Here is a 144,179-nt window from a genome sequence, read left to right on the forward strand (position 1 = left end):
GGTGTCTCCTCGCCTCACATCCCTCTGTCTTTTGCACTGACGATTTCCTTTTGTCTCAAATTGGTCCACAAAGGTGCTGGGCAGCTGTCAGAGCTCACTGTAGCAATGAGGTTTTTCTATTGGTACGTTTTCCCTCTGAAATGTCAGTTCCGGATGTACCAACACCTACACGCTAGAAAAGGGACCTCTGGGACATTGGTATCACTCTGTGAAAAAAATCTCATGCTAAAACAGTGCCTTTGGGGTGAACCATGATGTACTCCTGCTCCTGCTCTACATACTACACAATCCAGGGCAGCTTTGCAGATAGGAGAACCCTTTCCTGCCAGGACCCTGCATGTAACCACATGTGAGGCTATTGCATATATCATGGCCTTCTGCCCTCCTTCCCTTCTCAGATACCTCTAGGGCCATCTTTATGTGACCAGCGTGCTGCTTGCTGCCTTGTAGGCCAAGATGAGAATTTCTAGTAGTCTATTTAAAATCTTAACAGTCTTTCCCAAGAATTGTTATTAGGCTGGTTACAAAACCAAGACTTGTGGTCCAGATTATGTATAGTTACAATTACAGAGAGTTTTTTAGCATCTTCCCCCCTCTCTGGTATTATGCTCACCCTTTCTCTGCTCCGCTGGGTCCTCAGATTGATGGCTTCAGCCCCAAGTGAAGGTGACTGTGGATGGCCACATCCTGTGTCCTTGCTGAGAGAAGTATGATGGCAGTGGGTGCAAACTCTGTGCTCTGGGATCCAGCTGGGATCATTTTTATACATCTCCTAACATGCTCTACACCTTGCTCTTCCTTCATTGGTTCACAGACCCACATACACCTGAGCTTATTACCTGTGGTGTGCCTTATACTTGTCACTCAGTCTCTGTTCTCCTGGTTATCCTCCTGACTGGTTCTACCCAGCTTCCAAGGCTGCAATCCTTTGAAGACTAGTAACCAAGTGAGCTGTTTATAACCCTGGGGCCTCCAATATTATCCTATGCCTGAACTCTCAAATCTCCTGCTATCATCTTGCCATACCTGTATTTCTTTATCTGTCATTCTAGGGCCACAGACACTTCACACAAAATAACTGCACATTCTTCATATCTACTAGTTATAGAAATATCTATATTTATTACAATACATAGAAATATTTGCCTGTCAGAAAGGGACCTGGAGGTGTTGTTCGATAGCTGGCTGAATATGAGCCAGAAGTTTGGCCAGGTGGCCAAGAAGGCCAACAGCATCCTGCTTGTATCAGAAATATCACTCGGGAAGTGATTGTCCCTCTGTACTGAGCTCTGATGAGGCTGCACCTTGAGTACTGTGTTCAGTTTTGGGCCCCTCACTACAAGAAGGACATCGAGGTGCTGGAGTGTGTCCAGAGAAGGGCAACAAAGCTGGGCGGGGAGGGGGGTCTAAAGAACAAGTCTTATGAGGAATGGCTGAGGGAAGAGGGGTGGTTTAGCCTGGAGAAAAGGAAGCTCAGGAGAGACCTGACTGTACATTACAATTACCTTAAAGGAGGCTATAGTGAGGTGAGGAACAGTTTCTTCTTCCAAGTGCCTAGTGATAAGACAAGGGGAAATGGACTCAAGTTGTGCCAGGGGAGGTTGAAGTTGGATATTAAGAAAAATTACTGAAAGAGTTGTGAGGCATTGGAACAGGCTGCTCAGGGAAGTGGTTGTGTCACCATCCTTGGAGATTGTCAAGAAATGTATAGATGTAGAACTTAGTAGCATAGTTTAGTGGTGGACTTTAGTACTAGGTTAAAGGTTATACTAGATGATCTTAGAGGTCTTTCCAACGTGAATGATTCTGTGATTCTATGAAAATTCTGACTCACTAGAGGCCAGTCAGGTCACTAAAAGACAGGATCACCACAAGTGCAGCTGCGAGCCCCATCCCCAGATGTGCCAGCTGTGTCAACAGCTAATGAACTTGGTCCCTAGATGAATCTCTATTTCATGAAAACCAATCAATGCTCATCATATCATAGGGAGCAGGTTGGTGAAGGAGGTGGCCTGAAGCCCTGCCTTTTTGCTCAGTCTTCCTTGCTCTGCTCTGAGTGCTCAAGGGATGGTTTGCAGGAGGCAAGGGGCCCCGTTGCCTCCCTCCCCATGTTTTGGGAAGAGGAGGAAAGCAAGAGCTGCCCAGCTGAGCCAGCAGCGTCCACCTCCCACAGGAACTGTGCCAGTGGTGGGAGGGAAAAATGTCTGCAGGAGGGGGAGTGGGAGGCTGTGAAAAAGAGCTGGTGCAGAGAGGAAATGCAAAGAGCAAATGTAATAGGGAAAATCTGTTTGGTGATGCTTGTTGAGCTAAGAGCAGGATTTGGAGAGTAGGACTTGGTGGATGGGGGGAGAGATGAAGACAGGCCACATAAACAGCGCAGCATGGATGTGGGCAGGGAGCAAGCTGTCTGCTGCTCTTTTGTGCTGAGTGTGGTGCCTGCCTCTTCTTCAACACTGTCTCTGGCAAATCCTGCAGTGGAAAATCACAGCAAGATGTCAATAAACCAGGAACTGTTGCCTGATGAAGCAAGTCTGGCAGACGGCTCCCCAGCGCTGATCCTGACATTAGTAGGAAATCCCCTGTGGGGATGGCAGACACTCGTTGTTTCCACCACTCTGTTTTCCCACGGCCAGCACCCAGACATTGCATTGCCTGCTGTGCCTGCAACCTCCCCAGCACTTTCTACAAACACAGAGAGATCACGCAGGAGATGTGCTGCACAGAACTGGTGCTGTATGGCAGTACATTTGCCCTGCACCTCCATCCTTGTGGTCAATTTTTCTCAGAATTTGGGAGAAGAACAGAATTCCAATATCCTACTTCTGAATGGGTGCATGTCTGTGAGAGCACCAAGATATTGAGGGTGGGAAGAAAGATTTACAGCCTGCAAGAGCTGATTTAGCTGATATGAGAGATTGTCTTGATCTTCATATCTCTCCCAGAACCACATGGGACAACCTTCCTCATACTATGCTTTATTTATATACATATATCTATCTCCAAAATGGTTTATAAGGGAGGGAGCAATATTTAGTCTGGTGGCTGTCACAGATAATTGTGCATCTGGGACATCTGTTTCTTCCACACTTCTTGATGTAAACCATGAACCTCTCTACTAAAATCAAATACATCCGTTTTTCAACTGGTGCAAATTGGCACGACATCAGGGCGTTCAAGAGACACATACCGCAAGACCTGACCTCATTGAGCTCTCTTATCCCTAAAGGTTTTACTGTTGCTTTTCTGTACATAAATTCTTTAATTGCAGTTATCTGTAAGAATGATAATGGCTAAGACTGGCCTTATTGGTGCTGCACTGTGCTAAAATTGGCCTTATTGTTACTGCACTGTGCAGCTGTATTTCAGGAAGATGGGAAACCTGTACAGTCAAATGGGTTGCCTTAGGAATTATTGCTGTGGGCAAGTTGGGCCACAAGGCCACCCAAACAGATGGATGTGAGTGCAGGAAGGAACCATGAAGATGATGTAGTGTGCACGCATCTCACTGTGATTCCTGCCATGAATACTTGTGAGTTATTCATATACTTATCAATGCAGAGATTATGTGTAGTTAGTGTAAAAAAGACTGTCAAATATCAAGTGTAACAGTTAACAGGATATTTTTAGTAGGAACACAGAACAGAAAGGGGTTTTTCCTTTCAACTGTAAAGGGGAGACCATGCTTTGCTCTTTCTTACACATGCACCAAACTGACAAAATCACCCTTGCTCTAATTTAACAGAGGCCACACAAGACGTTACTGAGACTGTTAGCTTTCCAAGCCATTCAGCCTCTCCTGCTGCGATTCCTGATGCCATGACACCATTTCATCTCTTTCCAAAAAAACACGGCTGTAGGAAAAAAAGGGGCAACTGTGCTCTTATACTTGCTGCCAAGGCAAGTCTACTGAAAGAGGTTACCACCTGCCTTCAAGCTGCCCTCAGTCCCCCCTGGGTGGCTGCCACCATCTCCTGAGTCAGGCAACCTGCTTATGGGGTGATATCTACTGATCTGCCTTGGTAGCTATAAAAGGGCGGCACTTCAAACACCTACAATTTGCTAGACCCTTATTATGTGTTTTCTACAAATCTCAGCTGACAACATGTTGTGTAATTGCTGTCCAAATACCTTGCCAGCTCATCCAGCTACATCCTTCTTTTGGCCACTGACGGATACATGTGTGAGAAGTCAACCACCCACGTGGGCTGTTGAATTGGCAATACTTGGTTCAAAATCTTCAGGCTGAAGAGCAGATTTGATCCTCTAGCTCTGTTCTGAGAAGCAAGAAGCTCTTTCAGGAAGAGTTGCTGCTAGATTAATGCTAAAAGTGATAAAAGGTTTATGGTGGAGAAAAGAGATTTATCTCCCCATGTTTAAGACAATTTTTCGTGTTTCCAGTGCTGACTCCATTCAAAGCGTCAGTTTCCCCTTACCCTGTATTGTTGATCCAACTCTTCGCATCTCTTATTTACTTTCTTATGTACTTATGATAAATTACAACCACTTCTGCTTTGTTTGCAGAAGTGTTAATCATTTTATATGCTATTCTGGCTGACAATGACTTGCTAAGCAGGAATCTTCCATTGTAATACAAATGTCTCTCCCTGAATACTGGCAAATCTTAGCAGGTCTTTCCTTGTCTTTCAGTTAAGTAAAACAGTCATTCTTTGTTAAATGAATTCAAAACATTTTTCTTGCTTCCTGCTAAGCAAGTGTCATGGTCAATACCATTAGTTTTCGACAGTAGCATAGAATGAAAATTCTTCCTATGGAAGAACTGTATATTAAGCTCATACAAATGGAAATAGATGGTGTCATGCAGTTTCACAACTTCTTTAATCAGTAATAACAAAAAGAATTCATATGTCACTTCAGCTAGTGATAGTTGGGTTAACTATTTTTCCTATGAAGAGGGTACTGTTTGTATCTCTATCAAAAATCAGCATGAGGAAGGGACGGTTGAATTCAATGGCAGGAGGAAGAGACATGGTCATTATTTCAGCAGCAGTTGCTGCTGCCGCCTCAGTACCTCTCTCATCAACATCCAGAGCAGCCTTATGGACAACCTAGGAAAAAAAAAAAAAAAAGAACACAGTCATTCTGGGCAGAAAACAGCCACCTGAGAGGTGAACCAGACCCCGTTTAAAGCAACCCTGCTTTGGAGAATCAACTGCAGATCTGTAGGGCAGTAGAGGTGTGAGCAGTGTTGTTGTAGTCATAACTGTTTTAAATGAGGACCAGGATAGAGCTAGATAAATTTTAACAAATTATTATTATTAATTGTATTACATAATAATAATTAATAATAATAATAATGATAATAATAATAATAATAATAGTCCCAAGCTATTTGTCTTCTGTTGCAAAGACTGGATGAAGAATGGACAATCCACTTCTAAGTTCCACAGTGAAATACACCCTCTACTGAAGTGTGACAAGATGCTTCTGAAATGTGTGAGGGATTCTTGTGCTGTTTGAGACAAATAAAAAGAGAATAACAGACTATGTTCTTGCATTGAGTTAAATGCTTTTATTTGCCCTATTACATGCAAGGAAAGAAGGCACCTAAAAAGCAGGAAAAGAGATTATTTGGGCAAATAAACTGCCACTAGAAACAATGTTCTATTGAATTCCCAAGTTAAAATAAAATAAAAATAAACATAAAAAAGAGGTTCTTTTCTCCCAAGTTAAAATTAAATAATAAAAAAAAAAAAAAATTGCAAAAAGAGGTTCTTTTATCTAAATTGATTTTCTCTGACCTTTCTTCCCCATGTGCCTTCTACTGTCTCTTACCAGTCTCTCCTCTTCATCCTGGTGTAGGGGTGGCTCTGCAGGTGGCCGTGCCCAGCTGGTCCCCAGCTCTGGCAGGGCTCTGTGCTTGCCTCTAACCGGGGTGGAGGGGTGACCAGGCTGCTGCCTTGCTCTCTCGGCCAGCTTTCAGACATATATGGGAGAGGCCATCTATGCATCTCCAAAACTGAGTCTTCAGGGTGTTAGGGCTTTGATGTGCCCAGCAGCACCAGTGGCTCCTCCTGAGAAGCTGAGGGTTGATTTTTTTTTTTCTCACATTCTAGATACACCTCAGGAGATCTCATCTGATCTTGGTCTTGGAAAAAAGAGTTGTGCAGCAAACTAATCTGATCTTCAATGTCACTAAGGGCCAAAATCCTCTTAAATGTAAACTCACAGATCAAAGCCAGGGTGATCCTGGCTGTGGCAAGCTGGGAAGCTGGGAGCTGTATTTAGTTGGTGTTTCTGGATGCTACCACAACATGTAGCTTTCTCTGTGGTAGGATGTGTTTGTGAAAGGAAGGAGAGGGCTGGTGGCCTCAGACTTACTTTAGAAACCTTCAGCTCCGGTGCACCAGTGATGCCAGAGAGATCTGCCCGGTCAGTGAACACATCCACAATTCCCATCTTGCTAAGGATGTTTGTTATTTCATAGCTCCCAGAGATGGAAAATTTGGGGAAGTAGAGTCTCACTTTGCTGTCAGGCAGAAAAGAAACACAGAGGGTGGTAAGACAGACCTTTCACTCAGGTAAATGATGGTGTGAATGCTGTGTGACTCATGGGTGTCAAATGCCAGGGCGCTGTACCAGCCATGAATGTACAAAGAGTGCTAATCTGATTGTTGGTCCTTCTCATGGTGATACAGATGTTGTCATTCATACTACTACTACTGATACCTGTCAGGCATTTTGCTTTAGCAAATATGAGAGTACCCTGCAAAGGAGGGCAGTAACGAGAGGCCCTCTTTACAGCCAGGGAAAAAGAGGCACAGAGATGGATGCCCAGGTTGCTCAAGCAAGGAGGGACCTGAAGTAGGCACAGACAGGTCTGCTTGGGCAAATGTGTGACAAACCCCAATACTTCAAAGCAAAGCAGTTCTTTTGTCATAGCTGTGGCCTGTGACATGGTTCACGGGAGAGTCTGTGCCCTACCACCTGTACCCTTGGGCACCCCATCTTCTAATTGTCTCCTTTCCATGGGCTGGCCATGGAATTACAAAAAAGGCAGATAGAGTCTGCCTTTAACAGTGAGGAGCAGATAGAATAGATAGGCAGAACATCCTTGGTCCTGCTCTAGACATCAAACTGTATTCTACAAGTTACTCCTGATGGGATTTACACCACCTCCAGGCTACTTGTGGGCAGCTCCTGCTTAGTATACTTTCTGCTGAATTTCTCTTCATGTGCTGTCTAAGGACCCTCAGAGCCTCTTAGTCACCTACTGCAGGAATTACCCTTTTGGTAACCCACATCTTCTGATGTCTCTCCCTGGGATAACTTGGGATGAACAAAATCCAAACCCCACTGTTGCTGCCTTTCTATGATATTGCCCCATGCATTAGAAGGTGATGGAACCATGCTTATTAATATAGCCATCAATGTAATAGTAGAACTGAAATTGCCACCTGGTTCTCACAGCCTCTCACATGAAGAGTTTATTCGTATGTTGGTCTTGAAGGAACTTGCAACAAGAATCTATTTAGGTAAGGATTTTTCTGATTTTTCACTTGAGAATACATTTTCATTTTTCGTAGTTGAGGCATCACATTATTAACTCATATCCAATTTGCTGCCCACTATGTCTTTATTAACTGTGGCGGCATTTCTGTAATGATGCACCAAGAATCATGGGTGTGAACTCCAAAGCCTTGTTAGTTGTGAATCAGGGCAGAGCTTTGTAAATTAGGCACGTATTAACTTGATATTACTCATCTGCTGGTGCTTAGATCTCTTCCCTCCCAGACAAACAAGGTTGTAAAACGTGCTAGCTGATGTTAGTTTCAGTGGTAGGAGCTAACAGAACCTCATTAGATTTTTATAGTTTCAAAAACAAAATGCCAGAAAATCAGGGCACTAGTAATTAATCACCATCCTGTTATAACAACCACTGTGTGCTGCAATGGCCCTTGTAAGGAAGATATTTGTGTAGGACATATTACGTATGTATGCATTAATAAAAACTGCCTAAGTTATGGTTTATTTAAGGTTTAGACATACGTCTGAGTCACAGTGTGTCAGTGACATATGTGAGGTAAAACACGTTAGCTGAAACCTCAGTATAGGGGATTTGTCTTAGAATTGCCACCCTCTCACTCTGTCAGTTTTAGAAACCCCAAGATGGGATTGCTATTTGGTACTCCTGAGACCTGATCAAGATGATCTCCACCTTAGTGGGGGAAGCAGAAAGTCACTCAAACATCAACAAGAGAATAGTTAAATACCAACCAGCTGCAAGATTTTTACAACTAGGATGCACAAGCCAAAAATAACCCACTCAGTTCCCAGAATCAGCAAGCCTGTAGTATTTGCATTCCTAAAAAAGAAAATAGACTATTAATCTAGGTGCCACTGCAAATGACTGGCAGATTACCTCTGGAGTAGATGGTCTGACCATTCCCGGATGGTTTCCTTGACCAGTGCTTGCTCTAACCGCTTCATTTTCCCTTTTGCTGGTAAGACTAGAAATGCTGTAGCACTTCCATTATAATGAAGACGTACCACGGTGCAAGACAGCTCCATATCAAAATACAAGTCAAATCTGCCTGTCTGGTACATCATAGGGACTTTCACAGTAGTTTCAGCATCCACAAAGAACTCTCTTTCTTCAGTGTTCTCTGGTTTAAAAGGCTTTTCCCAGTTGCCTGATATAGAGAGATAAAATGCAACTGAATATACCACGTCTCATCCCATCATAAACGGAATTTTATATAACTAATTATACTCACCTATTCCTCCAATTGCTAAATTTACAATTTTCAAACTTACCATTTTAATATGCATGCCACAGTAAGGAAAGAATCTTTTACCTGATCAATCAAGAATGTGTATTAGGTTCCATTACTTTTTTTCCTTGGGTGATCTAAGTGGCCTTTCCATGAGTTGTCATTTAAGGGCTTACATGACATCATTTGTGTGTTCATATACTGTATGCATTTAATTTTTATTGACTTTAATCACGAGCCTCAATCTATAGATAAGATTAATGTAGGATCTCATATCTAAGTGTTGGTGTGTCAGGCACATCATCAAACCCACATCAGAAATGCACTGTTTCCGCTTTGTTAAAATGCCCTCTTCTGCTCATCACTAGCTTCTTCTGTATATAAATATGTTAATGTGTATACATTTCAAGGAATCCAATAGGAAAAAATAGGATTATGTAGCGTATAGTAAATTAGGCCATTGAATCATGCACACTTTTAAAGAGATGCTTTTAAAGGAATAGGTCATGTGTTCATCTCAGTTCCTTCGGTGAAAACTAAGAGAATGTGGGGCAATTGGAGCTATGACTAAACCCATGAAAGTGAGCTGAAACTACATGGAGGCTGTGTCTTGGAGCAGAGCTTCCTGTCTGCTATGGGTAGAGCTGAGCCTGCAGGCTCTCCTGCCACCTCTGGTGCTGAGCAGGGCCCTGCTGCTCTACCTGGCTGCAGCATGCTGTGAGGGGCTTCTGTCCCATTAAAGAGCATTTCAAATTTCTGCTGGAACATTTTCCAAAGGTGGCAGGTGAGCTGAAGAGATCATTTGATTAGAAGAATGACATGAACCTGAATACTACAGGACTTACCTCTAAAGAAAACAAAGGTAGCTAGGAGCATTACAGTCTGTGGATCCATTTCCTTGACCAAATTAGTAATTTTCCCATGTGTTTTCTTCTCTATATAATCATTAATCTGCTTCTCGGCCTCTGTGGGATTGTTAAAGTTGGTGGTTAAAGTCTCCAGCTGATACAAAGTTTTGGCATCATCTAAAAACTTTTTTAGTGGTTTCAGCTTTTCCGTTAGAAAGATAGCACTCCCCATGTTGAGCTGGACCCCGCTCTCGGGATGGCTCAGCATGTGGATGAGGTTGTGAAAGCCTTCATGTATCTCTTTCTCCTGAATCTCTGTAAGGTTGAAGGCGAGTCCTTCCAGGATCTGAGTCTGTGTGGTTGACCTAGCCCCTAGGGCCAGCATTGCAAAGGCAGTGGAGATGCTTACAGGAGAGAAGAAAATGTTCTTATTAGGCTCCTCGAGTGTAACCTTGTTAAAAAAATGAAATGCAAAGTCAGCATTGCTTGGCACTAGTTTGAGGCAAGCGATCGCTTCCCCTGCATAATGCACATGGTCTTTAGGTTCATTTGGATCATGGTGGCTGGTAACAAGCTGACCAGGGGCAACAGTGTAAAGCCCAGCCAGTAGCAAATATACATAAAAGTTGGTCTTCATCTTCTTGCATTAAAATCCTATGGAGGAAAAAGAGAATCAATTACTAGGGTAAATACATAAATCACGTATATATGGTTATTCTGAACAAAAGTTCTTGTGTCTTTCTCTTGTCCTCAATTTCCTCTAAAAAACACCTCTTGCCAGTTTTTGTTTTTTTTTTTTTTTTTTTTTTTTTTTTAAATTATTATTATTATTATTATTACTTCTACAGGCCTCCTGGCAAATCTCCCACAACTTTTTCTTCTGGCCCTACCCTATACATCCACAAAGGCCAAATTTGGTGTAGATTAGCTGAATATACAGCACCCTCAGCAGGCCAGAGAACAGAGTATATCACACCAGAAAACATACCATGGCAACCACCGGAGGGCTGCAATACCACTGTGCTTTTGACATTAATGGTCTAAGATACCTACTGTAAAAAGCATCACAGAGCAACTCTGGATGTTTTGTGAGTAAGGGAAGAAAGAGGAAATTCATGCAAGTGGGCAGCAATCAGTAGCTACATACAAACAGAATTTGAGCAAACAGACATGGAGGAGATTTTTAAATAAACTTTTGTTCAGATTGATAAGGCCCTCTATTTCAAGAGAAGACAAGTGATGGTGACTGTTCTTCAGTAGCAAACCAAATCTAAGGAATATGTTTTTGTTTGTTTGTTTGTTTGTTTTTGTTTGTTTGTTTGTTTTCTGAATAAAAATAATGTGACACTTTAAATAAGAACCTGAAGTAACATTTTGTCTCTTAGTAGACAAACCAAACCATTGGAGTCAATTCATTTTCAGCCCAGCAAAAGAAGTCAATGACACCAACAAAAACAAGGCCTTATTTTTATCAGATGCTCTGCTGGTCAAAGGGCAATACATTTATCTTAACCTATTTCTCTTGGCTGTGGTATCTACATTCCTTTGCAGAGCTGACACTATATCAGCTCTTATAATTAGACATTGGAAACGTGGAGTCACAGCAGGCCACATTTCTGAGCAATCTAACACAAAGAAGTAGTGAGAGACTTGCAATGAGTTTGTGGAGATAATGAACTAGATTTGTTAAAACTTGTGCAAGGAGAGACGTATTAAACTAATTGCACTTCTCTGTTCTGGCATGATTCAGCTTGAAAGACTGTGGTCAGAAAGGGCTATGATCATGGTCCTGATTTTTCCATAACATCAGAGGAAGCAATTTTTATTAGTATTTGAATATCCAGTTACAATTAGACTTGCATAAGAATGACAAAACATTTTTGAGCTATAATCAAGCATTCAAACAATTACATGTCTGATACAAGTATTTCTAAAAACAGGCCTGCTTGCAATAACACCTACTGTGTTATTGACAAATGGAAGAACCATAAGGGCTCTCAATAACTACATTTTCAATTGCTGTGCACAGTAGCTTTAAATTATATTTTGGTCTTCTCTGATTTTGACATTGAAATGATACTGCTCAATATATCTGTCCCCTTCTAACTTAACATGAGAACTGTTCTGAATATTTAAAATCATCTATCAGAGATCCAATGTATTAGTCAGACTTTGAAAAGAAATCAACTTGAAGGCAAAAGCATTAAATCTGAACCTGATCTATTTCCACGTATCCAGCAGTCTGATTCAGAATCTGCCTCTGGATAAATTATTCACCGTGAATTATTTACTCAGCTGCAGTCATAATTTATTAAGAATAATATGAATATAAAAGAATGAAGCATAAGTCATCACCTGTTCCCTATCTCATCACATTTCATAACTATAACAAAACACAATATAGATGGAATTTTCTATATATACATTGCAATGCAAGTTTATATTTATTTGGAATGCAGAGTAGATGTAGAATTTAACTGACCTGGCCTCAAAATTATAGCTAATGGATGTAGAATGGTTTTACAGTAGCTTTGTAAAATACTGATTACAATTTTCTGAGGATTTTTTTCCCTATATTTTTTCCTCTATGTATTTATGACATATTTGCTTTTTGTGTTTGATTTATGAACTTTCATGGAATTAATTTCATTTTATTACAGCTCTGAATTCACGGATAATTAAATACAATCTGAATCTGAATCATCCATCTGTTACTCAGTACTGGCCAATCACGAACATTTGAGACTTATGAGTCAGCCCTCACAAAAATCTTGGTAGTGGTTGATTTTAAAATCATGAGATTATGAAAGACTCAGCAGCTGCAGTTTGTAGAGGTCCCTTTTGTGTGTGTTTTGTTTAAGCCTTGAAGATGGATGTGTCTGACTCTACTAGGTTATTCTTCAAAGAATAAAGGTACTTGATATTTACTATTCTAGTTTATGTTACTGTGGCTGCTAGGTTTGCAGGTGATAAACCTGATAACTTAACAGTGTGATAAATTGTAAACAGAGACTGTTTCCATATGAAACAGAAGGTGCAGATTCTCAGGCAATCTCCATGATTGAGGCATTTTCTTACAAAGCATATTTGATAACAATTAAAAAAAACAAAACAAAAACAAACAAAGAGATGGATCCTGTGCGAAAAAGCCCTTAGAGTATTCCCTATCTGAAGAAGCTAATTTTGAAGAAAGCTGCCTATCTTAAGACTTATACCATCCCCAGAAGAACAGTTTGCTAAGAGGCAATCTGTCAGATTGCCCACAAACATGGGAATAGAATTGAAGAACTCTTCCATTGTAATTCCAAATTTACATTGACTTGTTGAATAGCCTGGAAGAAAACTAGTTTCTCTGCTTTTTTTTTTTTTTTTTTTCTTTTTTAACCATGTCAAGCAATGACAATATCTTTGTGGTATTCAAGAAAAGGTTTCTTTCATGAAGAGCTTTAAATCAAAACAGACAATGGCACAAGAACATGCCAACACCTGGAGTTAGTGATGTTTCAAGCAATTTACCTGTAATAGATTTAGTGATAAGATTTGTTGAATATATATTACATGTTGAATAAATTACAATCTTCCGTACTGTGCCACCCGGAATAGCAGTACTTTTTTGGACACTCTGTCCTACAAAGAAAATGGAGAAAACTGATAGGCTGAGGTTACCCTAAAAGAATTCCACCAAAAGACCTGTAGCAGAGCTAGTCTAAATTTTCTAACTGACAGAACCTGATTCTTTGTGGATATCAAAAAATTGTCCATTTGAGGGCTGATTTGTGTCTTGATTATTTGGAGAGATGTTTCTGAATATAATTTTCTGACTTTAGAATCCCATGTAATTGGCCAGGAGATGAATATTTATCCCATGCCTCTCCTACAAGGGGTCCTCACCTGTAATGTCATTTTAATCATGAACATTTGCAGTACTCAAAAACACATGCAAGCATGAAATAGAAAAGATCTTTGCTCACCAGATGGTGCTGCTTCCCTCTTGATTGATTCTAAGTGAGGAAATCTGAGAAATGTCTTTCCTGAAAGCTGCACTCTGGGAGCACCAGGCACATCAAGACATGACTCCACCACCACCACTGGTGTCTGCTGGACTACTCTCTTCTACTCAGGGCCAATCCAAAGAAGAGACAGAAACAACCCAAGCACACAAAATGTCACAAAAGAAAGATGACTAGTCACACTTGTGTGTGAGAAAACAATCTCAGAAACCTTCTGTCCAGGACTGCCTACTCACAGGAGCACCACAAACAAGTATGTGCTTTCCTGGCTGGCCTGAAAGCTCTCTGGGTACTTCACAGTATGTGCCTTGGCATGTTCAGGGACTTTTCCATACTGATCAGCTAGACATTTACTTATGTGATTCACAGTTTGATGCCTCTGTGCTTGCTGGAGGCCCCTGAGAAGGCTGCCAGCACAAGCCAAGGGTATCAGGTTATGCAAAGAATCCAGTCACTGTGACCATTTCATTAAAAGTAATTCCTTTTGCAATAGAAACATGGAAGCCAAGTTTACAATATTCTTAAAAATGCATGTGACTGTATGTGGGTGTGTTGCTTTTCCTTGCATGGAGTAAACTTCCCTGCCAGACTTTTGGTTGAAACTTCTAGGAACTTCCTTAAAACATTGAACCCTTAGCCATTTTTTCTTGAACAAGACCAATATGTCCAAAGAAACCTTGGGAGAAAGGAAGAGAAGGACTCAAATCAGCTGTTCTCAGTGTCATCTATCTTCTGCAAGACAGCTGAGCACCAAAGAGCTCACCCAGGAAGCGCATCACCCACTTCTAGGCCTCTTCTACATGGAAACAGGTGAGCATGAGCTTTCAGTCTGCTACCAGGGCATTTCTGGTATTTTCTGTTGGACCTGAGTTGCTGCACACACTCACGGATGAAGTATCACTGAGGCCAGAGAATAAAAAGATTTTTTTAAAAAAAGGACCACTGCAGTGGTTAGGACGGTCAGATGAGACAGAGGTGATTTCTTTTCAGCACAAAGCACAAACTGTCCCTAGAACAGATCAGACTGGGTTCCCAGTTTCTACTTTCCCATGTGCACTTGATCACTACCCAGTCTCTGGGTGCGTGAATGTTACATGTTGGCCTCACTGTGATCTCACATAACCTGAGTGTGTGGAGAATACCTTTTCCTTGTTTCTTTCTCAGTTTTCCTGTAATCTGGTTGTTAGAGCAACAAGGAGATGTCTCGTCTAAAAGGGAAGCAGACCTCAGATATCCCATTCCCTAGCAAAGATATTTCTTGTAGGCCTTGAATATAGAAATCAGCAGAATAACTCAAAAAGGATTACCAAGGCATCAGTGTCCGGGCACCCATCCTCAGGTTCTGGATGGAGTGGAGCCTGTTCCCTCTAGCAGGAAAGAGCAGGAGGTATCTCTCCTTCAGGTGCTTATGTTTTGTTGTCTTCAGAGGTCACCTTGCTTCTCTGCAAGATGACTAGACACCCCACTCTGGTTTTTACATTCTTATTCTTCTTGCCAGCCATCTAGCAACATACAGGCAACTCCATGCCTAAATGTGGTGCCTGTGTGCTTTGTATCCAGCTGACCAAATAAGCCTCTTTATCACTAGAACAATTGCTAAGACAGATTTCAGTATAAGGTACAACCCTAGGAAAGGCTTAAAATCAATTGCATGCAACAGGAGGATACACGTCTGAAGTCTCCATAGGAAACAAAAAAATCACTACTTACAGCAGCTTCCAAGGATCCTGCTGTCTTCACCAGGACTACCCTGCTGCTCCCTCTCTTATTTATACTGTTAAATAGCGTTATGAAAGCAAAGCGTCCTCTAGAAAACATTAACCAGGGCAGACAAGTGTTATTACTTTAGGAATGGTGAAGAGCAAACAGTGAAGACAATTTTTGGGGGGAGGCACCTGATTTTTGCTGTATATGCACGGCCTAGCCCTGTCGTTGCTTACAACAGTCATAAGAGTCCTCCTGCATTTCTGCACAATCTCCTGCTGGGAATCCAGCCCCTTGCTCTAGCAAATACTTCACATGCATCATTAACTTGTGTAAACAGCCTGACTAGGTACATTAGAACTACTGAAATGAGTAAAATTAAACACATACATATACTAGACAAAAGCCCCTGGAAAAGACAGCTGGATGCATGCTGCAGCTAGATCTCATCTCAGTATTTTGCACAGAAACATCCTGCCTCCTCTACACCAGACTTTTAATAGGTTTTATTTGGCGTATTTGGTTTAAATTATCCAATATCTCTCAATTATCTCCATTGCTGTTAATAAGGGACAGTTGCTGGGAACTTCACTAGTAAACTTAAAAGCAAAGCAGTAGCACTGGTGCTCGCAGTGGCTGAGAGCTGCTGTAGGGATGGAGATGTGATGGCAGAGGTGGGTGCTCTGGGGCCAGTGGTACCCAGTGTGTCCTAGCCAGACACACTGCTGGGACCTGGACAGATGTGACCTGGCAGGCAGTGATGTGTGGACAGACAAACAGCTGCACTGTGCTCTGTGCTGGCTCATCGTGAAGTTACTACCAAGTTACAGACTTGGAAGCATCAGGCCGGTATGCCAGAGCATGCTTATACGTGAAGGTTGGACCTATGCGGTCAGCTGCCAGCCCACAGGAGCATCCCCTTGGGAGGCAGGGGGTTGCAGCAGTAATTGCTGCTTAAAGGAAGCATCACTGAATCTTCTGGGGAGATTGGGGTTTTTCTTTGCAGGTGATGTGTTGAAGCAAGGCTTTACATTTTGCTTGGCTGTGGGAGCTGCTACAAATTTTTTCTTTCCAGGCTTCTCTCCTTTGCTTCTATTCCTCTCACCCATGAAAAGGTAGGCACAGCAGTTCAGTATGAGATTGGATCCAGGCTGCTAGAATATTTGTTTGAATTATTTACCAGCTGGAAAAAAGCAGATGGGCACTTGTAGGCTTTTTAAAATAACAAACGAAAACAGCCTCTGAAGATACAAAGCCTCACCTAGAGCACGTACAGACTGAAGGTGAATAATCACATGCACCAAGAGACAAATGAGAACACAATTCCAGACAAAGAAGTGCAGCTATGAGTAAAGGTACTGAGAAATGTGAAGAAAAAAACAACTGACTTAATATGACTTCATTTAAGAACAGGTTAGTCTTGCAGTGGAATGTGTTCTCTACCTGCTGACTTTTGTATGAGTGTGCAAGAGGGAAAATGAATAAAATCTAATCCATACCAATCTCCAATGTTATCTGCAATGTGATAGCTGATTTGTTTTCCCTCATGTATATAGGAGTTTCATCCAATTGTGTAAATAATCCTGAAATGTGCTGAGACCCTGTTTCAATATTCGATAACAAAATATGTTGCATATGAACTTGCATTTGCACTTTTTTTTTTTTTTTTTTTCCAGGCAATGGACCACTCCTCTGATATTTTGAAAGACAAGTCCTTAATGAAAGTGCTGTTAGGAGTTCTTCCATTTGCTCTGGATCAAACTATCAGTACTCTACATTAGACATCTTATTACTTTGAACCCCAATGTTTTTTATTTATTTATTTATTTATTTATTTATTTATTTATTTTTATTTTGTTTTGGTTTCTTTCTTTTTGTTTATTTGTTTGTTTATTTTAATATTGTTATTGCAAGATCTTAATAACACTATTTCATCTTCAGTAAATTGGCAACATTAACAAAAGCCATCCAGCATGCATTCCCTTGGAAACAGGCTGGCTATAGTCCAAAATAAATTAATTATTTAAATTAGAAAAACTGTATGTTTGCTTCTCTGGCGGAGAAATACTTTAATCTCTTTTAAATGTTTAACTAATTACCCTGAAAGCCATTTCAAACCACAATTGGTTGTTGTTCGGGTGATGCCCTCTGGAGTATAAAGAGCACATGAGTCCCTCCTACCACACTGCTGAGATTAAATGTCATTCTGGAGCTGGTGAAGGCAGTATCCTTCTCTCTGCTGGCAGGCTACATTTAATTTGCAGAGCTGTCTCTCACTGTGATTCAAGGGGAAAGGCACTCTTGGTTACACAAACAGCTCAGAAGTGACCTCCTGCAAGAAGTTACTTGCAGTGCCAATACACAGAAGGTACAGCTGTATCAAGGGTCCTTCCAAGCAAAGACCTGGCAGATCTTCACCTTTAAGTTGCACTTTCCTCTGTTGCATGCTGTACTCTTGTCTTACCTCCTGCCAGCCCCATGCAGGAGGTCCCTGAGCATTCCAGGGTGCTGTGGCCCACTGATATTATTTCCAGCCCCAATAAAGGAGCACACACATAGCTCTGCCTGTCCCACAGGTCAGCACAGCAAGTGTTTACCCTTTATTTCTCTCTAGGATCAGTTTCATTCTGCTATGCAGTAAAGCCCCTCTGGGTCCCTAGGAGACTCTTAATTTTCATCAGTCTGCTTTGTCCTCCTCTCAGGCTATGGGTTTGCAATTGCTTTAACCTCACCTAAGTGCAGGCTGCTTCTGCCAGAGGTGTCTCATCCTCCAGTGTTCCTGCTGTCTTTTAGTGTGCTTTTAGTGCCCTCCCCTCTCCCAGGAAAAAGACTTGTTTTCCTGATTAATTGGTCCAGCTTTCCATGTGCTCAGAGCTGCTAATACTGACGCGATGAAAAGAGATGTATCTTAGACGAGGCCAGGAGCTCGACTGTTACTTTTAGGAGGAGTCTTTGCTCAGATTTAATTTAGCTTGGTCAGGAGGCTGGAGCTCAGCATGAGGTGAGAGGGGCTGGGAGACCAAGGCTTTTTCAGCCTGGAGAAGAGGTGGTGATGGGGGATGCTGTACCTGTTGTCCCACCCTATGTAACGAGTGAAGTTAGAGAGAAGATGGAACAATGGTGGGCAATGGTGGTTTGTGTGGCAGGGAATGCAAGTTGCAGAAAAGGAAATGCAAATCAGATATAAGGAAAATAATGTTCACAGGGAGGGTGGTCATACGTGAGGACAGGTTACTCTCTGAGGCTGTGAAATTACTGTCCTTGGAGATGTCCAAAACCTGTCTGGACATGGCCCTGAGCAACCTTATCCAATTTCCAAGCTGGCGCTGCTGTGAGCAGGTGATGGGATTGGATGACATCCAGAAGTGCCTTCAAACCTACGTTATCTTTTGTTGCTAATCAAAAAGACTGAAATCCAGCTCTCAGGAATCCCTGTTTGCACCTTACCCTGCAGAGAGATGTCTTTGCTTCTCACCACATGACCTCAGAGGCTTTTCCCTGAAACACTCAGGAAGGTGTCACCTTCCTCATCCTCCAGCGTGCCCTGGCAGAGCCAGCACAAGGCAAGCAGTCAGCTCCCAGGCACAGCCTCTGCCAGGGCACAGCACACAGCATTCACAGTGGGAACAAACAAATCTGGTGGGCCATCTGTCCCGCTCCCCACATGCCATAGCCGCGGCAGGTGGCACACATTCCTCTGTGATGTCGCTGAGCTCAGGCAGCGCTTTTCTCCTCAGAGACTTTGGAAGTCCACAGCAAAAATTGTGACCTCAGAAGGGATCCATGCAGCTGCCTTCATTTCTCTGGACCTGACTGTAATTAAGATCTGCTGGTGATACGCTTTTTAAAAGCCTAGGTGGTAGGGGAGGAGAGAAAATGGTAAGCCTTGGAAAAAGCAAACTTGAATGGACTATTTCAAGATCAGAAGTCAGTTGCTGTCAAAGAAACACTTGGTACTGCCATTTTCCTTTGCATATGTCCATTAAGATGTAATTTTTTTAGATGTATCCTCTGTGGGACCTTCAAGCAGTTGGAAAAATTCCTTATTTAACTCCATTTGCTTCCTTAGAGCTGTGCAAGAAACATGCCTGCGGGTGGCTCAACAGTTCTGACTCTTTACAATCTAAGCTAGGGACAGACAAAGCATCTCCAAAGAAGAAATTGTGTGGTTGTGGTGGGAAGAGCTGTCTCTGATTACCGATCTTTTGCAGAAAAGAACAGAGTCTGGAAAATGTTCAAATGTATTTTAATTTGTTTTGTACATTTGCATTTTTTTATTATCTGTGTGTTCTGCTTTCTTGTGCCATGAATAAACAATATATGTGAGTGGGTCTGAGAACAAATGTTGACAGTTTTCCACTTTTATCTGAGCAAATTTTGTTTCTCTGTGTCTGTTTGCAGTTATTTGCACTTGAGAACTGTAGGGAAGAGAAAGACTCATGGAAACTGTTGCTTCTGCACTCTAAAATGATGTGGTCTGAACACACTCAGTGTTACATCTTCGTTTTGATCACAGTTGGTTATTTGGACAAAGGAAAGCCACAGGTTTTTGCAGATTTGAAATTTCTGCAGACCTCTTGCCCTATGCTGTGAGATCAATGGTTTGTAAGAGATTTAAAACCAGGGGGTGCCAACTTTTAAGGTCTGCACATGCCCTATAGAAACACCTTCTTCTTTAAAACTCCTCTTTAAAAAGCATGTCACCTCTGCCAAGATGTCTCTAGATCTCTCTCAAAAGGCTAGGAAATTGGAGTCTGTCCACTTACAGAAATACCTGTCCCAGCAGAATGAAGACTAGCTTATTCTTTGGCTTGTTTTAAACCTTAGAAATTTACCATGATCTGCTTGTTGGGCTGATCTTACCAGTGTTTGCACTGTCTCCTCTTTCCTGAGAATGTCAATTTTTGCCCCATCCACCATCTGTAGTGATTATCAGGTATTATACAACCCAGAAAAAGGTATTATAGGCTACTGCAGTGGTAAAATCTGAGTCTCTTTAATGGGCTGTCACACACCAGGCTCCTTGGTGGGACACAATAAATGTAAACTCCTGCAGTTAGGAAATGCCAGGACTACAGTGGCTGTGCTCTGCTATTTGGCCAGAGATGGGGGCAGATAAAGGAAGTATTGAACCACCAGAACCCAGACATGCCCTCAAGAGGCCTGATTTCTCCTTAACTCTGGATCACTAGAAACTTGGAAAATAGTTTTCAATCTCACACTGATCTTACTGCACATATTTTCTGTACCTTCTACAAGTGCATGTTATGGAAGACAATAACGCCTTACTAAACCTAAATATAACCTAGCAATTGCTTAGCTAAGCTGTACTTTAGCTCAACTATTTGCTAATGACAAGGCTTGTTACTCTGCCATTGGAGGGGATTAGGTTGGACTGATGTGGTTCAGTTTTGACAAAACCATTTTTGTTTTGTCATCTTGTGTTTTTTTTTTTTTTTTTTTTTTCTTGCTATTTTTTTTTTTCCCTCGATGCTTACCATGGTTTTTATTTTTACTAATATTTCCAACGTTTTTCCAAGAATTGGAGTTGGACTCAGTGGCCTATAATTTCCTAACTCTTCTTTTTTTTTTTTTTTTTTCTCTTTTTTTTTTTTTTTAAGAAAAATATTTTTTATCCTTTTCCAGTTTTCTGAAAATTTATTGCCTTTTTTTTCTTCTTTTGGCTTGGTTTTACTTAGAAGCATAAAGCTTCCTCTGCTCCTTCACAGGGACTTAGAGGGACCTGGCAAGCTCAGAGAGGGTACAGAGAGGCTATGAGGTGTCCATACCCAGGGTGGGGAAGTGGGAAAAGCTGTAAATGGAGGGAGATTTGTGTGACGGTGACCCCTGCATACACACACACCATTTCTCTCCACTTTCTCAGATTACTGCTTGAATAGGAATCACACACAAGGATAAAGACAAAGTTGTGTCTGTTTATGTAGAACTCATTACAATCAATGCTGGCAGTGTTGAGCACTCGAACTGAAGTTTTTTAATTAGTAACAGATTAACCACTGTGGAAATACAGCTCCTGTTGTTGATGTCAAAATGCTTTACTTACCCACTGTAATCAATGCATCAGAGGTAAACAATATGCATTGCCAGGTATGTAGTTATCCAAAGGATTTACTGCTTCCCCAGGTCAAGGGTGCTGCTGGTCGGCCCATTGACAGAGGGAGGCAGAGGATGATCAATTGTACCCGGGGGGGAACTGGTCCTGCTGATGGAACTGGTTTATGGAGAGTACTTGTAGATATAAACTGTTCTTAAAGGCATTGTCTCCTGAACAGGTAAATCATGAATGCCTTTCATTGAGTAAAAAGGACTGTTTTTTCATTCTTCATACAGGAAGATGTCTCCCAGTACTGTTGTGGAAAGACTGCAGAAAGACCACACACCATTGGAAATTCTTGAAAGCCAGATAGCAGGCATACTTCCTAGTTTTTGTCATTATTTAAAAAAAGAGAAAAATAAAGTAAATCTTGTCTCATGACTGGCAAACTGTCTGTCCTTGCTCTAACACAAGTGCCCCAGGGGATGTTGCTGTGCAACGCGTAGGCACAGAAGAGCAGAGTGGGAGCCTGTGCTGGTGCTCACACCAAGGCCTGAACAGAGCAGGAGAGTGCAGTTGTCTCTGAAAGATATGAAGGTTCTGAGCTAGGAAAGATGTGTTATTACCTTATTCTTGAGAAGTGAAGTAAAGTGAAGCAGGGAGAAAAGAAAAATAAAAAGATGGAAAGGAAAGGAAAGGAAAGGAAAGGAAAGGAAAGGAAAGGAAAGGAAAGGAAAGGAAAGGAAAGGAAAGGAAAGGAAAGGAAAGGAAAGGAAAGGAAAGGAAAGGAAAGGAAAGGAAAGGAAAGGAAAGGAAAGGAAAGGAAAGGAAAGGAAAGGAAAGGAAAGGAAAATGTTCTTTGGTCTGGGATGATGAAATGTCTTGTGTGTATTGACCCTTCCCAAAATATATCAGGCACATAGGTACAATGAGGCATTGTTCTCCTTCTTGGAATGTTACAGTATCACCTCCCAGTAATTCCAAATAAATATGGGGTATTTTGGTGAATGCTTGGGTCCCATTCATTTTTCTGAGCGGGTCCATTAGCTCATGCAAATTGGACAATCTTGGGCTACACAGACATTTGCCACTGCTCAGAAAAAGTACCCTATAATAAATATTAAAGCATTTAAGTGACTGTACTTTTAAAAAATATTAGAAAATACTTTGCATACATGTGTGCAAGCATTACACAAGATCTCTATTGATGACCACAAAAAACTACCGTTTGTATTAATAAGGAGAGTGGTGGCAGTGTCTGGCACTTGTGTGTGTAATTAGGGTAACTGAGTGAAGATTTTGGCACACGTATTGTTTCACTTTCTTATATTTATGAATGAATGTCAGTTTACACACACTACATAAACACCCATCTGCTCTAGAGATACTGTTACTGATGAAAGTTATCTCTCTCTGCCCCCAGCTTCAAGTTCAAAATACTCTGTTGCATTCTGTTAAACCAACAAAAAAGTACACAAGCACATGTGGGAGAGAATGGAGAGAAAGGTAGCAAGGTTCAGAGTGAAAGAAGGGAATAGTTTCAGTGAAATTTAGTATAAAAAAGTTCAGAGCGAACACTTATCGAAAACATAAATAATGGTGCCTGACAACTGAATAATAGCATCTATAGCATTTCCGCACAGTTCATAAGATTTTTCCTAGTAGAGAAGTGATAAATAAAAAAAGAATATCTCTCTAAGGGGGTCTGTGTTTCAGCAAAGGGGAATGCAGATTTATTCTTTTTCCCAAATTTATTTTTATTTCATCCATTTTCTTTAGTGTGCACAGCATTAATGCAGACCTATTTAATGGCAGACAGTAAACCACTTCATGCTGAGGACTGGCTGTCTACCTGAGACGTGTTCTGGGGAAGTTTCCTATAGGACCAGGTGTCTTCCAGTGTTGGCAGATCCTGGAAGGCATTTCCCTATCCAGCATCACCCAGAGGAGAGCCAGTTCCTACCCTGACGCTCTGTAACCCACACCAAGTACAAGAAAACACTGATGGCAATCGAGTCTGTTAATCCTGACCTAAATGCATCCCACATTTCTGACCATTTTATTTATTTGTTTGTTTGCTTGCTTGTTTTATTGCTTAGTCCTCCAGGCAAAGGAAGAATAAACTGCATTGCATAATTCAGTATTTTATGCCCATCTATAATATCAACCAGATAATATCAACCAGAAGAGTTAATTGTTGTGATTTTTTTTTTCCCCCATAACTCAGCACTTTTTCAGGCAGGTTATCTTCTATCCCCTCTCTTCATTTGTACTTTATCAGCACTGAAAAACCTGATGGCATTTCCTGGGAAGATAACCTCAGAGGAGGGCCCAGCAGCTGATCACCTTCACAAAGTGTTCATAACACATTGTCCTCCCGCAGATAACACAGTTATTTCATGATCCACAGAAAAATTCTCTTCCTCAGGGAGTGTAGCAGAGCTTTTCTCCACTTGGCTTCTACCAACTGCAGGGTTAGTCAGAAGGCAGTTTATTTTTTCAGTGTTTAGATGTTTGTTTAATCTCCAAAGAGGACAAAATGTCAGCTTTTCACATTTTTTCTCTAGAGTGAAAACTGAAAGAAGAATCAGGAATGTATATTTTGTTTCAGCAGTGTATGTTGAAAAAAAAGACACAATCTATCCCAGAACAGGAAATTGAGTTTTGCTTTGCACAGCCCGAGCAAGTTTTATTTCAGCTTGAGCTGTGTAGGCTTTCCTGGGGGTCTCTACTTCCCATCTGTGTTTCAGCTTGTCTGTGGTTTATCCTGGTGTTCAGAGACAACCTGTCCTTGGAAAGGCCAAAGGAAGCTGCTCTAGCCCAGCAGCACAGTTCAAGGGGGTGGAATTGCTCATGTGGGTACCACAGCTCTCAGGAGGCACTACACTTGGTCATATGGAGGCCAAAATATGCTGCCAGATGATACCAGATACCAGAGATGATACTCTGATACCAGAGAAAATGTTTGGTTTTGATTTTCCCAAGTGAAGTTTTTGCCAGCTGATACCCATAGCCACTGAAAATATACATTTTGATAAAAAAGAAAGTGTGTTTTTGCTGGAGAGAAGGTTTCAACTTAAATCTTTTTCACTTGTACTTTGGTATTTTTCAGCACGTAGTCTGTGTTTGGAGATTATGTTGCTGTATTTGGTAGGATAATATAAGCCTGAAATCTGTTTTTCTAATGGGGCTTCTCCATTGTGGAATGTTTTCTACACTATCAAAAATATTGGGACATTCTGAAAAGAATAAAGCAGCTACAATTTATAATGATCTTATATTTAAATAATAATTTATCATTATTTTTGTGTGTATTCTACATTGTTTTCTTCTCACCATAAGTACTGACAGGAACATTTGTAGTTGTTTTTTTTTTTTTTTTTTTTTTTTTTTTTTTTGTAGCAGATGTTAAATAATAGATACAGCTAAATATGTAGTATATAACAAAACAGTTATAATTATGATGATTCTATGCAATAAAGCCCTAAAATCTCCATGGTGATGGTGCATTATGAATGCTTTTGGGAAGTCCCAGTGAAACCCCCCTGCTGGGTCTTGTTGTGTGAATATGACAGTGGAATGTCCATGTACTCTTCAACACCTTCTAAATGAATTTTTCAACATTTTAAAAATAACATAATTCTGTCTTTACAAGTTTTGTTTGTTTTTTTGTTTTGTTTGTTTTTTTTTTTTTTTTTTTTTTTTTTTTTTTTTTTATGTTTGCACTGAATTGCTTTTATATAGGTGAACAGCCATTCAGCCATTAGAATTCCAGATGCCATTCCTCAGGAAAAATTTTCCTGCTTCAACCATCTTTAAGCAAATGTTAAGACTTTAAGTAGCATTAGAAATTTGCCACTTTTGGGAGGAGAAAATTTCCAAAAGTTCTAGGTAGATTTATGGTATTTCTAACATCAGTAGAGCTCAGACTCATATACCCATTGAATTCACACTTTAATGTCTTTGAATTGTATTTATTTAGAAGTACCCTTAAGACTTTGGTGCAAATGATAAAATAAAATTGGCAAAGATATCTAGTTACTGCACAATGTCTCTGACAAACACGTGCTTCAGAAGACCCACACTTCTCAGAGAAAGAGTGTTTACACTCATTTGTTCACAAACACTCATCAATATTCACTGTGTTGCTGCTGAAAACTGCATGTTCCTTCTCTCTGAAAAGCCTCAGACTGATATCTCTGGAGGGTAAGGCACACCTTCCTGGTTTGGGAGGCTCTCAGCATTTTTCCGGCTCTACTCTTAAGGCTCCAAGTGCTAGGTCAGGAGAGGCCACAAGCTCCAGGAAGAAGGTACCTTCCTTCAGGGTGGAGCCTTGCTCACAGCACATGCTGCTGGGCAGGAGGGAGCATCTTAAGGTGTCCCCAGGACCTCCCTGGCACCCTAGAGGTGCTGGGAGTGAGCCTGGGAGAGCTGGGAGACATGGATGAGGAAGGCCTAGCAGGTCTGCACCTGTTGTTCTTGCTTTGTGCTTCCTCAGATTCAGAAAAATGTTGTTGAGAAGAATTATTACGATGTCTGCGGAATCAAAACCTTTAGCTCCATTAGAGATTTTCTCCTGAATTTTCTGCTTTTCAGTTACTGATCTGCTTCTTGATTGTTGTAAAGTGACAAAGGTCATTAGAGAAAGCTTCTGCTTCTTTAACATCTATCATGTCTGTAGCAGCTGCAACCACTTCTCTGTGAACATGACATTTTATTTATTTAATTTTGTGAGGGCATTTTCTGAATACTTTAGCATCTTAATGAGACAACACAAGCTTTTGCCCATCTCCTTTTCCTCTGCTCTCTGGCAAATTGAAGGCAAAGCGTTTTGGTTCTAAGCTCAGCATGGTAGATCTCTCACTGACGCTAATACTGCAAAAGCAGAGAAAATACTGAAGGGGAGAAGAAAATGTTTCAGAAAATATTGTTTGATTGATGCATGTATTTCATTGATCTGGTCTGTATCTTTGTGATGGTCACACATCATGATGAACAAGTCCAGTTCTGCTGTTGTGTGTATTCTTCTGCCAAAGTATCAGCTACCTGTGCAGCCCATGGCTTTTGTCTTTCCAACATGACACGAAGTTTTAACTGTAAGTAGTATGAATGCAAGCTGCAAAAAAAAACCACCAGTCTAAGAGAGTTATATACCTGACAAAAGCAATATCCAGCCTTTTTTCAAGGTTCCTCCCCAGGTAAATGTAAAGATAGTAAATCAGAATATCTGCACAGGGGCACTTGAGACCCATTTGTCAATGTCACATTAACTTCTGTGTTTTCTAGTACCTAACAGTCAGTTGTGTAAATTCATCATTGATTTAGCTTCTCTTTTAGCTTTCATTGATTACAGCTTGTTTGCTAATTTTACAGGACAGCAAACAATGTTGTACACCCTGGCTTTATCATAAATATTAACGAGATCAGTGACAGATAATCATTCCTGAGAATCAGCAAACAACATAGATATTGTCTGTGTTGCTTTTCCACAAAAGCCAAGGGACCGTCTACTTGGAGGTCAGCTGCACAGTGAAGAGTGAGGAGCCTTGGATAGGGTGAAATTCTCCTTCTTCCAAACTTATTGTTTCAGGTTGCTCAAAGCAACTCCCAAAGCCCGTGCTGAATCTACGAATAATTTATTCCAGAGTAGTTTTTAGATGAAAAAGTAAAGCATTTAATTTTGTCAGTTTTTGAACTAGAAAAGTACTATAAAAGCTTCTAAATTTTGTCAGACTCTCATAGCACAATTCTCCCAGTAAGTAATGCACAGCTTTTCAGCTGGGGTCAGATAAACATGCAGATCACTTGGAGAACCTTTTGGTTCTTTTACTGAGAAAATGAAAAATGGTTTTCTGACAATGCTTTTTATTTGAAAGACAAATTTGAAGCTGGTAGTTAACACTGATCTGGAATGCTGTTTGATTCACTCGGGGGCAGATCTGGGGATGAGACCCATGAGGATTAGGGAAGGGTGTGGAGGATTGGGAACAGGTGCCAACCTGCATCTGGAGGGAAAGGCTCTACCTCACGTGCAGGCATTGCAGCAGTGGCTGAGTCCTGCTTGTAGTGATTGAAAATCATATGAAAGCACAAAGAATGGATGACAGAAATGATACATGGAAAATTCTGGTAATCAATTTCTATGAAATATTGCTAATAGCATTGCTCTTGGGAAATATGTTTGATTTCTGTGTTTTGTTTTATTTATTTATTTATTTATTTTCCTACTTTTTCAGGTGTGTTTGAGGACAACAACATTGATGGCTGTGAGACAGCAGCTGGTCCCAGGTCTGGGGTGGAAATTAGCCGCTTCAGTCAATCAAAGGAGACTCTGTGTCTTTTGGACTCGGATAACTTAAGCAGAAGAAGATGATCTAACAGGGTGAAATGTACAGTTATTTGCTCTGTTTTCTCAATACAGTTAAGTTAAATTCACATTTGCAAAACCAGTACAGGAAGAAGGGGGGATTTCCAGTAAGTAATACAGAAATGGAAGAAAACCAACAAGAAACAATAGCTTGCCCATGAGATGATGAAGTGCAGTGTGGAAGTTGTGGTGTCTAAAGTACATTACTTATAGCTTTTTTCAGTGGTGCATCTTGTCCTTAGACCTGAAACATAACACATACATACATACATACATATATGTATGTATGTATACGTCCTATACATAAAACATGGGAGGTGATCAGCATTGGCTGGTGGATCTTTTCCACTGAGAGGAAATGGGCAAATCTGATTTTATCATTAGCCAGTGCAGAGAAGGTTGAACATGGCATGTTTTTCCTTGCTTCTCAAATCAAGGTTTGTGGGCTACAAGAGTTTCAGAATTGAAAGAAGCTGCTTTTAGTGAGTTGTTCAGTGTGGTAGCTCATTTTCACTGGGTAGGAACATCCTTCATTGCTTCTTGAGTGACTGTTATGTCAAATGATTAATAGCAGGCATTTGGAAGAAGGAAATGAACTGTTCCCTCCAAATCTCTCTCTACCTTTTAGGTCTCCAAGCCTCAGGATTTCCTCCAGAAGTCCTTCTCGACTATAATATCTTCTTGAGAGGATCTGATTTTTCTTCATTCCTGGTTCTGTCCATGCAAAAAGCTTGTTTTCCTGAGGAACTCATAATTCTTGTTGTCTCTTCCAGCCATCCCAGGGTGGCCACGTTGCACTGGCTGGGGTTAAGGGCTGCGACTCTTTACAAACCCTCATAACAGGCTTTCCCCTGTAGGTGCTGTTTGCTCTTTCCAGCTCTACCACCAGTCAGAAGCTCAAGACGTAAAGACCAATTACCAAGTGTGATATCCTAGTACTGCTTAGAGGAATTAAGGATACTGCAAAGTCAACCTTTTTGCCCTGAACTCCAGTGGAAATTTCCATGTGTTTGTTCCGGTACATCATGATGCCAGTGCATGCTCTCTCTGTTATTTATGTTCTCTCTGTTCCCTAATATTCGCAGATCAGCTACCTGTATCTTGCATGTATGGTCTGATCAGCCAGCACACCATTGCACTGGTCCCAGGCATAAGAGCTGCATTAGGAAAAAAATATCATCTCAGATTGAAGCACTCAGTCTAAATCCAGATAATTATTACTGCAATAGAAGTGCTATGTGGAGTCACACAAGGTGAAAAGCTACTTATAGATAAATTAATAATAAAAAAGGAAGTAACTGAGTAGCTAACACAAATGTTCACATGCACAGTCACATCATCATTTGAGACTTTTTTTGTGGCAGTGTCCAGTACATATCATGCGTATACAGACAGTCAAATATGCCATATACCTTCAGTTCCTCTTAGTTAGTGATCCCAAGTTCTGATGACATATGAAGAAAGAAATTGATAGACTTCTCTCACTGATAAATGGAAAATTATTCCAGAAAAGTGCAGATATTGCTAATCAGCTTACCTTTTAATCCTGAAGGGTAGCAGCCTTCAGGATGGACACTTTTGGGCTAGAAATGAGAAAGGGAGCTGAGAGGCATGATCACAAGGAGGATTAATTTGGCTGAACAGAATAAAAAATTAAAAAGTGGAAGTACGAAGAGTGACACTGTGTACCTGATCTGTATGTCTACCCAGAAAGGCAGTAGGTGAAATCTGGATTGTGGCAGGAGTCTTTAGCTGTAGCAGAGACCTTAGGAAGATGTCCCAGGAGTGAGACTGTCTCCTCCCCTTTCTGAGTTTCCCCTTCAGTGTCAGATGGTTATACTGGAAAAGGAGATATGTTCTCAGAGATGGCAAAACATCTTTCCCCTGAATGTTTCATTTTTCCATCTTAATTCTCTTTCACGTCAGTCACCTGCACAGAAAAGGTACATGCTCCACACGGGCACCAATCCTTCCATCCCTCCTCTCCGACCCCACCAACACAAGAGGTAGTCCTGGCTGCCTATTGGCCATTCATATGAAGCTGTAGATTTTTATTTTATTTTATTTTATTTTTTGAGTCTCTCTGAAGGTTTCCTGCTATGAGACCCCTCAGCTTCATTCCTGCCCATGGGGACCTCTGCTCTGACAGCCTCTGCTGATGTATAGGGTGCAGTCATCTCTGTAAATAGTAGATACTGCACCTATCTACAAATGAGGACTAATCCTTCCCCAAAATCCTACAAGTTTCTATAATCTATGCTCAGTGATTCATGTTTGCTCCACTGGTATTTCTTTAGAAGTGTAATTCAAAATGTCACTTTCACAACAGTGCAAACCTCATCTTTCTCGTTAGTTGGCAAAATAAGAGGTTCTTTATACATGATAGATTGCCATTGCCATAGTGAGCTTCATCAGCTGTACATGAATGAATTAATCTATTGAATGAGTAAATCTATGAAGCAGATAGCTAATGTAATTTCCCTAGCTACTAAAATAAAACAGTATCTGCAATGCTTTCAGAAGGACCTTGCCATGTTCATCTGACCTTTACTGATTTTTTGCACTGTTCTTATAGAGTTTGAACAGGCTTAAACAGTAAGCATAATGTTATACATTAAACAGAGCAAATAGTTATTACAGTAGCTGTAGAGCAAGCAGTGACAACATTGCTGGACACAAAGTAATACCTGATGAATGCCAACATAGCAAAACCAGCACTTACCAAATGTTCTTGGGTCTCAATGGCTCCACTGTTTCTTGCCATCTCCCAAGGTTCATGCCAGGAATGAATGGTTTTTGTATTTTCACAAGTATTCTCTTGGACAGGGGCTCTTAAGCAGTAGCAAATACCCTCCTTCCCCTGCTTTTTTTGATTCAGTCTTCAGAGGAAAGCCAACAGCAGTATGGCTCCAAGATCAGACACACTGAGGAAAGCTGGTTCCTTTATAATGCCTGGAAATGCTCACAAGTTATATTGTTAGCTGAATTGCATGTGACATGCAATTTTTTTCTTATTTTTTTCTTTTTCTAAATTGCATCTCATACTTGGAATATCTACCTCTTTCTTTGAAGCTAAGGATCGCTTTTGTTCTTTTTCCTGTATCTGCTTCGAGAGAGAGAAATTTCAGTCAAAGAATGTCAAAAAACTCACCTTCCATGAAATTACGTTTCAAAATCCAGAGAAATTTTAAGAGGAATCAAAATCATAATTATAGTCTAAGTAGAAACCAACTATATTTTATATGTTTCTTTGAATAAACATAAGGACAGACACTAACCTGATCACAAATATCAAATCATGCCTATTTTACTTTCTTTCCTATTTGAGTGTTTGAACAACTTTTCTCTGTTTACAGCTTTAGTATTAATAAGCCGTTAGACCATAGTTAGCAACATGGTGCTATGACAAGATGACCCTCAATTAAGGCAAAGTAGGAAGCCTTTAAGTGGTACAGTGGTTGCCAAATGAAAAAGACTAGTACCCTAGCTATTGCTAAGGATACCACCAGGCCACAGTGGTACATACAGGTGAACATAGGTCATTGTAAAGAACCTTGTATCAGAGACTCTCAGTTAGAGAAAAATAGAGTTAATAACAGTGAGGCCAGTAAATGCCTGGGAAATCTGAATGCCCACATGCACAAATAACTGTGAATGCAACTGCATTAAAATTTGATAAAAATCATGCTTACATTCATGTCTACTGCAGCCTTTGCAATTCACAAGTCTGATGATCGTGTCAATGTGCTCACTGGGTTGCTGCCTGCTGTGTGTCTGTGTTAACCCAGCTGCAGCCCTGAGCTGACTCATGTGATGCCAACAACTCTTGCAAAAATGAATATATGCACAGGGAGCACACATTCCTTTTCTCTGGACTTCATGGATACAGATTTGCCTCTCTCAGACACATGGATTTAACCCTGTAAAGATTTCACTGGCTTTTCTTCATTATCATTGCAATGGTAATTTGCTTCCCTTCTATTTCAAAGCCCTTCAGAAACTCTTCCCACCTCTTTTATCATCTCCCATTCAGCAACAAAAGGTCAACTCCCATTTCTGATTCACTCTTGATGATCATCTCCATTTGTTTTGCCAGGCAAATACTTTATTTTACACTCCCTATACACTGATCTGCAAACCTATTTGAGATAATCTCTCTAATTACTTCTCAATAGTCTCCTTTGTACAGAGAACCCCAAAACAACAGAAACACATTATAATGAGTATTACTTGTAGTGTTGAAGGAGGTAATTAGAGGGATTTATTGTTTTCCATTGTGGTGTAGGAGTTAGCAAATTCTGATCCAGAATGAGGAGGGGAAAATGGTCTTATGGTTGGGGTATGATGACTCCTTCGACATGACTGCTCTGGGGAAAATGCCAGAAGAGCAATTTTCCCTGCTTTTTTTCCACCAGCTACATAAGATGCTGATATTATTGCCTGAGAGGGAATTGAAAACCTTGACCTCTCTGCCCATGGAGAGAAATATCACAGGAAGGAAAAACTCCGTCTCATACATGCCATCTGGCTCCAAGCAAAACTAGGGATGAAGCACTTCTCCCCTGCAGAGTAGATAGTTAGAGGCAAAAAGGCTCAGAAAATTTGTTTAAAAATGTCCTTGCAATTTTTTATTTTTCCCAAAGAGAGTGAGAAGTGCATTGTCCTCTTAATATTGTACAAAAAGTGAGAGACCAGACTGCACTCATTTTGTCATGGCATAGGTTTCTGGCCTCTTCTGGCCTCAAGTGTATGTAAGCATAACAACTGATAAAGATTTGTACTCCAATGATTTTTTTTATTCATGTTTATATAACATTCATTCCAAAGGCCCTTCTATGCCTGTTTCATTTTCCCTTCTGTAAAATAAACAACAGAGCTTTACTGTGTCCATGGGATTTCACCACCCAGGCAGGCAACCACTGAGTGCTCATGAGGCTCACTATAATTTCTGCTCAGATTGTCCCTCATTTGGGCTTTAACTGGTATTTTGCCATCAGGAAAAAAACAAACATGATCCTGGGTCATTTTATAATGAAATTCTTTGTTCAAGAGGCTTTTAAGAAACAGTGAAAATGAAGTTAAACCAAGGAAACAAGGTGTCTTTAACCATTGACTCTTTGTTAAATGATTATTTAATATTTTTTGACCACAGAAATTTTATTTCTGCAATGCCATATCTACCTTGTAACCAGATGGCTGGATTTATCAAACAGTATCCATAATTACTGATGCACTGAAAGTTTTATTAGCTAGCTACATTCCCGGTGAAAGGCAAACATGAAATGAATGAAAACTGATTTTCTTTAAATCTGCAGCTTTACAAAAGCTAAAGTTTTCTAAGTTGTTTTTATAAACTGTTCCTGTTGTTACACTGAGGCCCTTGCATGTGTTTCAGATCAGTTCCGGATCAAACTGTTTCATTTTTAAACACACAGAAATGAATAAACCCTCTGTTTCCTTGGTGCACTGAGAATTCTTCCCCTGAACCTTTACAACGTATGGTTCAGTGGCTGAGCCAGAGCTGGATCATGTTTAACTTATATCTAATTTACTTCCCTTCTGTAACAGCATGGGGGATGCAAGAGATAACAACCTAGATGGGAAAGTGATGGACTTTGAAAGTTTTTCCTTAAAATACTTTTTTTTTTTTTTTTTTTTTTTTTTTTTTTAAAGTTTAGAATTGTTGATGTCATCCAACTAATTTAAAACTTATGAAAAGATTTTCACACAACCCAATCTCCACCTGCAACCCTTATGCACTACCAAACATATTTTCACCAGGCTGCCCCCAAGGTGGGATATTCAATTGTTTAAAACTGATCCCATGGGGGTAACAAATCCTGATGCTCTTTCTCCTGTTCCCATCTGTGTGCATATGTGGGCCTCCTTGGCAGGACTGTAGAGGGAGGGAGCAGGGACATTAGGAGACCCAGCATCTCAAGCTTGGTCATATGCCATCTATTCTAGGGAGGGATCTATTCCTTCCAAGTAATCTGCTCCACCAGGGTCAGGTTGACCATTTCCTGAACAGTCACAGCACTTCACTTACTGATTATTTTTTTTTTCTTAGAGGTCCTAAAGTGAATTTCAATGTTTTCAGACTGCCGCTCACAGAACAAAATAGTTGATGCTCAGTTTGAGGTGCCTTGTTCTTGAAAGAGCATTCAATGGAGAGGAGTGTGAAGGCACTGTGCATACAGTGCACAACCTGCAGCAGTTTGAAGAAAAAAATGACTTTATTCTGAAATTAGACAGAAGTTGTAGATTTCTGTTTCCTTTCTCAGTGCAATAATTAAATGCTAAAATCAATCCCGCCTGCAGTACAGTCGATAGGAATCTATAGCTCCAATTGACTTCAAAGTGGCATGTATGAATGCAAAATTTTGGTGTAAAAGTGATGTACTTGCCTAAAGGCTCAGAGATTTAAGAAATGAGGACTAGGCAGTTTGTTGGAAAGCATCAAAAGAGTTACCAATAATTACAGTTTCAAAGAACTGAAAACCTGATGGTGCCTCTTTGCTACAAGCCTCCTGCCGCACATTGCCTGTACTGCCACTTCTTTGAAGAAATATAGCTGGCAAGAAAGCTCACTTGACTCTGTAGGTATTATTGGCTAAGTCAGCAGTTTTCCCAGGGACTCATGGAAAATTCACTGCTTGACTTGTCAGCCACCAAGGAGCTCTGGGTGTTGCTAGAAATAACCTCTGAGTCACTGAAAATCTTCTGACTTAATCAAAGCCAAAAACCTTTGGAGCAATTCTGGGTGGTTCAGGTGAATTATTGTGACAGAAGATGAAGAGTGTGGAAAGGGTGCTGCACCTGGGCAGAGGATGTCCAGGAGCAATTTGGATGATCCATTGATGCCAGCTGAAAAGAAGGGCTGGAAGTGGGGTGGGCAAACACTTGAAAAAATTGAATCGATAACATAAAACAATGTAATTAGATTCAGTAACATAAAATGAAGCATTTGGTTTCTTATGTAGTGGTTGACAAGTTTGTCTCATCTGCAATGGCACATGATATGCAGTCTGGCTTCTCTGTACTGTTTTATCTCTAGTTCTCTGACTTTTCATTATTTTTAGAGCATACATCTGAAGATTCCTATCAAATGTGCACTGTAAAGCACAGCTCTTAATAACCATGTTTTTTCTTGGGACAGAGTTAATTTACTTTGTAGCTGCTCACACAACTCTGTTTTGCATTTTTGGTGAAAACAGTGATGATAACACACCGGTGTTTTTAGTTGTTGCAGACCAGTGTTAGCATAGAGCCAAGGACTTGTCAGCTTCTCACACTGCCCTGCCAGCAAGGAGGCTGGGGGTGAACCAGAAGCTGGGAGGGGACAGGGCCATGACAGGTTACCCAGGCTGACCACAGGGATATCCCATGCTGTGTGATATCATGCTCTGCAATAAAAGCTGGAGTAAAGAAGGAGGAAGGGGTGGACGTTCGGAGTGATGGTGTTTGTCTTCCCAAGAAACCACTACATGTGATGAGCCCTGCTTTCCTGGGGGTGGCTGAGCACCTGCCTGCTGATGGGAAGTAGCAAAGGAATTCCTTGGTTTGCTTTGCTTGTGTGCACAGCTTTTGCTTTACCTACCAAACTGTCTTTATCTCAAACCACAACTTCTCTCACTTTTACTTCTCTGATCCTCTCCCCCATCTCTTCTGGGGAGGATGAGCAAGAGGCCATATGGCATTCATCCATTCATCTGCCTGTGGGGCTAACCCGCAACAACCAGTACATATAAAACATTGTCTAGAGTGAAAATGAAGTTAGACAAGTAGAATAACTGTTCTCTAGGGATTTATGACCTCTTCAGGATGGCACTAACTCCCTGCAGCACTTCAGTAGAAATCTCTTGGTCTTTCTTCAACTGGTCTGAGCATCTTAACTGATAAAAAAATGGAGATTATGTTACAAACTAAAAATACCATGCAAGTAAAACAAATATTTTTAAGTGTTGTAATTCAGGAGTAAAGAGTATAGCTCTAATACTGGAAGAATGAATTACAGAAATTTTAAGGACTGTTTTGCACTGACCTAGAAATCTCCCTTCTTCATTCCAGGCATCAACAGTCAAAAAAGCACTGGAAAACACTTTCCACCTATCCTCTCTCCTCATTTACATTCATTTCTGCTGCTACTTCATTCTTTTCATCCAACAGTCGAAGATGTCTCTCTAGTCTTCTTCAAACTACAAGTACTCCTGTCACCTTGCCTTGCTCCTGACCCCCAGTCTCATAAATTCCCCTCAGTCTTTCATTCTCCTCTGGTACTTTTCCCATGAGAGAGTGTATCTTAAATTTTCTCATTCAAAGAAAACCCAACCCTGACCTTAATTCAAGTCTTTCCTCAGCACCTTCCCCTTCTTCCCCTGTGGTTATTATTATCATTTTTCTGTACTTACAGTCATTAGGGAAAAGGTGTTCTTCTTCCAAATCCTCTTCTAGACCAGTCCTGGAGGAGTTCAGGCATGCTGAGGTGGCTCAGAGGCCAGGCATGTCTGGCTGGGATGGGACACACAGTGCTGCAAGTGGCCTTGGCATGAGCTGCTCCCACAGTCACACAGCTTGGTGTTGTCCCTTGATCTGAAGCAAAGCTCTGACCCTGGGGACCTCCCATCTTCAGCAACGCTGGATGGTTTAATGTTTGTCTAACAGCCATGGGTGGGAACGTGTGTGGGCCTGAGATGCTGATGAAATGGAAGGGCAGTGGCCATGCCATGAAGGGAGGCTTTCAGGTCACCTCCCTGCTGAGCTGCTAAAGCAGTGGCAGCTTTGGCCATCTCACAATCTGATTGGGGCTGAAATATGCCCTGTACCATGCAATGGCAGCTCCCTAGGTTGTCACCAGTGTCCCCTGGCTCTGCAGAACAGGCAGAGTGGGGTGAGCAGCACCCATCAGTGCTTGTGCTCAGCTCACCATCCTCTGCCAAGAAGCTGCTGGGATGCTCCCCAGCTCTCTGAGCAAGGAAGATGTGTGCATTGGCCTCCTTCATAGTCTCATGTAAGTCCTTTTAACTGACTTGGACTTGAGGTCCTCCAATAAAAAATCCATTCCCTTCCTTGCAGGGCAGTTGAAAAGGTGATACCGTAGTAAACTGGGAGGTACAGAAACCCTACAGAAAATAGGGACTTCAAAAGATCAAGAACAGGAAAAGGCTCTGAAGTAACAAGCTGTTGTAGTACATTTTTAAAAAGCAATTTTGTCTTAGTGAAGGGCAAAACTTGTTAACCTCTCTGGGCCTTTCTACTTAGGCATCTGTATGTGGCTATTAACTCAATAGTTGCAATTCAGGGAAACCAAGAATGTTCAGTACAACTTTGAATTGTGTTATACACTTTTCAAATCTGTCAGTGTGCAGCCCACAACATTCCCTACCGTTGCTCACAACTTTCATTTTTACTGGATGGCAGGTCAGACTAACAGCAAACAGAATCAGTGCTCAGATAACGTCCCTCCCCATTTAGGGCTGACTGTGGGCAGTGCCAGGTCAGGCTCCCTGTGACTCTGACGAGAGCAGTGCTGCCTCTGAGCACTTCAGTAATGCCCATTTTCTCTGACAGGGCCTTGACACCCAAAGTAGCAGAGTGTGGTGCTTAGTAAAGGCACAGGGAGACCTGCCTGTCAAAATCCATGCAAAACGGAGGCAAAACACTGTTGAGTTAAAAGAGTCCAGTTGTACAATAAGGATATATAGCAATGTCTGCTGTTTCAGCTGACTAGAGAAGTCATCAAGGACCAAAATCCATATCCTAGCTTTTGGCTAAATACCTGCAGGTACTGTGCTGGTGGAGGGTGAGGGGAGGTGTGTAATCCCCCTGGGAACACAAGGGCACAGCAGATCAGCAGTCTGCTCTGTGTGCCTGCTCTCCTTTTTTTTTTTTTTTTTTTTTTTTTTCTCTCCCTTGTGTCAGTCTGCCTTAAGCATGAGGAGCATCAGAATGTTGAATTGTGGGCAAAGGTTGCTTTTCCTCTTCAGGGGGACTTTACACCCCCACCCCTCTTTCCAAACACCTGTAAACTTCTCACTTTTTCTGCTAAATTGTCTTGTTATTGCTATATTCACATAGTTTCACCATAGCACTGAAATTCCTCAGTGAATCTGTTCAACACTCCTGCCCTCTTCCAACTCTTTAAGCACCTTCCCCAAACCCATCTAACTCTTCAACAAAGAACTTTACTGTTTAGTTGAGAAGTCACTGGACTGTTTTTGAAGATTTTGGGTGGTTGTTCTTGTTGGTTGCTGTTGTTAGGAGGTTCCAAAAATATTACTGGGCAGTATCCTCTCAGCTGAAATAATTTTTCCATCCTCAAATAGTTGGTTCAACTCCATAGGGCAGGAAGTGGACTTACATTATTTTCTATAAGTTACCTATTTTTCTTCATTCTTATCTTTTAACCTGTCCCAAATAGTGCAGTTAACTGCTAACCTAACATGCTAACCACTGCCAAAGCATGTGAGCAATAAATGTGTATCTGTATGAGAAGCTCTGGATAAAGAGCCTAGTAGTTTGGCAGCCCTGTGTGGAGCTGAAATCCCTGGCTTGGCTCCAGCAGCAGAGGCTTGCTTCTTCAAGCACTGTTGGAACAATTGATTTTATTTTTCTGAGAGTGAAAATGAATTAGACAAGTAAAACTGACTAAGCCAGAAAACAGTCTATTTATTTTCAGTAGAGCATTTTTCAGACATCACTGTATTTCTTTCTTTAAAGTCTAGAGACAACAGGATAATTATAGAGACAATATTTTGTGTTTAGTAAATCTTTAGGTCTCTGTGAATAGGTTGACTTGTACAATTTTTTTGCCTGTGGGTCTGGGAAAAGGTCTGTGCTTGCCCACATGAAAGGCCCTATTATCTCTCACGACATATGTGCACATTCCTGTTTCCTCCCATCCATATGACCTGTCAGGACTTTCCCAGACCAAGCCGCAACAACAGAAGCATTTAACATTTCTGACCCAGCCTTGCCAAAAGCTAATACCCTCCAGCAATGGCTAGAAGCCCAAGGTCCTCTCAACTCAGCTTAAATTCCTGTCCCTCCTCAGCTGGAAAGCAGAGTTTAGACTGGGAAACTGTTGGTGGAAGTATTGTTGCTAAGTTCAGGCTGTGTTTGTGAAGCATTTTGTGGCCTATCACTTCTTAGTGCTGAGATGACATAGTAAAGAGGTCAAAACAACAAATGAAGACAGTTCATCAGCACTATCAAAGTGTTCTACATTTCAGTTAAACAGCACCACCATTAGAGAACCTAATGTGATTTTCGGATTGTGTTTGTGGAATCACACTGTTCCTTCTCAGGAGGTACTGGAGTTCAACAACTTGATGAACACCTAGAACATTCAGAGGGGAGGACTGTTGTCAGTCACGTCTGTATATTCAATCAACAAGATTGGGTGGCGAATTATATCCAGCTTTTGAAGGTAAACAGTTTGGAAGAGCTAAAAGAAGAGGTGGCTTTTTTGTTTGTTTGTTTGTTTTTGGTTTTAGTAAGAATGTCTGCAGATTTTCTGGCTCTTTGGCATCCAGAGGAAGCTGTAAATAACATTTAAAGGAAACAAAGGAGAAGTTCCCAGGGGAGATACCTGGTGGAGAACAAGCATGCAGCAACATCTGAATCATGGAAGACAAAAGCTGAAGAGAGAAGCTACAGCCAAAAAACAACTATTTAAATCAGGCATCATAACTTTGGATTTGCTGGACCACAAAACCTTATTAAAGTCCTAACAATTGTGTTTGAGTCACTAATGTGAACAAGTCACGTGAGAGATAAGAACTCAGTGGCTCCAGGAAAGCTGGTAGCCAGATGTTGCATCCTGTTATTGCCAAGTAATTCTTGTGGTCTGACACCCATCACCTGTGCTTCCCCAGAAGATGACCTCAGGAAGCAGGCTATACAAATTAATTCAGCAGTATGTTTTTTTGATATTGTTGTTCTCTCTTCCTTCCTTCCTTCCTTCCTTCCTTCCTTCCTTCCTTCCTTCCTTCCTTCCTTCCTTCCTTCCTTCCTTCCTTCCTTCCTTCCTTCCTTCCTTCCTTCCTTCCTTCCTTCCTTCCTTTCTTCCTTTCTTCCTTCCTTCCTTCCTTCCTTCCTTCCTTCGGTTTCACCTGTTTCAACTGGGTTTACGTGGCAAGGTTTTGGTAGCAGGGGGCCATAGGGGTGGTTTCTGTGAGAAGGATCTAGAAGCTGCCCCATGTTTGCCAAGGGCCCCACTGCTGACCAGAGGCGAGCCAATAAACGATGCTGTTTTGCGCCTCTGTGAGAGCATATTTAAGACAGGGAAAATAACACTGCACCACACAGCAGCTGGGAGAGTGAGAAGAGTGAGGAACATCTTGGCGGGCACCAAGGTCAGTGAAGAAGGAGGGGGAGAGGTGCTCCAGGCACCAGAGCAGAAGTCCCCTGTGGCCTGTGGTGAGGACCATGGTGAAGCAGGATGTCCCCCTGCAGCCCATGGAGTACCATGGTGGAGCACGGTTCTACGCTGCAGCCCGTGAAAGAGACCACGGTGGAGCAGGTGGACCTGCATCGACGGAGGCTGCCACCTGTGGAAGACCCATGCTGGAGCAGATTCCTGGCCAGATCTGTAGCCTGTGGAGAGGAGACCACACAGGAGCAGGTGACCTGGCAGGAGCTGCTGCCCGTGGGGGAGCCAGGTTGGAGCATTTTTCTCCTGAGGGATGGACCCCGTGGTACAGACCCATATCTGGAGCAGTTCTGGAAGAGCTGCTGCCTGTGGAAAGCCCACGCTGGATCAGTTCATCAAGGACTGTATCCCGTGGGTGGGACCCCACAGCACAGGGGATGAGAGTGACTGAGAAGGAGCGGCAGAGAAGAAGTGCTGTAGACTGACCATAACCCCCATTCCCCCGTTCCCCTGCGCCACTCGGGGGGAGGAGGTGGAAGAGGGTGGATGGGGAGGGGAAGGTGCTTTTGGTTTCTTTCCTTTGTTTCTCACTTCTCTCGCTTGTTAGTAATAAGCAATAAATCTTACTGTCTCCCTATGCCGAGTCTGTTTTGCCCGTTACAATAATTACTGCATGATCTTCTTGTCCTTATCTCAACCTTTGAGCTCTTTTCATCGTATTTTCTCACCGTCCCTCTTTGAGGAGGGGGAGTGATAGAGCGGCTGTGGTGGACCTTGGCTGCCCACTCAAGCGGAACCACAACACCAACACAGGCAGAAGTGGAATACAAACAGCTTTGTGCTTGGAGAGCCCAGTAAATCCAGTTCTGCTAAGGAGCCCAGGTGTTACTGTATGTGCACAAGACCTTTAAAGATGACCATTCATGCAGTGACATTCAGCTTTCAGTGGCACAGAAGATAGATTCTTGCCCAGCCAGAAAAGTTGGGCCCCTTCCAAAGAAACTAATGAGGAATGGAAATGGGATCAAGAAATTTCTTCTTGTAGGAAGCAATGGCTGGCCTGGAGGGAAAAAAGGGTTGTTCTGAACCTAGGAGCATCCATCCTCTGGTCAAGGAAACATTTCATGGGTTTGTGTTTCTGTTTCCATTCTTAGACACTGAGTACTTTAAAGGTTTCAGAGACAAAGAAGACTTCTGTAATTCACTGTTCAACAGAAGAGAGGGAAAGGAAGGTTCCTCAGATGATGGTGATAGATTTGTGGAGTTTCTGAGCTGAGAACTGGACATACTGGACATGAGAGACATAGGGAGATTACCAGCCAGGAGAAGGAGGGTTTAACTTCATGAAAGGGTCTGTGGAACCAGTGAGCAAGGTAGGGAAATATTTGTCTGTTGAAGATCTCACGGCTGCGTTTTTGCCCTGGGACATTTTGTATACAGGGCCTACTCCCACTTGTCCCCAGCTGTCTATTGAAAGAGAGGAATAACGTCATGTAATATTGGTTTATTTTTTAATTAAGGATCGATTCCAGTCTCTTCTTGCAAAGAAGTCAGTGGGATGTGCACAAGTTCTCTTCTCTGCTCTATGGAGTACAAGTGCTCTGGCCTAGCCTTCCTTGAGAGTTGGGTTCACAATTTTCCCCATGAAGAGGATGCTGTAGGTGGTTTTGTCAACAATCATCATCAGGAAGGGTCTGTTGAATTTGATGACATGAGGAAGAGGGAAAGGTTCAGACAACCGTACCAATTCTATCATGGTCACTGCAGCTGCCTCCGTACCATTCTCATTAACATCCACCTCAGCCTTGTGAATTGCCTGTAAAAGAAATAAAGATTAAAATTTAGGCACAGAGTAGTGAGAAGCAGCTGGTGACAAACTTGCTTGCTTTAACACTATAAGAAGGAATTTTCAAAAGAAAGCACAGAATGAATGAATGTAGAACTGATGTGAGGAAGATTCTCTTGTCCTGTGAGTTAAGGGAGAATTTTATTTACCACTCTGTCAGAGTCAAGCTTGGCTGCTTGCAGAGACTAAGCAGCATGGATAGCATTTATTATTCAGTTGTTTTTTTGAGTAGGATTTTGTCCTTAATATCTAACACCGAGGAGGAATGTTTTCATTTTGCATCAATCTATGTGTATGCAGAAAACCTCTTTCTGCTAAGAGCTGACAATAGTGACATGCCAATTCTGAGGTGATCAGCTAATGCAGTAATGAAAGGCATATTCATAGAATAAGAAGACCATTCTAAAATTTATATAATGACTTTTGTATTAATTACTTTACACCAGATTTTTGTGAAATTACTCACATTATCCTTTCCAACTCCATTCACTTCTTCAGGGTCTTTAAAGTTAATTTGCAGGATTGTTATGCAGGAAACAATTTAATGCTAACTCTAAGAACAATAACCATCTAATCTCTAAACTTCTTTTATCACCATAAGTGAGCCGTGGCTGCAATCCAGAAGTAGGATCAGTCTATTTGTGAAGATAAAACCAGCATGCAAGCAGGGCAGGCAAATCTCTTGATCACCATCCCTGCTTGCATACTTACCTTGGAAACCATAAGGCGGTCACCTTCTGCCACTCCAGAGAGGTCAGCATTATTACTGAATACATCTGTCACACCCATTTTTATAAACATGTTCTTGACATCATAGGAGCCAGAGATGGAGAATTTTGGAAGGTAAAGTTCAATTGGTCTTTAAAAAAAAAAAAAAAAAGAAAGAAAAAAAAAAGTGAGATTATAATTGCAAGATCTTTCAACACAAGGGCTGATATAAGAGGTACACATCTATTCCTACTACCTGTGGAGCCTAGGTCTGGTTAAGACAGTGATAAATCCCCCATTAGAGAAATAGAAAATGAGGTACCTCTCCCACCAGCCACAGTCTAATCAGTGGTGCAGGGACACAGTACTCATTTCTGAAAGTGACTGCTGAAACGCGTCATCTAGACGCTTTCCAGAAAGAGAAATTTCCTTTCAGATTGGATCCTCCCTTGTCCAGCTGGGCTGTTTGGGGCAATGTTCCCAAGTGCAGGATCCCCACAGGTGGCAGTGCTTGCATTGCTGTGTCTGGAGGAACTGAGGAGAGGGTTCGTCTAATGTATGAAATCTGATATCTCCTTTGAGGTAAGGGATCTGTGCAATGCTTTCTCCTCAGAGTTATGTTTAGCTGCTCCTTGTGGCATCCTATGCTTTGCCTTGCCTGGATGAGTATCTACGGTCTGTTCAAAGCTTAAACAAAAGAGCAGTCAAAGGATAACCTTTCTTCAAGTGATTGGCTCCAATTAGACACTGTGTCTTTTAGCAGAGCATCTTCCACCTGCTTCATTGTCCCTTCATCAGGCAGAACAAACAAGGCAGCAACATCTCCTTTATATGGGATTTCTACTACCCAGCAAGACAACTTCTCATCCCGATGGATATTATGGACTTTGCTTTGACGCATCATTTTGACCTTAACAGAATTCTTGGCATCCACAAAGAAGTCATCATCTCTGGTGTGGAAACTCTTGAAAGGTTGTTCCCAGTAGCCTTTTGATAAAAGAAAGAGTATAGAATTGAATAAACTGAAAAAGGGATGAATAAGTGCATGACACATTAGTTGATGCTCAAAATATTAGATTTGAACAGTAAATTCAACAACAAGCCTATCTCAATTTAAGGATTTTTTTTTTTTTTTATTTTTATTTTTTTCCCCTGGTCATGGAAAGAATCTTTGTATCATTTCTATTGTTTAAATGAAAATGACACAATGAAAATACAAGTTGAGGAAAAGACCTGAGCCTTCATCTGCTAAGTTGATCAAGAATCCTGTGAATCTCTGTGAATCCCATTATATGGGCTCCAGGGTTATTGCTTTGTTTTGTGCCATCCATGTTTCACTTTGACCATGTCCTGCACAAAGAGCTGTGTCTTTCAAAAAATGATCAAAAAATGATCATAAGCTCATGCCTTCTGAATATTTTCAGCTCAGAGCCTGATTAAAAATGATATGGGATTAATTACTATTTCTGTCTTTTCTTCTTTTTTATTTTTTATTTTTATTTATTTATTTATATATATATTTTTTAACTTATAGAAGATGATTCTTCATACCTGTCTTTCAAATATTTCCTTATGTCATTTAAAATTAGATGATAGCTTAAATTCACAATGTGAAATATATATATATATAAACTTGTTTCTTAGGTCTGGACAGAATTGTGTACAACTGTTACCAACATTTGTCACTCACCTTTAAAGTAAACATAGTTAATCAGAATCATCAAAGCATCTGGACTAAGATTCTGCAGGAAATCAACAAATTTGCCATGGGTTTTTGTTTTTATATAGTTATTGATTTCATTTACCGCCCTTTCAGAATTCTGGAAGTCACTAGAAATAGCTTCAGAATCATAAAAAGTTGTGACATCTTCCAAAAACTTTTGGCGCAGTTTCAGTTCATTATTTATGAACAGGGCATTGCCCATACTCAGCTGGACTTCTCGGTGAGGATCATTCAGCAGCTGAAGGAGTCTCTGAAAGCTATGATGGATCTCCTGCTCCTCCAGCTCTGTCAGGTTGAAAGCGAGGCATTTGTGCAGTTGACTGAGCGTGTGTGCTCTGGCGCCCAGGGAGAGCATTGCAAAGGCAGTGGAGAGGCTCAAAGGAGAGAAGAAAACGTTCTTGTTATCTTCCTCCTCTGTGACCTGCTTGTAAAATCTAAATGCAAAATCAGCATTGCTGGGGGCTATCTTGAGGTGAGCCAAGTTTTCACCTTCAGCAGTGGAATGAGGTGTGTCTTGGTCCTCCTGTTCACCACTGCGGTTGGGTATATGAAGAGCCTGGACTTGAAGCCCAACAAGCACCAAAGATAAATACAGTGCAGACTTCATTTTCATTCTGAATGGTTCTGTTAAGAATAAAACATACAAACAAACAACAACAACAACAAAAACCTTTTAGATGTAGAGAATGTTACATTTCCTGCATTAAAGCAGTTATATTATTCAAGATACTGATTTTCAGATATCAGTGTTTAGGATTACTGCTCTGAATAGAAGTAGTTTTCCACTTGGCCTCCTGGCTAGTCGTTTTCTAATCTGTTCTGTCAGCTTCTAATCAACAAGCAAAGAAAGATACTAATGTGACACCACCAGAGAAGAATTGATATTGTGTAGGTTTTTGTGAGGTATCACATTTGAAACAGTCCTTGCCTTTGGCATGGCCTCATTGCATTTCTAAGGTTATTTCTAAGTTCATGGCTGAGTTCACCTGTTGCCCCCATGCATTCAATAAGCAATTTAGCAGAACTGCTTTTTGCTGAAAAGTTTCTGAAGTGCCTGTGATCTCATTATGACTTCAGCTGCACCCGAATTTACTTCTCTGGGAGGAGTTTGGTGTTTCACCTTGGAATCAACTGAAGATTAATATGCATTTGGGACTGTATCTCCCAATCATCCTGCCACTGTACCTATGAGCTGTATCAACGACTGAATCCTGCTCCTGACAAATACAACATGCTCCAAGAAGCCAAATTTCCAATTACAGAATCACACAGAATCATCTAGGTTGGGAAAGACCTTTACAAGATCACCTCGCCCAACATTTAACCTAGCACTGCCAAGTCCACGATTAAATCATGTCAAGCTCTACATTTTCACATCTTTTGAAGACTGCCAGGGATGGTGACTCAATTACTTCCCTGGGCAGCCTGTTCCAATAGCTCACAACCATTTCAGTGAAGAATTTTTTCCTAATATCCAACCTTAACCTCCCCTGGTGCAACTTAAGGCCATTTGCTCGTCTTATCACCTGGTGCTTGGGAGAAGAGATCAACCCTCACCTCTCTAGAGTTTCCTTTAAGTTAATTGTAGGGAGTGATAAGGTCTCCCCTGAGCCTCCTTTTCTTAGCTGCTCCTCATAAGATTTATTCTTTAGACCCTTCACCAGCTTTGTTGTCCTTCTTTGGACATGCTCCAGCACCTTGCTGTCCTTCTTATAGCCAGGGGCCCAAAACCGAACACAGTATTTGAGGTGCGGCCTCACCAGCGCTGAGTACAGGGGGATGATCACCTCCCTACTCCTGCTGGCCATGATATTTCTGATACAAGCAGGATGCTGTTGGCCTTCTTGGCCACCTGAGCACACTGCTGGCTCATAATCAGCTTGCTATCAACAAATACACCCAGACCCTTTTCCACCAGGCAGCTTTCCGGCCACTCTTCCCCCAGCCTGTAGCATTGCATGGGTTTGTTGTGCCCCAAGTGCAGGACCCGGCCCTTGGCCTTGCTGAACCTCATACAGTCTGTCTCAGTCCATTGTTCAAGCCTATCCAGATCCCTCTGCAGAGCCTCCTACCCTTGAGCAGATCAACACTGCTGCTCAGCTTGGTGTCATCTGGGAACTTACTGACGGTGCACTTGATCCCTTTGTCCAGATAATTGATAAAAATATTGAAGAAAACTGGTCCCAAATACTGAGCCCAGGGGGACACCAGTTGCGACTGGCCTCCAGCTGGATTTAACTCTATTCACTGTGACTCTTTGGGCCTGGCCGCCCAGGCAGTTTTTAAACCAACAAAGTGTACACTCATCCAAGCCATGACCAGCCAGCCTCTTCAGGAGAACGATGTGGGAAACAGTGTCAAAAGCCTTACTGAAATCTAGGTAGACCACATCCACAGCCTTTCCCTCATCCACTGAACACACCACCTTGTCAGAGAAGGAGATCAGGTTCATCTGGCAGGACCTGCCTTTCGTAAGCCTGTGCTGACTGGGCCTGAATGCCTGGTTGGCCTATAGATGCTGCATGATGGCACTCAAGATAATCTTCTCCATGAGCTCATGAGCTTCCCCAGCACTGATGTCAGGGTGACATGTCTGTAGTTTTCCAGGTCCTCCTTCCATCTCCTCTTGTAGACAGGTATTGCATTTGCTAGCTACCAGTTAACTGGGACCTACCCTGATGCCAGGACCATTGATAAATGATGGAAAGTGGCTTGGTGAGCCAACTCTCTCAGTACCCTTGGGTGGATCCCATCTGGCCCCATAGACTTGTGTACATCTAAGTAGTTTAGCAGGTTGCTAACCATTTCCTCATGGATTATGAAGGCTTCTTTCTGCACCCTGTCCCTATCTACCAGCTGAGAGGACTGAGTACCCACAGAACAATTGGTCAACTACCTCAGCCTTTTCCACATCTCTTGTCACTGTGTTTCTACCCACATCCAATAAAGGATGGAGATTCTCCTTAATCCTCATTCTCTTGTTTATGTATTAAAACAAAACAAAACAAAACAAAACATTTTGCAGTCTTTAACACCAGTAGATAGATTGAGGCTTTTGCCCTTCTAATTTCCTCCCTGCACAGCCTCACAACATTTTATAGTCCTCCTGAGTGGCCTGCTCCTTTTTCCAAAGGTCATAAATCCTCTTTTTCTTTCTGAGCTCCAGCCACAGCTCTCTGTTCAGCCATGCAGTTCTTCTGCACCAGCTCATCTCTTTGTACGTGGGGACAGACTGCTCATGAGCCTTTAAAAATTCCTTCTTGAAGAGTGTCCAGCCTTTCTGGACTCTTTTGCCCTTCAGGACTTCCTCCCAAGGGACTCCATCAACCTGTCTCCTATACAGGCCAAAGTCTGCCCTCCAGAAGTCCAGTCTTAATTTTCCAAGGTTCAAAAACTATTAATTCATGACTGCTGTGCCCAAGACAGCCTCCAGCCTCTGCAAAAGGTCTGGCGGGGCACCATCTCTTGATGTCTCACCAGCTGTTTCAGGAATTTATCTTCCACACAGTCCAGAAACTTCCTAGACTGTTTCCTCTCTGCTATGTTGTATTTCCAGAGGACATCTGGTAAGTTGAAATCCCCAACAAGAACAAGGGCTAGCGATTGTGAGACTTCTCCCAGATGCTTATAGAATATTTTATCTGCCTCTTCAGCCTGGGTAGGCAATCTATAACAGACTCCCACCATGACATCTACCTCACTGGCCTTCTCCCAGTTTTTACCCATAAACACTCAACCCTGTCATCACCATTGTCCAGCTCTAGACAATCAAAAAACTCTCTAACTTACAAGGCTCCCCAACCCCTTGACTCTCCATCCTAGCCCATCCCTTCTGAATAGTTTGCATCTGTCCTTTGCAGTACTTCGGTCATTAAATCATTCAGTAATTAATATTGTGTAATAAATGGCAGAAATTAAAAACAACAAGGATTCAAAGTCTTCTTAGAAAGAGTAATATGGTACTTACAGTGCAGTTTAAAGAGTCTGCTGGATCTCTCTTTCACGGTGCTCCTTCCCTATTCTTCGTTTTGCTGGCTAATATTAAGTCAATGCCCACTGGTAAATATTAAACAGAGCAAATAAGATTTATTTGCAAGGTAAAGACTGAGTAAGCTATTTATTTTTTTTTTGGACATCAAACATTGTAAGTCTATTTTCCTGTCATATACACAAAATAATGCCAGCATCTAGGGCTCTGAGAATAGAGCAAGAGCAATGGCCTTGCTATTCTTATGTTTGAACTAAACTGTGGACAAAAGAGCTTTGCAAGGCAGTGTGGCAGAGCAGCGGTAAATGAGCTTTAGAAAACAGAATACTAGAAGAACTGGTAATCTAAGAAAGGGCCTGAATAAAGTCTGGAAGTAAAATGGGTGGTGTGTCCTACCAAACTCTTTGCATGGGACATCCTATGCCAGGATGCCATCTAACTCAGTTCCTGAAGCAGCAGCAAGTTTTGTCAGGAACAGCTCAGTTTCTCCATGCTGCCTTGCAGTTCGTGTTGAAGATATACACTAACTTGTGTTCTTTGAAGAGCTCACTAAGTTATTACATAAATGATAGTCAGGAGGAGTATTAAGCAGATTTTGGAGAGGCCTTTAATGGGTATTTTGGAAACTACAGAAACACTAGATGAAAAGCAAAGTATCAGCATGGCTTGAAAAGCAGCCAAAATATGGTAGAACAAAAGGGGAGACTTTATCAAGGCAAAATATTAGCTGAGGGAAAGAGATATCTTACCCCCTTGATACATATGTATAGAGTAGGCAAGAAGTGTATAAATATTACATGTTACTTCCATTGGTATCCTTCTCAGAGTGAGCTGAGGTAAATAGGCACTGCTTAAATATTTAGAAGTTTAATTAAGGATGAGATGAATGGCACTCATCCTAATAAGCAATGACTAGTTATTTCCATTCAATGTACATAATTTCGCTAAGTAAATCTACAATTCATCTTACACATAAGGATCTACCCAGCATAGTTACTGTTATGTCATTGCTATCTCTTACAAGCAAGAGTTGGTCAGAATTTCAAATTTAGAGTTTTTTTCACTAGGTATACAAGTACCCAGAAAGTTTATCACAGTGTCACTTAAAGCAATCGAGGTTCAGCAGGATCAAGTACATGTATGCTGTTGCTTAACTCTAGCAAAGACAAGTTATTTTTCTCATGTCTAGGCTTGTTAACATAGATAGTATGAATCTTTCAGCCCATCCCTAATACTTGGCTAACCATCTGAAGGATGCTACTGTTTTCAGGGAGGAACTGCTGAGAAGAGCAGAGCTTCTGCAGCAATTCCTCTGTTTTCTCCTAGGACATGCAGTAGCACTCGTGTCAGGAAAGAGAGTGGGAATTTGCTTCTGTCCCTGACCTTCTCCCAGACCTTCTCTGACTCTGGCCCAAGTCTCATCCTAGGCAAGGTTGAGAACATCAGTCTCATCATGCCCATAGGTGACTATTTTTGTCTGCAAACTTTGAAGCAATCAGTTTCTCCATGTTTTCAGATCAGCATGTTTAGTGAATGCACCAGCCACACCTAGTCCTGTGTAAAGCTCCCCTAGGTACTAGGTGCAGAAAAAAAATAGATGCTTTTGGAAAACACAAGTCTCTCCTGTTGAATGCAATGGGGAATGAAGGTGAATCGCATCACATGAGTATCACCAGCTTACTTGCCAGATTGCAGAGTCTGTGGTATCCCAAAGACCATAAAGCTGTTTTTTGTTTGTTTGTTTGTTTGTGTGTGTGTGTGTATTTGTTTTCATTTTTCTATGCATTGGCGCAAACGTCTGAACTGAAAATCCTGTACCCAGAACAGATGTCACTGTGAAATATGAGGCTAAGCAGGAAAGTCTGTGCAGACTTTTGCAGAAAGGAGAACCATGCAGTGTAAATTTGCAGAGCAGTGTACAGAATCCCTGGGTTATCTGAGGAAAGCAGTGGCTGAGATGGAAGAACTCTTGCTCCAGGAGCCAGGGAATTCTTACAAATGACTGAAAGAAGTGCTTTTCCAATTGGCCTGATAATGTGGAAGTAATTAAGGGAATAATTTAATTATTTCTTTTCCTACTGTCAAGTGAGGAGCGAGTGACTCTGGTGTTTTGGTTCCTCCTTACAGGAGCAGTTTTATCCCATATCAGTAAGATACTCCAGTCTGTGTCTAATCTTCAAATTATGATATACCAGCTTTGCAAGTTATATTTCTAGGTTTTCCAGGGCAAAGGATTTTTGGAAGAAAAACATCAGCAAGATGGTAATGATAGAACAAGGGAAATGTCATCTTGTTGCCTTATAAAGATGTAGAACTGAAGGTCTGTCTGCAAAAGTTTATTTAAATAAACCTCTTGACATAAATAGCTATTAATATCAGGAGACTAGCATCGTTGCAAAACAGCTCTAACTGAAATAAAAATAAATTCCTCCCAGTAATTTTATCTACTTCTCTCTGAATGGCATCCCAACTCTAATCTCCGTGTATCTTACAAATATTCAGACTTTTTTCGTTGGATAGGGACAGTACTGCTGGCTTCAATTCCAAAACAGCATGACTGATAGAAGGAAAAAAAACACCTGAAGGCTAAGGAGAAAGTTTGTGACAGAACTGAGAATAGAAACTAGACCACTTTGTTTCCAGCCTCTTTAGCTAATGCAATAGGAATCTGAGAACTAAAATTTCATATGAACTCATAGCTTGCTAGATATAAGTCATACAAACAGAACCAAATAATACTATTATTTTCTTTTGTGTTTTATCTCAAAAGGAAATAAAGTTCTTGTATTACCAGGGTGTGATTCTAAAAACTTCAGATGATCACTTTCATCAGTTTGCAGAAAACAATATTGTAAGTTTTCTGCTTTGTCTGTGCCTAATCTTCCAGCACTTAAACTGCATTTCCAAGAGCATGCATCTATAAGGCCTGATGTGAATTGCATTGGTGTCAATCCAATAGTTTTTAATGTTCAAGATGAGTATCCCTCACTGAGAACTCATCTCAAGTTTTACTGAAATATTTTCCACAGTTCCCACATGAAGATACAGGCACTGTAGATCCACTTGACATTACAAAGGCTTTTCAAAACTACTCTGAATATATTAAAAAAAAAATCACTAAAATAAAAAGGGAGAAAAAGGAAGTAATTGTGGATAAACTCTACAGAACCAAAATATGAGTTTCAAATTTATTTATTTTTTTTCCAAAAGATACATCAAACTCATGTAGTTATGACTGTTGGCCCAAAAATTTAATTAAGTATAGAAGAACTTAGAGATGACATGTAATGCTCATAATTTTTAAAAACATGCAGCAGCTGGAATAAATGATAGTAAAAGAAGGTGTTAGACCTTCTCAAGTGTTGATGATGGTAAAGGCAAGAACTTGAGCACAACAGGCAGACCTGAAGCCCAGGATCATCAGGGCAAAGATAGTGGGGATGTTGACTGAGGAGAAGAAAATACTCTTGCTAGATGCCTGGGTGGCCACTTACCTGCAAAATCTGAAGGCAAAGTTCACGTTGCTGGAAACAACAGTAGGGTCCTGTTGGCGGGACCCCAAAGGACGTCCCTTATGTTGATGCTTCTCCTGAGGTGTGTAGTTTTCTTGTTCTCCTTGTGGCACTGGACTGATGAGAGCCAGGAATAACAGTCTCAAGAGCAACAAAGGAACATTACTTGCAGTCATATGTCAAGAAGATATAAAAACAAATTCAAGGCTTCTTGAAGTACATCGATTTTGTGTGTCTGCCACACCAGAATCAGCTCATTCATTTGGCCTTTTGAGAACTCTGGTTATTACTTGATCAGATTATATCAACATTTGTCTTTCTCAGCAGTCAGTGAAACCACTTCTAAAAACAATTAGCAATCAAAATCTACGAGTTTCCCTTTTAGCCCAACACTATGAGAGTAAAGTGACCATGGGGGATCGGAACATATATCTCTGATTCAGTGCTAGCTTGGCTTTTGTATTACTGCAGTCATGGTCTGCTTTATTTAACATCACTGTGAGATTTGAGGAATGGGGACCTGTGCACCTCATCCCCTTCAGCTCTGCATGCCTGCTGGAAGGAGAGCTGAATGCAATTGTCCTTGGATGTTGAGCCTTTCTCAACAGTGATCCATCTGCCAAGGGAAACTCTCCAATGGCCTTTTCCTGACAGCTTAATCCAGTTTGAAGAGTCAGGGCAGCAACCAGAAAAGGGCTTGCACAAGAGTCAAAAACCGTCAGGTCTCTAAACACTTTTTTCAGAAAGATTGAAATACAGACCTTCTGGTTAATAAAAAAATCTTTTTATTTTAAGATTTTATTTATTTATTTATTTATTTATTTGGGGGGAAGGGGGCAGACAGTGGCTATGCATATATGCATATTTTACACTATATCTAAGTTCATAGAACAGAATTCAATTTACAAACTTTCCACTTCATGAAAGTTTTTGCATGCTCAGATGTGAGGTATTTCAGTTGTTTGCATCATCAGATTATTGCTGTGTTATCTGAGGACCAGGACAAATCCTTGATGAAGAGAAGCCTTTTGAAAATATCCATTTACTTATTGTGACAGCAGACACAAAGCACCAGTCAGAAGAAACTGTCAAAACACATCCTTAGCAAATGCATGGGAGTCCCACAGTTTGCAGCCTGCTTTGGTTTTGAAGTGTTTCCTGAACTGCTTAGTTTGGTCCACAGAGGGGGAAGGACCTTTAATTCTCTTGTATTTTGGGAAGTAGCTGGTGAAGGCCTTCCAGCATGACTAAGCAGCATTCAGAAAAACTGTGCTAGAGCTTATAGGGCTGAATGACAGAGGGAGTTTCCCACTCCTGTTGATTATGCTGTCTCCATTTGTACTTTTATACCAGACAGCACAAGAGCACAGACCTTAAGCCTGCAATTACTCATTCTTGCATTTTTAGTACTGTTCCTGATACAGGTATTGTGCATGCCAATCCTTCCAGACAAGTTTTATGCACATTTTCAGGGTTAACCAAAGCCAGGAGTTATTTCCAATAGGCAGCCCTGCTGTCTTGCAGGGTCAGAGTTAAGCAACATCAAAATGGGCTGTGATGAGACAGCTGAGCTCAGAACCAGCAAATAGACCTTGGAGCACTTTGTTATCAAGCATAGATGTAAACTCTGGAAATATAATTAATCTCAGTGCTTGTTTTACCACTTCCAGTTAATCATATCTTTCTGAACCATTATTTCTTGATGAAGCACAAGATTTAATTTATATTTAATCTATAATCTTGCAACACAAGCACTTTTTGGGTGTTGGGACAACTGAAATATCCCCTAGGTATGTTTTAGCCACTGCTTCCACATTAAGATGCTTGTTAAAGGTCTTTTATCTTAAAGGGGAACTTGAAGAAGACAACACAAAGTAGACAGCAGTGGACATTCATGCCATCAGCTATGAATGCTGTAAAGGAAGGAAGGTATGGGAAAGGACTCCTCCTTCCAAGGTCTGAAAGTGATTAACCCCCTCCACAACTTTAAGTTACATCTCACTTACCTTATGAGCCCTTCCAATGTCACAAAATATCATTGCTTCATCCATCACTCACTCACCAGCGTGGTTTGCAGAGTTCATTAGGATTTATTTGCCAAATCCAACTCCAAACCATTCTCCACCCAGGGAGGAGTAAACATGGATTTCAATCTACCAGGAAAATATCTTCACCAGCACTCCAGGTCTAATGCTAAATAGACCTGGAGGTCTAGCAGTCTTGCAGGTCCAGCCTAACCAGGATGTTGGAAATACATGATTGTCTGCCTTCAGGAAAGGGCGGGATGTGAACATGAGTATTCCTGAATAGCCAGTATCTAAGGAAAACACTCTAACTGCAAAGACTTGGCACTGGGGTGTATGGGGGGTGGGGGGGAGGACTGGGAGATACTGTTGTTTTAGTAAGGTTGGTCTCTACAAAAAGAGATTTGTTCTAATGCTACTAATTACAATTATCAAATTGACCTCATGACCTATTGACTAAAAATTCTTAATTGTCCAGCCCCAAATATTTAAAGAAAATGAATGAGATACAACACACTGAAAAGGGCTGTTCTGCACTTGACCAATGTTAAATACATTTATCCTTCTTAAATAGTTGCTGTTGAACCCAAGGGATGGAACAGTATATCAGGTTGATACCACACAAGACCAGCTGTATTTGTTAGCAGATCTCTTTTCTTGGTGCTGCAGACCCTAACAAGTGCCAAGTCTTGACTCTGGATTTTGACACTACCTTGGATCAATAAGGCCACATCAAGAGATATCAAACTGGCACAGACATCCTCAGAATGCTGAACAATCATTTTCTCACACAATTTTTTTTTTCATTACTAGCCTGTAGATGGAAGTGATTGTCCCCACTACTCTGTAGTGGTGCAGCCTCAGCTCAAGTACCATGTGCAGTTTTGGATGCCACACTATAAGGGCATAAAAGTCTTAACAGCATCTGAAGGATGGATGCAAAGATGGTGAAGGGTCTAGAGAGAAAGATATGAGAAGAATATGAGAAACAGCTAAGGCCCCTTGGTTTGTTCAGTCCGGAGCAGAGCAGACTGAGGGGAGGCCTCATGGCGGCCTGCAGCTGCCTCATGAAGGGAGCGGAGGGGCAGGCACTGAGCTCTGCTCTCTGGGGACAGCGACAGGACCAAAGGGGATGGCATGGAGCTGGGACAGGGAAGGGTGAGGCTGTGTGCTAGAAAAAGGTTCTGCACTGAGAGGGTGGTGGTAGAACAGGCTGCCCAGGGAAGTGGTCACAGCACCAAGTCTGCCAGAGTTCAAGAAGTGGTTGGATAGTGCACTCTAATATGTTTTAATTTTTGGATGGTCCGATGAGAAGTGAGGAGTTTGACCCAATGATTCTTGTGGGTCATGATATTCTATTATTCTATTCTATGGTTTTCCATAAAAGACATCCACACAGAAGAGAAAGCCTAAGACATCCCTGGGTGAACTGCATTTAAATGTTAATTTCTCACATCATCTCTCCAAGACCACATAAGAGTTTGAGGCAGCTGAAGAAAACATTAACATTTTCCTTGCTTCCTACTCACTACTCAGGAACAGCTTGTTTGTTCATTCATTATTTACTAAAAAGGATTTAAACTGTTTCTCTAGTTTTTCAAAGATAACATATAGTGGCCATTAGAAAACTAGTATATACACTTTTTCATAATTCGCTAATAAGTATATCTTGGTAATTATTTTTCTACTGGAAAAGGGAGGAAGAACAATAATTTTAATACTGACTGTATTCTTGCATCAATCATTTTTTTTTTTGGAAAAAGAAAGTGTTCGTAACAGCTTTGATATGGTTTTAATTGCAGACTATAAATGCATCAAGAATGCAGTTAAAATCAAAAAGACATGCTATGGACCACTCATTTTTCATTAGGGTTCACAATTTTTCCTATGAAGAGGATGCTTTGAGTATATTGATCAACAATCAACAACAAAAATGGACGATTGAATTTTACAACAGGAGGAACAGAATGAGGAGCAAAGTCTGTGCCAGTGACTGCTGCAGCCTCTGTGCCATTTTCATGAATATTCAGCAGTGACTTGTGCATAGCCTACAATAAAACACAGCAAGAATTAGCATACATACAGGACAGGTGTGGAATGACTAAAATTAGCACTAAGTTAATTGAGCTATTGCCTTTCACAGAATTGCTGATAGGTCATGAACAACACAACTATAGCCCATAAAAGGTGTTTAGCAACATTGTCTTAATGAGCAAGTATTTTCCCATTCAGTATTCCTCACCACAGTTTCTACCGCAGTAGAAAAATCAATCTTCATATCAAATTGTTGGTACTAAGCTTTGTTTCTCTAACCCCATAATACTATGTTGTCAACAATTTAACAGCCATTATGAAAGCAGTAATTACATCTCTTCACATTATCTTTTCCTCCCAGGAAGTGGGATGCTTTCCTCAAATCTGGTCCATCTTATGTGATTAGCACTTGTCATTGTCTTCTATGGAAAAGGTTTTAAAATCCTTTAAATTAGAGAATGCACACATTATAAATAAGGGTTATTTTTCCTGCTAAGTAAATTCATGCAAAGCACCCCCAACAGGTATCCATGGAGGCTCCTTTCACATGCAGAAGCTAGGCTGTATTTTGTTCCTGGGACAAGTGATATACCCCTTCCAAGCTTGGCCACGAGTCTCAGCCTGTCAGAAGGAAGACAGTACTCTTATCTCCAGATCTTGTACAAATCTCAGAGAACTTACTGTACTAGCTAAAGTGTTCTAGTTCACAAAATGCCAACCATTTCCAGTGATAAGAAACATTTCACAACATGACTTAAAGATAAATGGTTATCAAGGAATCCACAGACCATCATTTCTGTTGATAGACTTACTCTTGAAATCTTCAGATCAGGCTTTCCTGTTATTCCAGACAGATCAGCCCAGTCAGAAAACACATCTGTTACACCCAGATTCATGAACATTTTCTTTAAGTCATAGGTACCAGAAATAGATAGCTTTGGAATATACACTTCTACCCTCCTGTTAATTCAAAAGAAAATTATGGTAGTTATTGCAACCAAAGTATATCTTGAATTCTCCCAACTTGCTGGTTATTCTTTTGTGCTAAGAAGCCAGTCTTCAGATTTATACAAGATAGCAAGACAATGGTCTGGAGAATAGGAAAATGTGGTAGGAGAAAGATGGGATTTTTTTTTAATCCCACAACCACCACTTGAATGGACAACAAGCAGCAGTGGTGCCAGCATGTTAGTGGATGCATTTGCATTAATTTTCTAGCCCTGAAGGTTTTTCTTTTGTAAATCACACCCCGTTCCCTGAGGGATCTTATTGCTGTTATATTGCTATGTTACTGATATTAACACATTGGATTTGAGAGAAAAGAAGTGGAGAAACTTAAGATTAACTAAAAATGCATGAAGAAGGTGAATTTCCCAGGTCACAGAGCTCTTCCCTCATCAAAAGGCTATGCTGATTCCAATTGTTGCTAAGCATACCAAATCAAAGTCATTTGACCTGTTCCTTTATATCTGTCCCATACATAATTCTTCAATGAGCACTTGAATTAATAACTATAAAACTTGATTATAGTATTTAGACTTTGGATTCTGACTACTGTGAAGCATCAAATTAGAATTTACCGTCTTTCAAGTAATCTTTCCCATTTAGACACAGTTTCTTTTGTCAAGGCATTTTCCAACCATTTCATTTTTCCTTCATTAGGCAGGACAAACAACGCTGCAACATCTCCCTTGTAAGGAATCTGCACCACCTTGCAAGACAGCATCTTGTCAGAATACATTTTATAAAAGCTATCTCGAGTCATCATCTTCACTTCAACTGAGGTCTTTGCATTCACATAGAAATAATCCTTGCGAGTCCCCTTCACATTGAAAGGATTTTCCCAGTAGGCTTAAAACCAAGAGAGAAAAAATAAACATGTAATTGTATTCTAAGTAGGATATATTAGTATAGTCCAGACTAATTTACAACAGATAAATCCATATATGAAGATTTACACTCATACTCAAAGATCAGAGGTATTCAAAATTCATTCAAGACCTTTGCCGTAATGTGTTCAACAGTCAAATATCCCAGGTTAAAGTTCATATGGACTCATACAATACCTTTCCTAAGTCAAATAAATTAAATACAGTAACTTCATCATAAACTTTTATTTGAGAAAAGTGATGGTTGACAAGAAACTAATGAGTTTCTTTACAATAATTTTGCTTGTAAAGCAAGTTCCACAGCAGATGACTACTTTTTTCCTTTTTAAAAGGTAGTACATTAATCTCCTTCCATGCTTTTTCATCTGTTCTTCATCTTGTAACACAAAGGAAAAGCTTATATGCAAGAACCTGAACTTTTGGGCCATATCATAATATGTTGATAGTTGATCATAACTCCACTACAGTAAGCAAAGTGAGTTTCCAGGGCTTTAATCTCCAATGCAGGGATCACAATTTATCACAATTTCCCATTCTGTAGTTGTTTTGTTGTTTTTTTAAGTACTGAATAGAACTAAAATTGAAAAATAAGTAATAAAATGTAAACATTGTTGTACCATGGTTATTTTCTAAGTTTGATCTTTTGTCTGTCCCATCATAAAGAAAAACCTCAGGCTAGTGCACTTGAGACTAGGGTACCTAGATTTAACAGAGTACATGAAGTAAAATCTATTTTACTGAATGCTCTTCTATTTTCTAACATTGCCTTCTGGGTGGTAAATTCAATTTATGTCCTGCATGCTGCTATAAATTGACATAATGTTTAAGAGTAATTTAATCATTGACAAATCAGTACATTCTCAAGTACCTCTTGGTGTATGTATGTGTATCTATCTATAAGTAAAATGGGATGACAAGCTGTCATTTAGAGCCCAACTACATAGGTATGTACACATCAAACAGATATGGACTGTAAATTAAAGTGTTTGGCAATTTTTGATAACTTCCTTGGATTTTGTTTTTCTACTTCATACAGCATGTAAAAAAATTGCAGAATAATTTTTGAAATAAGTAGAAAGTCTAGGAAGTCTGGTAGAAAAATTTATAATTGCATAAATCTCTTGCAGTCTGACATTTCCATAAAACTTGAAAATTGCAGAGTGAACTTTTGTGTCTGCAAGCTTAGAAAAAAATTAGATTTAGAAAGCTTCAATGAATGAGAACTTTCAATGTTTCTTATAATAGCCTAATCTTAACACTGTCCTTTCTTTTAAGAATAATTCAGAATTAATTTGGGATATTTGGTTCAGTCCAGGCCAAACTGAAGTATTGCAGTAACATCTGTATAACTTACCTTTGAAATAAATATAATTAACAAGTACCATTAGAGAGTTTGGATCAAGGTCTGTAAGTATTTGATTTATCTTCCCATGAGTTTGGTTCTTTATGTGATCATTGATCACTTTTTTAGCTTCAGTTGAATTCTGGAAGTTACTAGAAATAATTTTTCCCTTGTATGTTTTTTGGATATCCTTCAGAAATGTTTTCAGTGGCTTCAAGTGTTCATCTATGAACAGGGTGTTCCCCATGCTCAGCTGCACCTGACTGCCAGGACGGTTCAGCAAGGAGAGGAGATGACGAAAGCCATCATGTATCTCCTCCTCCCGGGTGCTGGTGAGATTAAAGGCCAGCCCCTCCAGCACCTGAACCCGGCTTGCAGCTCTGGAGCCCAGGGCCAGCAGGGCAAAGGCAGCAGACACACTGACTGGGGAGAAGAAAATGTTCTTGCCAGGTGACTGGGCAGACGTTTGCCTGTAAAACCTGAAGGCAAAGTCCGTGTTGCTGGGGACTATCCGTTGGCAGAACCCAAGAGGATCTCCCTCATGGGAATGCCGCTCCTGGAGGTGAGTTGCCTGGGGCTCATCATCACGGTGGTCAGGCTGGATCATGCTGTGAACAGCAGGGTAAAGCACAGCCACCAGAAAGGATACTGCGAGGGTGGCCTTCATCATCCTTTGCAGTTACTGAGGAGACAAAGAGAAATGGTTTCAGATCCTGTAGAACAGTCAGTCAACATCTCATCTTTTATTTCTCTCTGCTACTACCTTCAACAGCTATTTGTTAATTGGCATTAATCTCCTGATCTTCACCTTTTCTATGGCAGTGTTTTGAAATGCTGCTGCTTCTGATCGTAGATGTAATTCCTATCCAGTACTGCCCACTTCAGTTCTGCTTTCCTCCAGCTGCAGGAGTCCTTTGTTACTGGAAGCTTGTGGAGAGAAAAGCACAGGAGTATTAAAGAAAAATCAGAGGAAGAGAAATTAAAAGGTTGGTTGTTTTTTCATCTCCATTTTATGGTGAGGTAACACATTGGGAGCTACTCTTACTTCTATGTTTACCTCAAAGAATTGAGAATTATCATATTAGTGCCTGAATGATATTTATGTCAAATCAGCAAGCTATGTCAATGGAAAAAAATACAAGACTGCAACAGCCAAAAGTCATGTGTCATCTCCCCTTCACCCCCAATCCTGCCTCATTTTAACATAAAAAGTGAGTAATTACAAGGGAGCAAGTAACTTTTTCTGCTTCAATACCTGGTTAGATCAGAACACGTTGCTTTATTTTAGTATATTAAATTACCATTCCACATGCACATACCTTTCAGATGGCTTTCCCTGTTTGTACAGCCCCAGCACAGCCAGAGGGTGAGGCCACTGCACTGGGATTGGCCCCTCCTGTCTCTCCAAACTTTGTATAGCATGAGGCTGTTTCCATGAGGCACATAATACCTCAGCTAGAGTCATTCAGGAAAGAGTCTGGGTTGTGGTATCTTTGTTATTTCTGACAACTGCAGTCATTTTTTGTTTGCTGATGACTTCTATTCTTACCTATTAGACTAAGAACCTGCAGGTATGCTTTGTAGTGTCCTTCATAGTGTCTAGAAAGTTGACTTTATCAAATAAGAGACGAGAGCTATTCCAGTTAAAATTTGTACTAAAGACTAGAAAAGCAACTCCAAACAGACTTCATCTAGTATCTTACTTAAAGTGGAATAGCTTTTGGGAAGAAGATTGCATGAGTTACATGATCACCTTACAACTGGTGGCTAAGGCACCCAGAAACACAGGCTCAGTAAAAGCAGGAGGGATTTTCCTTCGGATTTCAACCAACCTGCATCAGCATTCTGTCCACTCAGATTTGGGTGAAAAGGACACATATTGTCCTTCTGCAGATTTACTGTGAGATCTGAGTAAATCAGGACTTATGGGGAGCTTGGCATAGCAAAATTAGCTTTATGAATCCTGCCTGGACCACACTGGTGTAAATAAGACACCTCATGCCCGCCAGAGTTTTGGTTCATTGTAAGCTTTAGGGAGTCTCACTAAAGATAACAAACTAGACTGACCGTTGGGAAGTAAGAATATTTTCTCTTTTGTTAATGAAGCAGGTTTATTCTAGATGTGAAAGAACTATTTTGGATAAATATTCAGAACAGAGTTATACTTGTGGAACTGCTATAATATACCCCTACAAGTTGCTATTCAATATTTCTTGAAATTAAATTCTGCTGTTATTTGAGTGCTTAGAAACCAGGTCTCACCCTTGAAAGCAGATGTGCTTCATGACTCACTAGCTAAATGCCATATAGCTGCACCAAAATATTTAAGGTAAAGATATCTGGGTACTTACATTGCATTCAGAAGGGTTCTGCACTCATACAGGTTGTGTTGTTCCTGGCTGCTTTACTCACACTGCTGTTTTCCTCTGTTAAACATTACATAGCCTCAAATATAGATTATCTAGAAGGACAAAGCTAAATGCTGATGAAGCTAATTTTCTTGGCTATCATATTCATGTGTCCACATCTCTACTCCAAACAGAGCGAAGGCCATCAGACCAAGCCAGTCAGTAAAGTGGAATGTTATGTCCCAAACAGTAAGCAACACCTAAACAAGTATTAATTAAAATGAGATTTGGTGCCAAAGGCAGCTGCTTTTTTCTATGCAGTACCTGAGACAGAGATTACCCTTCCTCCGAAGATGTGAATTCTGCCCAGCACTAAGCTCTGACAGCCAGGGGCAGGGCAAGGGAGCTTTGGGGAACACCTCTTGTTATCAGCCATGCTACCCAGCCTACTGGACTCTGCTTAAGGTAACTTCTTTGAGTATCTGATCATATACACATCCTCCTAGAGCCACTGACAGTTGTCATGGGACTCTCACTTGAGGGCATTGCCCTTGTTTTCCCCACCCTGTTACACATCCAAACCTTGATGTCAGCTGCTTAAGTTACAAGAAACATTCTAGTAGAATTAAGATATTTTCCTTTATGTTATTTCCTTACTAGATTATCTTTTTTTTTTGTTGTTGTATTAGAATGTTGTAGTCATATATTATTCCAATGGCAACCTACTTTCATAGTGGCATAATCATCTTGTGTTTCCTACCAAGTACTGCCTAGACTCAATTTACATCCCCTAGACCTGTCTCTTTTTGTACTGGATTAAAGACCCTACTACTGTTATAAATCTCCTCTTTGTTAAATACCTAGTCTCACCAGAAACTCATTTCTTAAGAAAAATACAGAAATTACATAGCTCTTTACTGGTCAAATTTTTCAGGTAACAGGTTCTAATAATTTCCAAAGCTAAACTTCATTTTCAGCATTTCTTTCTTTCAGCAGAACAGTTTTAAATGTTTCTGTAGATCTTACCAATCCCAATATTTAAGTGCACCTACTGTGACCAAACAAACATAATACATTATACAAGCGCAATAGAATTGGACTGAGTAGATAAACAATCCAATATTCAGAGCACTGGCTTTAAAGAGCACCAGTACCCAACACATTTCTGATGAGAAAGAACAAAGACAAGTTACAACGATAGTGAGTATTGTATAGTTTATTATTCCTTATCACTTTTACATGCTGGACCACATTTGCAACAAGCTCACCAGAGCTCTTAAAGAAAAATATCTTTAGAATTTCATTCAGTAGTTCCTATAACAGACCCTCATATATTCTGAAATTAAACTAACACAGATTGACTGTCAATCTTGAAATAATATAACAGATGAGCAAGTGTCTTGTGGTATTCCTTCCTGTGTTTAATAAACCTCCACTAAATATAAATCTGTAGGCCATATCTGAGCATCTCTAGACTCTAATTGCAGCTATGGCAGTGTGTTAAGAACTTAATATTCTGCCCTTGTGGGTTGAAAGACTTCCAGGTAGTACACTGCTTTCTCTCTTCTGAACATATTAAAAGTCTCTGAAGTTCTTTCTGCTAAAGGAAAAAACTTTTACCTCAAATAGACTTTGCTCCTTCACTCTCCCCTTGTCTCCATGAGCTGTGCTACCCCTTCCCCCCAGATAAGTTTGTTCATTTTTCTTAGGCACACTCATTTTACTATCATTTTTCCATTCCAGAAACCAAAGACAATGTGAAGATAGTATTACAATATCACCTCTATGTTTAACCTTGGTTATACAGCCAGAGATAAAGCTGGCACCTTCTTCTAGAAGATATTCATTATCTTTATGAAACAAGTCTTCCCAATATTTCATCTTGTTAAATCATGAACTTCCACCTAGTCAGATACTATATGTTGGTTTCTACTTATGCTCATAAGCCAAGTTTGACACAAAGTCATAGGTTTTTGTGTAAGCAATATCTATACGTGGTTCCTTCACATAGATACTTTCCTTGTTTCCCAACGATAACATTTTTGTTGAAGTGCAAAAAGAATGATTAGTAACCCAGAGAATACTGGAATTAACATGCCTATATCTTGTCAGCATGTCTATATATACATGTCAGCAAAAGATGAAAAACACCAGTGTTGGGGGATGTGAACAATTATATAGTCATTTCATTGCTCTAGAAAACTCTAGAAAAGTATCATATTTATACTTTGAAAAGGTCAGATTGCTGTTCAACTGTGGTTAAAAAAGCAAATTCAATACTAAGAATTACTTACAAATAAGAAATATGGAACAAAACGTGTATCAGTATGCCTCTGTACAGCTGCAGGATGTGTTTACATCCTGAAGATTGCATGAAGTTCTTACTCAAAGTTTCAGGAAGAATTTCATAGAATTGGAAGATTTATATAGAAGGATAACAAGGAAGACCAAAGACTTGAAATTACTAAAAAAAAAAAACAAAAAAAAAACCGATGAGCAAAAATGAATAGTACATGACTGATGAGCAAAAATGAATAGTGGATGACAAAGCAGTATCTTTGAGCACAAATCTGAAAAGCATCTAATGAAACAAACATACCATGTTCAAAATAACCAGATTTTCATCCAGATGTTAAACAGTGGAGCTCTTTGCTAAAAGGCATTGCAAATACTAAAGGTTGACACAGCTTCTATTAGCAGCTGCATAATGTCACAGAGGAAAAACTCACTGAGAATTGATTAGTATGAGTAAGTTATTTTTTTTCTTTTCATATTGTCTTTAACCAACAAGTCTTCGGGAAAAACAGAAGTGTCCTAGTATACTGTGTTTCACCTCATGTAGTTATTCTTTGGACAGCAGCTGTAAGCTACTTCTGAAGAGAGGCATCTAGCATGCTTGAAACACTGGATTTGCTTGCATGCTAGCTCAGCCTCCAGTTACAGAGCAAGCTCAGCTATGTTTCCTATATGCACTGGTATTTTGAGAGAATACCTTCTGTCAAAGGTCTTGCATGCAGGGCTTCAGAATCCTGCTGTCAGAGTGAAGGAATGTGGAACTTCTTCCTAGTGATTGTTCCCCAAACATTCAGAGAGGGAGAGAAACGAAGCACACATCCGCGTTCTCCTCTCCCTCTCGGGGTTTGAGGGAAGGTCCATGCTAAGCTGTATCCTTTTCTTGAAGGGTGTGTCTTCAGATACAGACACAAAACAACATAGAATAAATCCTAAATCTTAGTGCTTTTGAAGTGTATGACAATAAAAAGCTATACAGAATTTTCACATAACCTGCATATATGAAAAGATATGTTAGTTTACTTTGTGAATTCCTGACTAGATTAGCTGTTTATTGTGTGCAAAGTTTAGGTGACAATGAAATGCTACTTGTACCTGACATCATTTACTTTTCAACAGTGGAAAACCAGAATATCTGGCAGTCCTCTGAGTCAGGCTAGTCAAAAGCAGAGACAATACTGAGAAGTGAGACAGAGGGAAACTTAAGGTACGTACAGGTCTGAATAATAAAGAGGAATTTCATTTCTTTAAGAGATAGCATAGTGAGATGCTGACTTGCACACAGCAGAGGCACTACATAGAACAAAGGACACAGAACAGTTGTTGGATCTTAAGGACATCAGTAAAGGAGAGAAAGAAGTCCTTCTGGCCCCCACAAAAATAAGTGGGAAAAATACATGAGGAATAACAGTACTGCTTTATAAGCAGCCAGCTTGGTTGCCTTACTGGATACATTTCCCTACCCCACAGCTGCTACCAGGACACTGACCTTTTCTGTAGGAGCTATCCTCCTGGTGTCAGAAGTCATAAGAAGTCACAAGCCTCCACCACCCTTGGGAGTCCCCACTTCCCAAACTCCACCTGCCCCTTGAGCAGCATAGCTGAGAGCTTACAGTCTTGCATTAGTGGCATCTCAGCACTTATATGGGCTCCACCCTACCACCTGCTGCAGGAACTTCTGATCCTCCCTGATCAGCCAGCTGGTATCCAAAGCACAGAGCACCCCTGGTTGAAAAGTAGCTGATGGTGCTCTTTAGAAGTAGTGACAGCCTGTGAGAAACTACCACCTCCTGTAACTGCACTTTCCTGGCGGACACAAGCACCCTTGGCTTCTTCTCAGAGTTCCCAGTGATGCCCTCATGATCCTTTCAGAAATGGAGCCGCCTCACACAGACTCATATTGGCATCACACGTGCTGTGTAATACCACATAGGCCTGCTTTCAGGCAGCAACTGCTACAGAAAGCTCAATAACTTGTGTGAGGCTAGTTAATGAAGCAAATGTGTGTGACTAATTTTTCTAGCCAATTGCTCTGCTCTCTTCAAAATGGGCATTTTATTTTTCATTCATACAGATTCAGCATCCTTAGTATTGTTGGCCAATATCGTCTGATGAATAGATGGGTATAAACTATCTTGTACAGGATGTATTCTTCGATGTAATTCTCAGAGGCTGAAATGGGTTTCAATTTTTTATTTTTATTTTTATTTTTATTTTTATTTTTATTTTGTGTGTGTGTGTGTTTTTGGGGGGAGTCGGGTTGTTTTTGTTTTCTAAAAGGTGGTTCTCGTCTGAACAGGAATAAGCATTACAGGAATGGCAGAAACAGGGACAATACTGCTAAACACAGCTTTCCATTTGCCTGTTACTAGAACGAATGACTGCACTTTAACTACAGATACAGATAAAAACTATTGACAGAGATTGGCAGTACTGCTGGGATTCAACAAGAAAACATCAGTATGGAAAGGTTTAATCTCCTAAAGGAAAAAAAAAACAAAGAAAACAAAATAGTAAGGCTAGTCGGGTTAGTCAAGGGCTAGTCACCCAGGAATCGCTGGGTCATCAGGGGAAGTGACACTGTCATCAGTGTTGATGGAGCTGGCAGATGATGCTTTGCCACACCTGGGAGCTGCAGAATCTGATCCTCCCCTGCCTGAATTTTGGTCAGAATCTGGGAGTAGAATACAGATGTTTGGCCTGAGAGCTTGCTAATTCTTAAGTATATTTTGTCTGTTATAACTAATAAATTGTTGCATCATACTTTTAAGTTGTGCGTATCTTGCTTTCAGGATACCAGCTAAAAATAGCCAGCTAAAAATGGCTCAACAAACTGCCCCCCCCCAGAGAGGCTGTAACAATATCTTCTGTTTATTCTTTTCTCTGGCAAGTGGAGAAATAAGGGATAGTTTGCAGACCAGGAGTTATAACAGTCCAAATTAACTATTTTCCTGGGCATGTAAAATACATTTTTGATGAATATATCAGCACATGGAAATCTACCTATTAGTAGGACTAGTGTTTAGAGCAGAAACAACCTCTGACTGTTTAGTCATCAGCAGGATTTGTAGTTTTTACACGAAGAGGATGTTGTGGGTATGCTGATCACCAATCAATGAGAGGAAAGGACAGATGAATTTAATGACTGAACAAGCAGAAGTGAGAGCCACTTCCATAGAAATAATTTCTGTAGACAAAGTGATATTCTGATACATATTCGGTAGGGTTTTGTGGACAGGCTCTATGGGATGAAAGTAACCATTTCAATTTCAACAGTGGATAAAGATTCATGATGCAAATAAATATGTAGAAACCCTGGCTGTCAGAAAAAAAAAGAAAGAAAGAAAGAAAGAAAGAAAAACAAACAAGCAAACAAACAAAAAAAAACTGAACTCCGCCCCCCCCCCCCCCCCCCCCCCCCCCGAGAAAAGATTAATGAAAAGCTGAAAAGCCATTGAAAAAATAATACATCCCTTTGGGTTTGTTAGGATCATTACCTGTGGCTGAAAATATTGCACAGACAGATGACTGAGTTGTATGAATTAAACAGACAGGTCACTAATTCCACACAAAAGAAATCTGAAATCCACTATTTTTCACTACTACTCAAGATGAAATTGGTCTGTGGTACAACTACACCTTGAAGAATAAGCACATTACGGAATATTGAAACAGTGTAGTCCTAAAGGTTGTTTCTTCTCCATGGGGAAAGAATAGGGGGCTATATACATGTAGCTTTCTTAGCAGCTTCTAAAGCTGTTTAACACAGCTTTGGTACTTGGAAGTCCTATAGGTAAGACAAAGGTTAGTGTACCTGGATGCTGGAAGTCTAATGAGACACATCAGCTTAATGAGAGAAGTATCTCCAGTATAAACATCTATCTGATTTACTTCTTTATTCTTCAACCTAATCTTTTGAGTAGCAAAAGTGATTAAAGGTAGTTTAAAAGCAACTAACTTTGCTGACTATGGGGAGCCTTCTTAAACCTTTTCTTGGTCAAGGTTTTCAGGTCCATACTATCCCATTCCTTTCTTAACAAACTTACTTTTGAAACCTTCAGTTTGTGTTTCTTCGTGATTTCTGGTGGATCAGAATGGTTGGAGAATAGCTTAGTAACACCCAGCCCCTGGAGGAATGTCTCTAGGTTGTAGGTGCCAGAGAAGGACGTTCTTGGAAGATGTAGATGCATCCTCTTGTTGAGTCTATCAGGAAGTGAAGGTGAGTCATTATACTGTGGCAACATCCTGGAGAAGTTGCTAGAAGTCAGTGACTAAAGATTCTTGTGCACAAATACAAAGGAATTTACTTAATTTTTTTGCTGGTTGGAGTGCAACTGAAAAAAAAAAAAAAATCTGGGTGAGGGAATAGGTGAGTTACTTTTACAGTGAGGCTGAACTCAGTGGGCCATGCACAGTTTACACCACCTTTACAAAGGTTCTAAGACTGAGGAGTCTCACTCAGTGCAAACGTGCTTTACAGTAGTGCATGGAAGACAGCAGTGCTTTGAAATGTGCAGTGTCCAGAATGAAATGGGCTGTGGTACAGATCTTCACACCTCTTTGTGTTAAACTTAGAGTTTCCCAAGCAGGAAACCTGTGCAACAACACAGCCAGCTGAAAAAGAAGATAGAAGGAAAGAGACTCAGTGCTGTAGAGAAGAGTTGTATACAAGGGCTGGGAGTAATTCTGGGTTCCTTGTATGACCAAAGTAAACCCAACCAAGCATCAGTACTGTGAGTAAACTGTCAGAGACACAAATGCAAATATTTTGCCTGTTCAGGCATTCATCTGTATTATTCTCTTGTTGAAAATCAACATGGATTGGTTTTGAAACTTTTAAAATCTGCTTTTCTGCTTCAGTTACCACTGTTTTCATGAGATGCTGGCTTGAAGTCTCTTGTACAAGGAGGTCAGCAAGAGTTCTGCAAGCCAGCAGCTGGTCCACTAGAGGGGCCCATATGTGGTGAGAGTGAACCTGCAAAATGTGCCTACAAAGACACTTAGATTTATATCTTAGTTCATTCCTGACCATATGACTGTATTCACATTCAAGCCATTCACACATACTCCAAGCAGCTCTAATACAAGCTACCTAGTTCCCTTCATCAGCAAAAGCCCAGCAAGCCTTGCAACCTCTGGCAGCCCAAGCTACACCCTGCTGAATTCAATGTCCACTCCCAGAACCACTCTATATAAACATTTCCTCAGGCTGTTACACAACTCTCCTGTTATTTTGGACACAGAAAGAAAAGAAAAACAAACAAACAAACAAACAAAAATGATGTCTCAAGGCAGCAAAATGTCTTCCTTTGCCAAGGAGGTCTAGGAGCGAGGGCCTGTAGAGCAGACACAGACACCCTACTCCAGAAGATCTATAACATTCATATCACATATCTAGTATGAATATGAGCCACTTTCCATCAGCTGGCTAAAGGGGTCAAGGCTGTCTTCATGTTCTGTCCACAAAGACAGTATACACATTGCCATAGTTTACCAACACTTACCCCAACACCAAACTGGAGATTTGCTGAAAGTATTCAGCCAATGTGGGATTACTGAGGGGGACCCTGGAGCAGGATTCAGTGTTACACTGAAGAACCTACCTGGACTATGTCTTGTATACATGGTTGTAGTCAGATTTTTCCATTAATTTTGATTCTTAGAACAGAACTAAAAGGTCTGCCTGCCCCTGTCCTTCAAGTCTGCAGTCCTTCGGAAGGGAAGGAGGATTCATGGAAGATATACCACACTCAACCTGGTGATGATTCATTTAAAAATCTTCCCTGCTTTTCTTTTCCTAAAAATATTTGTCTTATCCATGTTATCCTGTTTGACAGAGCCTGCATGTTCATTTATGCTGTAGCTGGAGATTAATGAGATCTCTAAATCAGGAGATTGCTAATTGAATGAGTCTTTAATATAATAACTTGCAGAACTTGAATTTCAAAAACTGACTATGGCAATTACAGATTATGAATGTGATTGTTAAATGTGATTGTCAAATTATCCAGAAGGAACTTAGATTTATGATTCTTACTGTGTCCAGGTAGAACTGGGATTTGTATGTCAATCAAACATAATACAGCAAGAATTCAGTTCCTGACTGCCCTTAAAATCATGTCTGCAGGATACTGAATTTCATATTTCATAGTTTTAAAATGCATTCAAAATTTACTTCAGTTTTCTCTTAACAGATACCTATCCAAAAATCACTCTCAAACAGAGAAGCACACTGAGAAACAAAACTCTATTATAAAGAGATGAGACAAAATGTTGTATTACAATTTTGACATTGAAAAGCTTCAGAGATAATACTTTGTCTCTAAAATCTCAGTAAAGAAGGTATATAATTTCATTTTCTTTCATTCATTAAACCATGTATAGAATTTATGGATTCAAAGAAAAACTGATATTTATAAAAACTGAAATATTTCTAGTTATCTCTGTCATGTAGAAGGCAAAATTATTATACTGGAATGGCTGGAAACAGAGTTTCTATATCTATGTTTATAAGCCAAAACAAAAATGTCTTCATCTGTACTTCATGCTTAGACTTGGCAGATGCCTGAAAGAAATGCTAAGGTGCCAAGCACCTTATCTGTGGGCCAATTCATGTTTTTAACCACGAGCCCTGCTGTGGCTTAAAGTGTATAATTCTAAAAATCCAAATTTGAAAACTACAGTTACAATAGTGGAAAGTTCAACTATAGAAAGGTCTTATTGGTGTTAGCTATATGTAATTTCACCTTTTATTAGGGTAGTAATGATTGACTTTAAAAAATATATATTTTTTTTACAACAGCAGCTTAAATTTTTACATCAGGCATGCAAACACTGGATCAATTTCTGCATGCACTAAAATGTCTCATTGGCTTGCTTGCTCCATTTTTCTCTTTAGCACATTTGCTGAAGAAATACTATTTGTCTCTTAGCTCTAATATAAACACAGCTTGCATGTTGCTCTTATCTGATGTATCATGTTTATACTTCTTTGGGAGACAACCATGTTGAATTTTGTAATTGATTTTAGAGAATAGTCTCATGTTTTTGTTTCATTAGGGCTGTAATTGGCAAATTTCTGCAAACAGTCACAGTGGCCATTCAACGAGCCATGCCTAACAAAGTAATAAGGTTTAATTAGCCCCATCTAATTTGACAGTTTGCTGCTGGCACACTATCTGTTAGTACAGCTGGTTAGCGATGCATGTATGTGTATGAAATAAAGATCACTCCTTCTAAGTTTTCTTTGATTTTCAGGTATTACAGTGATTAAATATTGCAATTTCAAACTGTTTTCCCATACAGACTTTGTCTCCCTTGACTGTCCAATTTAAAAACAGGTCTCAGTTAATAAGATTAAGATGTGCCTCATTTTGCACTTTGATAAAGGCTGTTTTAAAGCCAAACATTGGTAATGCCTATATCAAATCAATATTCTAGTTGCCTAGGTACGTGAAAAGTTTAGATCATCCAAGTAACCACAATCTATGGTCAAGACTATAATAACTCCAACACGTATCATTGTGTCAGAGTAAAAAAAAACCCTGAGCACAGCACAGAGCTAGGCTTCTCAAGGCAATGTTAGGCCTGCACAGAGATAGTCACAGGTCTAAGTTTACAGTTTCTTCACTTTTAACTCAGAAATTATACTTTTGTTGTTGTTGTTATTCACATGTCAATGTTTTTCAACAAGAGTAGGAAATTGCCTTATATGAAATTTCCAAACCCATATTTCTAAGCCAAGGTTTACCCATTTTTAGATAGGGATAGTTTAACCCACAATTACAATTAGTAATTTGAACAGAGAAAGGATAAGAACTAAACCTATATTCAATAATCCTGGCTAGTGCAGCCTTTCTGTGCTTCCCAGCAAAATTCAAATGAGCTTTGTGAACATCATGCAAAAAAGTGGGCAAATTTCATAGAAACAGGAGTAAGAAGTCAGAGGTGTGAAGTGAGATCCCCAATGGAGTGACTCCATGGAGCATTTGCATGGGGGGAAACTCAGCCAGGGGCCTGGAAAAAGACCTAGCGTAGAGCAGAGAGATAGAACTGTCAGAAAAATACTGAAGTAGAAAAGAAAGAGATATGAGTGTTGTGCTTTTCTAACAACACACATGCATCCACTCAGTAATAAAAGCTCAAAATTTGTCCAGGTGTGTTGGCAAATAGTTTCTTCCAGCAACCTTTAAGCCAATGAAAATGGCAAAGACATATTAAAACCTGAGGATCTTAATCAAATAATAAGACATGATATTTCTGGAATTATGTCTCTCTGAACAAATATTTTACTTTTACCCATAGTCAACAAGTGTGTAAGTGTTTTTTTTCCCACATTTTTATCTCTATGAAATAGAATCTTAGAATCAAAGTCTAGGTTGGAAGGAACATCCAGAGGGCACTTAATATAACCCTCTTCTCAAAACATGTCTAATTAGGTAGGGTTCCTTGAGGACTTGCCTCCAAGGATGGAGATTTCACAACCTTTTTGGGCATCCTCTTCTGGCATTTAACTCATGGATAAAAAAAAAAAAAAAAAGTTCCTAATTAGAATTTTCCATATTCAAATTGATCATTGATTTTCTCTTCAGTTTCTGTCCACTTCAGCATCATGCTTCTCTTTGGCATTGTCCTGAAACTTCTGGATTGTCATTTATAGCCAGTACATTGCCTTTATTCATCTGGACCTTGCTTAGCAAGAATTGAAGGAAAACCTCCATGGCTCTCTTGCTCCTCTGTCTCTGCCAGGTTTTATGTGAGACCTTTGTGCAGCAAAGTGCACGTGAATACTTTTGCCCCAGAAGAGCATTGCAGAGGCAGTGGAGAGGCTCAAAAGAGAGAATAAGTTGTTCTTGCCACCTTCCTCTGCTGTAAAAGATAATGACCTCCTGTAAGACCTAATGCAAAGTCAGTACTGCTGGTGGCTACCTTGAGATGAGCCAGGTTTCAACTAAATTGTTGCTTTCTAGGGAGTTGTCAAAGTATCTTACAGCTTTCAAGCTGTGCTAATCACTGGTGTAATCAGTGAGTATGTGGGAGTGCAGCCTAATCACATAGAGGACCTGTTGTTTACTGGCTGCCATTTACAAGGTAATGAGGAATGGAACTGACAGCTTGGTAAGAAAGCATCATGAGAATTACCCATCACTTCATAAAGTATCATCAATATTTTTTTATGGAGGTTAATTTTATGGTGGTTCAGATGTATGAGTGAGCTCAAAGACCAGCATGCAAACAATAAGAGAAAAAAGGTTTAATTAATGTCTTTGAAGTATTTTCTAAAGAAAGACTGGAACAGCCATTAAATCCACAGAGTGCCAAAAATAATTCCTCATTTATGCCCACAGAAATGAGATACAAGGCTTAGGTCTCAGTGGTTAGTTCAATGTTGCCAAACTCCATGAATACCGAAGTGTTTAGCAAGGCTGTTTTCCCCTTAAACTTCTCTTGACCTTTCATCATCTTTCTCCACCCAAAGTCCACCTCCATCCAAAGCATACATGTCAAATCCCAAAGTAGTGCTTTGGAAAGAAAACAGAGCTGGAATTCTTGGGGAATCATGGGAAGAACCATTTTTGGAATAAATGTCAGTAAAAAGGAAACTAAATAAACATAAAATACTGTTAAAAAATAGGAAGATGGGACATATCAGATCCTTTCTATGGCCTCTGAACTAATTTGCATTTTGCTGTGCTGAATTAAATTAAGATTTTTATCTGTGATGTTTTAGTTTGTACAGAACAACTACAGAAAGGAATGTTTTTAGAAGAGAAGCTAGTATTAAAACTCTGTGTGTTTACCCAATTGTGTTTTTGTCCTTCTATTTTTCTTCATTTCTTTTTAGTGCAGAAAGTGAATTATTGCTGTAGGCAACCTCCACATGTTATACTACCCAAAAACTGGCCAAAATGTGAGTCATCTGAGATTGGAATAGCTCTGAGTTTCATTTATAATTCATAGGACTTCACTGAATGAGTTGGATGCAAATGAGTCTAAATTAAACACTATGTCTAACTCCACTGTACCAGATCTACAAAGTCAAAGAGAGGTAACCACCACCTCCTCAAGCCTGGCAGAGAACAGGCCTTGAGCAGATGCTGAGGTGGCAATTGCTGGCAGATAGAACAGCTATAAATATGTCTCAGAAGAGAAACTTCATTTGCTGCAGTGTTCTATAACTGCAGCACAACTTGGTGCAGAAGACACACCCCACACCCTCACCCCACACAGTACACTCCTCCACTTAATTCCAAAATAAGGAAGAAGGAGCAAGAAGCAATTATGACACATCAGCTGCCAGTTCCTATGCATGAGCTTGCCTTGGAGAAAGAAGTTCAGGAAGCTTGCCCCAGAGACTCAAGGATATACAAAAGCTAGATTAAAACCTCTTAAAACCAAAACCTTAAATATGCCATACAGTATGCAAATAAAAGACAATGCAAACAAGTGTCATATAAAAATGACACAGAATTAGAAATCCTAGACAGTTAACAGAAGGGTCAGAATCTTTATTCTGAACATTCCCAAGCTGTAATGCTTTAAAGACCTTATATATCCAGCATGAGGGTCAAACCCAAGCCAACTTTTGCAATCCAAGCAGTAGAGAAGCAACAGCACCACTGCATTTGCAAGTGAGAGTCTCAGCCAGAGCAAGCCTGTGTCAAGGAGAATCATCTCATGGCACTCTCCTTGTCCCTGTGTAATTGCTGGGCAGGAGCCTGGGTCAGTAGGAATATGACGGGCTGAATATGGCACCTATGTTACCTGGGGATCAAACAGGAGGCAACTGATCTGAACATGTACTGTGTGACTAAACAACATCTAACAGGTTGGGGTGAAAAGTGCAATGTTAAGTCTTTTTCCTGGCAATCATTTCCTTTGATTTCTTTTTTCTTTGGCATCATTTTTTTTTTTTTGTCTTATTTATGCCAAAAGCTCTAACATTCACAAATTAAGTTCCAATCAAGCATTAGAATACTTAAAGTCTATGTTGCACACTGGCCTGCCCAGGCAGATGAGCTAATTAGCTCTGGCGTACTGCTGGCTGCTCTTGCTTCCCTACCTCACAGAAACTGCAAGAGGAATCTCATCTTGTGCCTCTGCTCCTCACAGCACCACATGGACATCTTGGACATCATGGTAATCCCCCTTCTACCTGCTCCCTTGTACTGCTGTAAACCTGGCAAACATCCCAAAAGTAAAGAATAGACTTCAGCCTTTTTTCATGTAAGAGCTGTGCTCTTCAAGACATGACATGCTTCTTCACAGAAACTCAAAGAGCACGTCTATTTACTAACAATTCCAAAAGAGCAGATAGTTTCCTGCTTCATGTTCTGCAGAAAGGTTATTTTCCTTTACACCATTGTCAAAACCACCCCCCTACAAAGGGGAAATAGGAAACTGTTAGGAAACTGTACCCCAAGTAACACAGATAACATGGGCTCTAGCACAATTGTTATGCCCTCTTCTACTCTTTGCTGTCTTGCTTGAACTCCATACAGAATAAGAAGGCAAAAAGAATCCTGGAGGTTGTATATCAGCTTCTGAGAAAACTCTCTCCCCCTCTCCCCTATTTTCTTTTTTATTATTATTTTTTAAATACAGGCATCTAGTGGTTTGCATACTGTTGAAGATACTGTGATAATAGTCTGTGACATATTTTTCACTTAACTCCTAACAAAAAATTTCACGTCCGCTTAAACTGGAGAAATCTCATAATAAATGTCAAAGCCAGCTATCCAGAGAGAATAAGAGATATGAGGAATGTGATGGAAAGCCAACAGCCTCAGCTGAAACATGATTTGTTCACGGAGCCATGCATTTCTGATGGACAGTGTAAACCTTCTTTCTGTACAGACTGAATTGATTTGTGACAGAAATTGTTTCTGACATAAAATGGTTTCCGGTTTATAGTGATCTCAGATTTTTGGACATTGAAGCATGTTGCTATTCCTGGAAAGGTGAAGTAGGAAGAGCTGAAAGCTCTGTAACCAGCATCAGAGGACATAATCAGGAAGCAGTTCATGGAAATCAAACTGATCTTCAGGAAAACGTCTTGCGAATCTTTGTTTGGCAGAAAGTTGCAGACAGCATTGGACCAGGTAAACTTCAGCATGCACAGGAGGGAAGAAGTTTCAAATGAGATTTTAGGAGTGAAACACAACAGTACTTCAAGTGATTGTCTGTGTGCATCAACATATAATTATAACACTCATAAGCTGTAATGGGTTTACGTGGCAAGGTTTTGGTAGCAGGGAGCCATAGGGAGAAAAAATATCATGAAATAAGTAAGACAAAAAAGACTAAAATGTTGTATTTGAAGAAAAGACATACAACTCTTTGCCAAGGATTTGCAGGAGTCAAATAACCACAGACCTTCCATCCTGCCCTACAGATATTTTTTCTCCTGGCCACATGACAGAGTATAAGCCAAGATTCTAATGTACAGAAGAATTACTGAGTTAACATTATGAATCTCCATTCAAAGGGGTTGGAAACGTTTCTGTGAAGTGCATCATTTGTTTTGTTCTGGCTTTTGCCGTTTCTTAGCAGCCACTGATTTCCCAGCAGTGAAAAATCACCAGGTTCTTTGAGAGCTGAGAAATTCACATAATATTGCCTAGGAATGACTGTTAGTTACAATGACAGTTGCTAGACTCTCCGAATATATAATGCAATATGTGATATCTGACTTAGAGAAATCAGACACCCCCAAGAGATGAGGCTGGGACATGACTGGTACCAACAAATTATTTTTTCACAGGGATGATTTTTTTCCCCAAAAAGAAGATGCTGTGGGTGTGCTGATCAATGATCAACACCAAGCAAGACATGTTGGCATTAAGCAAAGACTCCTACCCCACCATCCCTGAAGTATCATAGGGTCCATTCATGCCAGAACTTCATAAACCTTGCTAATTTTTTACTTTGTTATTGTGTCCTGAGAATGACTTGCAGAAAGAACAGTACCATGCTGTACAGGAATATAATATTCAGGATCAAAACAACACTAACAAGATGTGACTGTTACAACTACAAAGGTGATTACCTTGTAAAGAACCTTAACTGTGGTATGATTCTGTGATATCTCCTGTCTGATGAGGATACACTGACATTGTATGCACCTCAGCTTTGACAGGAATTTCTTTAAGCAGTCTCTGCCTTCTATCATTATCAAAATATGGGTTCCTATTTGTGCTTACGTTTACCACAGCATTAATCAGTCTTTCCAGTAGAATATGCAATTTGCTTTTCAGACCCTGACCTTTAAGGCTGTTGGCTATGTTACATGCCTTTAGTTTCTTCCTAGCTGATGCCACACAGCACTGGGAAAAGAGACCTGTGCATTGGCACTAACCACTGGCTGTTTGAAATATGTTATTTTCCTCGATTTACTTCAAGTATATTATTACCCTCTTTGCCCCCACACTTTTCTTCTAGTTGCTTTTTTCTTCTTTTATGACCTTTAGAACTACTCACAATTTCTGTTGGTTTTCTTTCAAATCCCTTTTAATTTAATGTATTTTGTGGGTAAAGGTTAAATGCATCTCCACCATGGATTAATCCTGTTTTTTGAGCTCCTTATTTATCTTTTTGTATTTTGCTTCACTTTTGTAGGTAACTCTTTACTAGTTATGACAAAACAACAAATACACTCTTTATTGCTATTCCCACAGTGCTTTCTTTCCTCTTCTTATTTCAGAGAGCCATTCAGTGTGTGCTGCACCAAGGCTTCTGCTGGACTGGCATTCTTCTATGACTGTTAACCCAAAATAGCCTTTAGAGGAGACTACAAAGTCATACAATCACAATTTTCTTTGAGAGTCCACATACACATCACTGAGGCTAAGGCTCTGGCACACACATGGCTGTGTGTGCTTCCACATCAGATTTGTGTGCAGGCTTCAGAGTAAGCTGGGTTAGAGAATGTCCCTTGCACTTTGTCCCTTAGGTGGTCCATCAAACCAGCTCCATCCTCAAGGAATGTCATGGCATTTAAGTGGTATGAAACAGCACTAGCAAAGAACAGCAGAAGTTCTTAAGTAGCTCAAAGAAAAGTCTTCCCCCTCCTGCACTGAAACTTCTTGATCGTGATATTCAGTCAGCAGACAAATCAACAACAACAAAAAATCCATAAAAGAAGAAGGAAATAAATAGTTGACTGAAAGAAGAATCACTTCTCTGAACAAAACATGACTACACTGAATTTGTAACAACCTCGAGGCTGACAGTTTTGGGGGCTTTTATTCAATTCTTTATTTAACTCACTATTTAACACCCAAATATGCCATCTGCTGCATATTTCCAGTAAGAGTAATTTTCTCATCTTTGAGGAAACAAACAGGGAACCAAGGAATACACCTGTATACAGCTCCTACTCCTATCTGAAGATGATTTGCTACCTACAGCAATTTCATGATACTTTTTGGATATCCAATTAAATCAGTGATAATTTAGTATTGCAGAGAGTTCTAATGATAGACGGTCTAAAATTCACATAGTCTTATTTAATTTTTAGACAAGGTTTCCCAAGTATAAAGCATGATCAAGGTATGCTTTTATTCAGGGCTTGGATCCTGGCTACATTTTATCTGATCTTGAAAGCTGACCTAATACTTCTAGAAAGCCAGGGACTAAACTCAGAGTATAAATAAGACAATCCAGTGCATGTGGACAGAAGGTGTTTTAAATTGCCTTAAGGATTCTAATAAAAGGATAAGTAGCTCATAAATATTAAATAGTTTTGAAGTGGAAAACACACTGCTTGGACATACTGGAGAGCTGTAAGTATTGAAGACATTATATGAAATTGTCGGAACATTCTGGTCTTTTACTTCAAGGAAGGTACATTATAGCTGGAACAGGTGTAAAAAGATGATATTAGGAACACGCAGGCAATGAGAAGATGAAAAAGAGCCAGGACTGGTAAAAAGCATAGGCTGAGGGAAGATAAAAATGAAATCTGTATATACAGAGAAGGTAACATCTGCAAAAGAAGAGGTATTTCAGCTGACAAACAAGAGTGGAATAAGAAATGGAAGGGTTTAAATTGTCCAGAAGCAAACTGTAGTTAAAATTAAAGGAAGGTTTATAACAATGAGAATAGCAGGGATGAAAACACAAACACCCTTGCCTCTAGCCCCTATATTTTAATGCAAAATTTAATCAGTTAGTGAAAGATATGACATCGTGAATGGCATACAATTGTTTAAAAACTTTTTTTTTTTTTTTTTTTTTTTTTTTGCGGGGGGGAATAGGTTATACATATTTCAAGATTGCACTTTTATTGGAGGAGGGGAATTTAACAGCTTTCTGAATTCAATAAAATATACAATTTATGTTATATAAGCATAGTTCTATGCAAATTCTAATTAAGCATCCTACTTATTCTTTATGCTTCCTTTGGGAAAATAATGTAGGGAAAGGTCACACTCTATTAGAGTTTCACAATATATCTTGTAGTGTCTTTTAATACCTAAATGGCAAAGAAAAACAGCTCATTCTCCCACATGCAGCTTGAGTTTTCCTCAATAACTTTTAAGTAGGTTAAGCATCAAGACTGCTTCTCAAATAAAATCTGACTAGCAAAATATCATTTTTATTTTTATTTTTTTTTTTTTTCAATGCTAGCAAATAGATACTATTGATCTGGGGTTCACAAGGAACAACAAACATAGTGTCTCTTGGTATTTGCCTATGGAGTTATTTGTCATTGCAAAGCTGGACTTCAGCATGTTGTCCTGAATTAGCCCTAAAATTTGCCAAGAACTTTTAAGTGATCTTCTCTAGAATTTCTTTATGCATGTTATACCAAGATTAAGTACTTACATGTATATATGTCTAGTAGTCTGAAGCCAACAGCTTTCACTAAGTATTGAATAGACCAAATACAGCTATCAGAAAGGAAGTTTTAGCATTGTTTACATGATTTTGAAAAGAATTTTGAGTGTGAACATCAAATGTTGCTCGGCTGACATGGAAAAGACTTTTCTATTGCTTATCAGCATACCTACACCTACAAATTACTAACATTGATAGCATTAATTTAATGTCAGAGAAAATAAAGATCTTCAACCAGGATAACCGTGTTTTAGAAATATTATAATTTTTATTTTTGTCACAGACATTTTAAGAGACTAAAGTCTAAAAATTTGCCATTTGTATTTTACTTATTTATTTATTTATTTATTATTATTTATTATCTTTACCAGTTTGAGTTATTCTATAGCAAAAGATATAATCAATCTGTAATTTAAGTGCTTCTATTGGCTTTCTTATTTTAATAGGATGTGTTAAAGATGCTAATTTTAAAAAGCAAAAAATAATTTAAATATTTACTGCTTTGTGTTTCCTTCATTTCATAATCACACAACTACCTAGCATATCTGGTATGTTAAAATTCTATTGACCAAGAATCACTATAAAGCAACATAATACAATAGCAATAAATTAGGCTGATGCATCTTTGAATGAAAAATGATAAATTTCAAATAACTGTATGTCTTTATTCTATACAGTAATCCACTGTTAATGCTTAGAAAGTGACTTATCAAATATTACCTGCATTTTGCATGTGTGTCTATGATAGCTTTCTGAGCTTAATGCAGGTTAACAGAACCTAGGAAAGCATTATTCTTCCCAGTGAGAAAATAAAATTTTTCTGTAGTTACAATTTTTCATTCCTCCTCTACCACAATCTGCCATATCTAGCTGGAAAGCATGACAGTGAAGGCAGCATCAGTAGGAGAAATGAGAAATTACAGTAACAATAAATCTGTAAAAAGAAAACTAGTGCTATTACACGGACTGCCCCACCATTTATTTTATCTCAGGGCAATACCCCAGTAAAACAAACCAACTTTCTTGTCTGCATGAGGAAGGCTTCCACAAAGGAGACAGGGAAGCAAGCTAAAACAACCTCCCTGGCCAACCCTTTGCATCATAGCGTATTCCAATGCCTCAGTAAGTGATCTTGCAACGTCATTCCATTAAAAATAAAAACAAACAAGCAAACAAACAAACAAACAAACAAAAACCCAAACAAACAAAAACCAAAATACCAATATTGAGGAAATATGCATTTAAATCAGTTATCAAAGATTGGTGGGTTAAGCTGACAGGACTTACACCTCCCATTTCCTTTTCCCCATTTCCCTTCTCCTGCCCTCCCACACACAAAATCTGAGTGTACAGCAATAGCTACATCATCCAAGGGACTTCAGCCCACCTCACATACCCCACTGCAGCATGTCAGGAAGGGCTTCTTACAAAAAAAGGTGGAAAGGGGACTTGTACTTCATCAATACTACAAGCTGTATACAGTGGTAGGCAGGGGAGAAATACCAGTGTCTTTTGGACAAGGTAAAAATAGTTTTTGTCTTTTAAGGGATTAGAAATGTACATAATGATAACAGTTGTAAAACAAGCACTAGTACACAGTGGTGTACAGAAATGTTTTACTGTATCACAGGAATTAGCCAGTAATGTGAAAAAGTGCATGTCCTCTGGCCAATCAGTTACTTTTCAGAGGGTTTACAATTTTCCCTATGAAGAGGACGGTGCGGGTATACTTATCCACAATTGTCAGGAGAAAGGGCCTATTGAATTTGATTCGAGGTGGACGGGGAAAATCGCCAGATCTCCAGGTGATCTCCTTCACTGTGGCTCCCGCTGCTTCAGTGCCATTCTCATGAACACTTAGCACAGCTCTGTGGATCACCTGCAAGGACACAGAGCAAAACAACCTCCAGCTGACAAGCTGGAAAGGGGAAACTCCTCTGGTGACCTGGGCCAGCTCTCCAGACACGCATGTGGCAGCTGAGACCCACCCTAGGCACCGTGGGATGGGGGAAGGGAAGCCCCACTAGGGCCAGGGTGGGGGTTAGGGTTGGGAATGGCAGCAGGAGGGGAGCCAGGCCGCCACCCTCTTTAGTCTTGCCAGAGAACTCTGCCTGGATTGAAACCCAGCAGCACCAGCCTGGGGAAGGCCATCACCAGCCCTGCCCTTCCCACCACAGCACCATCAACTGTAACACCACCCCTGGTAGCCTCTGTTAGCTGTATGTGCAGAGAGCAACTCTTGAGCAGCGGACAGCCAAAAAGCACTCAAGATGACTGATGACAAGAAGTTTGGGTAGTAAAGAAACATGGTAATTTGGCCTACATTTGTTTTGCATTTGGCAGCTTCATGTGTTATCAGAAATCTACCCTATCATCTAGTTGAAAAAAATAACTTTTTGGGAGCACAAGAAGGGCAGGAATAATAGCTTTTTACCCTCTCTAAGGGGAGTGAGAGGATATTTTACCAAAGTTAACATGCTACCTTTAGATAATTTTTTTTTTTTTGGTAGCCAAAAGAACATCTAATGATATGTAAGTCTTCTTCCTCATCCTTGAGCCATGTGTGCATAACCCCTTCTGTGCAAGTGTGGCTTCAGTTTTAGCAATGGTATGTCTTCCCTTGCCTCCAGACTAGTGGCTGTTGATGACTAAATTTTGCTTCAGAGAAACTGGGATAATCTTTTCATATAATATTAATGACAATTCCCAGGAACAGGCAAATCATGTGGTCACTGTGTTTCATGTGCTGACTTACTTTTGAAAGTATCAGTCCAGGCTCCTCAGTAATTCCTGACAGATCAGCATGTTCAGTAAATAGATCAGTCATACCCATTTGTTTGACTATCTTTTTCACATCATAGGTACCAGAAATAGAAAATTTTGGTATGTGCAGATGTATTTTTCTGTAAAAAATAACATACATAAGGACAAATTTTCAACTAGGTAATGCTCTTCAATAGCTTCACTTTAGTGACAATTCTCATTTATTTTTCTAGATGTTATAAGTTAAACTGAAAGCAGTATCAGGGTTCAAATAACACTTCTGGACAGTATATCCATGTAATGTAAAGTGTTGGAGCAGTATAAGCCCGTATTAACCTTCACTTTCACAGTGGGTTTCAAAGAGTTGCCCAGTGCGATACAGCCCCATCAATTCTGCTGCAAACAGAGCCTCACTAGGAAGCAGGTGTTCCTCAAAAGATTATAGCTAGTTATACGTTATACCTAAGGCTGTTTGAATACAGAACAGGGCCTAGGCCACCACAAAAACAGCTTCAGTAATGGTGAATGATTAAAATTTCCTTTTACACACAATACTGCAGATACCACCTGGCTCTCAACACCCCAATACCCACTTCAGAAATAAAGATAATAATAATAATAATAATAATTAATAATAATAAAAACACACTAAAATTCCGTTTTAGTTTCACATTGCCCATATGAGATAAGTGCCTATTAACTTCGTCAACTTGGTGCTAAGCAACTTGGTTTTCACTACCCAGAACTGTTTTTCATTTTTCAACTAAGAAAAGGGAAGTCATGCACAGAGAGGGACCAATAAGTGAACAGAGTTCAAGAAAATAACCTGCCCTTTAATGTTTTGTCTTGGTGAGACAAACATTACTAATGTATACATGGTTACATTACTGATATAACATGGTCACATCTCACCCTAGCAAAATCTCTTACCTGTCTTGGAGGAACTTTACCCATTTGGACATGGTCCTTTTCAAGAGAGCATCTTCCACCTGTTTCATCTTCCCTTCATCAGGCAAAACAAATAATGCTGCAACATTTCCATTGTAAGGTATCTGAACCAGCCAACAGGACAGCTCTTCATCAAAGTAATTTCTGTAGTAACCCTTCCGATACATCATGTCAACTTTTACAGTTGTTTTCTCATCCACAAAAAAATCCTCTTGTTGTGTATATAAAGCACTGAAGGGTTTCTCCCAATGGGCTTATGACAAAAAGAAAAATAATTCAGTAAAATACAAAGAGGAATGGTCACTATGAATAAAACAGGATCTAGTCTCACAGTCTTCCTTTGGTTAGAGCAAACCTATTTATTTATTTATTCATGTTACTGCACCCTTAGCTGTTCCAGTATCACAGCTTTTATTTCCAAGGTGCTTAAAAGCAATTATGGATAATACTGAAAACATCGTCTTTCATTAGAGCATGAGTCTATCAAAACATTAAAGAATTTACCAAGCACAGCAAATATGTTTGTTAAAAAAATCCAGTCTTTTACTCAACCAAGTGAGGACACAGACATTCATGCTGACTACACATGTACATGATTTTATAGGAATAATTTCCAGATAGTGAACATGGGTTCCTTCAACTAAAGAAACAAAACAAAAACAAACAAAACAAACAAAAAACAACAACAAAAACACCCTTTTACTAGAAACTATAATTTCTTTCTTTTTGATTTTCATTTCCTGTAATAAGCAGTAAGCATCTAAGTTACAACCTTAGCACCCTTTGATATTTCTTACCTTTAAAGAAGACATAGTTAACAAGAACCATTGCAGTGAGAGGATCAAGATTTTCCACTAATTTAAAAATTTTCCCATTTGTCTTTTCCTCAATATAACTGTTGATCTGGTTCTCTGCACTAGAGGAGTTGTTAAAGTCAGTAGAAAAGACTTCAGACTCATAAAAGCTTTTGACATCATCCAAGAACTTCTGTAGTGGTTTTAACATGTCTTCTATAAAAAGGACATTGCCCAGGCTCAGCTGGAGATCACCATCTGAACGGTTCAGCATGTGGAGAAGCTGGCAAAAACCTTCATGTATTTCCTGCTCCTGAGTCTTTTTCAGGTTAAAGGCAAGCCCTTCCAGAATCTGCGTCAGCGTTGCTGACTTGGCACCCAGTGCCAGCATTGCAAAGGAAGCAGAGATGCTTATGGGTGAAAAGAAAATATTTTGATCAGTTGCCTCGGATGCAACCAGCTTGTAAAATGAAAATGCAAAATCAGCATTGCTGGGAGCTATTTTGACAAAAGTTTTGTTTTTATCTGGATAAGCTACTTCCCCATGAGAACTGTGACCTGGGTAATATACTCCTTTAGGATCATCCTGCTTATTGCGGTAGTGAGGGTGCTGATGACACTGGGCAGCAGCATACAAACCAGCCAGTAATAAACACAAGGAGAAGGTGGGCTTCATTTTCCTTTTAACCCCTCCTGGAAAAGAGATAGACACACTGAATATGGCAGGGAAATTAATTTCTTCATCCTTGTGTGCTCCAGCCATGTAAAATGAGATTCTCAGAACATACCTGTTCTCAAAAATCTCTCACTTTTGTTTCACTTTCCTGATGCCAGGGATCCCCAGAAAGAATGTGTGGTAACTATGTGCATTACTGAGCACTCTCTCAAAAGATGCAATGTTGTTCATAATAACAAGTTTTAAAAAAAATAGTATAAAACTGTTTTTTGGTTTGCTGGTTTGTTAATTTTAAATTGCAAATAACTGGAAGTTTTTGACCTTTTCCCCAGAGAAAATGGTGGAAGCTGGATTTACTCTTGATACTGCAGGATGGCTGTTGCAGCACTACTAGTCTTTCTCTTTTAATCAAATAAATAGATAGTTACATACATGTTAAACAAAAATGTAATATAAACACAGATCATACTTTTAGGAGACAAATTACAAAATGCTTATACAATTTTCTCAAAGATAAAATTGAGTCACTGTGGCAGTGAAATCTCGTTATAGATATTTGTCGTTTCCAGAATAATTTTTTTTTTATTATTATTATTTGATTACTTAAAGTGTCTTCTTTGTTAGCAGGCAGTTCTTGCTGTTTTTTGACATGTTTTGAATTTTTGCATAACAGACACACCGCTCTGTTTACATGTGAAAAGCGCTCCTTCCCGGGCAACAACATAACCCCCCAAACTGATGTGTCCAAGTGATCCAAGAGAAAGCTGAAAGGGTACTTACAGTGCTACAAAGAGGACCTTGATGAGTTCATCTGATCTTGTCTGCTCCTTGCTCCCTTCAGTACCATTAAACAGGATTAAGCGGAGTGCCCCCGTTAATCATTAATTACTTCAAATAAAAATTACCAGTGAGGATGCACAGCAAGCAGTAATGGCATAGATATTATGGACAGTTCATTGAGATTAATTGTCCAAGCCAATATTGCTGGATGGTGGGGTTCTGAATGATAGGGAACACATCTCCTGCTGCTCCCATGCTTGTGGGTTCCTGTGACAAGCCTTCTGCGTGGGTCTGGTGGGATAGCTGTGCCCTTTGTGGCTGGAGAAGAACATGGTGAATTCACGTGAAGGCCACCCATAGCAGCCTGGGTCTGGCTCCTGGGGACAAAGGTCCCAGTGCAGCTCCCCAAGAAGTGCAGCCTGCCTGCCTGCCTGCCTTTCCCAGCCTGGTCTCAGGGGGACAGCAAACAGGACAGGGGTGCTGCCAGACACATAACTCCTCTTGTCAGGATTTCAAAACAGGATTAAAAAAAAAAAAAAAAAAAAAAAAAAAAAAAAAAAAAAGATTTATAAATCCCTTCTGCCTTACCATACTCCCTTTTTGACTCCATATTTACTGGTCTGGGGGCTTCTTTTCAGGGGAGCAGACTGTATGTAAGTGGTGATGGTCTCTAGGTTTCTTTAGTGAATAACAGCAGCTGGCAATGTGGCTTTACCACCCTTGGGAGACATTGCCAGTCAGTGCAGCTGCTGCCCCATTACTGCTGGACATCACCTGTGACTATTGGTGTGGTTGGTTAAATTCTCTCCATCCTTTTAGAAACAACACCAATAAGAACACCACAAACAAAACAAAACAAAACCAAAACAACAACAGGACAGCAAGTGCAAGGACAGAAAAAAAAATGTGGAAGGAATAGGGACTTGGTAGAAAACTCTCTTCTATCAGCTTTGTTTTGTGAAAGGCCTGGGACAGCTGGAGCTCTAGCTCCAGGAGAGACTTGGGTGCCTGGTCAGCTGCACAGCAAATCAATTCTAATTTCTTTGGAGCAACAATGGATAAGCTAAAAATTCCATCCTGGGAACACAGACATGTTTAAGAGATCAGTTAAATATGTGCCAGATAAAAACGTATAGACTATGCATACCTGATTGTATTGACACCTCCCAAAACATACTCAAGTTCCTTATGTTTAATGAGTGACAGGGCTGTGGTGGGAATACCTACTTGGTACCTTCTGGTAAACGCAATTGCCTTCTTGGGGAAGGCAATGAGGAGGTAAGGTACCTTCTGATGCTATCTAAGAACACAAAGCAGGAAAGAATGTTTATGTTGCTTTCAATAGAAACAAAAACAAAAACAAAACAAAAACAAACAAAGAAAAACTAATTTATTGTGGTTTATAGACATTGTGAGATCAAGGAATAGTAATTCAGGAATATCGTGTTGCCTAGCAAGTATCTAAGCCATTCACAGAGAAGACTTCATTTTCTAGGTTTCGCTATGCCAAAAAAACACAAATATATAAAAGATAATGCACATAATTCCTTCCTTACCATAAAAGACAGGCAAGACTTTTCTTTTCTATAGTCAAACAGCAAAAGAGGGCAGGGAACAACATTTTCTTATTGACATCGGCAACACTAATCTTATGTTTGCTGACCAAGTGACTGGAGCACTTGATAATTTGATCTGGATACAAGACCCTCAAATCTTATGAACAGTTCAACCTGAGAAAATCAGACCCAAACAACCCATACTGCAGGGGAATAGCTAATCCTCAGGCTGCAAGAGATTGACAAGAAAGTGAAAGGAAAACAGTGCCCAGTCTTCCCTCTGAGGATGTTTTTCCTAAAAATAAAATGAAAGTTAAAAAATACTTAAATGAGTTGTGCAGATAATTGTTTGGATTTTTCTGCTTATGAAACACACACAATATGTACGTGTAGAAATACAAATAGATCCGTAGGTATTCATATGGCTGGGGAAAGATCAACTACTATGACATGTTAACCTAATAATGCAGGCACAAGCCTGGGAGACAAAAAACCTTAGATTTCTATCCAAGAACTACCCAAGCATGTTGTTGAATACACATAAGAAATAATGCCCCTAGGAATTGTTTTTGAATGTGATACCTGATCGCACAAGATGTGTGTTACTAATTCTAACCGTATGAGTATTGTATGAGGAGTTCTGCTAAAGATAATCATTATCGCTGCTAAATCAGAACCTGTGGCAAAAATTAATGCATTGTGACTTGAATTGGACAAAAACTGAAGAAATGTTGTCTCTAATTATGAAGTTTTATTAACAGAACTATAAATACAAAAGACCTTTTCTTCAAGCACTTGAAAAATTGCACATTTTGTGGATTTTATATTATGAAATTCCCATTCTTTAAACCAATTTTTGCTAATAGCAAAAATATTTTTCCTACCATTTTATGAAGTGATGTAAAAATATTTTAAGCTTAATCATTAGGATTTTGTTGAAAGACCTGAAAATCACATCAAGTGTAAATGAAAGGAATAAAAAACAGAATATATTAAAAATGAGGCAAGGAGATAAGCTGATTAGGCTGTAAATACCCAGGCTGAGAGACCTTCACTCTTTCAGAGAAGTCATCATCATCAGAATGGAATAAGCCATTAGATATGGCTATTTTATATTTTAGTTAAATGTAGACTCCTTTCAGCAAGCTGTGGTGAGGTAGAAGAACTTGTCTTTACCTGATCTCATAGTTTTATGTTAGTTTAGTATCCAGCTCCTCATTTTAGGCAAACCATCCCTTTGTCATCAACTTCAGTAGCGTCCAGCCAATAAACTAGCCCAAAGAAATTAATGAGATTAAAATTCTGAGTTTATCCCTCTGTTCTGTTCTAATGAAGATTAATAGCACAACGTCAGTGCATGGTACTGATTCACATCACATTAAATTTTCATAGTACAAATGTTCGTGTACATTATTCTCCCCACAAACTGCACTCCTAGGCGGGGGATCCCTGCCATGTGCTCATTGCTGGCTGCTGCGAGCAAAATTTACAGCAGCTGAGACCTGCCTGCCATCCCCACAGCAGGTACAAACTTGGATTTCACTGATTTTCACATGATAGTATAATGTTTTTTCAATTTCCTAGTTCTCTGGTAAGCCTAACTGCTATTTGGCAATGAACTGCAGTGTTATGGAGGTTAGCTAAGAGAAGGCAAGTGGCTACAGACATGAAAATCTGAGGCTGTTTCCTTTGGAAACCAAGCTGTTTGTTTTGTTTTCTTTGCATTTGAGGTTAAGAGTCACACTTTCTCAGCTTACACAGTTCATGTGACTCAATTTCTCATTATCTGTCATGAATATTTTCATCATCCTTACATTTACTTATGAAAAAAAAATAGATTTTATATATATTACATTTCAATAATATGTCACTCCATTTTTATCCCTAGCTTTACTTATATGTGTTCTCCAAGAAGCTTATATTTTAATTCAGTTTCTGTGGCATTAGTTGATAGATACTTTGGAAGCAGGGAATTCCTAATTGCCTAACACTTAACACTAATTCCTAAATGCCTAACACTCCTGAATCTCATATGTACACTAGCTACCTGATAAAACTTATTGAAGAACTGTAATAAAATTGGTTTGAGTGAATATGCAGTTAGCAAATGCAAAAATTCTTGGTAAAAACATGGTACATAAAATACAATTGCTTAGATGAATAGTGACTGAAAAGCATCGTTACGAAGAATCCACCTTGGAAAAGCGAGCAGACTATAACTCCATATATAACCAATCTGGAGCAAATTAGCCAAGAAACCCTTCAAATTTAAATTGTTTCTAAGAGACTTTCAGCTCTAAACTAGACTACTGCGGAAGCACTTTGGAAAAGCTTTTCCAAGTTTGGAATGGTGAATTACAGAACTGGAAAATGATGAAATGATGCATCTTTGAACTGTTGTTCATTGTATGCTTTGGACTGAAAGTTATTTGCTTACCAAAGAAATGCAGATGACCTAAGTTTCCACTGATTTACGCTCAGTATAAAAACTAGAGTCACGGATATGTAGCACTGAAAATTCACTTTCTCCAGACAAATATATTTTTAAGCTAGAAGGCACCTGCTTACAAGTTAGATTTATCTCGTGCCAGTGCTACGTAATGGGAGAAGGACAACATGCTGGTTACTTCAGCCTCTAGCAGAGAGCTTGTACAATGCACCTGGGTAAATATGGGTCTTTTCTGACCTTTTCCTATTCCATTTGATTTTATCCTCTCTCAACAAGAAAAGTTTGAGGTTTGCAGTGCAAAAGATGGTTGAGAGCTTAAGAACTTCCATTCAGTCTCATTGTCCTGGGTCTGAGCACTCTCCCCCAAAAGTGATCTGTTGCGCAGTGGAGCACTGGGAGAGGTGCATGTGGAGCATGTACAGGACTGATAGATCTTTGGGACTGCAGGATCATCCTGCAATGTCCACTCTACATACACCACTAGCTGTATGCAGAACCATCTGCTTTCTTTGGCTTTGAAGCTGTCTCCTCCATGAGAAGCTAGGGGCATAAGAACGCCCCTAGCTTCTGCATTAGATGTATGGTAAACTTTCAGTCTTCATCCACATATTCTGCTCCACGTTTATATTCCCCCCAAGATATTTTTTTCCCTAGCTAAAGATCTCTCATCTCAAACAGGAGCTATTTCAAAACTTTGATTACCCTTAGTACCCTTTTCTAAAGATGTTTCAATTCTCATATATTCTTTTTGTTATTACAGGAGCAGAACTACCTGCTCTAATCGATGTGTAGATGATCCAGATAATTAAACAGTGGCACAATATTCCTATCTGATTTGCTCTTTTTTTTTTTTTTCCCTCTAATAATTTCTAATATTTAATTTGCCTCCTACCCCACTACAGAACTGAACAGTACATAAACTACTTACCATAACACTGAGGATGTATTCCTGAGTAGCTAGTCAGTTCAAGTATAGCATTTACCAATCCTGCATGTAAAACTTAAAAAGAAAATCAAAATCCCTACTGACACAGCAATAGTAAGCCAGAAATATAGTGCTCTTTCAGGCTTCAAGACATGACAAAATTTGTCATGTCCATTCCTTGATTTTACCAGAAGATGGTGGCACAGGGCTCCATTTCCCATAATCTCCAGAACATGAGGCTCTGTATCTGTGGATGTACCCGCAGAAAACAGGCTTGCAAATTCATAATACAAGCTTGGATTCTTGCAGAGATCTTACCAGCCATAACTGGTTGACTGAAATGAGAACTTTTTACCAGCAGAATTTGCCCCACACACTTTATTATCCTGGTGCAAAGGAACCTTTCTCATGAAGGCAACATAGAATGACAATTTCAACAGGGAATAAAAGTTCTCATTTTGGAATGAAGTTGCCTACACAGAGAAACCTCTTGGAATTGCTACTTAAATTTAAATTTAAATTTAAATAGATGTCTCACATTATTTAAATTTCTGGTGCAAACATGACTTCGAACAAGAAATAACCAAATCCTTTATGGAGATATCTTGGAATTACACTTGAAGATTTTTGCTTCCAGAGCCAGGTAGAAAGTATTAGGACTAAACTTTTAATCATTTGTTATTTAATAGATTAATACTGTCAGCCATAGTGAAGAATCAGAAGTTAAAGCAGCTAGCTTTGAATAAAAAATATTCAATTAAATTAAGTTTATGATATGATTCAATTGCTCCATTTTCTTAAACAATTCTTTGACACTTTAAACTTTAGGGATGTTCTGACATATCCATGAGATGGTTTATTGTGACAGTTCTCTTCCCTGTTTCAACAGATGAAAAAGAAAATATGGTGTGTTTGCCTTTAGCTTCTAATGTTCATGTTTTTAGGTTAGCAAAACCCCATTTCCATTAACATGCCACCATAAAACACTTTGGTATTGGGGTTGTACCTATGTGGTACAGCCACATGACCACAGCACCATCTTCTCTACCCTGCCCACCTAGATGCACCTAGGAGTGGAGTGTATTTGCCTCTATTCGATGGCTCTTCTCAATCACCCTTGCTAAAATTCTGAGTATGTCAAGACTATGACACACAGCAATGTCCAGCATTGACACAAGGCAATAACCTCTGTTAGAGGCAGGTGGATCCCGAGATGTCTTAAAATTTCTTCTATAAGATTTGCCTGAAGGACAGAGCTCAGACCTGAAAAATAAAAGATTCAGGAACAGGAAAAAAAAAATCAAATTGCGCTGTGTCTATTTCTTGAACATGTGAGGTATGGTATGGCTTTTTTACTGGCTAAAGGAAAATCTGTGTGAGCAGCATATCTAAATGAGGTCTACGCATATGCTCTCTTTTGCATTCATATGTATTTTAAGACTCACTTTTTGTTACATCTTTCATCACAACCATGTACAGATGTTTTCTCTTGCTCTAAGATTCTTTCCTGGCTGCAATCAAAGTTCTTATGACGACTGCAAAACTTAGTGAATTATCTTTTTCTGTGCTCTTTTTCCCTTTCACACATTTTCCTTCAGTGGAGCATCTTCCACCTGGTCCATATTTCCCACATGAGAAAGGATAAACAATGTAACATCTTTTCCTTAATAAGATTTTTGCACAAGTCAGGCAAAGCCCAGTGTTCATCAGACCTTCCATGAGAGCATCATATTGATGTTAACAGAAGTTTTCCAGCCACAAAGGATATGTTCTTTAGTAAAGTAATAAATCATAAGTATTTTACTTCCAGATGGTTTATGGAAAAGAAACTGGAAGCAATTGAATATAAGAGAAATAAATAAGACTCATTTGTATAAATCAAGTTAATTCACTTGTGATAAATTCATCTCTAGGGGTAGGGCTGAACTGAAAAGCTAGTTTCATCATGGAAATTCTCTTTTGCAAGAAGCCAGCAAAGTCATTTGCATCAACATCTGTGCTGATCTGAGTTTGTGCAACTAGGCTATTAATCACAGTCAAGGACATCTACATGAAATGAATGAATTACATTGTTTTCTTTAAAACTGTTAGTCTAAGGAAAGTACAAATTGCATGTTATTTAAAAAAGGATTCTCTGTAAAACCTGGGACTGGGAAAATACAAAGGTTTTTTCCAGATCAATCACTGCTGGATAACTTTTTACAGAGAATGGATGATATCACCAAAGCAGCCCCCCTGTGAGTAAGGGCAGAGGTGCACTACAAAACGGACTGCTAGGTGGTTGGATAAAATTTGCAGACATCTCACAGGACCTGGAATTACATAGCCCATGGTGATCTTCATGCTTTTTTCCCTCTTGAGAATTTGCATCCAATTAAACTCTCACTGCAGAGAATATTTGGAGTTTTCAGTGAAATATTTGCTCACACTTCTCTTGCACATTTGTTTTCTTTTGGGAAACTTTGGTTCCTCTGTGTTTTGGAGAAAAGACTTCAATGCTGGATGAGGGAATAACACTGCTATAAGCTTTCTTTATATCTCCAAAAGCTACTAGACTCATGTCAAAGATGAGTTGGGCTGTGAGGCACTGGCTGCCCTGTAGCTGCCATACAGGTATGCCTGGTTCTCAGAATCCACAGTCCAAAATCACCCTGCCCAGGAACTATCAAAGTCAACTGATTTTTAAGACCTTAATGATTCTCAGCTTGCTGGTTCAAAACAAAACAAAACAAAAAAGCCTGCTGGTTTTGTTCTACTGAAACAATTAGAATTGGGTTGGCTTGTGTCTGGCCAAATTCCCATTTCCTCAAACCAGTAACAGCAGTTAAGGGCTGAACTGATGATGCAGATGCAGAAAGAGAGCTGCTATGCCCGTTCAAGGGAGAGCTCTCTGGAGAACAAAGTTAAGCCTCAAATTGCTTAGCTGGGTCAGGCTGGATGGGGCCTTGACCAACCTGATCTAGTGGAAAGGTGTCCCTGCCCATGGCAGGGAGGTTGGAAATGGATGGTTTTTAAAGGTCTGTTCCAACCCAAGGCATGCTATGATTCTGTGAAGAAATGAAAGTACAAAGTACTTGTAGCATTTGATTAGCAGGGTTTATTGGATCAACTGGTATTTCTGTGATTAGATCATTGCTTTGTGCCTTATGGCATTGAGTCAGCTCCTTTTCTTACTGATGAAAGGTAAAAAATGCATTGGACACATACTGAGTTAGACCTAAAATCACACTGCTCCATGGTTTGTGACAACATATTTCATAGATCCTGCCACGGGGAAATACAAACAGAGCTTTACTGACAGAAACTATCCCATCAACAAACAGTCCCAGTGGACCATAAACAAGGTCAAGCAGAACAAACTTGCTGTCCCCCACATGGCTCAGAGACTGCCAGGGGAAGCTTGGCTGCTTGGACACAGATAAGCTGCTTTTCAGAGACCGGTGGGTCCATTTTCCCTTGCCGGGACTCACAACTGAGATAAGCTCTCTTTAGTTAAGTCCTTTTTCTTTGAGCTTCCTGTCAGAAAAGGGCTAATAGACTCACAGCAGATCACCTGTCTTGGACAGTTATTGTAGGGTAAGAGGTCGCATACTCCACTATAAGCTGTACTTGCCCTTCTGCTGCCTGTCATTGAAAGAAGTCAAATGGACAACACTTTATAGGACATAAAGAAATTCTAGGTATCATTCAGGGCTTAGTCTGGGTCCAGCTGTTGCATAGACTGAGGGAATGTACGTATGAAATTCATCTGTTCCAATTAGATTTTTTTTTTTTTTTTTTTGTAGTGGAAGATTAAAATTACCTACACATGAATGAAAGACTCCATAAAATACCACAGACAAAATAAAGACATGATCTCTAAATGAAAATTTTAGTCTATAAGAATGCCATTTCCTTGTTTACCATAACTATAATTAGATAGCATGAATAAGATTGTTCCCTATCACCCATTAAGACAGACAAAAGCAGTAAGGACAAATGATGCAGGGAAGATCAACGTGGTCAGATTTTTCTGCAATTAGGATGAAAGGACCTCTCTCCAGTACCTGACAGAATTGTTTCTGTTCTTAAAGAAGGTCATCAAGACTATGGTGAGTATAACATCAGCCAGGTTTGTTAAGTACCCAGGCTCTGTGGATCTCCACACTGTGAGCTACAGGCATTTTCATTCCTTCCACATATGGATGGCACATGACTAGTTTGTTACCCGTCCTCCTCATATCCTTCCCTAGCAGGGAGATTTGGGAAAATCCCTCTTCCTGCTCCAGGACCATGTTACTCCTCAAGTTAACCTGCTGTTCTGGTTGTGAAACACCTCCACTGGGGGACAACTGTGGTGACACCCCACATGCTGGTAAGATTCCTTCAAAACCCATCATTCAAAGCCTCCTTGTGGGAAGACAGACTTTTGCCAGGGGCAGGCTAGCACCCTATTCCTCTCACTACCGTGTGAAAACTCCCATTGTGGCTTTCCTCCTGTAGCTCCTTGCTTCCATTCTCAAAAGCAAAGGCCTGGGAGGCAGATGGGGCAGGAAGATGGGGCAGGAAGTTGCTACACTTGTTATTTCCTAAAGCCTCTGCTCTGTCCTAGCAACTGTGAGATTTTTCCTAACCTCTTTCCCTTTAGCAATAGGCCCGGAACCTGTTTTTCTGCCACCCTGCTCTGATAGAAATCTCACCATCCTACCTTGTAATCAGTACTGGTGCACTGATTTATCAGGGTGGGATCTCACTGGAACTGCTCCCAGCTCTTGTTGAGTTCAAACAGCTACCACAAAACAGCACCTCCACCGCAGCAAGTTATCATTGATCTCAACTCTGTAAAAGCCGCTGCTTCACACAGAGGTTGGTATCTCCCGATCCACTGAGTGATGGTATCTTGCCTTGGCAGAAGCAATAGCTCAGGGCTTCCACTGAATTCTCACTGCTTGGAGCAAAGGGACTCCTGTTCCCAGACAAGAAAGCGGTCTCCAAATCTTCTGAGACAGAAGCATAGCCACCCCACAAACACACACACCCCAAACCCATGCTACAGCCACAGATGGGTCCTAATAAAAAAAGTCGGAACAAGTTTGGGGGAATAAGTCTGAGGGCCAGAGTGATGTTAGGGGTCGTGAGTTCTTTGTTGATTTGGGACTTGCATTGTCTTCTCAGTGCTTACAGCACATTGCCAGAACCACGATGGAAATAAGCAATGTACCCACAATGGAAATAAGCAATGTACATTCCGGAACACCATCTTCCAAGGGACGGGCACTAAACCTTGCTTGCAAAACATTTATCCAGGGTCACTATGCAATGGCATGAATCAAAGGGTGTAGTGCAGTGGGAGAGCAGCTGTCAAAGCAGGAGTCAGCCTCTCCTTGAGACTGCAACTGCACAATAAAGGGTTTGCTATACAGGTCAGCAAGGCTGAGCACCAGGCCCCAGTGCTCCTCTGCAGTAAGAGTGGGAGATCTGCAGATTTGCAATGGCAATAGGGTGCTTATGTGTCTCTTGAAAATAGGTTTTACTCAAGAAAGCACATAAGGAGAAAGTACAAAGAATTGCTGTCTCCATGTGAGAAAATATGGATTCACTTAACAGCATTTAAAACATATTTTACAGACAGACTGCTATGTTAATAAGTAACTGAAAGCTTTTGTTAATTGATTTATAGCAAGATACCAGAGACACTGAAAGTCAGTCTGTAAGTGACAGATTTAAACAATAATGCTAATCTTATTCATTAGCCATAGTAGTAATTGATGAAGGATATTGTAGCAGGACAATTCTTTAACACTTCATGTTTAATGTCATTGTCTTTCACTATTTTTTACTGACCTTTTGGGCTGCAGAAAGACACTTTTCTGCTAAAGCAGAATGAATCTGTTGTCTCAGAATTTTTCTATTTTTTTCAAAGTTTTTAAAAAGATTTTAGGCCAAGATTTGGCATGTGAGAAAGGAGAACAGGTAGATTGAGGTTAACGACAATGGACTAGGCAGCAAAGATATATGTAAGGGAGAAAGGGCCCTGTAGGGACTGACCCAGGTGAGCACTGATCATCAGCAAGTCCCAGAGTAGGGGTAACAGAATGACAAGAGACTTGTTACCCATTGGGAAAAAGCTTTTATTGAGTAACCCAGAACTTAAAACAGTCTAGGCAAAACTGCTTAGCAGAGAGAAATCACTTACAGAAACAACAGAACTCTCTTCCAAGGAAAATTTTGAAAGTCTATTAATAACTTGAATTACTCAACTGTGAAAATGTTACATTTTTAAACCGTCTGTTTTGTTGTTGTTTTTTTTTTTTGTTTGTTTGTTTTGTTTTGTTTTTTCTTACTAATTTGATAATGAAATTCTACATTTAACTCTGAATATCCCTTAATTATGGAGCAGTTATAAGAGCACTAACCAGCCCACATGTGCAAACATGGCTGCCATTATAAGCCATGCCAAATACATGTCCAGCATGCCCAGTAACTCAGCAATTACTTCTTAGTAGGATCAACAATTTTCCCCATGAAAAGTGTGGTGCTGGTTGCTTTGTCAGAAATCAACATAATGAAAGGCCTGTTGAATTTGATTGTAACTGAAGGACGGAAAACTTTGGTAAGGATTATGGCTGTGGCTCCTGCAGCCTCAGTTCCAGTCTCATCCACTTCCAACAGAGCCTTGTGAATTGCCTGTGGGGAAAAGGAGCAAATGTAGTTGCTATATGTGACAAAAAGAAGGAGGTAAAGATAAACTCTCATCTTATGGAATGTTTAGGAGAAGAAGGGATAAAATCCAGCAAACAAAACTCCTGTATGGTAAATCTCCAACAACTTGCAAGGAGTGTTTTCTCTATTCCAGGACTAAATGGCCAAAAATAAAAATAGACACACAGCAGATTCAGCCTCACCAGTCCTGAACAGAGGGGGGATAACAACTTGATAACAAATAACAGAGGGGGGTTTATTTTCTTATATGGTTTAGACTTCCACTAGCAACACTTTCTCTGTTGTTCTAAAGTTTATGGAAGCCTGCTATTTAAGTGCTAAATTAGGAGCAGTCTATGTCTTCTCTACGACTTTAGATAGTAGCTTAAGCTGACATGGTGAAATTCTGCTACTGTAAATTAGAAGTTTCCTGGAAACTGAAAATATTTTTTAAAAATGAGGTATTTATCAACACAAATATCATAACACACATCTCATTTGTAGTTTTCATGATACAACTGCATATAAACTATTGTATTACAGTGCCAAAAAAGCATTCAAATCTTGTCCAACTTTTCCATGCACTTAATATCCAGCCTATTAATTAAAATAATTCAAAGGTGAGACATCAGACCCTCTCTGAAGAAAAACACAATTATTAAGTAAGCCTGTGGACACCATCACAAGTTTTGTTTATAACTTCAGTAAGACAAGGAGGGAAAGCAAGTCATTAAAAACCCCAAATATAATTGATCATAAAAACTAACAACCACCCCAACACTAGCTCTGTCCATCCACTTACTTGTGAAACTTGAAGATCCCGGCTGCCACTAATTCCAGATAGATCAGCATTACTAGAGAATACATCAGTAATGCCCATTTCCTTGAACAAACTTTTCACATCATAAGACCCACTAATAGAAATCTTTGGCAAGTGCAGATCTGTTCTTCTGTTGAACAGAGAAAAAACAGCAGTGAAAAAAGCAGTCTTGTTTCAGCCAGCAGGCTGGATAGTATGCAATTCAATTATGTTTGTCGGTATTCTTCTGATTGCTAATCTGCTTATTGGCAGCATTTGTATTTGGGCATCCAGACAGATGCCCAAATCCATCTTCTTGTACATACACTCTTTCAATGGATTTATTTATCCTTAAAGAAACAAACAAACTAACTAACTAAAATCTTCATTGCTACTCTTTCATCCCAGTGTCAAGACATGCATACCCAGAAGGATTTTGTAGTGAGAAGTCTACAGAGAGTAAACAGAGCAGCTGTGGAAAGCCTAAAAGAAGGGTAAAGGAAGATAAAATCTAGGATACAGTGAAGCAAATGAATTAGGTTAGCAACGTGAAAAAAGAGGTATGGTATCCAAAAGGTAGCCAACCAAGTCTTGAGGTAGTTCTTGCAATGTTGTGTCCACTTCCGTCAGGTCAGAAAGCCTGTAGTTGCTTATCAATAATGTTTTTCTCTAGCTTATCTTGGGAATCATTTAAAACCCTGCTCTATGAAATCAGTACATGAAATCCAGGAGAAGGATATCTGAAATTAATGCTTTCCCTTAAAAATAATAGTGTTTCTGAAATTATAGTAATTCATCTACCTAGATTTACCTGGTTTCAAGTTTGCTATACCATTTACAAACAGCTTCCTTGGAGAGAGCATCTTCCACTTGTTTCATCTTCCCATCATCAGGCAGAATGAGCAATGCTCGTGCAGTGCCCTGGTAAGGCAGCTCTACCACCTCACAAGATAGATCCTGATCATAATAACTGTTATAGTCGCTGTCACACTGCATCATGTTGACTTTAATGGGTGTATTTTTGTTCACAAAAAAGTCATCCTCATATGTACGTGTAGGATCAAAAGACTTTTCCCAGGCAGCTAGTGGAGGGAAGGAGACAAAGTTTCATTTGAATATATGAAGATCATAAAAATGGCTGATACAAATCAGACCAATTTAAACGTTAGTATGCTGGAGCACTGTTTATGGGAAAGGATTACCAGATCACTTCAACTTCCTGCATAACACACTATGAAGCATTTTATCTGTGTAGTGAGTTTAGCTGGAAAGTTTGATGAGGACTAACTAAGAGAGAGTCATGCTTCAGTTTTTAGCCATATGTTCCCATCACTCTCTTGTGCCTTTTATGTTACCTAAATTAATCTACTTTGATTTTGCCACAGGATCTTGCTATGCCTTTCCTGCACTTCTATTTTCCCGTGTTAGGGGATGCCCCATACCAGGTGCAGACTGACTGCCCTCAGTCCGATGAGGAATTCTTCAACAGAATAAAGGATCCTAGCATCCAAGCAGATGATCTGGGCTCCAGATGCACAGACCCTCAAAATGCTAGGTCTCAAGTTTTTACACAGCATATCTAGTAGATATACTTTAATACTGGGGACCCTGGAAGTGCAAGCATGTAATTCCTCCACGTTTCATTGGCATAGCATAGAGATTTCCAAAACATCTTTAGTCATTTTGTCCCAGACTACTGAGTCTGCATGCTATGAGACATTCCTGTCTGTTAGGGAACCTACCAGACTGGGACTTCTCTGTCCATAACTTTTAGGCAAATTAGGCCACAATCAATCAGTAATTCCTAACAATCAGAAAGTTTGCTTCTGGCCACATCTAAACTTTATCTCGAAACTCCTCCACAGATTAGCTCTTTCTTAAGTTGTCACACTGCTAATAAAACATCAAGAGTTTGCTACAATTTCTTTCTTTTGCATCAAAATTATCCATTGTAATATTATGTTATGTGTCTTACCTTTAAAATAAATGTAGTTAACAAGAACCAGTATAGTATTTGGATCAAGATGACCAATTAGTTCGGGTATTTTCCCCTGGGTTTTCTCCTTTACATAATTATTGATTTGTGTCTTAGCTTCTGTCGGTTCATGGAAATTGCTAGTAAAAAATTCTGCATCATAAAACTGTTTGGTATTTTGTAAAAATGTCTCCTGAAGTTCATACCCAATAGCAGTGAAAAGGCCATTTCCTATATTTAAAGTGATGTTAACATCAGTACAGTTCAGTACTGCTAAAACTTTATGAAAACTTTCATGTATATCATTTACGCGTGTCTCAGTCGGACTGTCAAAGCCCAGTCCTTCAAAAATCTGAGTCAGGGTGCTGGACTTAGCACCAAGAGCCAGCATGGCAAAGGCAGTGGAGATACTTATAGGAGAAAAGAAAATGTTTTTATCAACTTCTTTTGTTATAGCCTGCTTGTAAAATTTAAATACAAAATCTGCGTAGCTGGAGCCTTGGTCTTGACAGTTGTGCTTTAATAAATTCTCTGTTCCATCATGTAGATTTGTGTTATTGACTTCATGGCAAACATCTCTGTGGTGGCATCGTGTTGTGGCACAAAGATCAGCAAGGAGTAAACACAGGTACAGAAGACACTTCATCCTCTTTTCAGATTATTCTGTCACAAAATAAACAATCATTAGATGAACAGAAGGTAATGATGAGCTTGGCAGTAAGAAATAATGAATAGTTTGTTATGATAAATAGTATGTATGGCAACTGTAAATATCTAATGTACATAGCACATTTAAAGTAGCCATGCAAACAATGTCTTGACTCCAATAAATTCAACCAAATTATTAATTAAAACATCAGACAATCAAATTATAATATTCCACTGTAACTTCCTTGAAAAGGCAATTCTCTCCCTCTTTGACAAAGAAAATATAAAGTCAAAGTCCATAATAATCCTTATTTATAGTGACATTTGCTTCCCTGGATCATATCGGCTACAGCTAAACCAAAAGTTTACCATAAGGTAAGAAAGGGTGGGGGGTGTCAAAGACATTGCATATTCCATGGTACCTGCCCAAGTGAAGTTTGGAAAATGTGAGGAATCTCAAGGCAGCTCGCTTCTCACTGAAAGTGGTATAAGTTCACTCACTGCCATAGTGCATAGCACACACAGACAAACAGCTGTCATGGACTATCCAGTAGTGGTGGTTTTACTCATCTGGGCAGGTGAGCCTCACCACAGGGAGCCACCTCTGCAGCCCCCCACTACCAAAATCTTGCCATGTAAACTCACTACACCAGTGCACCTGACATTTACAGCCCTGTTTACTTCGTGATTTACTACTCATGTGGCCATCCAATAGCCACAGCTGATAAGTGATGGATGAAAGCCATTTACATAAGCTTCAAGGCAAATTTCAAGGCAAAGGCCTGGAAGCAACCTGTGCCATGGCAGCGTGGCACTCAGAAGTGGGCATAAAGATGTGGGAACCAGAAGGTTTGCATTAGATGATGAAGGACTTGTTTGGAACAAAGAGAGCCCCCATTTTGTGGGCTGCACCAAATGCTTGTAGCTTGTTACATGGTGCAATGCTCTTCACCATGAGATAACCTGCTAATACAGCCACAGTTGGATGGAATGTGTGGCTCCCCCTAGAGCAGCAGAAAGGACCTGGGTCCAACAAGAGAAGAGGAGCACAGATCCCATTTGGAAATCAAAGGATGCTCTAGATTAATCCCCTATGGGGGCTTCTTCTTCTAATACTGATAGAGTATGCTTCATACAAGCCTTCTGCCCTCCATAGGAGCTGGAACAAGGCTCTGTTGAATTTAATTCCCTGTGGAGACATCTCACATAAACCTGCTTCACAAATGAGCATACCAGGCAAATGAGATTTTTGCCTTCACAGCTTCTACATAAAAACTTTTCTAGATTTTGTCTACTGGTATATGGTTATTCTTCCATTTTCCAGCAAACACAGCCTGTCTGTATTCTTCTCTTCTGTGAATGTATTTTCACAAGTCTTGATAAGGTGAAGTTCTTTTTGTCTCTTGTTCATTCCTGGATATAAAAGATCATTGCACCTGCTATCTAAATAAAATCTAAGTAGAGTTTCTGCTTTTAGCCCAAATTCCAGGATTCTTGGTCATAAGCCAGCTGATTTATTTCTTTATTTGTATAGTTGTCTCTCATTTTGTTTGTTTCTTTGTTATGAATATACTAGCCCTGTGATCTCGTGTTTGACATGATTTGAGTATGCTGAGTATGTGTGAGAGCAGACAGTAACTGTTGTGACCTTAGTAAGAACAGGAAGTAATAAATATTAATGTCCCTAAACTAAAAGATGGAGTCTGACCCTAGATGGAAATATGAATCAACTACTTGAATTTATTTTAAGCAGAATTCTCCCTCTGCCTTCCAGAAAATAATAATAATAATAATAAATCCTTATGTACTCCAGATAAATGAAACAACAAAGTAGTGCAGAGGGTGTTGTAAAAGTATTTGTTGTTTAACATCTCATAGACTATTCTTCTTTAGCCAGTTAAGATATTGCACTCTTAAGTGAAGAACAGAATGATTTTCCATGACCAGTTCCTGTGTCCAAACAGAACTTAACCTAAATTTTAAAGACATTTTGAAGCAAAGAATATGGTTTTCCTGAAGTAAGCTTATGTTAGGCATGGCTCTGTTCTTAACTTCCACTAGTAACAGGTCACTTCAATACCTTCTCTTATCATTATAGCTCTCTACAGAAATATTAGAGAAGTACTTCTACCATAAGTTGGACAACACTGAAATATTGCCATCAAGCTTTCACTGCACCCTTTTCTCTTTAGAGATGTTAACCACATTAACTTTAATATTTTAAAATTAGAAAATTCCAGACACCAAATTTTTTGGTTAATATGTCAAAGCCAAGGTAACCATAAAAGCTTTATTATATCTGAGATATATTTATAGGCAAATTGGAAATTCAGAAATTAATTGTGTGCCAAGCCACAGATCAAATTGTCTGTGAGAATAATAGGTGCAATTAAATTTAAATCCATCCACCCCCTACACTCACACCAGTCCTAATTAGAGAGCCTGTCCTTAGCAATTCAATAGTTGTTTTATACATTAAGTAACCAGAAGAGTTTATAAATTGGATGTGGTTGTTCAGTCACTACTGGGATTATATTAATTTTGAGTCATGTTGAAGGCTATTTTCAACCTGAAAGGGATTTCATCAGTATTCTTCTTTACAAACATCTTTAAAAGTCCACATGACTTCAATGGTTGTTTGATTCAAATTTGAGAATAACCATATTCCCCCAGAACAGCAGATCTCACTGGTCCTTGCATATTAATTAATATTTCACATCAACATCCCCACACAACAAATTTACAAGTACAAGAGTGAAATAAACTTAACACGACAATTCCACAGAGCACAAAAAGCATCACTTTCAAGTCTCTAAGAAAAGTGCCTCTGCAGTACTTACAAAACCAGAAGCCCTTCAGTGTTCAACTGACCATGCTGTTCTCCACACTGTTACTTATAAAGCTAAATCATCTTCTGCTTAATTTCCACTGTTAAATATTAAACAGACCTGATAAAGCATAGAGCCAAACCAAGAAAAAAATAAAGGGGAAATAAAGGGGGGTGGGGTAGAGCAAGCATTGATTAAATAGGTTTTTTGAAGATCATTTCTGCTACTCAGCCAATGGAGCTGATAAACTTTGACTTTCTGAATTGTAGCTGTGTCTTTCTGTCTGTTACTTCTGACCATGTAAGGAAGCTTAGTGCAAATATTGTGCAATTAGGACCCTACTGGAAACCATGAGTTTGTGCCTGGAACCACTGGAAACAGATGTTAACACTTGGTGCCAACAGGCAGCAAAAGCCCTTGTGCTGGAGCACACACAGAGCTGACAGCCACACGTGGCAGCTTGGCACTCTTCCAAAGTCTGACCAGAGCCGAATTTTCCTTCTGATTCTCAACCTGAACATGGACTCCAAATTACCTGTACCTTCTCAATCTGACTCTAGCTGTGTGCCATTGAGAGGATGTATGGTAGATATGTTTCCTTGACGGATTTCCTATTCTGGCTGAGGTGGGCCCTGCATATCTCTGTTCTGTGAGCTTACTGCTCCAGGAAGATGGTGGGAATACAAGTAGCAAACTGTTACCTTTGCTCCTGCACATGCAGTATGTGCAAACCCACTTCTTGCCCCTCTTGCACAAGCTGAAATTACTGGAATGGGAAAAAGTCGTGCTTGTTACTATTATTTTTTTTCCCAATAAGAATAAAATGCTAGCGGATTAAGCCGACAACGTTATTCCAGCTAGCAACAAAGACCTTGATTGAGCAGTGACATGAAATATGTTTTCCCATTTGTGGTGAGTCTTTTTCTCTTATACTTGTTTACTAACATGCATAATTTTGTCATTATAAACATATATAAACATAGAGACAAGACATAGACAAACCTTGCCTTGACACGCCCCTTCTTTGCTTTCCTCTCTCCCACCCCTCCCCCCCTTTATTTTTTTATGTACTTGTTCCTTCTAAATCTGTAAAAAGTCACAAGCACAGAGATTATTTTACTCATCAAAGCCTAGATAAATGAAAGGTCATAGTGGTCAAGGACAAACTGTGCTACAAAGTGGTTATATGCCTCTCGTTTTCTTTATGTTTGTAAGTATTTGTAATTACTGCTTTGTTTATAATGATGTTAGGCTACACTTCAACAAGGCATTTCCCTAGCATTTCATTATGGCAGCAGAAATAAGGTGCAACACCAACTTTAAGCTAAAATGATGAACACTGCCACGAGCCAAATACAGTCCCATCTTTCTGTTGATCACAAGTTGAGCTCTCAAAGTATGTCATGAAACTATATTTACCACATGCATACTGGTCATTCATCTATTGAACTAGATCTTGCTTCTCTAATAATTATCTTTAACAGGAATTAAAGTCCAGAATACTGAAAAAAAAAAAATCAAATGTGGTTTATTACTTCTGTTGATTAAGATGATAATCTACCAGTCATTAATTCTACATAACCTAATTCTATGTTATTGCTGGGTACTTCATGTAGATCAGTGTATATTCCATAGTTCATCTCACACTTTGACTTTATGAGAAATTTAACCATATATTTAATGTATTTACCAACATTTTGCAGACTGCTTCTTGCTAGTAAATTTTTTTTGAAGAAATCTTTCCAAAGCAGGTTTAAAGAATCCTTAAACAAAGGCTGGTATAAAAAACTTGTTCAACAACAACAGAATCATGCATTTTGTCTAGTGTTTTTGTTATGTTTCTGCATGGTAGGTCAGATAATTACAGTTTCAACGTTAATTTAGCAACAATAATAACTGTTCTGGGATTATGACTCACAGACAGACAAGTTACTTCCACTATCAAAAAGTCTTTTTCACTATGGGTCGATTACATCATAAGTAACACAAGGTTTTGTAAATATAAAGTGCATAGCCCACAGATATTTTGACATAGCAGCAAAGTGAAGGAAACTGAGAGTGGAATGAGGAAGGGAAATGAACATGCATTTCGCCTTCTTTTCCCCTGATAGTTTTGAGTTATACTAGTCTTTGGGAAGGATCAGGCAGTCAAAGTTGTGGGAAAAATAAGACCAAAGATGTATGCATGTCTGGTAAACTATGGTTCTTCTAGCCTGGATAACATATATAATGAAGAAGAAAGACTTAATCTTCACTCAGAGACCATACCATATCCTTAGTACTTCCTGGAGAACCTCCTCCACTGTCCTGCCAGGAAGGCAAAATGGGCATCTGGGGCAATGGGAAATGGGGATGAAATACAGTTTGTATACAGTGACAAGGCTGTTCACTGGAAAAGCAAAGTTCTGCCCAGAGAGCTTCATTTCATTTGAATTGGTATCACACTTGTAAGAACTATGTAGACAGCAGGGACTAGAATTTAATATGTTTATATACTATACCAATGATGATCAATATTTACAGTAATCCTCATTTTTAAATTACAAGAACAATACTAGTTACAAATTGCCTACTGAAACATAACAGGTGTCTTACATGTGTGGTATACGAGTAACAACTGTACCTCCTACTGCTGCTTCAATTATACAGGTTGGCAGATATGACACAGGAATTACAGACAACAGGAATCCTCCTGAAAAAAGAGCAGAAGACTAGGCAATATGTTCTAACATTAGAAACCTTTATTTAGACCCCAGGTTATTTCAAAAGATGGCCAGTTTTTCATTATTTCTGCATGTAACAGCTTCACTGTGGAGCTTCTTTTCAGACTTGAGAGTTTAGTAACAAACAAATATTAGTAACAAAATAGTCTTTTGAGATTTTCATATTCAAATGATTTGCAAGACAGGAAGAAACAAAAAACAAAACAAAACAACCAAAAAAAACAATTGGTGAAATAAACATACTGAATTCATAAATATGCTGAAATCCTACTGACTATAAGGATGCCCAAATATTGTTGAGAATACTGGAATGACTTCAGAACGGAATGGACTGCCTGATGCATGAAGAACTGGTTTGAAAAATTAGGATATATTGTTAGCTCTGTTGAGCAGCTCAGCTTTGACCTTGGGAACATCACTAACTTTGTCTGTTGGACTTCAGTTTTTTCATCTGTAAAATAAAAACAGCACATTAGTTTCCTCATTGATATAAAATGAAATGAAAATACAATGTTACCCTCAGTGGACTCAAGCACCATTTTAGTTCTTTACTTCTGAGTTTAATGAAAACAGGTTTATTTTTTTAATCTGTTTCAGACCATGGCACCTCCCTTGGTAGCAATTATACATAGTTTGAAAATCTGTGGTCTGCAGGACTACAGCTTCATTTATATAGATTCAAAGTGGAGCTAGAAATGCTCTTGAGTTGCAAATTTCCATAAATAGTGCTCTGAACAGAAAGGGGAATATTCTGATGTGCTTAGTACCTGCATCCAAGAGGTGCTAGTGACATTATAGCATGAGAAGAGGAGATTAAGCACACATAAATTGAAAATATTAATTATTTGTATGCATCACACAACAATGCCTGAGCCAATGCATTTACCTGACATTTTTTTCTTTCATGACCAGAAAATGTTAAATATATGTTGCCAGTTCATAAAGCACAAGTATCTTGTATGAGAAAATAAAGATGAATATGACTGTTGTGCTCACTAAAAAGTTGTTTTTCACCTTCCAGTTTGACACAAAGACCTTGACAGCTGGGATCATTTCACCTGAACCTCTTCATATACTGCCAGACTTGTGTAGGTCTTTTACTTTTAAAATCATATTATTTATCTATGTTTAGGCATTGGAACCCTCCGCTGACTGTTTAAACAAAAAACGAAAGGACTGCCACCCTCTGCTGATAGCTATATGCAGACAGGAAGCTAAGTTTATATGAACTGAATCAGTAGCTGAGCTGGGAAGGGAAGCAGAAATTTCAAAGTACCAGCCCAATGCTGTAACCACTGGCCCATCCTTCTTTCTTAATAATGTTCTTGCGTTAAAGAAAGAAAGAAATTAATCAATTAATTATGGGTTTCAAACAGTAATATAGTACTTAAAATTGTAATAAATATGTGTCTATACAACATGAAAATATAGTTAACAAGAACCATCCCAATGAGTAATTCAAGGCTTAAGCAACTTAAATTATTTGAAAAGCCTTCATTAAAAAGTTCTTCTTCATCTTCCCAGTTGTTCTACTGACCCTACTATCTGGGACCATCTCAGCTGAACTGTTTCCTATACCTCCTCTGTACCTCTGAGCAATACCAAATCAAGTGCCTACGTTTAGCCATGCAACTGATCAAGTACAGCTGATCAAAGTAGATTGAAGTAAACTGTAATGACATTATTGTGTGACTCAGAAGTACAGCTGCCTAAGCACACAATATGGATTTTGGCTAATGTTCAAAGAAAGGTCCCAGAGAGTGGTCTTGCAAACAACAGAGGCAATTTGCCTTGCTTATTACTCCCTGTCAGTCTCTCTACTCATACATAACAGCTTAGTTGGAAATATAGGGACCAAACCAAGAGTCTATTAAGTAACAAACACAGAAAGTAAACAGATCTCAGCTTTATTTTGTATAGATACAGCACAGATTAAGCTTTGTTCTGACTGTTGCTTTCAACTATGTAGGAAGATTTAGGCCAACACCACAGGGCTTATAAAGAAATCCTTCTCCAGATCTATGCACAGACACATAACAAGAGCCATTTTTTCATGAATTGAACTATTAAACAAACATCTCATATTGGTTAATTGTAACAGAAAACCCTTTGAATTGTGACTACTCTGGTACAGGTACCAAATTTCCCTACACCCTATCTGGCATTGGTTCTTACATATTGATATCTGTTCTGACATTCTCTTTCTGCCTTTCTCACATCATCCACAGTGATTCTCACCAGCAAACCATTCTCATCTCCTTGGCACATCAGGCCTCTCCTCTCCATTCCCTCCAAACTTTAGAGAGAAATAGCCAATAGAGACAGATAAAGAATCAAGAGAGGAAGCATTCCCAAAGGACTCACATCAAGATCCTTCATCAAAAGCAAACCTTTGGGGACCACGGAAAGCCCAGAATGATTTCCACAGAAAACAAACAAACAAACAAACAAACAAACAAATACTACTACTAATAATAATAAAAAAACAGGTATCATCTTCCACAGAGAAACAAAGCATTACAGCAGTTTTAGGGCTGATGTAAGCAAGAACGGAGCCCAGCCATAAAGAGCAAAAAGGTTAATCAGGTCACAAGAACTAGGTGACTATGCCCTGCTCTCAGGTTCATTGATCAAGCAGTGAGAGTTTTGCCTTGCTTTTTTTTTTTTTTTTTTTTTTTTTTTTTTCCCCGGATGATGCAATTCTTCTAAATTAATGCCTTTGGTTGAGCTTAGGTGGGTGGGGATTATGGAAACCAGTTCGAACTGGTCTCCAGCCTTTGTGAATGCTCCAGCTCTCCTACTAATGATGATTGAATTAATCTCTTAACAAACACGTTTGTTTTTCTAATTCGCCTCCACACTCATAATTACTATAACTTCAAACCCAACACCCAAATATTACAGAACAGATGACACTTGGCATCACTTGCTCTTCAGAAATCTCTGAACTATTGAGATCCCTGCTGAGGTAACTTGTGAAACACAACAGCTAGGATCTCCTTACCAGAAACCAAATCCTGGAAACCAGGAATAAATCGTAGAGGATTCACGGTCTCCAAAGGACGAAATTTTTTACTCGCATGTTCTAAACACACTTCCCTTCATAGTTTACTATCAAAACAGTTATTTCTACTATTACTCTATGGGGGCACAGTGCAAAGTCAAAGCTAACAACTCCATCAGTCCTGGGGATACTGGTCCCTCCTTCTTTATGGTAGTAGGCTTATAACTGAGCTACAAATGTGTGATCTGAAAATTACTCACTGAATCCAAAATGTGTCACAAACTTCAACTTCTTCTGCATCTGAGATACTTTCAGGGATTATGCAAGCACACAGAGTCTTCAGTGTGCCTGTAGCCCTTATTGCCCATTATTGTTCCCTTAATAGTCCTTTCTCAGAAAAAAAACTGGAAGTTGTCTGAGGGAGCCATGCAATGTTTATTTAAAAAAGCAGACTCGGAGAAGTCAGAACATTTTCAGGAATGTGTTGGCTTTGTCAGCATTTTCAAACAGAGATTATGAAAATATTCCTCACTGACTTTTTTGGTAAGATGCTACCAAGTAAAAAATCTTTCTACCATTTATCAAAAAAAATGGAAGAAGACAGTTTCAAAACAATTTTTAGGAGAATTGTTGAGACTTCAAATTTTTGCCCCATCTTTGGAAAAATTAACATCTTGCAATTTCTCTTGGGCTAGAAACATTGTTCATTAGAAATACATATAATAAAAACATGGGACTATGATCATTATCCATACACTGCTGTAGAAAAAAAAAAAAAATGACTGGAGAGACAGCCATTGTTCTTAGTACAGTTTAGATCAAGAATTTATTTCAAGTCAGGATTGAAAATCTTCTACAACAGTTGTAGTGGACCTGAACAATGAGAAAGATATAATTTTGGCACACAGCATTTTATTTTCATTTGCCTTTTTAAAATGACTTAAATGTAGATCTGTCATATACTGTAAAAACAAGGGTGTAGAGGGAAAAGTTTAGAACGAGTATATTGACAGTTAATTCACATTAACTGTGGTGGTGGCAGAGGGGGCAGGCTGGTAATGAAATCTTCCAATTAAAAAATAAAATAATAATAATAAAAAAGTTAATTTTTAAGACATAAATAAAAGAATTAAACCCAGAAACATTAAGAGAGATCATGGACTGGTTAAACTCTCTTTGTGAGCATACACTGGTAAATAGCAAAGCCATCATACATGGAATTGTAAAAAGACAAAAATAACAAAACAACATACAAATAAAAGTTCACCTACTTCAATCATTCAACAAAAGTGATGAAAAGATGCATGTAAACTAGCAAAAATTTAGCAGTCAAGTAAGTCAGCTTTGATTTTTATTTCCTACTGAATCACTGATGTGATTAGAAGTGTTGCTGTTGTCTTGGACACCCTCAGGCACAGCAAAATGAAATAAACACTTAGTTTTGGCTCTGAGTTGGGTACATACACACAATATATGGCAATAACTTAAGAGACCACCATGCCATATAAAACAGGGGCTTATTTCCTCATATTCTTTCTTTCTATTTATTGACAGCCATTTTCCACTGCCACTGTATCAGTCAGTCACTTAGTACAGTGAGGTCCTTACACACAGTTAATTTTTTAAAACCCATGAACAAGGTGGGACCATCAGAAAAATATATGACCTCACAATACATTACATTCCCAAATCATCTCTGAATTCTCTGAAGGACACATGCCTGAACTTATTGCTTATAAACCCATCTAAAGGGTTTCCCTCTCCTGCTAGTTTGTGTGCTTTTTAAAGATCCTTCATGGAAGATTTCTTGTCTTTTTTGTTGTTGCTGTTGTTGTTTGTTTGTTTTTTTCTCTGTGTTATATACGAATCAAATTGTAATCCTCTCACACACTCCACAGAACTTTCAGGGAATTCTTCAGCAAAGCCATATTAGTTCTTGAATATTTTGTCATGTGTATTCATATGACTACAAATTCTACAGTTTCCAAAATTCTGAGGTTGGACTAAGTGATTTTCAATTCATTGCATGATTACTTGCATATTTATTTATTTATTTTTGATTGTGTCACATTTGTAACTTCTTATTACTCTAATACAGTGACCAGTCTAAGCGATGCATCGCAGTGAAAGGTTTAACATTTTTCTTCTTGAGACAGCTCAGAGCTCTTGCTTGAATACTAAACAGTCCTGATGCTTCATTGTTTCTTGCTCTGACTTATTTTTTTTTCTTCCCTAAAATCTCTTCTACTGTTACTTCAACTTGAAATAGTTCCTCAGGCTCAACCACTGCAAAAGAAGTACTTGTGCAATGGATTGAGCTTTCCCACTCCGGCATTACTCCCCTTGAGCACTCCTTTTACACTTTGAACATCAATTGACCCCTCAGGCTCTCTGGTAGGTTTCTGATTTCTTTGAAAATGAATGTATTATTTAGCTGCTATGGTAGCTAATAAACTTATGCAGTTTATTTTTTTTCTCAAAGTGGTCTTTGTCCTGTCTTACTGCAGTTTTCTATTTAATGATTTGGTATTCCATTTTCTGAAGGTTTTCTTCATAATTCTCATTTACTTTGTCATGTGAACATGCCAAATTTTTTTTTCCTTTTTTTTTTTTTTGCCATTCATTTTTAAGTCAGATATTTTGGATGTACATCCATTCCTACTGCACATTTTTAAGGAAAGAAAGCTGGAAGATCTGGTTGTGTCAGAACACTGTGACCTGGTCTGCAGTGTCTGTAGACAAATATAGAATCACAGAATGGTTTGGGTTGAAAAGGACCTTAAGGACCATCTAGTTCCAACTCCCCTGCCATGGGCAGGGACACATTCCACTAGACCACACTGCTCAAAGCCCCATTCAACCTGTCCTTGAACACTTCCAGGGATGGGCAACCTCTTCCAGTGTCTCACCACCCTCATAGTGAAGAATTTCTTCAAATATCCAATCTAAATCTATCCTTTTTTACTTTAAAACTATTACTTCTTGTCTTATCACTACACTCCCTGACAAAGAGTACCTCTTCTGCTTCCTTGTACACAGTTTCCTTGTTCCTTGTTTAGGAACTGAAAGGCTGCAATGAGGTCTCCCCAGAGCCTTCTTTTCTTTGTATTCTATATTAGAACATAAATATTATGAGATTAGAATGCAAAATTGGAATAATATTTTACATTAGAATACAAATTTCAAAATTAGAATATTTTATATTAGAATACAAAGGTCTGCAAGAACCTGTAGAAAAATGTTCTCTGTTAAGGCTTTCTGTAAATGCAGTGATGTAGTCAAAGACAAATGAAAACAAGTTGAGTATATCTAACTTTTAATGTGTGAGATAATGAGCTTATTCTTCCTTAGTGCCCAATTTAAATATCACACAGATGAGTTTTTCTTCTCTGCTGTATACCTGTGATATTACATGGAAATACAAAAAACTGATAGATTCTAAGTATTTCTTTCATTCTTCTGTCATAATCTATTAAAGAAGAAAAAAAAAAGTATGATCTAGGTGCTGACAGAATATCTCTCCATCACTCAGTATAGAATTTAGGAGCAAACATATTTTGTTTATGGAATAAAGTAGCTGAAGGAACAAGAACTGCAGCACAAAACACAAGTCAAGACTGGCAACATAACAATCAGAGTCAAGTGAGACCTTTTCAGAACAGAGACGATGAGGGACACACACGAATCTATACATTTGATAAAGTAGAAGCAATATGTTTTGTATAGCCTTTAAAATAAACACTGATGTATCAAAGAAATGCCCAACCTTCCCAGTAACTGCTCCTCCTAACAGAAATAACCTGCTATATGCTGAATGAGATTTAATATTCAGGCCAAGGAGAGAGGGCTTTCTGAAGCTTTTTACTGGCATTATCATGCTGAGCAATATATACTGGAATATGAACAATATATAAATGTTTCTTGATACTGGTAAAAAAAATGTTGGAACCACGCTTCTTAATTCTTAACTCTAAATTACAGAAATAAAATATCAAAATTAGAAACTTTTAATGACATATTTATTCATTGTTGTTCTTCTACCATAGTACATTTGTCTGTGTATTTCAAGACCGTACAAAGACTGTTGTTAATGCTTAACACCCATTAACAGACTAACCCATTTTAGTCAATAATTTACCCCTCCTGCAACCAGAAATCAGATATATATCATGAAAATGAGCACAGAAATAAAATACTGATAGATGTTCTGAAACAAGTAAAAATAGATAGGAAAGTAAACTTAAGAAAAAATAAATAAGCATGTGCATTATGAATGTGGCTTTTGATATTGTGTATCCTAATAGTGAAAACAGATCCTATAATATTGCTGCTATACTAACTATGAAGTGGATGATAAATAGAATACCAATGTTGTGTTACTGGACAGTCCGGGAACAGAAGGGGTTATATCAAGACATGGTAAAAGTCACCAATGGGGTATAAGGTGCTACTGGTAGGGTGCTCAGTCCTACAAACAATACTGCAATGGTGCTTACTACCATAGGTAATCTCCCAGAGCCAGATGGTAATGCTACAGGCACTGGCACCACAAAGAGATGGCATACTTTTCCTCTAGTAGCTGGTTTAGGTGCAGGCACAGGCCAGAAGATACTCTGGCTGCTCTAAGCTTTATATCAGATTTACAAAGGTCTGATCCAGGAAGCTGTAGAGATTTGATCTATGTCTTCTTTTCTTAGACCCAATTCTGAAACATCTACTCTGGAATGAGTTTGGATTGGGAACTCTTACAGAAACAGTGGATAGAAAAGGATATATCTGCAAGGGAAAAACACACCTTCTCTATGACCCCCCTTTGCAGCAGCTTAGATGCCAGAACATCTGAAAGGCAAGGAGCTAACAGACTCACTGAACAATGGTATTATGCAAGGTAGTAAGCACTATGTATGTTAAAATCTATTCTAAATTTGAACTTCATGTTGGTAGGAAAACGGGAACAAGTAATAAAGTGCGATAACTTGCACCCATTTGTTAGTCAATGAAAAAAAAAAATAGTAGTGAGAAGGCAGCCATGAGGGAAGAAGCAGGCTTACACAATCCTCTCCACCCACATGCTCATATGCTCCTCATATTCCCTGCTAGAAAATGTATGTATGCTGTCGGTATTACACAGGCCTACTTTGTTCCAGATCTAATGACAGTTTTGCCTGAATGTAACCTTCTTAAAAAAAAAAAAAAAAAAAAAAAAAAAAAAAAAAAAAAGACCCAAACAAACATGCAACTATTACAAATTGTTGAAGTGTCTCATCTACAAAAAAACAGTGAATAACATAGTTAAGAGGTGGAGACCTCTCTGTAGCTATGCTATACTCATCAGGTGAAACGTTAGATTTAACAGTGTTGATAACTGCGTACCTAATATGTACATCAACTTAATCTTTTTTCAGAGGGTTCACAATTTTTCCCATGAAAAGTATATTGTTCTCCAAAGTTATGACCATTAGGAAGGGCCTGTTCATTTTAATAGTAACTGGAACAGACATAGGCACTATTTCCATGCCTGTGGCAGCTGCTGCTTCGGTGCCAGTCTCATCCACCTTCACCACAGCCTGATGTATAGCCTGTGAAGAAGCAGACATGTTACAAGTCAATGGGGCACAAAACTAATTACCTAAACAAGAACTTGAGCTAGAAGTCTGTGAAGATGTTAGTAAGAAATTATCACCAGAAAGCATGGTTTTCTTAGAGAGCTCAACTCTGAGGTAAGAACATCTCTCTGCTCATAAAAACTTTTGCTTTGTTTCTTTTCCTGTTTCCTGTTGTCTCTAATGCAGATCATTGGAGCTAGAATAAAGCTTAAAAGAGAGCAAAATCACATTTAATTGTCTTTGACAAGTTCATATAGTTGAAGAATTAACATGCAGTTTAACACAATGAATAGCACCCTGAAATTATTTTTTTCATGTTCTTTAATGTCTTTGAAAAAAAAAAGGGAATAAAGGAGGAGGCTAGAAATGGAAGTCAATGAATTAGGATCTCTGAATGTCTTGATTTTGCAAATTGAAACTTATGGAGAAAAGTTCAAGTTTTAATTTCCAAAATCAAGGCATTCACAAATCCTAATTCATTGACTTCCACCTGCAGTTTGTTGTTTTTCTCATATTAGACAATGAAATTGGCACTGCCTGTTAGTGCTGATTGTCAACTTTAAACTCTCTTTATCTTGAAGTATAACTTATCTATAGCTTTTGCCTGAAACTGACACTAATGGAACTCATTGCTCACAGGCTTGAAGCCAATTGTTTTCAGGAAATACATTTTCCTTTCTCCCAAAATGTTTAAAAACAAGCATTGTTTTTCCTCTCCCCTTCCTACCATAAAACACAAGCAACAATACATCCTACAGTCCCTTTTTACCCACAGACAGGCAAAAGAAAGTAGAGACAGAACCGTAACAACATAGTGCATGAGGGCACCAAGGTGTGGGGAGATGACAACTTGGTCTTGTCTGTTTTATAAGGAGGTTCCCAGCAGAACAAAAATAACTCCCGGATTAAAAAGTTATGGACTTGTTACCTGGTCCATTGCAATGTGAATGACAGCCCAAGTAACATGGGTGAAATACTCTGCATGTCAAATTCTGCCTTTTCATGTGAAGTGAACCCTTCTTATGTGAGTTTTGCATCATGAGTGTTTAAAAGTAAAGTGATGTGAGCATCAGCAACCATGGGCCCATAAAATAAAAAGCAGTATGACTTACCTGGGAAATTCTGTGCTGGGGCTGTCCAGTGATCCCAGAGAGATCAGCCTTATCAGTGAATACATCCATGATACCCATTCTATATAGCATATTTTTTAGGTTATACCTCCCATAAAGAGTGAATTTCGGAAGATAAAAATTTGCTGAGCTGCCAGAAAAGAAGCACAAGAGTATGATGAAGCTTTTGGTCAGATATCATAGTTTAACACAGTCCTGAAACACAACTCATTTTGCTTGCAGGCTTTCTCTAGCCTAGGTGGGAGATTACAGAACCATAGAGTGGTTTGGGTTGGAAGGGATCTTAAAGATTACCTATATCCAACCCCCCTTCCATGGTCAGGGACAGCTCCCACCAGACCAAGTTGCCCATCCAACCTGACATTGAACATCTAGGGATGGGGCACCCACAACTTCTCTAGACAACCTGTTTCACCCTTATAGTAAACAATTTATTCTTAATATATAATCTAAATCTACCCTCTTTTAGTTTAAATCCATTCCCTCTTGTCCTGTCACTACATGCCTTGACAAAAGCTTCCCTCCCCAGCCCCCTCCCCCCGCCCTCCATCTTTCCTGTAGCCCCCTTTAGGTACTGGAAGGCCACTATAAGGTCTCCCTGGAGCCTTCTCTTTTCTCCAGGGCTGAACAACACCAACTCCTTCAACTTGTATTCATAGACGAGGTGCTCCAGACCCTCGAACATCTTTGTGGCTCTCCTCTAGATTCATTCTAATACTCCTATGTCCTTCTTGTGCTGGGTGCTCCAGAGCTGAATGCAGCACTCCAGGTGGGGCACATGAGCACAGAGTAGAGGTGGAGAACCACCTCTCTCGACATGCTGGCCATGCTACTTTTCATGCGGCTTAGGATATAGTTGGCTTTCTGTGCTGCAGGTACACATTGCTGGCTCATGTCAAGCTTCTCATCAACGAACACTCCCAGGTCCTTCTTGACAGGGCTGCTCAAGCCACTTATCATCTAGCCTGTACTCATGTTTGGGATTGCCTTGACCCAGGTGCAGGGCCTGGCATTTGACCATATTGAACATCATGAGGTCATGAGTTATATAGCATTAATTAGGGGAGAAGAAAAGGTTTATAACGATGTTGCTAGGCTAGTTGAGAGGCTAAGGTCTCTAGTCTGCAGAGTGAGCCAACACAACAGCACATATGTACCTCTTTAATGTTCTTCATCTGACATTTTCAGAAGTTAGTGATGCATTGTGCATTCTGCTGGAAAGATCTTAAACATGCCCCATTACTGGAGGATGCAGAGGTTTCACCTTGTGAAAAAGATATTCTTTCAGGTGTCCCAGGCTGGACACAGAAAATCCAGCACATCCAAGTTCACTGATCACTTTTGAAAGAAACGTTGGCCTTGTAAGTTTATAATACAAAATCAAGGACAGTGAAGATATAGCAGAGAAGGACAATATGTGGCTGAGATTGTACAGATGACAAAATAACAAACAAAAGCACTTTGACAGAGTCCAGCTACTAAACAGATAATTATTTATCTGTGTCAAGTCTGGTGTCTGAGTTACTTGATGTTATTTTATTTTATTTGGGAAAGTGACTAGTTTGATGCTTTCAATAAATTAATAAACCCCCATATTTCTGACTAATTTCTTCCTTGATCTTTTAGTAAGGATCTAACAGTTTCTTTTCTAAGGTTAAAAGGAACATTCACAGCTAGAAGCAGCACTTGAGTTAGAGACAGAGATGACGATGTTGATTGTAGGTACTGTTTTCTGGTTAGAAACCAGAAAAACTGTCCAGGATTCCAGGGAAAGGAGAATGTGGAGTACTTAATTAAATTTGCCAAAGAGCAAGTCATCCAGTGGGCAGGTGGAAAGTGAAGGGCTCATACTTTCACAGCACAGCATCTCCATATATCTAATGCAAAGTCTGGCTGGTAGCCAAAAATGAGAGTGCTGGTGGATTGATAATGGCTTGCTGATCTCTTCTACTTAATTTGTGATGGCACTGATTGCTCTCTCAAGTAAGGATGCAACAATCATTGCATCATCTGTCTATCTATTACATAAAGACACTCATTTACAAGCCCCCACTTGCTTTCAACATGCAGGAAAGGGAAAGCTGTAAGCATATAGCAACAATGTGACTGGACAGGAAGCACTGCGATATACTTTTGAGAAGAGAAAGGAATATTTTCTCCACAGTTCAACCATCAAATAGATCCAAGCTGTCTGTACTCAGCTGTGTCAATACCTTGGCACTATCTCACATTTCAAACTCAACAATAATGAACAATGTTCCTCACAATACTTCTGCAAATTGTGTCAACATCAGATTGCAGGTAGAGAAACAGGGACAAAAATAACTTGCCCCAAATTGTTACATCATTCCACATTCTACCATTAAAGCCATTTATTGAGACATCCCATAGGCTCCAAAGGATAGAAAAAAATGCCATCAGTTGCTTTGAAAACTACAGGGAAAAGGAGAAGTCTGTCTCATTAGTTTGCAGGAGAGAGGTAGCATAATGAAAAATGGGGACCTGTGTGAAAGAAGTTCAAGGTCTTTGGTAGAGTTGCCTTTTTTATAATGTAAGGTGTACGCCTATTCATCTATTTCAGTTGAGGGTGGGGGGGAAGGATTGGTAGAGGAAGCAAAAACTCTCATTTGTATTTAGCAATTTTTTGCTGGTTTTAAAAGCAAATTGTGTTTCTTTGGCAGAAATGATTCATAAGTAAATTGATTCAGCTTCTGATTTGTCCTATAGTGCTTTTAGTGACCAACCACATAGCTATTCCAAGGAAATTAAAAACTGTGAAGCTACACTGAGAATCACACACTCTTTTTATGTCTTTTTTTTTTTTTTTTTCCCTTCTGTAAAATAGTTCAGAATTCTTTGAAAATTTTTGACTGTGAATCAGAGTAAAGAGAATGACACAATTTGACGTATTAGGATGTCATTTGCAACTTGAAAACTGATAATTTAAAACACCATTTCCAAATGTGAATGTGTGAAGGTCTCTTACATGACGTATTCATAAATCTGAGGAACACAAGGGTTTAATTTTGTAAAAGTTTTGCCTACACTTGTACACATATTTTGTCCTATCAAAGGTTACTCCTACATGTGAAACTAATGAAGCAGGAATCTATTTTATTAGATATATAAATATATGTATATTAGATATATAAATAATATATATATTGTCTTCTACTCTCAAAGTTACCTTGAAACAGATATGTATTAATACAATATCACCTTTCTTTGTCTTCAAAGAGCATGAATACATTGGCTTTGCCAAGTCAGATGCTCTATACACTTATCACTTACTTTTGTCCCCACAATGGCCAAATGGAAGGTACCATTTCAGCATTTAATGTGTGATTACCAAAAAACATGCAGAGAGAAAGGAAGAAAAAGCCAATAAAAAAAAAATGAAGGAAAATGGTAGTAGTTTAGTTGTAAACAGAAGATGACAGAAGCAGATGACAAGAGAGGGGGAAAAAAAAAAAAAAAAAAGAAAAAAAAGAAAAAAAGATGGAAGAGGTATTAAGACAGAGAATTGGCGGCTATAGTGGAAAACACGAAATAAAATGCAGGATCAAAAAAGTCCCATAGCAGTGAAAGTTTCCAATTCATGCAGTACTAAATGTAAAACCACAGGAGCACCAGAGAGACAAATTTCAGCCTTCTGTGGGAATTCTTCCACAGATTAAAATAGAATTAAAATTAACATCCTGATCTGTATCGTAGCCCAGCAGATTAAAACTGATGGGCTTCCTTGCCTGCTCTCTGACCCAAGAACTTCAGAATTTTACCTTTTTGAGACTAATGTCCTCCATCTTGCCATACGTTCACAAGACAATTTTTTCTCCAGCTTCCTCATTTTTCCTTGATCAGGCAGAACAAAAAATGCTGAAGCACCTCCTTTATAATCCATTTGCACGACTGTGGAAGACAGCTGTTCATCATAGCCATGCTTGAACAGGCCCATTCCAAACATCATTGGGACTTCAACAGCCTTGTTCCCATCCACAAAAAATTTTTCCTTTTTAGTGTACTTTGGGTCAAAGGGTTTTTCCCATTCAGCTTGAAATACAAGACACAGAGTTATAGGATATTTTGAGCACATGAAACCATAGGACACATTCATAGAAGTAGAAACTGTTACACCTGGATCAGCTTCAAAGATAAACCAGTTTGCAACAAGCACTTGGTCTTACTGAATACTCATAATAGTTCAATAGGAAGAAGACTGTGATGTACAAAACCCCCTCATTTCTTTCAGCAGGACTGATTGTACTTAATTTAAATTTCTCACCAAATATTCTAATCTGTAAAGGGACGTGTGCATTTTTCCTTCAAAACAACCATTTCAAGGTGCCTATAAAGCCCTCATATGATGCAGCCTTTAAACAGGAGCTAAGAAGAAAGATTGTCCCTTTTGCTTGTTCCCACCAAAGGGACTTGTAGAGGGAGAAATGAGGGTTAAATTCTCTAGAGAAATAATGAGATTCAGGTTACTTCCAGAATGAAGGGTTTCATATGACACTTTACCTGATTGTATTTAAAAACACAAAGAACCTAATCATACGAAACTGCTGGGGTAAAAAATAAAATAAATAAATAAACTCAAAACATTAAATTTCCAAATGCTTTTCACTTAGTCATAGTGAAACGAACTGTCTAAATTGAAATTCTGAAGGATTATTACTGGGAAGAAATTTCTAAACTGAATTCTAGATACTCACCTCATCCATTTCAGAGGCCGAGCTAGATATAAAAAAGGATGAAGAAGGTTTTTGGTTTTCATGGTGCTTGTTTGATTTTTTTGTTTGCTTGCTTTTTGTTTTGTTTTTAAAGAAAGGCATTTCTCTGTAGTAAATTTTGCTTTGAATAACAAAGGTCACCTTTGATCAAGTTTAGCAGGCAAAAGCAGAATCACAATATTAAATGAAGTGCCACCAAGAAAATCATGAAACAAGATGGTATTATTTTTGATTTGTGCTTGAACAATGATTACTAGGCAGCTTAGTATAAATGAACTTATTACCTGCTGTCTCTACCATCTGCAGAATAGCCATGAACAGCACTTACATCCTACTTTGAAAAAGTGAAATGAGATTTAGTTACTGCATGTCTTGGGCTACAAAAATATAAACTGACAACCATCATTACTCTTAAGACAAGAAAATTTACTGATTTCATGTTTCTTCATTAGTACTGACCACAATAACACAATTCTGATGTTATTGGCTGACTTCTTTCATCAAACATGTAACAGGCAGGATTTTTGCCTTGATAAGGTTTAAGGAAAAAAAAAAGAAAAAAGAAAAAAAAAAAAAAAAGGGAAAAAAAGAATCACAAAAATGTGAATGACACAATTCCTGAAACACTCCAACAACCTTTACGCAATGCTCAACTTAGGGAAAACACCCACTGATTTCAAAATGAGCTTTACTTGATTAAAAACTGAGTAGAATGTTAGAATTTAACACACAGGTTTGACAGAGATGATATTCAGTAATCCTCTCCTCCTCTTTCATAGGAACTCTCATTCCTTACACTCTCCTCTTTCTTATGAGGTTACCTTCTAGGATGGCACCTTTCTCAAATGCTTTACAGAGTTCAAGTGGAAAAATTAATCTCACCGTATGATACTTTGTGGTGATCTGCTCAACTAGGGAATGATAAGGGACCCGTGTACTGTGGTAGAATAGCATGTCCACTGGCTGAGAAACAGGAAAACATTTCCAGACTTTTGTCCTTAGGGAAGGACTTCTAAACTAAGTTATACCACAAAAAAAAAAAAAACAGAAAGGACAGTCACCAGTACTGTGCAAGGAAAGCTGTAATGTATATAGAGAGAACAAGACTCCAGAAGAGTCTTGATAATACGAAATTTCTCTGGCTTTTTTCCCCATTGTGTATCAAGTTTTCCCTCTTAGAACATTTGAGGTTTTACTGAATCTATTGCTCTGTTTGCAAACACCTTTCAGGGGAAAAAAATGTGGGTTTTTTTTGTTTGTTTGTTTGTTTGTTTTGTTGGTTTTTTGCTAGTTTTTAAAAACATGACATATGGTACTTAAAAACCTCTCTTGAAAACGTTATTTCAGACAAAAGAGTATGTACTCAAGAGAATTAAGAAATACTAGTCATATGGCTTCTAAAGAGCTTCATTTAACTCTGGCCAAACCTTCAGAGATTAACACAAGGAACAGGGGCACAGATGAAAAGTAAAACAATAAAAATCTGATTATGAGTTACTTTGGGGGGAATTGTCATACTGAGGACAGGAATGGAAACACCTAAGTTAATAGTTTTGAAAGAATATAATTTTTAATGCATGCCTTCTCCATTTCAGTTTAAAAGCTTGACAATATTTTTAGCAGATAAATTGCATAATATTATTTTTCTGCAATTGCTTAGTTTTCAGAATGTGATAAAATGAGTAAGAGAGAGGTTTGAAAGAATTAGAATAGAATTAGAATAGTTCAGTCGGAAAGGATCTGTAAAGATTGTCAAGTCCAATTTCCTGACTACTTCAGGGCTACCCAAAAGTTCCAGCATATTATTGAGTGCATCGCCCAAATGCCCCCTGAACACTTATGGGCATGGGACATCAACCCTCTTTCTAGGAAGCCTGTTCCAGTGTTTGACAACCCTCATAGAACAGAAATTTTTCCTTAGTCTGAACCTACCCAGGTGCAACTTTGTGCAGTTCCCTCACATTCTGACATTGGTAACTAAGACAAAGAGATCAGCCCTTCCTCTTCTCAGAAAGTTGTAAAGAGCAATGAGATCACCTCTGAGCCTCCTCTTCTCCAGATCAGACATTTCAAGTGTCCTCAACCTCTCCCCATACAACCTGTCTTCCGACTCTTCTACCAGCTTTTTTGTCTTCCTTTGGATGCATTCAAGTATCTTAGCATCCTTTTTATATTGTGGAGCCCAGAACTGCACACAATATTCAAGGAGAGGCAAGACTGGTGATAAATACGGCAGAATAGTGACTATCTGCTATCTCTATTCATTACAACACTTTGGGCTCCACCATTGAACCAGTTCATCACCCAGTACAGCGTGAACCTGTTTATCTCACAGTTGGACATTACCTTCAGAAGGATACTGTGAGGGACAGTATCAAAGACCCTAATGAAATACAGAAAGATTACATCCACTGCCTTCCCTTCATCTGCTAAGTGGGTGATCTTATCAAACTACTAAGGCAGGACTTTCCCTTCATGATCCATGGTGACTATGCCTGACATTCTTTAAATGACTTTCAATAACACTCAGGACAATGTTCTCCATGACGTTTCCAGGAGCTGATGTCTATCATTTCCTGGGGCTTCTCTCATGCCCATCTTGTAGAATGGTGTAATGGCTAGACATCAGAGACCTCCCCAAACTCCCATGACCTTTGGTAAATTGTTGAGAGGGGTCCAGCTATAACATCCACTAACTTCTTCAGTGCTCTTTCAGTACACTGGGGTGAACATTAGGCCCCACAAACTTATGAACATTCAGCTGATAGAACAAGTCCCTTGCAATTTTGGTGACCACAAATGGAAAGGCCACCAGTTATGAAGCTTAAAGTCTACTCTCTTCAAGTCCAGGATGGCAAATCTGCTGACCTTTTTTTCTCATGCCACCAAAAATTTTGAACTCAACTATTTCATAACCACCATGGTCAAGACAGCCACATACCATCACATCTCCCCCAAGACCTACAGAATCAGCGAATATGATATCAGTGCTATCATCCTGGGTGGGTGGTTGATAGTAGACACCCAAAAAGACATCTGCTTTGCTATCCATCCCTATAAAACCTCATCCAGAGGCTCTCTCCCACATTATTCCAACCTAATTTCAGGTCGGAAATTAGGAAAAATTTATTCTCAGAAGGAGTAGTTGATCTTGAAGGTTTTTTCCAAACTTAATGATTCTATGATTATCTCTAAGTACAAGGGCTATCCACTCTGATCTCCTTCTTGCGTACTGTGCAATGCCTTGTTTCGCCTACCCTGCCTATCCCTCCTGAACAGCCCTCCATCACAGCACTCCAACTGTAGGACTCATACCAGCAAGTCTCACTAATACCAATGATATCACAGCTCTAGGAGAGGACCAAAGCTTCCAGTTCATTTCCTTTGTTCCTCATACTGCATGCGTTGAGATACAAGCATTTCAGATGTGCTCCTAAAAAGAAGATACAGTATCTGTTATTAGATAACTCTTTAAGCCTTACAACCTTGCTTCCCTTCTTCTCATTATAGCAGTCTGAAAAGCTCTGGAAAGATCTGTAGACTGTATCTAAGCAAACTCCGTAAGTTACTTAAGAAAAACAAGCTTATTATCAGAAGGCTTGTATTTGATACTCTGGAAGGGGGGGAGGGGGGGAGGGGGGAAGGGGAGTCCATTTCTTCACTGGAAAATATTAGGATCTGCAAATCAAAAAAAAAAAAAAAAAATCGACACTATTATTGAAGGCATACTGAAAACAGAACATCAGTGTGAAACTAAAACTATTTTTACACATTTAGCTTTGGATACATAATTATAGTCCGTAACTGCAGAAATATTGAGTAAGTGCATGGCTTTGCTTTTACGTAACATCTTGTTTTACTTTAACAGTGTTCTTTAAATTTATCTCCAAAGGTGTTAAACCAAAAATCCTAAGTGGAGAAGGAAAAAGTCTTAGTATAAAAATAAATCTTACTAGATTGTAAAGGACTACATACCTTACTGCATAGAAATGCCTTCCTGAAAGTATATTTCACTTTTTATTGGGAAAGAAATGTATACATTAAAATATATGTGGAAAATTTGCCTTAAATTTTGCTAAAATTATCATCAGCATTAAGCAGACAATAATTTCTAATAGCTTTGTTTATAATTAAACATGAATGAGGACCAAAAGTAAAACAAGATATGATTCCCTATGATAAACATATTGCAAAAAAAGGTGATGAAGTCGAAGACTGACCTGAGGAAATAGTACATGAAGTAAGAGAATAAGATATGTATATCTTACCATTAAAATAAATATAACTAATGAGGAGAATTTCAGTAAGTGGATCAAGGTTATTTATGAGGTCCCTGATTTTCCCATTGGTTCTTCCTGCTACATATTCATTGATCTTCATCTGGGCTTGATTAGCCCTCTTGAAGTTCATAGGATAAGCTTCTCCTTCATAGAAGTTTCTGAGATTATTTAAAAATTTATCTTGTGGTTTCAACTGGTCAAGCACAAACAGGACATTTCCCATATTCAGTTGTAATGCCTCATTCTTTCTGTTTACCATTTGCATGAGTTGACGATAACCTTCATGTATTTGGTTTTCAGAAATTTCACGTGGGTTAAAACTAAGGACCCTAAGAATCTGTGTCAGAGTGTCAGATCTGGCACCGAGAGTCAGCATTGCAAAGGCAGTAGAGATGCTCAAGGGAGAAAAGAAAATATTCCCACTGTTTTCACGAGAAGAAATCTCCTTGTAGAAACAGCATGCAAACTGACAAACGCTGTTCCCTACAGTCTGCTGCAGCATATATCGATTTTCTTGGCCTCTTTGATTTTGGTTTCTTACACCTTGGCGATTAGGCTCATAGAGATAACTGTTGGAATGAATCCCAACAATTAAAAGGCACAGGAAAAACAGCTTCATGTTTGTATAAATCTGTAAAAGAAGAAAATAAAAATAACACTTGGCTTACAGATCTTTTTACCTCATAATTTGCAATAAGTCAGCCCCTTCACTGTACAGAACTAGCTCAGTACCAGTGATTCCAAGCCATTTGAATTCAGAGATACCAGCTTTCCATTTCAAGGAAGTAGGCTTTTGAATATTACTCAATTTACTGAACAAATTATGAAAGAATAAAAATTTAAATCAAAGCAAAGTGAAGTAATATGAAAAGCACCCTCATTAAGGTTAGGCTACATTTTCTCTGAAACATTTTTTTTTTTTTTGTCTCCCCAGAGTTCTGTTTTTAATGTGGTTTCAAGTGATTAAAAAAAAAAAAAAAAAAAAAAAAAAAAAAAAACTGTAAGTCAAAAGTACAGGTCTATACACAGGCAAGGGGGCCAGTCAAGACTAGTCAGTTAAATTTATCAAGATGAAAATAAACAAATAAATAAATAAATAACCAAAGTGAAAGAAACACACAGTATTCCTCCATTGTGACAATCAAAATATTACACACATTTTCAAATGGGCTATGGGTAAACATAGAGGCACCAGAGAGAAAGTAAATGCACTTCTTAATGAGGAAGAGATGAAAATTCACAGTAATTCCATAAAGCTTGAACAAATAAACACTATTTAAAAGCAAGCAACCAAATAAACTTCCATATAACTAATGAAAGAGAGAAATCTGCTTTGAGCAATTAGAAAATCATCAAGACCATTGAAAGACAATATTGTTTATTAAAAAAGGGAAATTGAGTTAACTATGCAGAAAAGCAAATGGAATCAAGTGTGCCTGCTGCATGCAAAGTTTCAGATTTGTGACTGAAAATTATCAACAAAACAAACAAACAAACAAAAAGATAGAGGAAACACGAGACCAATCATGCTTTTATCATCACAAATCCAGTAAGAGGTGATTTTAGGATAAAAGGCTGCAATGGCAAAATGTTAAGATGAATGAGTGAAATCTAGAGGAACAAAACTAAAAGATACCCACAGAACAGGAAAGCCTTTTCCAAACTAACAAGAAAATAATCCATTCACATCTGTAGCAATACCTTTAACTCTAGAAATTAGTATTAATGGTTCCCTAATTAGTTCAACAACTTTTGTCAACAGACAGAAGAAAGTAAAGAGGTGGAACATATTTAGAAATCTAGAACATCCTCCTGTAGTATGTTGCTTTACCTACAGAATCTTTAATAAAATAAAATACTCCCTAGAATAAAATAAAAGGATTTTGAAATGGAAAACCTAAGTGAAATTATATTTAGACTCTCATGCCTTGTAAAATCATGTTGATTTGTTGAATCTTTACCAGCTCCCACATGACTCTGCATTTGCATTCTCCACTTTCCTATGTCTTGGTTCTCCAATATTCAGTGAATTCAGAATACGGATCTCTACGTTTATATATCGACACTCTTTGAATATTATGGTTATAACAATACTACTATTGCAAGGAAGAGCATCTGTTCCAACCTGAACCCCTTGCCAAACCACTTTCAGAAAGTTTGTTTTTATATCTACATAGTTAAAACTGTACACTGATTTGTTTGTGACCTGCTCCACTGTTACCCTTATTCTAATTCTTTTAACCTTTCACTTTATCCATTTTTTTTCCTGAGATCTCTAGAAGCTTTAGAAAGTAATACTTAAATCCCCACTTCTGCTTCATTTCATGCACCATATTTGCTATTTATCACACCTTTACTTCATTTAACTCTCTCAAACATTTCAACATGTTTTCCAAAAGAGGCTTATGCTATATGAATGTGCCCTCACAGAGGGTATATCTTTAATATTTAAAAAATAAACTAATAAAAAAATGCAAAAAGCTTTAAAATGTATTTTGAATAAGAAAATACAATTTATCAATTGATTATTTAGAAACAGTTGTAACAGTTGACAGTAATTCCACAGCAAAAAATATGCATGACTTACGGTACAGTCAAAGGGTCTCCTGTTGTGTTCACCAGGTCTGCACAGGTCCTTGCTCAGTTGTTTATGCTGCTGAACACAAAGCAGGGTATCCTCTAGTAAAGGTTAAGATCATCTAAGGGCTGTGACTCACACATTATAATTTTAGAGATTAGGCAGAGCAAACAACGTTGAAACTAGTTTTACTGGACACCTAACTTTGCTGAATATATGTCTCATGTGACATTTTATTATTCATGAATATCTGATCACCCTGGTTAGATTCAAACCACTTTTCTTCAAACTGAACCTGCTGCTTGTTAATATCAAACACTGATACACAGCTCAATTGCCAAAATTTATTTTTTTTCTATGAACAAGAGAGTCACCAGAAATAGTAATCAGTGATAGATCGTGAGTACAACTTCCAATCACTATAACATTTGTGCCATTAAGGTAAGAGAACTAGGCTTGATGCACTGGGACAATTTTTTTATTTATTATTTTATTTTATTTTTGTGTGTGTGTGTGAACTAGCCTGTTTGTCTCCTGCATATCCATGCCTGGGCATGATTGTCTCTGGATGATCTCAGTGATGATTCTAATAGTTGCAGGGTTTAAAACACTGTTTTGCTACATTAACAAATACAGCCATAAATGTACCTCACTATACACTCCCACATGGAGGAACTGCTAGCAGTGTGAGCTGCTATAGCAACTCTGGGGCCACTTGCACAGCCGTGTGCCCAAGTGAAAAGGAATGCAGCCAGGATGCCATTGTATGCAGGTGATCCCAGTTACAAGTATGGCCTAGGGACAGGGGGTGGAAGCCTGGGAACGTGGGTGTTGAATAGCACAAGCCTTTAGACCAGCTTAATATCTTGTGATCTGGCATGTGGGGAGCAGGCCCCTCTGATCATGTGCCAAGTTCAGCTGGGTCAGATCAGACAGCCTGGTATCCTGAGCTCATCCCTACTCACTACAGTAATCTGTGACTGCTGTGGCAAGCCAGTGGGAGCACAGTGACAGCAGTGTTGAAGGAGAAACCTCTGGAGATCACGTAGTACAACCCATTGCTCAAGGCAGGGGGGTTGATGCTTGTAGGGAGGTACAGCAGTTTGCTCAGGATTGTGTCCAGTAGTGTTTTGATTGTTTCCAGTGACAGAGACTCCACAATCTCTCTGGGCATAATGTTTCGGTGTTTAAGTACACTGACAATAAGACAGGTTTTCTCACATATTTAAATAGAATTTTTTCTATCTTAATTTATGCTCATTGAAGCTTGTCCTGTCACTGGATGCCACGGAGAAGAGGCTGGCTCTTTCTATACTCCTCCCATCACCAACCAGGTATTTATTATGTGGGATCCCCCCAGGCCTTTTCTTCTCTGAGCTAAACAGTTCCAGAACTCTCAGACTCTCCTCATATGTCAGATCACCTTTCTTGACCATTACTGGAATCACTCCAGTATGCCCATGTCCTTCTAGTACTAGGGAGCCCAGCACTGGTCACAGCATTTCAAATGTGTGCACAAGCAGAGGGGAAGCATTGCCAAATCACGACCTGTTGGTGATGATCTTCATAATGAAGCAAGCATTTTAGGGCAGGGATTAACCTTTACTATGCACAAAATAGATTGAGTGCTGATCTCAATGGTGTTTCTAAACACCTTTAAAATACTAACCACAACAATAACTCAGTAACATTTTCTGGGAGGAAAGATGCAACCAGTGAAAGTCATTGATGATTACCACTTATCAAGCAACTCGTAGATTGGGGAAGAAGAAAATAAAAACAAAAACAAACAAACAAACAAAAAAAACTTCTTAAACAGGTGGTGTATAAAGTAAAGTCTGAGAAATAGAAGGCTCTGCGGTTATATACTGGACCGAAAAGATAATTTATTCTTTTTATTCTTTAGGCATAATACTCATGTGAAAGAGTACTTAATATATTATTTTCAATGTTTCTAGTAGAGTCAAGAATCTCACCTAGAACTACCTTTTAATAATGGGCTGAAGTGTTTGAAAACTGATTTCTGATGAAGAAAGGAAGGAAGGAAGCCCAATTAAATACAGACGCCATGCTAATGACAAGGTGACAGATGAATGACTAAGCTAGATTTGAACACACCTAGACCACACCTCAGGACACTTGTAGGAGAAAGCCTACTAGTGGACATGGAAAATCCTGCCCTACAATTGGAAAGAAAGCAAAGAAAACTGATACAGGATTGACACTATATATATATATGAAGAACATAAATCTCTTGACACTAGTACTAAAGAATGTCCAAACCTGTTTATCATATCTTTCTAGTGTCAAGCTATCAGAGAACTTCATATAAAGGAACAGTTTCTAACCCAACTGTATAATTTCTGTATTTGATGAAAAAAATGGAACCACAAACAATTATTTATATCTTTATAATAAACAGAACACTGGTTTAAAAAGAATTCAACCATTTAGTTCAATTTCAAAGACTGGGATATTCCAGAGTAATAATGAATGTGTTGAAGATGTGATATTGATAGTGAAAGAGGAAATTGTTTCATCTATACTTGGAGCTTTTTCAAAAGTCCCCACGTTTCCTAACAGAGCTAGCACTTAATTGTTTATATGTTATTAAGCACCTGCTGGCAAAATTTGGTGTAAATACATCTATTTGAAACAAAGATATTGAAATCAAGAGGTTTATTTATGGTCCTCTCTGCTACCCAGCAACCACTGGTAGCATGAGTAGGGAATTCTACTTCATAAACAAGGCCCGAAAGCCTCTCTTTAGCCTGTACTAAACCACAGATACCAGGTGCGTATATACTTTCAAAGGGACAGAGGAATCTCTTAATTTGTTGTCCCATTGAAACTGAAGCACCATAATTAAAAAGGGAGGCAACGGGGACTGGAAAACAGATTCATATTAAGTTGTACTTTTCTGGAACTGTCAGTACTTTCTCCAGAAAATTTAACAGATTTAGAGTATATAGACTGCATAATCTGTACGGTTACACCTAATTTAGGACACCTAGTTCCCTGCAACAGCAAAAATACTGGCTTTTAAAAGTGGTTCAGAGCTTGTAGGATTTCTCAAAAATGATTGCTCAGGAGGTAGAGCACTGTTAGTGATGACCTACATAGATAGAAATCATTCCAAGGCATCTCTGTTTAGTTTTGGGATTTTCAATAATCCTTTTAGTTCCTACCATTGCACTACACAACAAACAGGATGAGGAATTCACCAAGACTGAAATAACTTGGAGTGGGCTGGCAATTCCAGAAAGCATACAGCTAGTCCCAAAATCATCTGAAGTGTTTGTCCACCTGGAAGAAAACATTTAGGGCGACGAAGCTGGTGAGGGGCCTGGAGAACAAGTCCTACGAGGAGCGGCTGAGGGAGCTGGGCTTGTTCAGCCTGGAGAAGAGGAGGCTCAGGGGCGACCTTATCACTCTCTATAGGTACCTCAAGGGAGGCTGTAGCGAGGTGGGGGTTGGCCTGTTCTCCCACGTGCCTGGTGACAGGACGAGGGGGAATGGGTTTAAGTTGAGCCAGGGGAGTTTTAGGCTAGATGTTAGGAAGAACTTCTTCACTGAAAGGGTTGTGAGGCACTGGAACAGGCTGCCCAGGGAAGTGGTGGAGTCACCATCCTTGGAAGTCTTCAAAAGACGTTTAGATGTAGAGCTTAGGGATATGGTTTAGTGGAGGGCTGTTAGCGTTAGGTTGGAGGTTGGACTCGATGACCTTGAGGTCTCTTCCAACCTAGAAAATTCTGTGATTCTGTGATTTAACCATAAATATCTTAAAATGTCAGAAAGCTATGGCAGATCTCTATCACAGGCTGGACAGCATAATTTGGGGTAGTGTCACCAGCATTCAGTGTTTGAGTACAGTAGAATGGATTTGCATACACTAAGCTGCCTTTAAAAAATGAAAGGGAAAAAAAAAAAAAAAAAAAAAAAAAGCAATAAATAAATAAATAAATAAATAAATAAAGGCTAAATTGTTCTCTTCTTTCAACATCTTAATTATATTTCCAAATATCTTGCTCAGTCTTTCTCTCTCTCTCATCTGCCAATGGAACAGACAGCAACCCACATATCTTATGTCCTCAAGATCCTGGTCAATATCTCAGCTTTCAATCTCCTTCCCCTCTAGAGCACCTCTTCTCCAGAGCCCCAGATTCAAAGTCACATGCTGTCCTAATTCACTCTCCAAGGGCCGATGGTAATCACAAATAAGTAGACCCACTTTATTCTTCAGCATTCCTTAAAAATACTTACTATTACCTAACCTATAACTGGGAATGCATGGATGTATGTAAGTCTTTCAATAATAGCTTTTCTTGAGGTTGCTATCCTCAAACCTAACAGTGTTTCTTCAGACATGGGAACACCTTTCAGGAAAAGGATAGAAGTGGCTGTGGTTTCGTAGCTCTTCTCCCTCCTGCCTCGCTCCCCACCTCTCTCTTTCCCTGGAAAGGAAGGAGGGAAGGATCCCACCCAGCTTCTCCTGACATCCCTTCTGTTGAGGGTTCAAACATTCTGACTCAACAGAGCCATATCATATTCCTGAGCCTCCTCTACTCTTTTAAGTATTCTTGCTTTCCTAGCCTGAAGTAAGGGCTCCAGAAAAGCTAGCAGGAAGAGTAAGGCAAAAATGTTAGATAGGACAGACCTCCTCAGTGCAACACCTCTCCTCCTGAGTTAGAGGGCAGTCTCTCACACTCAACCTTACCCTGAAATTCAGTGTCCTGTTAGCCCTCTTTTCTTGTGCCCCTTCAAACCCATCACCCCATACCACAAGTCCTCCGCACAACACCTTTACAATCACCACCTTCTCAAATGACTTCCTTCCAAGTCCCTTCCTTCCAAGTCCCCTTCCACTCCAGTAACTCCACTCCACTAACACCTCTTGCCCTCACCTCCAGCATGTCTTTTAGAATCAAAGAGGCTACAGGAGAGGAAAAGAGGAGACAAAGAGGTGAGGACAAGAAGTAAATAGCAGTTTGTCTCAAGAAAACTGAAGAACCATCACTCTGAAGAACTCTGGTGTTAATTTACTGTTCATGGCTTCTCTTCAAAGCCGGGGAATTATTTCTTCTTCTGAATTAGTTCCCATCTACCTCAGCAGGTCCTTCAGCTATTTATGAGTTTCCTGCTACCAAAGAAAATTCCTTTCTTTTTTCTCCTCCTATGCAGTCTGTCTCACACTTCATAACTTTTGCCATTTTAATGGCTTGCCCTTACAAATTTTCCTTGATCAATCTTTTATGAAATTATACTGCTTTTAGGTTTCTGCCTGCTGAGAAAATTGGCATAATTCAGTTTTTCCATTAGCTTCAGCCGTCTCATTGTCTCAAAACACTAACACCTTGAACATAAGACATCAAGGTTATTGACATTCTATGGTCAGTCCTTATCACCAGCTATTAAAATTTTAATTAAAAGAAGAGGTAGAAACACTATAGAAAAGAAAATCATTCTATATTAAAATGAGATTCACAGTTCAGCACAAAGAAAAAAGAATCAATATTAAATTAATAAACCATAAACATAGGCAACCATCCCAATAATGTCTTCAGTCTTGTTTTTCACTTCCTCCTCCCTGGGCTGATCTCCTTTCTGCAAGGCATTATGTCTCAAAATACACAAAACTAAAGAATTTCATGTCCTACACAGATAGAGATTACAGAATCACACAGAATCACAGAATTTCTAGGTTGGAAGAGACCTCAAGATCATCGAGTCCAACCTCTGACCTAACGCTAACAGTCCCCACTAAAACATATCCCTAAGCTCTACATCTAAACATCTTTTAAAGACTTCCAGGGATGGTGAATCCACCACTTCATTAATGACAATCCAAGCTGTAGAACTCTTGAAACATGTACATGAAGAAAAAAAATTGTTTATTCTGGCACCAGACACTAACACATTTTTCATCGATAAATCTCAACATGCTTCGTGTTGTCAAAGGTACATCAACGTCCGTTTTTTAGAGAACATGTAAACAGCAACATGCATGTTGTCAGTACAAACAACAGAATCCATGAAAGAGGATGACAGGACGGTTGTCAGAAGAAATACTGTTTGTTTTATGGATTATTATTGGACAAAATCAAGTTCAGGTTCATTTGGTTAAATACTGGGCTACCTAAATACTGCTGACTACCAGTTACCTAAATATTCTGACAGCAGGTGTAACAATTTAGTTAATTCTTATGAGAGCAGGGAGGAGAACCTAAGAGTTCATAAAGTGCAGCATGCATTCTCAAGGTTCTCCAGCTAGACAGGCAGTAAGACATCAGAGGTTGTAGACTGAAGAGGGCAACTAAGCAGTCTCAGAAAGTAAGTGCCACCATCCTTCATGTATAACTTAATCATGGAAAGGAGAATTTTCATTCTGGGATCAAAGGGAAGATAAAACTAAAAAAGAAAATAGAGCTGTGAGAAAATAGGATTGGAAAGCAAACTTTTCCATTTTGGGAGCTAGTCCTAGAGATTGCTATGTTGTGCAACAGATTACCTGATGGCACCAGAACCGAGAGCAAGATAAGTGAGGCAGACAACACAACGCTGAAGTGGTGCAGACTTCTAGAAGTCAAGCTAATTGTGCTGCTGTTGTGCTACTGTTCAGACATGACAACTCAGCTCTGCACAGCATATTGGTATGCCATAGACTCATGCCAGTTTATTCAGAACAAGTTTAGGTGTCTAGCATGACTTAACATTGCACAAACTGATCACAAACACCAACTCTCTCATCAAAAGCAGCACAAAACACCCACAACTCTGAGTGGAGTTCAATATGCACAAAAAGCTCAGAGAGCTGAGACTTAGCCATAGGCAGCAGTTCCAGCATTGCATTAAAGGAAGTTGCACGGTCCAGAATTAAGCTGGAAAACACAAACAGTACTTTGCATACTCTGTTTCTGACATGCCTGAGAATCCAGAGTACTAACAAAAAAATGAGGTCCAACTAGAAAGACACATCCTGGGAAGCAGCATGCAACAGAGTTCCAAGCAACATGATTCCACTGTTTCTGATATCTGACCTAGCTCATCCAGGATTGCCTTAGACACATCTGTGAACATCTGCTTTGCACAGTGTAGGCAAGTTCTGGGAAGTAAGCAACTCTGATAAGAGTAACTCATGATGCATCTTGTGACCATGAGCCCAAAGCAATACAGATGTTATTATACAATAAATAGATAAATAAATAAAAAAGAAACAAAATTTTAACCAATAAACTGCTTTGGAAGAATTTACAAGCCACAGCAGCTGTATAGTACAGTAAGATCCTCATTCTTTAAGAGTAATTCAGAAATATCTTTTCACTAGACAACTTTGCACCATAAGATGAATTACTGATAATTAGAAGACAGGTTGTCGCTCACTGTAAATTGGATCCTGGTGCACAGACACACATGGAGATTAAAACTCTGAAATTACAACTAAAGAAAAAACTATGGATAGTGAAAATTGAAGAGGTAAAATTCAAACTTTACACCAAGAAGCTGGTGTAAATAGAAATTGTGTGAATTAGAGGTAGAGGTATGGATAAATAAATGGAGGAAAAATAATGTATTCTTTCCTGAAAGTAGAATCTTTAAAAACATATCATATCCTTGGTCTCATAAATTAAGTGAACTGGAAAGGGAAATAGGACAGAACAACTGAGAAAAAAATTTCATTGTGTCTCCTAGAACAGAGCTCTCACTGGAATACAGATTAGATCTGAGAAGCGACCTCTCAACCAGACATACTTCAGACTTAAATAAACATACTTCTTAACAGGACACACTTCATACTTCAGCAAGCACTTTCTTCCCTTTTGGGAAGATGCAGGTGAAGATTGTTTTTTGTTTGTTTGTTTGTTTTTTTCAAATGATTATTTTTCACTTCTGCAAAATAGTCTTTGGGTGAAATACTGCAGCTGCACAGGTAGTTGTTCTATTGGTGCATTGCACTGGGCCCATTGTTCAGCAAACACACAATTTCCAGCTACGCTATTGCAAATATTTGCAGTTGTATTCAGAAGGCTAAACTCCATTACCTCCATTCTGACAGACTGAAAAGCTGAATTCTGACCTTGCACTGTTTAGCAAAAAAAAAAAAAAAAAAAAAAGCTTTTCCCGAAAAGGCTTCTGTTAGGCAATGTTGACCACAGTGCAAAAAAATGAGCTCTAAGACAATAAACAACAAGAATCAATAGTCCTGGTACTGGAAGAGGGAGCTATAGGTCCAGAAGGCAAAGCACAACAGAGATTTACTGAACTTGGTCAGTCCATTTAAACTGCTTCTGGGTAACTGGAACTATCTGCAACATCACTGCATGGCTAATGTATTTGAGGTGGGGATAAAAGCTGCTGAAAATTGTACCCATATGGGTTCAGCTCTGTAGACACAAATAGTGTGGGGTGTATCACTGGAGAATCGGTGTGAGCTACCACTTGTGGCAATAAAAGGGAATTGCCTTCACCTTAACGGCCACATAACACACATTAGATGGTATATACTCCAAATGATACAGCTCAATTGTTATACATTTATTTTATTTTTTGACAGCAATCTATGAAAACCTTCAAAAGCTAAATATTCCTTCAAACCTATTGGAAAGCAGAGAGATTGTAAGTGTATCAACACTGGACATGAGAATATAAGTTGGCTGAAGATGTTCTGTGGAGACATGATGCTCCACAAACAGCATGCCCTTTGTCAGATCCTGCACGCATATGTACTGCCTCACTGAGCTGGGCATATGGCACCTTTAGCATTCAGCTCCTCTATCTGACAAGCATGATACAGAACAGCCCACTGTGTGGCACATCTTTGATGGATTCAGGATGAATCTTATCCCTCTGTAGAAGACTAACACACGTGGATACCAGAAATATTGATTCGCTAGGAAAACAAAACAACACAAAACGAAACAGCACCATAAGGGGAAAAGACATACTTTCTAGAGAAAGAAAACAGAAAACAGCAAGTAACTTTGTTTTCCTCGGGTCATAACCAGACTGAAACCTCCCACAGACACGTGTCACTTCTGCCTCTTCAATCAATGTACAAGCCAGTCATTGAAGACATGTATATATTAAATATATATATGTATGCATTTTTAAAGTTGCTTAATAATGGGCTGTGGCATGAAAGGAAAGAAAAAAAATCAACAGTTGCTCAAGAGCTCTTAAATGAGGAGACACTTTGTAATAGCTACTAAAACAGGAAGAGCTTTGGCAACCATGGAACACAAAAAATATAAAGGAACTCTCATTCTGGATTGGTCCCATACCAGCTGCTGCTTCCTGGAAAGAGCCTCATCCAAGCAAGCTAACGACAACAGGAGCCTTCCTTCCCAGTTTCAGTGGGATCTAGATCAGGTCCCTGCTGCAGTGCCCACTGCACCCCACCACGCTTTCTCACCATCTTCAGGGCAAACTACAGGTTCACAAAACTGTTCATGCAATGACAAAATGATGCCAAAACTTTATGTTTGCCTCAGTTTGCATCACCTGATGCAATATCATGACATTATCTCTAAATTCCTGCAAGATTGCCATAGCCTACTTTTGTTACTGAAGGACAAAAGAAAGGGCCTAATCTAAACACAAATGAAGTCAGCAAAGAAAACTCCAGTTGTTGCTTTTTCAAGCTCATAAAGGGAATCAAGCTCCAACTGCTTGGAGTTTCCTTCATATTTCATAATCTTTCTTTATAATTTTACCTTTTGCAATGGTTTTCTGAACTTACAGGAATTAGAACAGGTTACTGCAAGATAAGCAAGGATGCAGGTTTGTATGTGCTGGATACTCTCCTGTAATTCCCTACATGTATGCTCAAATCCTCCAGTAAAAATGCACTAATTTACTTCTCTTTCATGTAGGAGCAGGTTACCTTTCAATTATTGCAGGGTAACAGTGGGCACTCAAGTGAATATATGTTGGATAGTGTCCAATAAGGTGGCTCTCAAATTGCAAGGCAAACAATACAACACAGAGAAAAAGCAGGCACCAGCTCCTGCTTTTGTGGTGAGATCAGTTCTGGAGTTACTGGTTTTGTTTTTACTGACTCCTGAAGAAAATGAGTTGTACATTCACACATAAAAAGCTATGGTAACACTATTTATTTATTTATTTATTTTTACATCAAGTCATAATTAATTTAAATTTCAACTAGCTATGAGCTCTAAAAGATGCATTTTGTTCTTTACTCCAGCCAGTTTTAAAGTACGTACCCGATGGCTTTGGAAGTTTGATGGGATTCCCTTCATAACTCTTCTAAAAATACCTTTCAAATTTTTGTACTTTGCTGAAAGACCTGTGCTTGCCAAGGTACACACTCTCCAGATAGAGCAACCATTGTCAGCAGTCCCTTCAATGTGATTTTCTGCAGTTTGGTTCAACTTGATAAAATTTGATTGGAAGGCATAAGACAATATTTTCAGAAAAGCCAAAATGTTTTCAGAATCAATGTCCATATTTAAAGGTGAATGAAGTTCTAAGGATACTCACTTTCAAAGGTATTTAGACAGCAAATAAAACAAAAATATTTGAGTTTCAGCAGGGTATATGCAGGCTAGTAGACAATTTGAGTACTTTAGAAAAAGATAACAATTATTTTTACATCCATTAAAGTCTTCAAAAATCTTTTTTTTAAAAACTGTAGTTCCAATTTTTAAAGAATTGAATATTGAAATATTAAAATATTTTATTGGCACATTACTGTCTATCAAAAGTAAAGGAGAACAAAAATGTAATAAAGAAAGGAAAATTGAAATTATAAATACTGTTCTAGCAATTAGATACCTGCAGTATGTAGGGTTTAATAATCAAAAGATACAGATACAGATATATCAGCACTAACAACAAAAATCTCAGTTTTCTTGCTTGATGAATCAAACAACATTAGGCAAGTGGTATACAAACATTTCAGATGAAAACAAAGTGAAACTACCAGAAAAAGTGAGCAATAGCAAATCAGAGTGAATAACAGAAAAATAAGGGAAAAGTTCGAAGGCAGAGGAGACAATGAGCTTTGCAAAAAGAAGTTAAATATGTTAACCTAGTACACACAGTCAACTTTCTGTCTATACACAATAACATCAAACTATTCATAGTTACGTTACTTTCTTAAAAAAAAAAAAAAATCCAGTGCTGAATTCTCTAAAAGGGGATAAAAATAAAATTAAAGGTCACTTTGTTTTTTAGAGGCAGAATTCCCTCTGATTCTTTCAATAATTCATGAAGTATAATATTAACTACTTCCTTTGTCTTCCTGAATAAATCAGTGATGCCTCCAACTTAAGTGCAGAAAAACATTTCAGTAAAAATTCAACACAAAATAATATTTGTCTAAAACATTCATCTCCAAATACTCCTGGTGGATATTTCATGACACAAAGGAGTTTCACAGTAAAGAATACACTAACACTTTGCCTTTTATTAAGATGATACTGAGTACTGGGTTGTAAGTAATACCCTTCTAAGTTCCCTTTCTGTTTATACAACCTTTTGCTATGGTAAATGTATACTACACAAACAAGTTGCTAAGAGATAACATGGATTGTGAAATTATGGTACATTAACATCAACTGCTTGAATGCCCATGTAATCTTACCCCCATTGAGTGAAATGTAGTTTGCACCTCAATGGATGGGTGGCAAAGACCTTACATGTACCTTAAAGAGAAGCCATTGGGTGGAGTACGTAACATGCTGTAAATCCACACCCCAACTTGCCTCATGGTAATTTATCCATGCAGGTATTCCTCTGGTAGTCTGGAGATGGATATCCTTTCCTTCTCTAAAGGAAACAAGGAAACTCTGCCTGGTAAAAGACAAAATGAAATGTTTATAGAAATACAAGATAATCCATTATTGCAAATAATTGAAAGGTTAGAAACAATATTTGAAAAATTTAGCTATAAGCAGAGTTATTTAAAACAATAGATTAGTTTCTATTCTTTTAAAAATGAGTGCTGATTTTAAATTCTTCTAATAGAAATCCATGGTCTAATTTTCAAAAGTAAAGGTCTGATTTTAAAATAGTTTTGAACTCAGAACTCCATTGTATGAAATAGAGCTAAGATGAGCAAGGACCTCAGGACTGACCTCTCAAAAAATGAAACAAAGTCATTACCTGAATGGCCTAGCGCTACTCTATGTAGTGAAACGTAGTGTAAATAGAGTTTGGGATTCTGGAACTCTGTTAACTATGCAAACCATACAGTTTTCTTTTTTCTTTTTTTTCTTTTTTTTTTTTTTTTTCCTTATGATTTGTGTATATATTTTATCACATAAATGACCCAAAGAGAAAGATCTGAGAGGGTGTTTTTTTGGTTTGGGACTATTTTGATTCTTTTTTTTTTTTTTTTTTTTTAAAACTAAACTTTATTAAGCTAAAAGAGACTCTAGTTTTCAAACATAGTTTAATTTGTAAGTGGAGCATTCCAAATCAACACTGACATGTATGAAATGAGTACCTTTATCAGTATATGTGTTCGTATATGTGTTCATTTTTCTGTGTTTCATGTTCACTCTGCAATTAAAGCTATACATGTATATGTCTTGTTGATATACTTATCTTAAGTTTTATTCTGCAGAAATTTAGTTCTAAGATCATTTTCCCATTAAAAATCAAACTCCCATGATCAGTCTTTTAACAGTGTGTAGTTCTTTAGATAGTTTCTACCCTTGAGAAAGCAACTACTTCAGCTAAGTAAGAATTGCAGGAATTGTAATGAATATTTTTAGGTAGAAAAGACAGCAGAGTCACAGAAAAAGACCACTCCATATAGTTTTGGAGTGATGTGATACTGTGTTTTATCTTCCTCAACATAAATCTCAGATCAAAGACATACTATGCATAGTATTACACCAATTAGTAGCTAACGGGTGAAGGAAGTCAGGAAAAATAAAAGATGGAACAGAGAAGGATTAGCAGAAAAGTAAAAGAGTGTTTATTTGAATACCTGAATCTTCCAGCCCACACAGTCTTAAACTGTCTGACTAAGTACATCATGGCATTCACTTGTTAACTTGAGTTTTTTCCATGAGGATTAGTTTCGTGTGCTCCAAGAACTCTCTCTTTTTGAGCTGGAATTTTGTAGCTTGAAAAGCAAATAAATGTCTGGTCATTCAGGAAACCTCATGATGCAATAGCTCTAAACACAATAACTACTTTGAACTACATGGAGATCCATAGTATGGAAGGCCAAAGAGAGCAAAACCTGCCATGACCTCAACAAAGCTAGAATCATCTGCTTTGTGTCAATACAAGGGTATAAAGCAACAAACTAAGAGCCAGGTTCAGGCTCTACAGTTAGACAGGCAATCCCTACATACAGACAAAAGGATCAGCTATAACTCCCTCCTGATGCAGGAGTGAGAGAGACACACCCAACATCAATGACTGGAGAGAGATTTACTTAAGTGAGGCATGCAGGGCCAGTACAGCAGGATAAATGCAACAGCACAGTACGCATCCCGACAGACAAAACTCCATAGTTATTTGAAGAAGTTCCTATTAAACTCTTGCCTCATTCTCAGTACCACCCTGAAGGAAGGAATGTGTTTATGGCACAAGTTAACAGGCCTGCCCACACACTTGTCATGGGTGAAGGCACAGCCCAAGGAAAATGAAAAGAGGTCAAGCCACAAGATAATGCCTGTAATAGAAACAAATGGTAAAAATACATGCCACTATCAACTTCAAATGAGATAAAGCAATGTAAGGCACCAACATCAGGCCCAAAGACATCATCTGACGCAGTAAATGACCGTAGCTTGCCTGTTGATAATACAGTAACAGAAAAGTAGTCTGTATGTTCCTTAATAAAGGAATTCGTGGTTCCCATAAGTGATAACTCCAAACCAACAAGACTGTGGTGAAAACTGATGTATGCCTGGAGAGACAAGGGTACTACTCCAAAAGCAGAGAAAACAAAACTGTCCAGGTCAGCTTGAACAAAAAAACTGCTGGGGAAACCTGCTTCCTCTTCCTGTATGCTCCTATCTCCATTTGCTTTTATAGCATGGTCTTCTGTGATCCCCATCAAATTCTTCCTCATCACTTCCCATTTATCACATGTAACTTCTCACTCTCTTTCCAATTATTTCCTCACATGAGCTTGCTTTGGTCACTCCCATTATAAAAACATCCCACTTAAAGCCAGCTTGTTTCATCACTATCACTTCATATTTTTTGTTTGTTTGTTTTGAAGCTTTTAGAGCAAAACATTTATTGGTTCTACTTGGTGGTTTCTCTCCTTGTGTCACTCCTTCCTTCTGCAACTGAAGTTGTTTTTACCAGAAAATTTAATAATACTTCTGTAGTCAAGAAGTACATCAGTAACCTGTGATTTGTGGGAAGGGGGTGGGGGGAATCTGTGTACCTTATACTTGATGCTATAAAGTTGTTATGAAACTCTTGAATCATGGAAGGCCTCATTAAATAGGGAATCCACCATTTGTTTACAAAGGCTGTATCACATCCCTCCCAGACAAAGCACAATAATGGGTTGTTATAATATTAATGATAACCTATTCAAAGAACCCTAGGACAATTAGTTGGATGAAGTCTAACGAAATCAGCTGAATAACTACCCTGCATGAAATACAGAGTGGAAAATCCCCAGGAGGAGAACAAAAGAAATCAGGCCTTCAAGGAAGGAAATCAGACTTAGAGGCTGGATAGATTGACATTAGTAATGAACAGGGAACTTGACAGGGGTGGTGGGTTCCATGTAGCTGCAGAAACTTAGCTAAGTCAGAACAGCTTGAGAGCAAAAGATAATCTTCTCTTTGGACTTCTCTGAGTTCCCCCGGTTCTCTTCCTACCTCCTTGAACACTCCTTCACTATGTCCCTCAAAGACATCCTACAACAAAATCTAGCTTCACATCTGCTTTTGGCTATTTACTATATTGATGTTTGTAGTCACAAACACTAGATCTTTGGCTTAACAAATTCCTGAGGAATCTAGTCGATGCATTACAGTTCACTAGCCTGTCCCAAAGGTACATGCCTTTAAAATTATTCTATTACGTAAGGATAAGGATACCATTTTACAGATTCCTACTGGCAGTACAAGTATTTATGTTTGCAGTTTTGCTCCAAACAAGAGACAGAAAAGATAAAAGTGTTTCACTAAGCTTTTACACATCATTGTTTTGCTTATCAGGAGACACCCAAAGGTTATAAATCCTAAGAAAAACTAACTAAACAAAGTGACTCCTCTCCTAATTCTCCTTGTCTTTCAGAAACTCCAGAAAGTCCAACTGTGCTCACCAAAGCTCTTTTATCCTGTAGTGAACACCTGAGCACTTCTTGTAAAAAAAAAAAAAAAAAAAAAAAAAAAAAAAAAAAAGAAGAGAGAGAGGGAGAGAAAGAAAACAGCTCCATTTGTTTTCAGGAATTCTTTTTTTCAACCTATCCTTGAATTTGCTTTCTCATAAGAATATACAGCTGACCATTTGTAAGATCAAAGGCAACTAACTACTCTTTCTCTTACTATGATCTATGATTAGCATTGGCTCTTTAGAGATACAACATAAGAATGAGGTCAAATAAATGCTAACACTTCCTGGTTTATCCTCCCACCTTGTGGCAATCAGTATTTTAAGGATTTCCTGAGTCAGGGGTTGCCACCAGAGTTGACTAGTCCTTGGCAGAAGAAAAGCATCTGAATTTTTTCAAAGAATTTCTGAACCCATTTACACTTCTGGCTTCCTGTCGCAAGAGAGTTCACAATTTAATTCCATGTTGTCTGAGGAACTATTTCCTTTTGATTGTAAACCTGGCACCTAGTAATTTAATTGTGTTACCTTTAGTTCTTGTAGTAGAGAAAATACAAAGGAAAAGATATTCTGAGAAATTTGAGTGGAAGAAATGGGATGGCTCCCAGATTACACTCCTGCTTATCCTCCCAGCTATTTGAACCTTCCCCTTCCTTCATTGCGTAAGTTTCTGCATGAAAGACCTGAACCATGAAAGACCTTACCTAGACCTCTTAACTGACAATAGCTTAAAGAAAATGAATGTCTTTACTGAGAGACTGTCACATACATTTTAGAAGTTCAAATACAGTACGTCAACCAGATGTATTAATTTGTGAAACATGATTCACTTTTAAATAAACCACACTGCTTCTTCCACAAAGCATCCCAATTATTTATATGTCAGCTAATTTTATCCTGTCTTATAGTTTCTAATAACTTGCTTGGTATAAAATTTATACTTGATAGTGCTCACTTTCCTGCATCCTCCCAGAAATCTACACAAAACCCTTTAAAGATTAGGATTGTATTTGGATGAAGGTGTGGTGATATTCCCACTCATTTTCCCCATTTGTTCCACATTTTCCAAATGACTCAGTGTTCTAAAATCTTTCCTACAGCATTTTTAAGTAAATTTGTTGTCAGGAAAGCTGGTCTCTGAAACTAATTCAGTGGATTTTAATAAAGCGTGTTAATATTAATTCTGTCTAACCATCCTCTGTTACTGTGTTTGTGCCATCACTCCTAAGAACCTGAGCCCCATAAGAATTCAGAGAAAAGACAGGAAGATCTTGATCACCACTTAGCTAAAAATAAACCTTTTAATCTCAGTTATGAATTCAGGGAGTTCATGATATAAAGGAAACACTTTATCTTGAGGAACTTGTCTGTGACCTTATACTATCACCCTTC

General features: G+C 39.1%; 4 protein-coding genes across 8 annotated transcripts; all 4 read right to left on the reverse strand.

Moving 5' to 3' along the window:
- Positions 1 to 4,817: 4,817 nt before the first annotated feature.
- LOC311437411 (alpha-1-antiproteinase 2-like) lies at positions 4,818 to 36,246 on the reverse strand. 2 transcript variants are annotated; one of them, XM_084520667.1, is made up of 9 exons: positions 36,128 to 36,246; positions 30,439 to 30,668; positions 29,406 to 29,555; positions 29,254 to 29,299; positions 15,301 to 15,397; positions 9,578 to 10,234; positions 8,381 to 8,651; positions 6,340 to 6,487; positions 4,818 to 5,066 (listed from the first exon to the last, which is right to left on the reverse strand). In XM_084520667.1, exons 6-9 carry the CDS (start codon positions 10,215 to 10,217, stop codon positions 4,872 to 4,874), a joined length of 1,254 nt encoding a protein of 417 aa, XP_084376793.1. In that variant the 5' UTR covers positions 10,218 to 10,234; positions 15,301 to 15,397; positions 29,254 to 29,299; positions 29,406 to 29,555; positions 30,439 to 30,668; positions 36,128 to 36,246; the 3' UTR covers positions 4,818 to 4,871. The 2 variants fall into 2 exon arrangements, with proteins under 2 accessions (XP_084376793.1, XP_084376794.1); XM_084520668.1 differs by lacking the exons at positions 15,301 to 15,397; positions 29,254 to 29,299; positions 29,406 to 29,555; positions 30,439 to 30,668; positions 36,128 to 36,246 and adding an exon at positions 13,552 to 13,704.
- A 5,332-nt stretch (positions 36,247 to 41,578) lies between these two features.
- LOC311437293 (uncharacterized protein) lies at positions 41,579 to 85,748 on the reverse strand. Its single transcript, XM_084520331.1, has 9 exons — positions 85,597 to 85,748; positions 84,144 to 84,833; positions 83,329 to 83,599; positions 82,391 to 82,538; positions 81,313 to 81,553; positions 44,334 to 44,990; positions 43,360 to 43,630; positions 42,647 to 42,794; positions 41,579 to 41,905 (listed from the first exon to the last, which is right to left on the reverse strand). The coding sequence occupies exons 2-9, from the start codon at positions 84,814 to 84,816 to the stop codon at positions 41,696 to 41,698; spliced, it is 2,619 nt and encodes an 872-aa protein (XP_084376457.1). The 5' UTR covers positions 84,817 to 84,833; positions 85,597 to 85,748; the 3' UTR covers positions 41,579 to 41,695.
- On the reverse strand, positions 55,669 to 66,556 carry LOC311437409 (alpha-1-antitrypsin-like). Of its 4 annotated transcripts, none has more exons than XM_084520663.1 (6): positions 65,281 to 66,556; positions 59,964 to 60,075; positions 59,168 to 59,837; positions 57,505 to 57,775; positions 56,737 to 56,884; positions 55,669 to 55,938 (listed from the first exon to the last, which is right to left on the reverse strand). In XM_084520663.1, exons 3-6 carry the CDS (start codon positions 59,823 to 59,825, stop codon positions 55,747 to 55,749), a joined length of 1,269 nt encoding a protein of 422 aa, XP_084376789.1. In that variant the 5' UTR covers positions 59,826 to 59,837; positions 59,964 to 60,075; positions 65,281 to 66,556; the 3' UTR covers positions 55,669 to 55,746. The 4 variants fall into 4 exon arrangements, with proteins under 4 accessions (XP_084376789.1, XP_084376790.1, XP_084376787.1 ...); XM_084520664.1 differs by lacking the exon at positions 65,281 to 66,556 and adding an exon at positions 61,503 to 61,556; XM_084520661.1 differs by lacking the exon at positions 65,281 to 66,556 and adding an exon at positions 61,507 to 61,527 and having other exon boundaries at positions 59,964 to 60,082.
- Positions 85,749 to 96,794: 11,046 nt separating the features above from the next.
- Positions 96,795 to 125,549, reverse strand: LOC311437294 (uncharacterized protein; the record flags this gene model as incomplete). The annotated part of the gene is made up of 8 exons (XM_084520332.1): positions 96,795 to 97,192; positions 98,010 to 98,157; positions 98,818 to 99,088; positions 99,982 to 100,639; positions 114,587 to 114,763; positions 115,903 to 116,050; positions 119,700 to 119,970; positions 124,919 to 125,549. The coding sequence occupies 8 exons, from the start codon at positions 125,547 to 125,549 to the stop codon at positions 96,998 to 97,000; spliced, it is 2,499 nt and encodes an 832-aa protein (XP_084376458.1). The 3' UTR covers positions 96,795 to 96,997.
- Between the last annotated feature and the right edge of the window lie 18,630 nt (positions 125,550 to 144,179).

Source organism: Aythya ferina (assembly GCF_964211825.1).
Source record: "Aythya ferina genome assembly, chromosome: 5".
Lineage (NCBI taxonomy): Eukaryota > Metazoa > Chordata > Aves > Anseriformes > Anatidae > Aythya > Aythya ferina.

Bases quoted from the DNA above. Each gene is read 5' to 3' on its own strand.
- LOC311437411 (XM_084520667.1), bottom strand. From the start codon at position 10,217: ATGAAGACCAACTTTTATGTATATTTGCTACTGGCTGGGCTTTACACT. The intron at 8,652-9,577 runs GTAAGTCCTGTA...TCTCTATATCAG, and splicing joins TACCTTTGTTTTCTTTAGAG to GCAACTGGGAAAAGCCTTTT. The intron at 6,488-8,380 runs GTAATCTGCCAG...TCTGCCTGACAG, and splicing joins TCAGACCATCTACTCCAGAG to CAAAGTGAGACTCTACTTCC.
- LOC311437409 (XM_084520663.1), bottom strand. From the start codon at position 59,825: ATGATGAAGGCCACCCTCGCAGTATCCTTTCTGGTGGCTGTGCTTTAC. The intron at 56,885-57,504 runs GTAAATTCTAAT...TTGAATTAACAG, and splicing joins GAAAGATTACTTGAAAGACG to GAGGGTAGAAGTGTATATTC. The intron at 55,939-56,736 runs GTAAGTCTATCA...GTTTTATTGTAG, and splicing joins CTGATCTGAAGATTTCAAGA to GCTATGCACAAGTCACTGCT.
- LOC311437293 (XM_084520331.1), bottom strand. From the start codon at position 84,816: ATGAAGCCCACCTTCTCCTTGTGTTTATTACTGGCTGGTTTGTATGCT. The intron at 83,600-84,143 runs GTAAGAAATATC...TTTTGTCATAAG, and splicing joins TAACTATGTCTTCTTTAAAG to CCCATTGGGAGAAACCCTTC. The intron at 42,795-43,359 runs GTTATCCTTTGA...TTTTTTTTAAAG, and splicing joins AGCCAATCACTTGAAGAAAG to ACCAATTGAACTTTACCTTC.